The 144,179-nt window shown below is 42.6% G+C and overlaps 1 protein-coding gene across 1 annotated transcript; it reads right to left on the bottom strand.

Moving 5' to 3' along the window:
- Positions 1-22,856: 22,856 nt before the first annotated feature.
- On the bottom strand, positions 22,857-82,239 carry LOC126092463 (uncharacterized). Its single transcript, XM_049908068.1, has 2 exons — positions 82,134-82,239; positions 22,857-24,652 (listed from the first exon to the last, which is right to left on the bottom strand). The coding sequence occupies exon 2, from the start codon at positions 24,553-24,555 to the stop codon at positions 22,921-22,923; it is 1,635 nt and encodes a 544-aa protein (XP_049764025.1). The 5' UTR covers positions 24,556-24,652; positions 82,134-82,239; the 3' UTR covers positions 22,857-22,920.
- Between the last annotated feature and the right edge of the window lie 61,940 nt (positions 82,240-144,179).

The raw sequence follows: 144,179 nt of genomic DNA on the forward strand, positions 1-144,179 counted from the left end.
AGGTAGTGCTGAATTTCTTCGTCAGACTATCCATCGAGGGAGCGTGTATAAACGACTCCACGCGAGGAATTTAAGGTACGGTGCGGTTCCACCCGGACGGGGAAGGTGTGGAGCAGAGAAGTACGCAGCAATTTTTGTGTCTGGAGGGCACTGTGTGTTTCCAACAACAGGGTGCCATTCCGTAATCTGGAACAAGACTTTACAGTACCTGCAATTGCTTCGACACCTTTCTGAATAATGAAAGGGTTGACCGTGGAGAAGTCGTGACCTTCGTCAGACCGAGAAACAACAAGGAACTGTGGCAACGATGGAAGAACCGTCTGTGGCTGAGACTCAGTATACTTACGTTTGTGAGCAGACATAGTGGAAGGTGAGGAAACCATTGCGGAAGAATCCCCCATGATTACCGGCGTCTCCGATGGCGCGCTCCTCCCTTGTGGGGGGCCCTCTCCGAGGGCACTCCCGCCTTAGGTGATTGTTCACACCTCAGGTCACACCTCCCGACAAACGGACGGAGGGACCAATCGGCACTTGCGGAAGGTATCAGCTCGGGTAATCACCCCTCCCTGGGCCTGGCCGTTACCAGGGGGTACGTACGTGTCCTACCTGTCTACCCAGGGCGGGGAATTACGCGTTACCCCGTCACCGGCTACGCACAAAGGGCGTGGGTCGGCCTTCAGACACGCACAGGGAGGAAGAAAGAGAAAGGGAAAGGAAAGAAGAGAGGTCTCAAACGCCGCAGCGGAGAAAAGGGTAAACAGAAGAGGTAAGGAAAGGAGAAGGACAAAGGAAGGAAGAAGATAGAAAAGCAAGGAAGGCGAAGAATGCAGTAAATTTACGAACGTCCGTCTCCGGACGTAGGCACAAACCATACTCCCAGATGGGGAGAAAGGGAAGGAAAGAGCCAGAGGTGAGGGGAGGAGGGGCAAAGAGAGGGATGGGGAAGGATGCGGAAAGGGAAGGTATGCAGCCCGGAAAGCAAGGAAGGCCACATTAGCTCGGGGTCCCGTGCTCGCTACGCACGTATCCACAAAAGAGTTGTGGACCCCCTGGGGGGGAGCAGGGGCTGTGTGGTTTAGACTGAGTTGTACTTGTAGGTACTGAAAGCTGGCTAAAGCCAGAGAAATGTTCAGCCAAAATTTTTTGCAAAAGACCTAACATGTTCAGATGGGATAGGCTAAACACGGCAGTGGCACATTTGTTGCTGTTAGAAGTAGTCTATCTTCTAGCGAAATTGAAGTAGATAGTTCATGTAAGTTAGTGTGGGCAGAGGTCATTTTTGGTAATGGTAGTAAAATATTACTTGAATCTTTTTATGGACCTCCCAATTCAGATGAATAAATTGCTGTAAGATTCCAAGAAAACCGGAGTTTAATTTCAAACACAACCTGACTCTTACAGTTATAGTCGGTGGCAACTTTAATTTACCCTCAATATGTTGGCGAAAATACATGTTTAAATCTGCAGGTATACGTAAATCACCTGAAATTGTGTTAAATGCATTCTCTGAAAATTATTTTGAGCAGTTAGTTTGCGAGCCCATGCGAGTAGTAAACAGTTGTGAAAACACACTTCACCTCTTAGCAACAAATAATCCTGAGCTAATAAGCATCAAAACAGGTACAGGGATTAGTGAACACAGGATTGTGTTAGCAAGACAGAATATTGTAACCCCCCCCCCCCCCCCCCCCAAGTCCACCAAGTACAAACAAAAATATACCTATTCAAAAAAGCATATAAAAGTTCACTTGCCACCTTCCTGAGATACAATCTCCACTCCTTCCAAATTTACAAATTAAGTGCATACCAGATGTGGCTTGATTTCAAAGAAGTAATAGTGACAGCAATTGGGAGATTTATACCACATAAATTAAGCAACAATGGAGCTGATCCCCTTGGCACACAAAACAGGTCAGAACACTTCATAAAAGCAAGTTTTCCTGTCCAGACTATATACCAATTAGGTTCCTTTCAGAGTGTGCTGATGCAGCAGCTCCATACTTAACAATGAAATACAACTGCTTGCTCGACAAGATTTATACCCGAAGACTGGAAAGTTGCACATATCACACCAATATTCAAGAAAGGTCGTAGGAGTAATCCACTAATACATGGTATATCCCAAGGCTCAATTCTGGGACCCATACTGTTTGTGCTATATATTGATGACAAACATGAACCTTACTTCAGGGCATACTACACTATTTGCAAATGACAAGTATTCTGGTAACAGGCAGACAAAACTGATCATGGTCACAAGATTAAACCACTTACATCATCACTGAGCAAATGGTTCAGTGAGAAATATCTCATCATGAATGTGCAAAAAACAACCTATGTAAGTCTCAGCTTCTCCTCTCAAAAATGAGACATCTCCAACTTGCTCCAACAACCTGAGCTCTCCAGTGCGAGCTCAGTTAAATTTCTCGGTATATGGCTTGAAGAAAATCTTAAATAGAACACTCATGTCACTTATATATCAAATAAATTATCAACTGTGTGTTACATTCTGAAGGTACTCAGAAAAAGTCACCTAATTAGTTCTTACAACACTGTATTATTCTTACTTTCACTCCATACTGCAGTATGGGATCATGTTCTGAGGAAACACCCTGCAGCAGAGAAGTAAAAATGCAAAAAAAAAGGCAATTCATATAATTTCCAGTCTGAGATTATATGAATCATGCAGGCAACATTTGAATAAACATGGCATTTTGACACTGCCATCTCTTTATATTCATAGTATTGTATCACTTGTTAAAACCTACCTATTAATCAAAGACAGCCTATTAATATTAAATGAAGACATTCATAGCTTTGAAACTAGACAGCAGTCAGAGATTTGATTTAGTACAGAACAACTTGTTACTAAAAAAGTGTCCTATATTTTGGGATACAAATATGTAACAACTTATCCAGTTGAAAAAAAGCACAGAAATACCAACAGTTTTAACATATAGATAAAAAATCCTTTTGAACAACATTTTCACAGTAAATTATTTTTTTTTAAATGGTAATAACTAATTTCTTAATAACTGATCACTTAGGCCTGTTTGCAGTGCATGTTTCCTTCAAGCATGTAATTTACTGGTTTGTATTTTTCCCATTTTACTCCTATCATGTTCCACTGCATTTCATCATACAGTAAAGATGAAGTTACAACCCACTTAACAAAGTACAATGTGATGTCAATTAAATTGTTCTAATAGTGAACAAACTTTATGGAACACTTAAAATAGTAACAATACCTGTAAAAATGTGTGCCGACTTGTACAATATCGCATGCGCAAACTACCTTATTACGATTACTTGGACCACCACCACCACCACCACCACCACTTACAGACCAACACAAATTACAGGCCCATATCACCAATGTCAGTATGCAAAAGGATTTTGGAACATGTAACGTGTTAGAGCATTATGAATCACCTCAAAAAGAATTGTCTATTGACACAGTCAACAGAGATTTAGAAAACATTTTTCCTTGTGAAACAGAACTAGCTCTTTACACAGGCAAAGTGCTGAGTTCCGAGTGCTACTGACAAGGGATTTCAAATTTATTCTGTATTTTTAGATTTCCACAAGGCTTTTGACACTGTTCCATAGAAGCAGCTTGTAGTGAACTTGCTTGCTTATGGAATATCCTCTTCATTATGTAACTGGATCTATGATTTCCTGTCGAAGATCATACAGTCGCTGGCCAATTTATTAGATGCACTACTGTTTTTCACCAAATTTTGATTTATGTCTAACAAAATTTGTTCTTTTAATAGATAAATTGATATAAAATGATTATGTGTAGTCTACATCATAACTAAGGTGATAAATAAAATGTAGAATTTGTTGAAAAAATTTTATTTCAATAATTACAACAAAAATTAAAATACCGTTAAAGTGAAATCATTAGTTTTAATTTCTTGTTGAGCCACCTTCTGTAACTATGAGAGCCTTAATAAAATGTGGCATGCTGTCAATGCAGGACTGTACTGTATCATGCATTTGTGGACAATACCACACACGAATGATCATGTTTTGTTGTCATGAAATTTCATGCCATCTCCCTCTTCATAAATTCCCATACATTTTCTATGGGGGTTAATGTTGGATCTATTACCTGGCCAATGTAACAGAGGGATATTTTGTTCCTTCAGAAAGGATTTAACAGACCTAGCTGTGTGACAGGGAGCTCCATCCCCACTTGGGAACCATTCTCTGAACTGTGGTATTAACCATTTTTTCAGGATTTCCTTGTACTGGTCTTGCCTCATTATGCCTTGAACTGTGTAAAGGTTTCCTGTACCCTTGCCACAGATGACAGACCAAATCATCACCTTAGTTGCATGTTTTATTATCTGAACAATGCAGCCACGATGAAATTTGTCTCCTATGTCTATACATACTGAGATTTGCTAGTTAAAATTTCAAATGTGCTTTCATCACTGAAGCATACCTGTAAAACTCAAGAAACATAATTAATATACTATGAATGAATGTACATAGGTTATATCATAAATAAAAAGTTTAACGTTAAATTACCTATCTCCAGAAGTCCACATCCTTATCACACCACTGTTCAGTCCACTTCAGATGCTTTGCTTTCATTGTGGTTGTCAACTTTAGTTTTTCTAGCAGGTTGACAGGCCTTGAAATCAAAATCCTTCGACTTTCTGCTAACAGTGCATTGAGATACATTCACATTAGCCTCTTCCAGTTGAGATTTTATCTGTTTCATTGTTGCAAACCTGTTTTCTAGTCAGATTATTTTGAGAAATGTTTCTGAACTTGGGGTGAAAAGTTTTTTTCTTCCACATTTATTCTTTTGTCTGCAGCTCAGTTCTTCACCTGACTCAATTTTCTTTGTTTTGCACCTCACACTAGATTCTGACACTTCCAACCTTTGTGAAATTTCCCAATTGGAATACATTTTTGTATTCATGGGTGCTTTGACCTCAGCTTTTTATTTGGCAGAATGTCCCTTTTTTACCCATTTTTAAAGGTCACAATTAGTAATATCTGGCTGTTAAACAATCAACTGTGACATCAATATTACGAAATCGATAATCAAAGTGAACAAAGTATTACACCAGTTACACACGAGAACACCACTGAACAGGTGCTTTTCTGTACGCTGTACTCTGCACATTAATACCTGCAGTAAGTCAACAATACAATGTCACATAGCAACAATAGATACAAAATCCAACAATGTACAAGGGTGGTTTGAAAATTCTCAGAACGGAATAGAAAGAAGTATTTGCGTCACAAACTTTTATTTTTCAGTGTAGTCTCTTGTAGACTAATGCACTTGGTCCAACGATGTTCTACTGCCTCAGTCGCATCTCTAAAATGAGTTTCCTCCAGGCCTGCAAAATAGTTGTCAATTCCAGCTATCAATTCTTCGTTTGAAATGAATCTTCATCCACAAAGAAAAATTTCCAGTTTTGGGAACAGATGGAAGTATGACAGAGCTATATCAGGTGAAGGTGTGTGTGGCTACAATTCATACCTTATTTTGTGTAACTTTGCCATGGTGATGGCACATGTGTGGGCGCACATTGTCTTGATGGAAAATGACTTTTTCCCTTGCTAAACCAGACCTTTTTCCACATATCTTTTGTTGCACTTTGTCCTGGAGGTCAGCATAGTACACTCTAGTAATTGTTTGCCCAGTGGGGAGATAACCTACAAACAGAAGCCCCTTCGCACCCCAGAACACTGATGCAATGACCTTTCCTGCCGAAGGAATTGTTTACCTTCTTTGGTGATTTAGATTCAGCATGTTTCCACTAATTTGACTTGTCTGGTTTATAGTAGTGCATCCAAGTTTCATCTGTTTCACAAACCAGCACAAAAAATCTTGTTTCTCCTAAAACAGGCCAAACCTTGTTCCAATGTGTCCATTCTCATGTGTTTGATCCAGCATTGAAAGTCATGGCACCCATCTCGCAGACAATTTTTTCATTTCTAATTCTTCAGTTAAAATGTGGTATACCCTTTGCGATGGCATCTGGCACTCTCGAGCAACTTCATGCATTTTCAATCGCCAACCCTCCATGACCATTTTATTCACTTTTGCAATGCTTTCTAGAATAGTGACACTTCTTTGCCGACCACTGCACGGATCATCTAAGCTCTCCCGACCAAATTTAAATTCGTTTGTCCATTTGGCAACAGTTGAATATGAAAGAGCAGAGTCCCCCATCAGTGTATTCTGGATATTGGCATGAATGTCTTGTTTTCATACCTTTCTTTACAAAGTACTTAATCACTGCTCGAATCTCAATTTTTCCATCCTCGCAAATCACTACATGGGAACAACCAAGCCACACCACCACCACCACAGCTTTCTTCCAAGAGCACTACCATGGTACATGTTTACAGGTAACAGTACAATGAATATCATGTGAACAACTGTTTACACTAGCTCTGACCTCTCGTGATTCCAAGAACTTTTCACACCACCCTCATAAGTGCCCTCAATAACTGTCACAAATTTTCCAATCGCATTAAATATAGGGACTGTACTTCATAGTAACTGATGGAAAGTCTTTGAATAAAATAAGTGATTTCTGGCGTCCCTCAAGACAGTGTTATATGCCCTCTGCTGTTCCTTATCTGTATAAATGATTTGCGAGACAAAATGAGCAGCTATCTTAGGCTGTTTGCAGGTGCTGTTGTCATTTATGATCTAGTAAAGTCATCAGAAGATCAAACCAAATTGCAAAAAGACTTAGAAAAGATCTGTATGATGCAAAAATTGGTATTTGACCCTAAACAATGAAAATTGTGAGGTCATCCACATGAGTGCCAAAAGGAATCTGTTAAACTTTGGTTACACAATAAATCATTCAAATCTGAAGGACACAAATCTAAACTAAATACCTAGAAGTTAAAATTATAAAAAAATTAAGTTTAAAGAACATACAGCGAATGTGGGGGGTAAACAAACCAAAGGCTGCAGTTTTATTGGCAGAACACTTAGGAAGCCATGCAGATCTACCAAACAGACTGCCTGCAATACACTTGTCTGTCCTCTTTTGGAATATCCTGCATAGTCTGGCACTCTTACCAGATAGGATTAATGGAGCATGTCAAGAAAGTTCAAAGAAGAGCAGTATGTTTTGTATTATTGCAAAATGGGGAGGCAGTTTCACTAATATGATACACGATTTGGGATGGACATCATTAAAATAAAAATTACAGTGGAATCTTTTCACGAAATTCGAACCACCAACTTTCTGCTCTGAAAGCAAAATTACATTGTTGACACTGACCTACACAGGAAGAAATTATAATAAAATAAGGAAAATCAGAGAGTACAGAAAGATATAAGTGTTCATTTTTTTCCCATGCTGTTTGAGATTGGAATAATCGAGAATTATTGTGAAAGTGGTTTGATAAGCCCTCTGTTAGGCACTTAACTGTGACTTGCAGTGTCTCCATCAAGATATAGACGTAGTTTATCTATTTCACAGAATTTGAAATAAGTTACTGTAAAGTTGGAATACCAGTCTTTATAACCAGAGTTGTCACTATGTCCAGGAATCCTTATTAGCTCACAATGTTTCTTATGTAATGTAGTAGAATTTCAACTTAGACAATTTCTAGTAAATTGTCTGATAAATATCTGATTTGCTATCAAATATTCTGAAACTACAACTGCATTAAATAGAATGAAATCTGATCTAAATAAGAAATGCCTAGATTGTCTTATTAGAGATATAGCTACAGCTGATCAAGGATGCAAGATTGCCCAGTCACAAACTTTGTTGAATGAAGACTTCACATAACCTACTTTGAGACATGCAGGAACACAAAGCTGCTACAGAAGGAAAAATCATAGGTAATACATATCTAGGAATGACATTTTATTGTTTATTATTTTTTTTCATGGTGTGAAAAATTAAATTCTGTTTTTCAGAGGATTTTTTATGTGCAAATTTTTTCCTTATGTTCTAGTGAAGTACACCAAAATTTTTCAAGAAATAAAATTTTTTGTATGTGTGTGTGTGTGTGTGTGTGTGTGTGTGTGTGTGTGTGTGTGTGTGTGTGTGTGTTTCATGAATTACCATATCTTTGGTATTAGAATTATTAGTTTTTCAGTACAGAAAAATTAAGCTACAAAATAGTAAAACAGAATTCTTGGTAAGATTACATTTTTAGATTCAGGTATTCAACAACAACGAATAAAGATATTTCTTCAGTTACACAAGTTTCAATGAAGACAACTGTTTCACACAGAAAGAAATGCGGTCTTTAAAAAGAAAGTACATATTCAATACTAAAACTACAAATCATTGGTAGGATTAGATTTTTAAGTGCAAAGGGCTTGTATCAGTCTTCAGTTTTGAATATTTCCTTAAAATATTTTTACAAAAAATAGTTATGTATTTATTAGCCACATGCAAATTACACTGAGCCATTGGATTTATAAAATTACAGCTTGGAAATGAATTCTGATTCTGTATTTGTGATTTTCTCCGAGGACTGGTTCAATGCTGCTACAATGTTTTAGATGAGGTATTTTGTGATTAAGTATGAACTTCAGTCAGGTGCTGAACACTGCATCACTTGTTATTGGCTATTGGATACTTCACTTGAAGTTTTCATGGTCTGTTTCAACAAATAACACTAACAAATTTAAACTTTTTTGCATCTGGTTTGTGAATGGGTGGATTTACCTAATTTTTAGGGTGCTAAATACACTGGTAAAATCATTTTTCCTCTATGATGTCACATTTCCTAGATACACAGCAGAACAAAAATTGACACAATTAAGGCAAACAAAAATACACATTCAGAAAGTTTGAAATTAATGCTATTTTTTTTATGTACATATAAGCATGATGCCAATAAAAGATCCAAATTAGTTCAGAAGATATCACCTTTCGTCATCTTTGGTTTTTGGAAAATTTGATGACTGAGCTCTTCTTTTGTTTGCTGTTTCATCATTCTCCCTAACAAGACCCCAGCAGTAGTCACCCATCATCAAATGGCCTTGGGAATGGTGTTCCATGGTACGAACGTCTTTGTGAAAGTGTTCAACATGCTCATCGCTCATGGATCCCAAATTTTCTGGGAATAAATCGAGGTGAGAATGCAAAAAGTGAATTTTAAGCGACATTCTACACCTTGTGTTCTTACAGTTGTACAACATCATTCACAATGGTAACAGTTTTTGTCTTTTCTGTTAACCAAAAAGCACTTCACAATAGCTTTAAAAGAAGACCAAGCAGATAATTGGATATATGTGAGTTTGGTATCAAAGGTTGGATCTTAACGGCAATTTTCTTATTTTTAGTCCAACAATTGTACCCTCTTTCAGCTTAGCCTCAATTTGGGAAATTTTCTTCTAAGTGATTGTAAAAGCTCTGGATAAAGGTGAGGCCTTTTTAAAGTACTTGATAAGGCCCAATTTGATATGAAGGGGAGGCAAAATGATTGTATCAGGCTCATCCAATGGGGTATTGTTCACATTTACATTTCCAGGAACACATGACTTCCTTATAAGCCATTTCTTGACTGTATAGTGGTTCTTGGTGTCATAGCTGTCTCAAAGGCACAAAAAGCAGCATTATTTTGTGAATCCAATCTGTAAACCTGTGAGCAGTGCAACAACTTTTGAATCACAGCAAAGCTGCCATTCATGATCCTTATATTTGATTGCCTGTAGCAACTGTTTCATAAGTTTCTTCCATGTCTACTGTGTAAGCCACAAGGTACCAATGGAAATGCATTGCCATTATGTAGTAGTACTGCTTTCAAGCTGGTTTTTCAGGAGTCAATAGTTGCCACGCCTGTGGATTATGTGGGGCGAGGTGCAAGGCAGAAAGCGTGGGGCGAATGGGTAGGGCTGGGAAGAGGAGGGGGTAGGAGTGGGAATGGGCGTAACTGAAGCAAAAGTAGAAGTTATAGACACAGTATGGAGCCAGTCAGTCATACTTCTGCCAAGCCTCAGTGTAGGCAAGTTTATCTAAGGTCTTTTACTCCTGAATCCATCGTTCTTCCACATACACCAGGCATGCTGGTGAACGTGGAAGATGCTGCACATTACAATTTATGTACACTGGTGGGGAAGCACATGCATTGCCTTCATGGAGGGGGTGCCCACTATCACCAAAGAGGGGATCATTGGTGCAGTGGAAAGACATGTGTCCAAACTGTAAGCATATCATCGGTGGTGGAATTTAAAGTTTTATGTCACACCGATACACCATCACCTTGACCTCTGGGAGGGTATCCCACTCTAAGGTCAGGATAAAGGCACCTGAATCAGTGCAATTTTTGTTGGGGCCTCGCTGTACCCAGTGGATAAATCAAACTCCTCACCACTCGAGGTTTGCACAGAGATCCCAGAGGAAAATTATGCCCTGCACCAAGTTCAAAGACTTGTGGGGTGCGACAGACTGGGATGGCACCGAGATGGTCAGAACCATGCAGGGATTCAGATTGGGCAGCGGAAAATTTCTTTATGAGCAAAGAACCGGACCACATTTTACTCATGGATTCCACTTTATCATACTTGTCTTCAATTGTCTCCATGAAAAACAAAAGCTTGTTCATGGAAAACTTTCACCATCTGTCCTGGTACAAACCAGGTACTGAGGGGAAGGTTTAAACCCAAACCAGTGAGCTTGACCCACAGGTGGCCAGGGAGGTTAAGGCCGAAGGATCAGAAGGAGTGTCATGTCTTCTATCATTCTTAGAGACAGCCACAGAATGGCCAGAATGTTGAAGCTCTTGTCACTTCGTGTGCAAGGCGTCCGCACTAGAACCACCCACTCTGACTAGGGTCTCACCCTATGGGCACCACCCAGCCACAGCAAGTGCCGTCAGGCACAGCGGCCATTGCTGGGAGTTCGGGGCCCCAAAGTGACTAGCATAGACTCCTTGGCAGGCACGAAGTGTTAAGAGCTCAGGTACTAGCAGTGTGACCCCTGTTGTCAGGGGGCTCAGCCAAGTGGGTACTTAGCAGCCCCACCACACGGACTGGCTATCAAGCAGGTGACTTAGCAGGAAGGGGGCCAGGGTACACCATGGAAGCTAGGTTAGGAGTTCAGCCCCAAATGGCTCACACTGAACAGAAAACATTGGAAATGGAGGTCAAACCCCAAGGGGACCAAAAATGGCAAAAAGATGGAAACAGCAAAATAAATAATAGCACATACCAAAACAAACACGGGAGGATGAGGTCGATATAAAGAAGTCCACAAAGATGGAAAGGAGGGGGCAGGGAGAAAGTAGCAAGGACAGGGAAGGAAAGGAACAGACAGTAATGCAGTCTGGAAAAAAGGATAATCAAACACTTATATCCATTGTGAGGTGCTGTTACAGACATTTTGCCAAATAGTTTATGTGGGAAAACACTTATGTTGGCCTGCTACATCCAAAATACATGTCCAATGTGATCTCTTGATGGGAAAACCTCATATGAAGTCTGGTAGCAGAGAGCATTTGTTAAAGAATATCTGAAAATTCTGTAAGTGTGACTGCCAATCCTGGACAAGCAAGTTGACAGACTAAGAATGAGCAGAGGAGTGTGTGTAACTGTAAAATCAGGACCAAAAGGGCATCATCTATGGAACCTTGGACAGTGAAAGCCCTTTCTAGGTTAATCACTTCTTATAAGAGTGTATTCCCTCGAAACAGAATGGTGAACACAAAGCTTTGTCTTCCAGGTAAAGTAAACATGAAACAGACAACAGCTGATCCACACAGCAATGAAGTGATGCAACAGTTTAGCTTCCATGATTTATCAACAGATGGACCATCACTGAAATTCCGAACCAGTTGCAGATGATGCAGTTGAGTCAACAGCTATTTGAGGAAATTGAGGCTGATTAGGGTCAGAGAAGTTATCAACAGTGAAGGTAGTGACCTATGTGAGGAGTTTGATGCAGTGGCATTTCCAGGGCAATAATTAAGAGGGGATATGATGATCTTCAAATCTGGTGAAACTGAATGAGGCATGTTTAATTAATAACTTCATGGGCTACAACAGACAGGTAAAGACTGGAATGATTTGTTCTGCTCAATGATAATTTTAGGTTTGAAACAATGTGATAAAGATACCTGAACAGTCTAATAATTTGATCATTAGGGTTCATGATGATTATTAACACGTGAGGCGAGAAGGATTTTGACATCTAGAACGTTTTGAACTTCCACATTAACATTAAAAAATGTATCGCATGTTTATTCTAGGATGCAAGTCTAAACAGCATCAAGGGCTTGTGAAATTCAGCAGATGCCAAGATGCATTTAAAATGCATGACTGCAGGGTCATAGCTACACCATGTAATGAAATCTGTTTTGGTGAAGGGAATGACAAGCCATTTGACCAAAAATTGCACTAGACGATAGTTGACTGTTTCCTATATATGTCCACATGTACTCATATTTCCTTTGTTGCAAGAAGGTAGGGTCATTTCCGTTTTAAAGATGTGTATCTCAGTGGACCATAATAAAAAGGGTCTTTTCCTACCTGCAGTAAACAAGATTTACGTTTATGTTCCACACCCAGTAGTTCCGCTACTAGGGCTTTCAGTGGCGCCAACTGGGCAAAAAGACCCAGCTGATAGTAAATCTAACAGAGTAAATGATTTTGACAGCTTGAGCAGCAATCAGCTTTAATAGTAAAAAAAGCAGCCCATTTTAGACACCTCAACAGTAGAATCTGAATACATTGCCATTAAGATTTGTAATGAGATGGAATGGTTTGTGTATTTTCTGAATAAAATGAAGTGCTCTGAATCTGTTAGACTTCCACAGCAGGTCAGTGCTGACAACACAGGTGAAATTGACATCACCAAGAAAAAAGGCATATCAGAGAAGACATTTCAGGGTGCATTATCATAAAGTTATGCAGACCTTTTTCAGTCATTTTCGTAAGTTTGTGGAAGTGATGACAATGTAGCAGTCATTTTAACTAAAGGTCTCAGTAGTATTAAAACAAGGATGCAGAGACATGTTAGGATTGAAGTATTATTTACTTTTTGACTACCTGCTAGCTAAGTTTTGTCTCATTTGTATTACATTTAATACTGGACTTTAATAGTAGCTTGTCCTCTTAGGATGTCCAAGCGGAAGTGCTGCAATTCTGTTAATGCATTGACCATTTGAATTTAGTGTCCTTTGCAGTGCACTAAGAAACCAAACAATTTCTAGCTACATTTTCTATATCACTTTTTAGATAACTGACAACCAACAAATTACCTACAGCTATACCATACAGGATAATTCAAGACCACACACTGCCAGTGCTTCTATGACAGTCATACTAAGTGTTTTTGATGAGATAATTTACTGGTCTCATTCTCCAGATCTAAACCTCTGATTTTATCTTAGGGAAGTATTAAAACTTCACGTATAAGCAAATGATCCTCTCAGAGATAGAATGGGCTTTGGCTAATCACTTCCAAAATTTTGGTAGTTTAAATATCTTTAGTGTTTGGTAATGCAGTCAGATGTTATTAAGGCTGCTCCTGTGATTTGACACTATTTTGAGCACCTGCTGTAAGTAAGGATAAGTTTAACTTAGCTTGCATCATTGTTTACACTCAACCTGGGAGAAGCCCACTGGTTGGTTGATCAGCTGGCTGGTTTTGAGTGAAAGGGACTAAACTGCAAGGTCATCAGTCCCTTCATACATTAAATGGCAAGCCACAAATGGCCATTGAAGGAAGGAGGTGAAACATGTCCTGGAAATCCTGTGAAGCTTGGAGAGTTATCCTCAAAAGACAGAACAAATGTAAATTTGTTACTATTTCAGCAGAAGAGGTATCCCAAATTTATACAGCTACATCTAATACCTACTATCCGCATGTGTTTGGTTGGTTTAATGATTAATGGGATCGAACCATGAGGTCATCAGTCCCTCCTACATCGAACAAGTCGTCAACAAAACTATGTACCAAAGCAGAACCTAGTGTGAACCGAAGGAAAGAAAACCACAAGGTCAACTGAATATCTACAAAGCTTAGAAAACGAAACGTGGAAGAAAAGGGGATTTACCAGTGCAGAAACTAGTATGCTCGAAAGCACAAGATATGACCACTAATTCCACAGAGAAAACACTACAGCCATGTGGTAAGGAGTGGAGTTCATTACATCCCCATGAACATAAGGAAAGCCAACATGCCCAGCAACCATCAAGTCATCAATAAAGACTGATTCTGAATCCCAGACTGAGCTGAGAATGGAGAAGAATTGGCAGAAGGCCTCAGGATGAGCTAAGTCTCTTGGACCCTGTGACAAGTCAAGACAGCTGTGGATAAGGGGTATACTTTGGAAGTTTACATGAGTGGGCCCAGAGAGGAGGTAGAGTGGAAAGCTGGAGTTAAGGAAAAAGGAACAGATGTGGATAACATTCACAACTACTGACCTGGGGCACCACTGTGGGAGGCATGTCTCCATATCTGGAAAGAAGAGAGTAATTCAGATGTTCCAGGGAGCAGCAGATGCTTAGTCCACAAGAAATCAACCACTGTTGGTGCAGAACCCACAATGGTGAAACCCCTGCCACCTCTAGCAGGATGATTATGGGGCTAGTCTGAAAAGCACCAGTTGCCAGTGATACACTGCAATGGCGTATCAGGTCTAGCACCAGCAATGTCAAAGACGATTATGAGTTGTATGCAAGACTCCCATAATCTAGATGGGACTGTACCATGTTGTGTGGAGCTGTGTAGGAGAGCAGTCCACACTTCAGTTGGTATTGCTGAAGTGTCAAAGAGCATTGAGATGTGACCAACAAGTCCACTTTATTTGTTGAAGATTGGGAAGCCAAATCTGCTGAGCACCAAAAACCACTCACAGAACTTGTAGAGAGTGCAGCACATTGAGGAACTGGCCATCAAGGTACAGATCCTGGACTGTACAGCAATGACGAAAATGACTGCCAAAAAGAAATGGGAGCTAAGAGAGAGAGTCTTAGACTGCATATGTGCATTGCTCCCTGCAGTCTGCATTCAGCAACACCCATCACGACGATCAGAAATGAATGCAAAAATCATGATCAGACAAAGAGGGGACACTGCAGGCCCTGCAGACTCCATCACACTATTGATAGTTACTAACATGAGGGACATTTAAAACAGAATCCTGCAGTAATCCATTCTCCTGCAGCTGGGAGGTGTTACAGAAGGTGTCAACCTGTACCTGAAAGTGAGACATGAAAGTTCTGAATAAAAATCTGAAGCAGGAAACTGGTGCCCCATCATAAGGCACCAAGGATGTGGTGGCATAATGTGGTATCTTAAGTCTTATGCTGATCAGAGAAGACAAATAGTGCTGATGCTGAGCGAAAGCTGTTCAGATAGACTCCAGGTGGATTAAACTGTCTGCAGTAGAATGGCCTCAGCAAAAACCACTGGGTTGAAGCTACAAGAGCCTGAGATTCAATGATCCAATATAGGCTTTGACTCACCATACATTCAAGTAACTTTCAGAGGGCACTGGTTAAGCTCATCAGATGGTGGCTGTCTACCTGCAAAGGTGCTCAAACCGATTTCAGAACTGGAGTAAAGTCTTTCTCCCCAATGGGACAGGAATTACCTTCACTCCAGAGACAGTTGAAACGATGGAGCATATTTCATTGGGTAGCCACCAATTAGTGTTTGGTTGTGCATCTGGTGCAGTCCAGAAGCAATGTTGTAGAGAGTAAGAGCGCTGGCGAATTTCCACTATGTAAATTGGGCGTCAAAGTGCTTCAGACAGTGGGACAGACGATAAAGGGGATTGTTCCAGACAGTGTTCGAAAAGACGCAACGCTGGCTGATAGCTGACTACTACTGAGGCCTCGGGAAAGCGCTGAGCAAAATGCTCAACGATAGAGTCCAGGCTGGTGACGCTAATACTACTCGGGGACATTTTCTGGACGCCTTAAGGACGATGGTGGCCAAAAATGTGCCTTTATCTTTGTCCAAACCTATGAAAAGGGAGCATGCAGCTGTATGGCAATGACGTATCATTCAACAAATCCAGGCACTAAACCATTTAAAGGCCAGGAGGCGATCAAGAGATGGGTGTTTGTAGCATTGGAGGGCACAACAGTGGTCTTTCATAGCTGCAGCAATTTCGGAAGTCCATCAACAGAGTCTTTCATCAGTAAAAACTAAAGGAAGAAATCAATGAAGCAGCTGCTGGAAGTATGGCAGTGGTCAACTTTACCATTGTGTGGTTGATTGGTTGGTTGGTTAGTTAGTTATGGCAGCTGAGGATAAGGACTGCAATCCACATTAGTAAACGCCATCATGGAATGATGCCCAGGTGAGTGATGCTGGAGAAAAGATGAGCTGATCGGAAAATAACTGTTGCACTAATTGTTATGAACACACTACTGAACACAGGGGAGAAATTCTGGGCTACAGATGGAGAGATCAATAGCTGAGGACGGACAATGTGCCACACTAAAGTGAGTGGGGAATCCAGTGTTGAGGAGGCCGAGATCATGCCTTATCAGCAGGTGTGCAATTGACAGAATCTTGTTGGCAGTGGTATTGCTGTGTAGCGTTGAAGTGGAAGAGTATATTTCACACACAGAACAGTTGTACGATAGGCCAAGGCGTTTCGTGCAGGTCGGAATCAGACTGCGGATTTGCACTGCGTAGGTCGGCCATCCGTTCGTAAAGATTAGGTTGACACCTTGAATGGTCCCGTTTCCGTAGACAATCGATGGACCGTGCGGGAATTACCCATAGAGGTTGGTGCCACTCACGGAATAGTGTTGGCACGTACTGGGGAAATGCCTTAATGTGCAGGAAATAATATTCGTTGTGTTTCACATTTTTTGGTATGCACTAACTTGCATGCACCTGGGAAGATACAGCAACGAAGGCGATCCATTTCTGCAGCGAATTCTCGATATTGACACGTGGGTGAGTCCACGAGACTCAGTTAAATTATCAGTGGAATGAATGGCGTCACCCAAATTCGTACATCCACAGAAAGTTTGACCAACAGTCGCGTGAAGGTTATGCGTACTACTACGAGGGTTTTTATTTTACGCGTCCTGTGCCTGAGGGCAGACTGTCGACAGTGACTAATATCGCCGATTACTGGAGCACACTGCATCCGGTTATGCGACACGAACTTCCACATTTACTGTGAGACGATCACTGACGTGTTACATGGCGAGACGTGTTGCAGCGTCAAACTTACTGGACCGGTGCACTGGGAGGTCTTGCCTTGCAACACCCTCTGTACTCACCGCACATGAACCGGTGACTACATCCTGTGTCCGAAGTTGAAGGAACCCTCCGCCCAAGGTAGCAGACTTCCTGTCTTAACATCCGTACTCCGCGCAGTCGAGTACCTAGCCGCTGTTATCAAAGGAAGCCTTGTCAATGGTTCTCAATGACTTGCCGACATTTGGCACAGGATAATAGACTTTGCGAGTTACTACACTGAAGGAATACAATGCAATTTACAGTCCTTTTATCTGGTCGCTTGTTTATTGGCCATCTGTATTCTAGCGACCATTTTGTTTATTTTTATTTGGTTTTATTATGCTGCTCAGCACTTCGTCCACTCCTTGGAGCAAGTCCGACCGCGTACGGCTAACCTTGAGATACTGGCAAATACACAGCATTTCACCGTCCTCCTCAACCCCCGAGCACTATGAGCATTTTGCTCATTGCGCCAGTACGAGGCTATCGCACGCACATATCGTTCGCAGGTATCATTTGTTGGGCCACTTCGTCGTGCAGAATTTTGCTCATCGTGCCAGTGTCTACGTAAATATATATTTTGTTATTTAGATTTCTTAAAATGTCGCTTTATGCGCATTGTTTTCTGTGTATTGTGTTTTTATTATTTACGATAGCTAAGTATCTATGTAATGAGTAACGTTTTCGATTTTTATAGATGGATGACTAGAGGAAAGAATTTTGGCGTAGCCAGAAGACGAGCTAGAAGATATTGCAGTAGCATCTGTTAGAGCCGACAATACCGAAAGTGACCTGGACAGTGAATACAGCGATCGCTGTACCGAAACCAACAGTCAGTGGTAGTAGAGGTGGAACTGCCTTCCATCCAAGCACGAGGTCAGTTATTTCATTTAGGCAAAGACCGTGTATTTACAATCCAGGACGTTCCAATGTGACAAGATCTCTTAATATTGTTATTAGTAGACAGATGAAAGCTGTGGCAACAGACGCTGAAGATATTGTAGACTTTCCTTCTATATGTAAGTGAAGTAACGTGTAAGAATATTCATATCAGAAAAATCCAGGCTCAATTTCCAAGGGGGATTGTGAAGAGACATAGATGAGAGTTTATTGGCATTTTATAAATGGCTGGTATAAAAATGCGTCATCTGAATGCGCAGGAAATAGGGGACAAAAATGGCACAGCTGATATTTTTCGAGCCGTTATGAGCAGTACTAGACTTCTCTTTCTGATAACTAAAGTTTGATGATATTCAAACCCGCTCAGAGAGGTCTAAATATAACAATCTCGCCCCAAATCGTGAAATATTTGATTCGTTTGTCGCAAAGTGTCGATCGAATTATCACGTAGGAGGAAATTGAATAATTGATGAAATGTTTTAAGCATTTCGAGGCCCCTATAAATTCTGTATGTACATATCAAATAATTCCGCGAAGAATGGAATCTAGGAGTGACTCATTCTTTTTACAAAACTAACGTATAAATATCACCAGGCAAGCAACCAAATAGACCATACAAATTCTATAACATTGCATCTCCTATCGTGAATAGTTTATCACAAGATATATTATACACTGGTAGAAATATAACGACTGATAATTATTTCATCTAGATTCTGTTAGCCGACTAAATTGATGAGCAAACGAACAACTTTAGTTGATACTCTCAGGAAGAAAAAAGAAATCCCTCCTTTTTTTTCCTAGATACTAAAATAAGACCAACACCTAGTAGTACACGATTTCCGTGAGAACAAGGTTCTGGTTTCCTACATACCAAAGAAAAAAAAAGTTGCGCTTATAATAAATACACAACATGACTGAGTCGATAGATCGAACAATTGGGGAACACGCAACATCCGTAATCATCACGTATTGTAATCGGACAAGAGGTGGTGTCTATGTAGTGGATTGACAGATTATTCCGTGGCTCTAGAGTAGCATGGAGGTGGCCACGAGATTTTTTGATTTTGAATATTACTGGCATAAACAGTCAAGTAATATATGAAGGGAATACAAATGTGATTATTACTAGGAGACAGTACTTGAAAACACTGTATCTAGAGCTAACACGACCACAAATTGTGCTTTGAGTACAATCAAAACCTATCTCATCCTGTACAGCAAGTTATAAAATGATTTACCAATGAAACAAGTTTCAGACGCTGAAAAACCCAGTGGTGTATCTCAAGTTTGTCCAAGACGCAAAAATCTGAAGACAACAAAGACTTGCATCCATTGTCAAAAATTGTGTAATGAACACGCTGTAATATGTGCTACGTGCAAAGGTCAGATATGACGATTAGGTTACAGAAAAATAAGAAATAATTGTTTTCATTGTTTTTTCAATTATTTTAAAAGAGCCTCAGAAGAATGGTGATTGTAATTGGCCTAAGTTTATTATCAACAATATAGATAAACTCATTGTGTACTGCAAATAAATCTATTAATACTAAAATAGGAATTTTATTACAAAAATAACTAAACTTACGAATTTACACATTTTAGGTACATTTTACACTGCTTGTTGAGTGTGAGCAAAATGCTCGACACACGAACAATCGCTTAATTTTTTTAAGGCTCGAGTCATAGCGGGTTAAGATAGTCATTTTTCTGGGCCCAACCCAGGACATTTTATAAATTACTGAAAAGTCTAACTGTACTGAAAGATTCAGATGCAACTTTCACTATACTCTATGCGTGACCTCTTTCCTGAAAGTTTTGTTTTAATTACATCAAAAATTCATAGTAAGAAAATTCTGAATTAACTGCAACGTTTAACAGTAGATACTGGAGGTCTTTTCTGCAAGCCAAATGACCCCAATAGTGAAAAATCTCTAATGGCGCAGATGTACGAGGCAAATACATCATAAACCCAGCCATTTTAGCAATAACTTACTGCAAAAAATTATTCCATTCCCGAGTCTTTGTTCCAAAAATTAATATAAATGACGCGTTTCAATCTTTTGGGCGTCATCAGATTGTTTACGAAAACAAACTAGTCAATCAGAATCCGGGAAAGGGGCATGGTCCCACCTCTTAAGACTGCGTATTTAAATGAACGAAGTCTGAAGTAAATGTACCTTACGCCGTTCATACTCGCCATTTGGACACCTCTAGGCCGCACTTCACGCATTGCTTGCCATCTTTGTCACAGTAATATTTGCGTGCACAGCAAACTGGCATTGTGCTGAATGCGGCTCATACTGCATTTATTTTGTAAACGCGGCCTTTTTTTACCCCTATGGCGGAGTCAGCTGGTGTGCTCTGGTTTTCTTTTCTTCTAGGTCAATCTTTCATTTTAAATTTTATGACTATCGGATTACATATCCATTACTGTTACGCAAATTTTCCATTTTATACGGCCTAATGGTGGATGGCTTACATATCCAGCTATTTTTACGTCAACTTTTAATACTTTTGGTTAATTTTACCTGCGTCGTCGTACGAGATAGGACCATGCCCCTTCCTCTGTTTCTAATTGATTGGTTTCTTGCTTTAGATTATCTGATGACGCCCAAAAGGGTGAAATGTCAGATTTAAATAATTTCGCAACCAGGCCTTTTTGTTCTAAAATAACTTATTGCAGTCTTTGCGACCTCAAACTTGCCTCCTTGGCACAGCACACTCCAGATAACTTATTTCAATCTCTGGATTAAAATTGTTTTCTTGTGTTTGGTGAAGCAGCAGCATTAATAGCGCTCTTGTGTTTACTTGTTTTAATGTTTTTAGTATTAGCATTTCCATTATGTGCAACTGAAAATTCTCCAGTACACACTTTACAATAAGGAAGTTTGTTACTACCGTCATTACACAATTTCAAAAATTTGTGTTGATGTCGCAGGTTGACACTACACACGAACTTTTGTCCACTGCCAAACGGTGAGACCAGAAACGCATAGATAAAATGTTAAAAACGTGTGGACTAGTTACTACACAGGCAAAACCAACGAACACATTGGCCCTGTTGTGCTATCGAATGACATGATACAGCGGAATCAGTAGCCATTTCTCCCCATCGAGGTCAGCACTTACTCTATGGTCGGAGAAGAGGCAAAGCCGTAATAAACGGACGAACGAATTCACAACTGAACAGTCAGTTGTTAGTGTCCAAGGGACAATATTTGAGCAAGTGACAAGTTGCCTACACTGACGAACTGACTGCCGAGGTCGCTGCAGCAGCTTAGGAGGAGTTATCTTGCGTACCTCTGCGTTTATGAAGTGTTTGCATTTCTCGATCTAACACTGTTACTAGGACGAGAATGTTCACGGATGTTTTGTCTTGGTGATTTTATTCACTGCTTATTTATTACTGAAGGTTACTGAAGGATACAAGATGCAGTGGTTTGTGGTGATGGTTCAAATGGCTCTGAGCACTATGGGACTCAACATCTTCGGTCATAAGTCCCCTAGAACTTAGAACTACTTAAACCTAACTAACCTAAGGACATCACACACACACCCATGCCCGAGGCAGTGGTTTGTGTACTCTTATTGATGAAGCAGGTTTTTTTAGAGATGAGTATTGAGTCATTTCTCTGCGAGCATAGGAACTGAGCTCACACTCAAATATGCCAGTTGTGGATGGTCCGACAGCAGCCGTCTTGCGCAATTTGAGCATCACAAATTCTAGCTTATACATTTTCCTGCAGACAGCCCTGTCTGTACACCGTTCTCGAATGTGTGTTTACGAGAATATTGAAGCTTCACACGATGCACACATTTTAAGGTCGTTTTCATAATTAAAGCGTAGTTTTAGAACTATGTAGATAACGTGTAATTTGACATTCTGGGGGAGATCGGCGGTGGGGTTAGGAAAATGGGTGTTTGAGATGGAAGTCTAGAAGGTACACTTTCAAGGTAACTGACTTAGAGAAATATTTGGAGAAATTGATAAAAACGACGAAAAGAAGGATGCCTTTATTCTAGAACTATTCATTACATTTTATTTTATTTTAGCATTGTACATCTGTGCATTAATATTTCACTTTTTTCACACTGGTAAGTAGCCTTTGTAGATTATGTGCAGGAATATGTCACTAACACGAACGATCAGCCAGTGCTGAAATCTAAATAGGTGTAGTTATGCCATGTCAACTAACTGCCGGTATTTTAACTAAACTTTCACATTTCGAGGTTCCTTTAAGTAGCTAGTATCCTTAACCCACTATTATGGTTTAACAGACTTCGTTCACTGCTTGGTGCTATGTTTCTGTTCTGAGAAATAAACAGTCAAATTTCCATGCAAGATCGAAAGCCGTTTGCTTAGTATTTTAACCTAGAATGTTCGCCTTTACATTATAGCTGGATCAGCGATTCACTATGGTTCCACTTAACAATAGTTTTGTCTTTACCTACTCGTCTTACGTTCTAATGTTCAAGGTATTATTCTAGAGGCAATGCGTAACAGCTACGCAAGAAACTTAAAAATTACAAGCTAAAGACCTGAAGCTTTCTTCAGGTTTGGTAATAACCTAATTATAAATCTAAATATTCTACAGTTGGATTCTTTGTCTCGACTGAACACAGACGCTGTCCAATCCACGTCACAAAAGTTCTACATTCGCATTGACATTCAAGTTCTGCACCCGTCTTGCATATAAACGTGATGACCGTATATTGGTATGTTTTCCTGTTATCTAAAATGGTGATACATTTTTAAGCACTAGTGACAATGTCTGAAGATGATTTATTAACAGTGAGTGGAAATTACTTCACTCCTCCTGCAAATCAGTAGTCTGAACGCTTCAGATTACATCGTGGAATTTTGCCGTTTTTTTGCATGGTCCACGAGATCTTCGCCCGAGGTGTCCACCCCGGGATCTGACGCTCGTATTTTCCCATATTTCTGATCAATGGAATCACGGCCCCTCTCGTAACTACCGGTATTACGGTCCATTTCATTACTGCCATCGTACAGCCAATCCGCAGAAAATCCGTTGGGAACAAACGGACTGTTCTGTGTGTGAGAAGCCTGCCGTTTCATATGTTCTTCCAAAAATTCTGATGTGGTCTGTGAAAGGGAGGACCAGCTCTGACTTTTCAGTGAAGTACCGGACAGAGTAGGGATCCACTGCAGAAACTTTGTGGCACCTATATCCGCGATACTGCCGTCCCAGCTGTTCCTGTACGTCGGTTCTATTCCTGGGGCGCGCTTTCTATGCAACACTACACCAACGCTGTCTCTCACAGAGGAAGTCTCAATGCTGACTAAAGAGCCTTGGTACATGCTACCCTTTCGACCGAACACAACCAGGTCCATATCTGAAGCCGAGTACACATATCCGAGGCCCTCCCCGCCACTTAACAACAAGCGTTTGGTCGATTCAGGCGCAGCCCACATCCAAATATTTCCTGGTCTGCGTGTTCCTGGTGGTCTTATGTTTACCGGCGATGACCTCCCACTAATAGTTTCAGCTTGTTGGCACGTTAGCTCTTCGTTACCAGTCGAGGATTCCACACCATTGCCATCCACACTAATATTTAGATTTCTGCTCCAGATCAAACTGTCCGTTGTAATGAATGGATCTCTCGCTCGAAGATCTTCCCCGCAGCACACTATACTGCGGCAGACGTCATGCAACTTCAGATCCCCGTTAGTTGTGAATTTTTGTATTTCAGAAGAAGAGACCTCATTGGCAGACACTTCACCTTTTAATTCGCTGACTGATGCGTTAACATTCGATGGACCAACGTTTCCTGTCGTCTCTTCTATATACTCCGGCACGTCATATATGTTCTCCACTCCAGTTTCCTGACCTCTAAAGCATCTCCCAGTGTCGCAGTCCATTCTCTCTTTTGGGGTGCTAGTCCCTGATTGGAGGTGAACGTCACCGATCATTCCATTACTGGGCGATGCCGACTCGTTACACGGCCAATAATCGCAGTCTACAATAGTACATTGTCCATCAGTATTATTTCCGTCCGCTGCCGTGCTGCGAGCTGATCCATCACCAAACCGTTCTCTAAAGCAAAAAACTGCCCTCGGTACAATGTCAAATGGCTTCACACACTTTACGAGTGAGTCCCCTCCTACACAACACAAAACTGAACTATCTTCATTGCGAGTGGCGTCCACGGACGATAGAGACGCCGTCGTATCAAACGCCCTTTGGGCGACTTTGCGCTTTTTGTTCGGGCTACACTTTGGTGCCTGGAAGCGGATACGTCTGCCCCCAGTGATCTCTCGTGCCGCCAGTTTCTCCAACAACGAAACTTTGTATCGCTTCCATGGCTTCGGTGAAGTTTTGGACGTACACAAACTTGTCTTCTTCCTGGCCTTCAATAGTGGTTGACCCTCCGGATCACCCGCAGCCGAGTATGGATGTAGTAGTCTCGCCTCAGCATCGTCTCCAGTCGCGCAGTGTCTACGTGTGGATGGTTCCATCTGCAGCCACGAAATGCCTGTCAGGGTAACGTAAACGATCGCCGCGAAGCCAATCAATGTGTCCAGGATAAGTAGTGATTCTTCTGTCTTTGTGAATCTGTAAAAGAAAGAACCAATGTAAGCACATTTTTAATTCCAGCGGAATTAATGAGCAGGCAAGAACCATACCTTATCATTGACAGGACTGACTTGTCAGCTCATAAAGACATTTTAGACTACCCTACTGAACAGCACGGTAAACTGAGTAAACAGTCAACGATTATGAAACGATTACAGGGCTAATATTTCAACGAAAACATAAAAACCCGTTCTCTTGATAGCTGTTAAAGAGTCCATCATATGTAATGTAATGTATTTTCCCAGAAAGACCGATATCTGCTGATATTATCTGCTGATATCTTCCTCACACCCAAGCCTATTTTTACACATTTTGTTTAAGACTTAAGGTCGACACTTACTACCTAATGCTCAATTAACAGGTAATGCTTTCTGGTAACTTCCCAACAACGTGATGCACCATTTAATAGAATATCGCTAACGAGATTATCCAGTATATAGAAGTGAGTACTATTTTTTCTCGTTTATGCGTTCCTGTAACACTCATCCGATAACGACGAAACTTCTGTAAGTAGTTGTGCTCACGACTGCTGAGTTTTCTATGGTAGTAAGACCTAACTAGCAACCACAGGCGTGGCACTGGAGGTGGAGGTGCGACATAGCAGTTTAATGAACGCCTGGAGCGATTTAGATTGAATCTGATACCACCACCACCACCACCACCACCACCACCACCACCACCACCACCACCACCACCTACGGAAACTTTTTGGACTTTCTTTCCAGTAATTAGTTGTGTCAGTACTGTACGCGCAGTCATTCACTGTTGTTCGAAGCACCAACCGTAAAGTGTTTCTGGGTCGAAGACTATGCCACACGGCTTAATACCACAGCTACATTCAACATCGTCTTGTCACGCGGTACAGAACAGCGGGAAGTATCTTCGACGAGAGTCGAATGCCTAACCGGACGAAACCGCGGTCGAAAAACAAGTCATTTATAAAAAGGGATGCAATTGAGAATTAACTTCAGTTTATTTGCATCAATGTAATTACGAATAACTAAGTATATCTTGACACTAGAGGGGCAAATAACATTCAACTAATAGACCGCTTGTCAAGCAGCAGGATTAACTTCGATAAAAACCCTACGATTGAAGATAGCTACTGGAGTATCACTGGGTTCGTTACTGCTGTACAAGATGAACGAAAACTCTCAAACTGGGAGGTTTTAGTACGGACCAAACAAGAAAAATGGTTAATTAACATGGGCTCTAAAAGGCATACTTCAAGAACTGTTAGCACTTTCATCTATTGAATAAGAATTTTAGTTCTTAAGTTTGGTACACGTTTTGAATGCCATGCCTGCTGGGCCATTTCTTGTTTTGATCCATAATACAACCTTCAAGTGTGTCAGTTCCTGTTCATGTATAGTTATGCATAAAAACAATTCCTACTGGTAATGCCGAACACTGACGATGCCATCAGCTCTAGTCCAACTGTAACAATACCAGGTATTCTTTCTTGTTTCCACAGTTAACTCAACATGAACACACACTTTCCAGTGACAGTTAAGCCTCATATCGGATGCTCTCAATATTTACGTCCGTAATAGTTAGGGAAAGAAACGTTAATGTGTAAAACAAAGTCACATGCGTTATTTGTAAGTCATGCGCTAAAATCTGAGCCACATATTTACGAGTTCTTGGAAACCTTTCTGGTTTGAACTGGGTTGAGAGGTATTTATCTTCATTGCGAATACACCCCTCTGCAGATTACAATCTTCAACCCTTTTTGAAACTGGAGATAGGTGCTGTAGCACTGCGAGACTTATTCGTGATAGGAAACAAAGTAAGGAAGACGCCGACTGAAGCTTTAGTGAACTTGAGTTTCCTCGGCAATATGCATGTTGCCTTCATTCACGATTGTACGATATTTTGCGTAATGTGCCCGTCTGACAAGTGACGGGCAAAAAATATTGACATATCGACATACACCGCCGATATCAGTATACCCATTAAAAGATATCTAATAGAGTATCGAAAACTCCTCCCTTCTCGACTATTCGACACCGTAATTCTCATCGGCAAACTTTTGGCCATTACTACTACAATCAATTTTCGCAATCTGACAGGAAATATCTTACAATGGGCTTTAATTTCACATCCAGTACTACAAAAGAGCACCAGCTTTGAACATTAACGTACACGTACTGCATATTCATGAAAGTTTCTTACTTCCATATGTCATTTCTACCATTACAAATGGTACGCACGAGGTGCAAAACTAACATTTTGTGACAGCACTGCATGGTAATTTGGAAATTGCAACTCCCTGCTTCCAACTATGAGGCAAAAACGTGCACTCTCCTTGCCCCCTGAACGCCTGGATCAAGTAAAGACCGACGCGCTGCAAAAGTAACGCAAACACGGCATGTAAATCACATTACTCCACTGATTTTCAGTGGAAAATGGACTCTTGTTTGACATGTTTACGGGAAGTAAAATAATTCATGTGCAGAGCACGTATCAGAATTTTTCGCTTCCGATGGGCCAAAAATATCGATATTCCAAAATATGTTTTTCGTTCTCTGTTATATCGATGTCATGAATATCGATACCACGTTAAGTCCGTCATTAATAATTTCCCGTTCTTACGTTTGACAGTGTCAGTGAAAGCTCTGGCCAGAACACAACGTAATGAAGTGCCATCTGTACGAAAGTCTGCCGCCATAGGACAAATACTAATCCATAAGTTTTATGCACCTTTTAAACAATTTGTAAATTTACTAATACCACTTGATAGTTTTTGATTCGCATCGTATTTTCCAAATACTAGCATTAATAATGCGGTGGATGTTACTGCTTGTGGAACTGATGTATGAACAACATTTACCTTCTCCACGTAATGTGGCTCCTGGGCACACACTGTATGGGGTGCATTCAAGTTCTAAGGCCTCCGATTTTTTTTCTCCAGACTGGAAAGAGATAGAAACATGCGCATTGTTTTAAAGTGAGGCTGCGTTCATTGTCATTGTCAATACATCCCAGAGATTGCAGCACCGTACGGCAGATGGAATTTTACCGCCAGCGGCGAGAATGAGAATGTTTTAAATACTTAAAATGGCGACGTTTTCCTTACTTGAACAGCGTGCAATCATTCGTTTTCTGAATTTGCGTGGTGTGAAACCAATTGAAATTCATCGACAGTTGAAGGAGACATGTGGTGATGGAGTTATGGATGTGTCGAAAGTGCGTTCTTGGGTGCGACAGTTTAATGAAGGTAGAACATCGTGTGACAACAAACCGAAACAACCTCGGGCTTGCACAACATGACATGATCGAGAAATTGCAGAGAATTGTTTTGGGGGATCGCCGAATGACTGTTGAACAGATCGCCTACAAAGTTGGCATTTCTGTGGGTTCAGTGAACACAATCCTTCAGGACGACCTGAAAATGCGAAAAGTGTCATCCAGATGGGTGCCATAAATGCTGACGGACGACCACATGCCTGTGTGGCATGTTGCCAAGCAATGTTGACGCGCAACTACTTTCTTTTCGTCGGTTGTGACAATGGATGAGACGTGGATGCCATTTTTCAATCCAGAAACAAAGCGCCAGTCAGCTCAATGGAAGCACACAGATTCACCGCCACCAAAAAGTTTCGGTTAACCGCCAGTGCTGAAAGAATGATGTCCATTTTCTGGGACATCGAGGGCGTAATCCTTACCCATTGCGTTCCAAAGGGCACTACGGTAACAGGTGCATCCTACGAAAATGTTTTGAAGAACAAATTCCGTCCTGCACTGCAACAAAAACGTCCGGGAAGGGCTGCGCGCGTGTTTCACCAAGACAACGCACCCGCACATCGAGCTAACGTTACGCAACCGTTTCTTCGTGATAACTTTGAAGTGATTCCTCATGCTCCCTACTCACCTGACCTGGCTCCTAGTGACTTTTGGCTTTTTCCAACAATGAAAGAATCCGTAGCCGCACATTCATCAGCCATGCTGCTATTGCCTCAGCGATTTTCCAGTGGTCAAAACGGACTCCTAACGAAGCCTTCGCCGCTGCCATGGAATCATGGCGTCAGCGTTGTGAAAAATGTGTACGTCTGCAGGGCGATTACGTCGAGAAGTAACGCCAGTTTCATCGATTTCGGGTGAGTAGTTAATTAGAAAAAATCGTAGGCCTTAGAACTTGAATGCACCTCGTACTACGCATCCTTGACAGTTGTGACATGGGCTTTATCTCATCAAATAATATAATAATTATAATAGTTATGTCGAACAGTGTTGGCAGCCTTAAGTCTCACTTGTCAATCCGTAAGGAGTCCAATCTAAACGGAGTGGGTGAATGAAGTGTCGCTATGGAGAGGGGTGCTGCTGGGAAGCTTCTGTGGAGTTATAGGTGGCACTTTCTATGCACTAGAATGGCTTCGTTATTCCCTAACTAATGGTTATTAGACCAAAGCACTATCAGCTGTCATGGTTTATAAAACAAATATGTATCTTTCGTCATTTTAAAAATACTAATGCTCGTAGACAATCGTTTCTTTCTGAGGTCTAGTACTGATTAAAGTGGGTGGAGATTACTAGCTAATATCTGGTTATACTCACGAGGCGGTCCCGAGAAAGTTGGAAGCCAGTGCTCTAATGCCTGTCCTAAATAATTTTACAATTTTACCATGATTTTGTGTGCACTACGTTGCCGAGACTTACTCCAGTCTCCATTATGTGCGACAGGCGACAATCTTCACGGCGCACCGATACTATATAACTCAGAATCTGTTTACCGCGGGCTTGGCCGCTATCAGTTAGTAAGTTCAGTACTTGGAATTGACCAATGAGCTGTGTGTGCATGTCCTAAGTGTTTGTTTATATTTTTTGATCATAAAACTATTACAACCTCCCTATGGACGGATGGTTAAATATACGGAAAACCTTTGACTAATTAAAGACAGAAAATTTTTAGTTTTTCTCTACTACAGAAGATGAATTAACACTGTACATGGTTACAACGATAATGGATACCCATGTTATAACAGCATTAAAAAATAACATGTTACGAAGAAACGAGTCAGTACACGAAAGTCTCAGTTTAGAAATAAAAATAAGCCAACGTTATCTTGCACTGACCGCACATATTTGAGAACCAATTTCTCACGTGATCTACTTTGATCAAAACTTCGCTATCTTTAAGTGCAAGCAAAAAGATTTCAAATTTTTTTTTGTAAGTGGCTTTCGAGTTAACGGCGACTAGTTGCAAACCATTACGTGAGTCATTGTCCTATATGGAAACTGAAAAAAATTATAAACTATTCACTGTGAACTCTAATGTGAATACAACCAGGAAAAAATTTAAGGAACTAAGACTTTCCGGTCCTACAACATGTTACGGTTTCACAAGAAGAGTCTCTTCCGAACGAACTCTCACGGGAATTATGCTACCAAAGTTCACCGAAGCCGAATGAAGTAGCTGCATTTGGACGACCCCCATAAGAAGTTTGGAAAGTAATTTTCAAGACCTGTAATACTTAGAAAATACTTAAGTGTTTCCAACCTATACTTCACTAATTTAGTTTGGTTCGAGACTCCATTAAGACACCTATACGTTCGTCGTAGTTTCTCCTACCTTGTAGAATGTTAGTAACACGATAAAGAAGAAGTTTCCTGCTTTTAATCTGAGTAGTATTTGGCGAAGGTATTTAGAAATACTTCCAAGGCATGACTGCAAAAATATGTATTTCTTAATTTAAATGGATGCCAAAAAGATTTGAAAGTAGCAACCAACCGGCTGGCCTTCTGCTCGTGCTTGTCAGCTGCTACATTGTATTCCTGTTGCACCGTGAACTCCCAGCGGCCAATACATTTAGACCATTAGTCATGACCCACTAACGCTATACAGCTAGTTCCTGCGTTGCTGTGAGAGATGCCAGTGAGGCTATGAACACCAGACCAGTGATTAATTTCCGGTGTGGGATTGTTTTACTTGACGAGGCCACAGTGCCAGATAAAAGCTTTAATCGCACAATGTGGATTTTATTTTCTGAAGACGTCTGTCGTACCGATAAGAGCTCCCATCCATATCACTGACAGCAGTTTATGCCCGTTGGCGTTTCATTTGTCCGTAAACGTCCGTGCAAATCCGCTACTAGCAAGCTGTTCCACACAGTTCAGTCGGGATATACCGGGTGATCAAAAAGGAACTACGGCACCGCCGTCCGGACAGTGACGAATTTGTCACTAGAACTAGCACCGCCCTCCCTGTTGCCACCTGTGCCGATCCACCACGTCCCCTCGTCACTCTTCTACATCCGTATCTTCTACCTCACAGTTACGTTCGACTTGCCTTACCAGCGATTCAACTGGCGACGGCGAAGACGGTTTAACGGGTCCTGCAACTTGGACGACCCGATAATGTCGTGGAGAGGAAGCAACCGAACGTCAACTGGCGAGTAGTGTGGCGGACAATTCACCACGTAACACTGGGCACTGCCGTCACGGCGATGTGGTATATCACTGTAAACGGTAAGCAGGTGACAAGATCACGGCTACATGAGATCCATATGGTAGAATCACCCACGTGCACGAGCTGTGGCGGTCAAGACAACAATGAACATCTTAGCTTTGGCGAGTCTACGACAGTGTGGCATTTAGTGAAGCAAATGTCAGCATACTTTCTACGAGTGACGCCGAATCATATCGACCCCAAGACTGTCTTCTTCCCGGATGAGACGTATTACCCATGCACGAAAACTGATGCCATGACGTGGCTTCGTGGACATTTAGTGCATTATTTATTTCAAGACGGCACTAAGGACACTTCAGACTTTTGGAACTATTTGCAGAAACGACATTGCAAGAGTCTCCGTAGCCCAAAGTATCTACAGTATTTTTCCAATTATTTGTGGCGAGGGTTCCACGACCCTCCACGTAGCTGGAACATCACGGTAAGATAAGCTAAAATTGAAAGACGATGGTAAAACACTACACGGTACAACGTGGGATCTATCTCGGTCATTGCGAGAAGTCATACCTGGATGATAAAGCAGATAGTTTCGTTATGACCCCTCGCACTCTGTAGCAGTATTTGCTACATTTCCTATTTGTCCCCGGTGCGAAAAGTTCTTCGCAGTTTTTGTTTTCCATCCGGTGCAAGATGTACTGGTTAATGGTGGTATGGATTCCACCCTTAGGTTTCGTTTCATGGCTTCCTAAGCCTCACACTTTGCTCTTTGTTTATGCCCTTTGCTGCAACTATAAGCATGTTTTCAGTTATGTCCGCTGTAAGAGCGCCAATGACCAAGGTGGTCTAAGACCCTTTTTCAGACTATGAACTTAGCGAGCTTATAGTATTTTGAAAATATTGAAAAACTATGCATAAAATGTTTCAAAACACTCTGGAAGTTCTTCTGAGGACAAAACAGGGGCAGGTTACAGATGTGCTACCTTGAGTCAATGTTGCAATTAAAGACTTTTTTACGTCTTTATTGCCATGCAATGAACTCAGAGGATGTCAATGAAAAAATTGAATGCCTTCATCTAAGTGTTGCTAATCTGGAAAAGAAATGAGGGCTTGATTTGTATACTGAATGGAAGGTGTGATAGTTTTGAACACTTTCGGGAATTGTGTCTAAAATAAAAACCTTAACAAGTTGTTGATCCTTCGCTTCCTCGGAATATGAAAACAACGAAGCCAGCTCACAGCACACTTTCAAAACCCTAAAGGAATACCACTAAACTATTTACATTGAAGTTTGCTCTGTTTCACAATCTTGCATCACTGAACGGTTTGCTTCAACTGGACTCGGACATGGCGTTGCGGTTGAACAAGAGTGCTTGCTTTTACTAAACAGAATTAAATACGTACAGAATGTTGAATTTTCAGTTTCGTAATACTAGTACTAGTTTAGTACTGTATTACTGTATTAGTTACATTCAAATACCGGTACTTAAATATATTTAGGGTGTAAGACCCAATTAAAACCCGCTGTTTACGAACTTTTTGACTAAAAAGTATTAGGCATAGTGTATTAAATTTATAAACTGAACTAAAACAACTTCGAGATTTTTATTTAATGAACCCTGAGCCTTAGTCAAAGTAAGCTTAAATTAGCTATTTCACTTAGTAATCAAAGTGCTATTACTGTGCGACAGCATATTCATTTAATGATAGTTTAGGATTTATTTAATTAAAGTTTCAGTCCTTTCAGAGCTATATATTCACTGCTCTGCAACAGTCTATAAACATTAATGTAAATTAGCTTTTTAGGAAAATACCGTGAGTGTGCGTTTATTTTTTTTTTCAAAGTAAAAATGTCAGGCTTCTCGACCTTCCCAGTGTCGAGTTATTGAGAGTCCAGTTTTCAGAGTTGTAATGTTCATGTGACTAAAATGCTTAAAACTTTAAAACTATTTTTCAACTAAAATTTAGAACATTTCCTGGGGCAAGACCCCCAGTATGGACCCCCCCAATATTTTTTAAAGTCGGAGCCCTCTGCTGTGATGTGTGGTTTTAGGAAGCCAGGATGCCCTGCAAGTCCTAGCTTATGAAAACAGTTTTCTAGTGCGACATTGAGATCTGCAGCGCCTTTTCAGCTGCGGTACTTATATTTCTGGTTGGTCTTCATTAACCATCTGTCATGATCCACTAACACAAGCTTGCTTCCTTGTAACTTGCTGGATGTTGGTTTTCCCTTTTCATTACCATACGAACACCAGTTGGCACAATAGTCAACTACGTAGAACACCGTTCTCACCACGATTAACATTTGCAGCATGCCGAAGACATTGCCCAAGTGCCGTTGTTAGTTAAATAGAACACAACCTAAAGGCTTCGCTAGCATGTGCAGTCATGTTCAGGTAGGCATTTATCGCAGTTTCTATACTTTTGTTTAACCCTGTATAAATGCCAGACGTTTGCAGTTTAGAAGAGTCTCTACAGAATCCTAGGAAAACTTAGATGATTCTGAAGTCCTGCAGACACTAGAGATCTGTAATGAGGTTGGTTTTGTGTAAGACAGTGAATCATATGAAAATCGGCTAAGCATGCAGTAATGATTTGTTACCGCCCGTAAGCACTGTAACACTAAATACCGGGTGATGAAAAAATCAGTATAAATTTGAGAACTTAATAAACCACGGAATAATGTAGATAGAGGGGTAAAAATTGACACATTTGCGCTCACAAATAGGGCGACCGCTGTCATGAACGTGATAGAGGCCAAGCCGTCCCCGATCCGGGGGAAGGCTGAGAGTCTCATATTTGATCTAGAAAAGCATTCCGGAACTCACGTAAACTTAGTATCTGTGCAGAATGCGTGACGCTAAATGTGTGTGACATACTGGGTTCGTTGGACGATGTCTAGAGCTCGTAGGCAGTTGTTGGCTATCCCAGTCCGAACATTTCGTAAAAGCCGTCGAAAGTTGTGAGCAGCGGTTCGTCGTATATCGTCTGTGAAATCAATGCCGAGGCATTTAATTTCAAAGTATCTGAGGGGTTGACGCTGTCCTCAGACAGTCCGACCCCAATGTTCATGGCCACCGATTTTGCGACGTTGATACGACTACCAGTGGCCATGCTAAATGTCGCTATCCAATTCAGTGCACTGGTGGTGTCACCGTTGCGGAAGACAATTACCAGGTCGTCAGAGTACGCTTTACATCAGAAAGTGTGGCCTCTTAACGTCATACCTGTTAGTCGTTGGCGCAGGCCGCATAGGAGTGGTTCCATGGCCACCGCGTGAAGTAAAGTGGACAGAGGGCAGCCTTGGCGTATCGATCGAGAAATGGTGAGGAGCTTCGTAGGTCGTCCGTTGACTATCACCTTGGATGCCGCGCCACGGAGTAGTCGCATGACAGTGACAAATGGCTATGAGCACCGCGTATTTTGGAGGACCGCTTCCTTGTAGTCGTGGTCCACGCGATCGAAAGCTTGACCGAAATTATTGCCGCCAACGCACTCTTCAGACGACATGCCCTCGCCAGTGGGATCAAGTCACGACATTCACTGAGTGCTGTTTGAAGTTGGAGTGCCTCCTAGTGACGTTTGATCGGGTGAGGTGTTTAAGGTCCGGTGTATCTGCGCCACCAGCAGTTTCAGTTCAATAGCGCCAACGGGCGGTAGTCCTGCAGCCGTGAGCCACCGGACGGTTTGTGAATAGGAATAATCATCCCTTCCACAAGGGCTACAGGGAGCGGCACTTCCTGGGATTCGCGACCGATGTCCGTCCACCGGGTGGCTAATAAATATTGAAAAATCCGGAAAAATTCCAAGGGGAGGCCATCAAGACCAGGAGACTTGACAGCTCCTTTTCTAATGGCGTCTATCACTTCTTGCGGATTTTTATTTTAAATCGAGGTCGCTTCCATTGCCTGGTTGACTGCCGTAAATCGTCTGAGAGACGTCTTCCAGTGCTGTCGGATCAGAAGTCTCAGCTGAATAGAGCTGGGAATTATGATCGTAGAACGCTGTGTTTATGTCTTTGCGTGGTGAAGCGACGACCGTCCTCCGTGTCGATGAAGCGTACCTGCGCTCTTTGGCGTCGTTTACGTTCACGAAGTTCGTGGAACAGACCGGCATTCGCTCGGTATCCGATCCTGCATTCTTAAGGAGATGAAGACCCCATCTAGGTGGTGTCATATTAGCGATTATCTGGACCTTAGCACGGTGGACTGCCGTTTGTCATTCCGGAGACGGCGCCATAGCATCGCAGTCCCGCAGTACCATGAGTAAAAACAGAGTGTGTGTGTGTGTACGCCAAGCAGCGTGGTCGCGACCGTAGGTTATCAACGTTCGCCTCAGCGCCGGTTTGGCGCAGTCCAACCACCAGCGGATCATTGTGGGATATGCATGGAGGCGATTTTCACACGAATGCCACGTATCCTCAACGGCTTGGTGGCAATCCGGGTACGACAGGTGAGTGATTAATTTCCACGGGCTGCGGCTTCTACACACTTGTTGCCGCCGCAGGGTGACTGTACAAATGTAAGCTGAGTGGTCCGAGAAAGCTGCAGGCCACAGTTCCGCATCCTGTGTCCCAGCGGCAAGAGAGCGTGAGACAAATCCGGTCGATGCAACTGGAAGAGAGACTAAGTGTGTTAATCCCGGTCGGTGGCCGTGAAGATGTTCCCAGGTGTCCATCTGCAGGTCTGATCAGCGTCTCGAGTTCTGGGCCCGAATTATGTCGTGGGAGTTGGTCTCTCGGAGCCACTACGCAATTTTAGTCACCTCCAAATACCAGATGGTCGTGGCGGCCTTGGAAGAGCGGGGCGACGTCTTCCGCAAAGAACAGTGAACGTTCGCCACGTTTATCCGTCCCGGAAGAGGAGTAGATATTGATAAGGTGGACACCTAATACTGTGCCATTCCTTTTGCCCCAGGCAGAAAGAGGGTATCATCCGCCACTTTCCCTTCCCGAAGTAGTACAGCGACTCCATGGCTTAGAGGGGAAGCTAGAGATGCATTCGTCATAACCGTACACCAATAATTCAAGAACAGTCTTAATCGCATTTATTATGTTAAAATACCGCCAACCATTTTCAACCCGACGTGTGGGCCATCTTCTAACCCGACGTGTGGGCCATCTTCTAACCCGACGTGTGGGCCATCTTCTAACCCGACGTGTGGGCCATCTTCTAACCCGACGTGTGGGCCATCTTCTAACCCGACGTGTGGGCCATCTTCTAACCCGACGTGTGGGCCATCTTCTAACCCGACGTGTGGGCCATCTTCTAACCCGACGTGTGGGCCATCTTCTAACCCGACGTGTGGGCCATCTTCTAACCCGACGTGTGGGCCATCTTCTAACCCGACGTGTGGGCCATCTTCTAACCCGACGTGTGGGCCATCTTCTAACCCGACGTGTGGGCCATCTTCTAACCCGACGTGTGGGCCATCTTCTAACCCGACGTGTGGGCCATCTTCTAACCCGACGTGTGGGCCATCTTCTAACCCGACGTGTGGGCCATCTTCTAACCCGACGTGTGGGCCATCTTCTAACCCGACGTGTGGGCCATCTTCTAACCCGACGTGTGGGCCATCTTCTAACCCGACGTGTGGGCCATCTTCTAACCCGACGTGTGGGCCATCTTCTAACCCGACGTGTGGGCCATCTTCTAACCCGACGTGTGGGCCATCTTCTGGGCGTTTACACCATTGGTCGACCGCTGGTGGTGTCACTCCTGTCTACATGTGACACCACCAGCAGTCCACCAATGGTGTAAACGCCCAGAAGATGACCCATACGTCGGGTTGAAACCGGTTGGCGGTATTTTAACAATAATGAATGCGATTAGGACTGTCCTTGAATTATTGATTAAGCATACAAATCGCTGCTTCTCTCCACAACCATGTTTTCCAAAAATAACCGTACATGCCTGGGAAGTCTTCGACGTACACGTCCCGGGGAAGGGATATATCGAGGGAAGCAGAATTCAACATATCCTGAAGCAAGGATAACTTAGCGTGCGTCCGTATAGTGTTTGTGTTTTTGGTCGCAACGCGATATGTTTGAGGTCTATCCATAGCACCTGTGTTTGCCATCAGCACAGAGGAGACAGCCTTACAAGGGTATCTGATGGTGGAAGAGGATCAACACTGGTGGGGTGAATTCCCCGCGTGTCGTCCGACACGATGAGCAAGGAGTTTTCCTCACTGTCATCCACCCAATCGCCAAGAAATACTATCGGCTGTTGTTGGTTGCTGAGGCACTCGGCGCAGACTCCTTCGGCGCTACTGGCTGGGAATCGGCAGCGGCTGTCTGCTTGTGATCCTGCTGTTTTGTGGGGTCGGAGGGACGGAAGCCCTCACCTTGATCTGTTGGGTGGGATGTTACTGCGGTCTCTGTACCACCGGTACCGTCGTCAGAGGGTCCACAGCCAATGTCAGACGATCGCTGCAAGCACTCGCCCGATAGATCACGTCGCCGTCTCTTGTTTCCGCGGGGAACGCTGTTTAAGGACGCGTGTTTCAGTATCCGAATGTGGATTCCTTCAGCTGCTCCGGTGTCTGGAAGAAAAGCCGCTGTCGGCACAACCCGTGGGTCAACGTCCATCCTGGCATCCGTGCTTTCTTGCAAGGTCGATCGATGATTATCCTCATGAGGTGGCGCCGTTGTAGAGGCCGGATCCGGTAGTACAGAATCCATCATGGCCTCGCTATCGGGGGCCGCTAACGGACTAATGTGGTCAGCATCGGAAAGAGTTGCCGCCCGTGCAACCTCGGCATAATTGAGAGGAAGGGTCGTCACCGTTGGGATTTGACTAAGGCGTCGTCGGAGACAATCCGACCTTACGTGCCCTTCTTGACTACAACCGGAGCAAGTGCGTGGCTGACCGTCATACGTAATGATCGCCCTACAGTGGCCGATGACAGGATGATACAGGTTTGGTCAGTTCAGTTTTCATCTTTGGTACACCGTTGAGAACCGGTTACGTTGTAAAGGTGGTCCATTTTTCGGCCATGTGGCTGACCACTGCCATAAGGCTGCAAAGACGCGTATCGTACGGAGGCCAAGCCCCACGTGATCGATAGACCGCCCCCAATACGGCCATCAGAATGTTTCAATTTAAGATGGTTCGCATGTGCGCGCACGATTCTGTTGCACACCTTGCCACTTACTTTACATAGACAACACTGCTCGTAAAGGATACCAATTATATCCTGCGGTTCAATTTTAACGTCACGTAGAAAACGTTCCACTTCATAGGCTCGCGGTCGCGCATAATCCGGTTGAAAACTGATCTTAATGATGGTTTGTATGAATGTGCCATGTTGCGTCGGTAGTGATGGACTGTAGACTAGCGGCGAGAAAGTAGTAAACGACTATGGGCACTCCCGACCGCGCGGACGGGACGTAAAGACGTCCTCGCCGCAGCGCTCTGGAAAGCAGACTGATCACTCAGTTACTGGGGCGGATGTCGTTTGGCGATCACGTAGACACATTTCATCCCTTCAAAAGCCGCCCAAAATCAACTGAATGATGTCATTGTTAAGATGCGAAGGAACAACCGCAGCTAAGACGAGGAAGACGTCATACAGACTGCCAGGGACAGTTGAGCATTAAGAAGCACTGGGTTCCAAAGTGCTACCAAGCAGTCCAGATAGCACAATCTGGACACAGTGAGCTGGAACGAAGGGGTACAATGATCGAACAGCTCTTCATAAGCCACTCATGTATGTAGTCAATGCTTTAGGTGGAGTGAAGACCAACGCCACTGGACAGTGGGTGACTAAATGCTTGATTTGGAGTGATGGGTCACGCTATACGCTGTGGCAATACTATAGAAGAGTCTGGCGAATGTGTGAAAAATATCTGCCGTTTTGTGCTTGCAGTGAAGTACGGACAAAGCGATGTTATAGTGTGGCGTGATATTATTCGTGGTTAGGGTATAGTCCACTTTGTATGTGTGGATGTACAAATGCGTCTGACCCTCCAGTGGGAATCGGAGAATATGGAGGAAATGGACACGGACTGCAGATAGGTGGCGCTGGATGGGGATGTGGATCGGCTGTGAGATGTGCCGAGACAGTCCGAGCAGCTGAGTTATCGCTGTGTCCCGGATGGCACACTGGTTAACGCACCTGCCTAGTAAGCAGGAGATACCAGGTTCTAATCCTGGTCCGCTACACATTTTCACTTATCGCCGCTGACTGTACGTAGTATCTCGAGGAAGCTGACAGTGATCCCCTACCTCCCATCTCTTCCCCTCTCCACCTTCAAGCTACATATATTGTCCACCTATTGTACTTAGGAAAACCAATGCGGAAGAATATTAAGAATTTTACAGCATTGTGTAAGCTTACAGTAGAGCAGTTCTGAGGCGATTATTGTTTGTACCAACATGACAATGCAGCCTGTCGAAGGAGCATATAAGAATTGTTTGTGGATAATAAGACTCTTCAAGGACTGGCCTGTCCAGGATCCCGACAGAACCCACTGTAACACTTTAGGAGTTAGAGCGTTGACTACGCTCCAGGCTCCAGTGTCCAATATCACTACATTTTCTGGTTCCTGCTCTTAAGAATGGGCAGTAGTTCCTCCAGACACACACAATTTATTAAAAGTGTCTTCAGCAGAGTTTAAGCTCTCAAAGGCGAAGGCTAGAGACATCCCATGTTAATGCCCACTAACAGCTTTCCGACTATTTTTAATTAGAAGAATTATTAAATTCTTTGTAGAGCAAGCAGAGGCTCCAGTTATGAGAAAGGATTGCGGAAGGTAAGAAAACATGAATATTAAAAACTTGGCCTGTTACGACGCTAATAACTACACTGAGCAGAATGTTTTAACCAAGTGCACATTTCTGTCAACAGTGAACAGTTCCTGTACGAATGTTTTCCCTTCAGCGGCGTGTGCACTATAGTGAACCACTATGAACATTCAGACTGGGACAGTTAACGCTCTAAAGAATAATTAAATGTTTTATGCACCGACCCAATGCTCTGTTGGGAAAATCTACTGAAGGCGAAGCTCTTAGATCGATCGTTACACCTACTTTACATTCAGGAAAATTTGTTAGTCTTGCTTTGGGAAAGCATATGATACTGTTCCAAAGGAATTTACTTCCGAAAATATTCGGCAAATATAACGAACACCGCAGAAAAAATACAAGGAGTATATAAAAATAAACCACTCACAATAAAATCTCCAGTACCCTTTGCAAAAATTTACAACAATCATGGGCCCTGTAACATTTTGCTCGTATGTTTCATCTGTAGTTTCTAATCTCTTACGGTTACGTAATTTACTGTTTGCTGACGGTGAAGTAGTCAAAACAAGACATGGATGATGCGAATTACGGATGGAATCATTTAGCAATAGAATAGAAAATCGTGGTCTTGAGATCTAAGATGAAAAACAATACGTTGCCAACTACCTAGATGAGACGTATATAGACTGAACAAATGATGGAGTTCAGTAATTTTTTACTGCCTGGGATTTGTTTTAGGGAAAGACAGAAAATCATTCGTTGAAATTAATGAAAATTCGTAGCGGCGAGAAAGTGACTGGTGCCCAACTCAAACATATGGCACGAATGTGAGGATTAGAACTAACATATTTGATACGAGTGTAGTCTTATGAAGCAGCCGACTGGACAAACTAAACAGAAACATCAATACGCTGATAAAATAGATTTTTGAAGATCTGCAAGAGTGTTAAGAAATCGAAGTAAGGAACGGTGAAGTATTAAAACGAATGGAAATTAAAGACTGAAGCTGCAGAGATATAGTTATGTAAGAACAACGAAGGAAGCAAGAATGCCGACACTAATTTTGGGATGGGAAACTGCAGGATGAAGAGGACCCATGATCAGTTCCAGAATGTTCACTTTATACCAAGAATGTGCCTACTAAGGTGACAGACAATACATGAGGGATCGTCTTCAAGAGACCGAACTGAAACTCATGTGCTAATATTTTAAAATAACTTGAGCTATTAAGTGACAAAACTCGATCCAAGAAATTTTAACAATAAAATATGGTCTGAGATTCTCTTATAGCTTACATATCGCAGGCAGCGCGTGAGCAGTCCATCGAAATTACATCTGCTCGAGTGCGCTAGCAACAAATTCCTTATTCATGGACCTCTTACAACGTTGAACTTAGCCATGTTCTTCACGCTGCTCGAGTAGGTATGCAAGACCTTTGAATATGGGAATGGTCACGCTGAAATTTTAAGGCAGCTTCAGAAGCAGAATTCAGTAACGACACATAAGACGTTACATGCTTTCGAAAGGGACCGAGCGCAGAGCGTCAGCGGGGTATCGGATGGTTTCCTGTTCAGTAAAGGTAGAAGCCCGGGTGGCTTAACTATTGGGCTCTGAGCAACTTCGCCTAAAGCTAACTTGGCGTCACAGTCTGAACAACGCTGTTCAACAGATGTAAGAGGAAGCAGTTAGCGCAATTGCCTCATGTTATCCATCCCTCTTACTACTTCCGCATGTGTGCGTTTATGTTAACTTCTATTTTTGACATTAATAGTTAACGGTGCAAAATGAAGTTTTGCTAGCTCCACAAGAAACGAAGAGTAAATGTCAAATCATCGAAATGTGTGACTATTTTTCTGTAAGTCAATGATAGAATCCTCGAGAAAATGCAAACAAATTTATCACTCCATGATTAAGAATTTAGCTGTGTTAACTTGTATGTCAGAAGCTCGGCTATCGATGCGCATCTAATTAGGTTTCTCTTGCTGTACATCGGTGTTGTGATTCGGGAGGTGTAAATTTCGCGTTATTTACAGCGGCTGTCTCCACGAACGTGTACCGGCGAGGAGGGGAATGGTGAAGTTCAGTTAATGGGACGAATACACAGACGTCACGATTTAGGGTGGAGTGGGGTTTGCGTGTGTTATGGCGAGACATTTCCATGTAGCTCGAGATACACTAATGATGTGTTAGAATTAGTTTTACGGACGGCATGCAGCCGCATGTGCGCACATTTCCTGTACAGTAACTATTCTCGGAGTGAAAGTGAGTTATGGAGTTAAATCAACCAGTTTGTTGGTAGACTGAAGCAGCTTAAAAATGAAATTGAGTTAATACTTTTACTGGTTGCAGCTACAGACTGCCGAACGCTCTTATTTGTCGCAACTTACTTCAGAATCATATTAGTAACTCAAGTTCAAATAATCCCTAGCTGTCATGATTCCATGCAGTTTGTATTCTACAGCGGTGTTTATGAAGTATACGATAAATGGAACCCCTTCGCAACGTTGCTCGACGTACCTACACTAACAAATCGATCGATCCCACATTCACTGGCTCGCAAGCAAGCAGTAGTATTCTTTAAGAAGGTTTATCAATATAGAACCATGTGACGAAATAGTTTTAGCCTGAATGGACGTTCACAACCTCACTGGGTATTGCTTACCTCAGCAGTAAGTACCTCAGGAGTAAGTAGTTAGATAAGCATCATTCTCTGATCTCTACTCTAGTTTTTCACTGAGTATCGCCAAAGGCCAAGCATACCACAAGGCCCTTTTCGTAAGTTTAGTTTAGCAATCCACAGCAGGCAGCCAACCTCACAGGGTCTTTCCACGTATTATGTTGATTTCGAAACAGACTCGTGACGTGGCGACTGGAAGGTTTGGGTCGAGGAAGGACAATTCACTCCGGTTCTAGGTGCGTGTTAATATTGGAACGGCAATCTTTGGTGATAATAGCACACAGGGAGCAGTTTCGTCCAGGCACGTCGTGATTAGTGGAGTGTCAACCGTCCTGTTTACAACTGGTGCAGTCACCGTGAAATCTCAAATATATGCGCGATACATTCCTAACTGATTACGCGGCTGAGGGAATTCTTTTAGTCATAGCTGGCCACCCTGCTATTGTTCATTACTCGTTGTCCGCTTGAGCAGCCCTTGTAGTATTGCTGCCCCTCTGTAGCGTTGTGGGAAGTCCCACATTCTACATCTACGTATATGTTCCTCAAGCTATTGTGCAGAGCATAGCATTGGATTGGATTAGACTAACTTTCATTCCCTGGATCCCGTAAGATGGGAGTGGACGTGGAACAGGTCTCACTTTGTATGATAAACAGTAATGACAAGAATCTAATTCTGTAGCAACAGGTTCCGTTTAGAAATTAGTCAGCTGAATTCGATATTGCCACTAGCAACTCTTCAGTTCTCAGACTGAACTGTGTAGTTAAGCTTTTTCGGTTGCTGACAAGTTACCAAAAAATTTTTGTTCCTGAACAGTGTGCCTCTTCTTGGTCTAAAGTAAGTGCCTGTAAGTCTATATAGATTGTGGTTCTTTCAACTGCTATCGTAAACTGTGCTTTTTTTGGGAAAGGGATAAATTTGTTACAGTAAACTGCATTCAGGCTTCTACAGGATGCTCTCAGCTCACACCACAAATAATGCGTACTACACGTATTTTGACTCAAAGCTTCTGACGAAGTTATAGGTAAGCACTATACCAGATGACACGAGATGAAAGAAAGCAATCTGTCACCTTTTTGACAACATTCTCACTCCAAGTAAGGACTTTTATGGACGTTTCAGCAGTTGTGCGCTTTGCTGCTCCGAACTGAATTTGTTCAGTTTTAGTACCACCGACCTCATCCATCTGTGCATGCTGTGCTTTGTACATATTCTGGGTGGAAACCTCTTACATTTTCTGAACTACCTGTAGCGAGTCTTTCAGTTTAATGACTGAGTTTACCATCACCACTTAATGTCTTCATAAATGTCATTAGCACCCGTATCTGAACTTACACTACTTTCTATTTTAATTCTTGTACCATCTGCGAAAAACTGGTCTGACAGTGTAGCTTATGTGACATTTACACAAGAAAAGCAATGGCACAAAGAAGGACCACACACAATTAGTTCCCAATCTGGTGATACTTTAATTCACTGGTCTCTCGTACTGACCCTTTGTTACCAGTTTTCCAGAAGCAACTTGTTCATGTCTCAGGAGTATCTGTGTTACTAAACGACTAACCCGGAACCCAGGGCATTGTACCCACATCCATTTGCAGGTTGCCTTTCTAACGGCTTCCAGGGGAAACAAAAATCCGATTTCAAATATTTCGCGTAACTGAATTTGAATATTTAGAATACTCAATACAACGGAAAAATATCTGCAATTGCACATTTCACTTATTTGATTTATGTCTAGTTTCGCGTCACCCACTTTCACTTCATCCTACAGGACAGAAAACCAAAATTACAATCGTGGTTGTTTTCCCATTGTACTGATTAAATGAAGCTGGAAGTGTGTACATTTACACTGTAAGGATATACACATTGAGAGGTACACTACCTTGAAAGTCTAACATAAGGCAAGTATTAATCTGTGGTATCTCGAGTCAATGTAACTGCGCGCAAATGACCGGACTTTATTCATCTAGTATTTGAGAAAGACAGCAGTTAGCTACTGCCGACCAACAATTACGCATAATTTCAAACCTTGACGTAATCAGACTTTGAAGCTGATTTTAAACTTGCGTGAGATTCTTTAAAGAATTGGGGTTCACTTTTGGCATTCTAATTTACGTAAGAGGATGTGATTCAGGCTGTCAAATGCATTTGACAAACCCCATAAAATGCCGGCAATTTGTAATTTGTGTAATTACATTCTCACGATTTGTAAATAGCCTAAATATCGGAATCCCCAGAAATCTTATCTTTGACTATATAATATACGTTGTCAGATGGTTGAGGATCTGCCTGTGCATTGTGTTTCCCAAAATACTCGAGAATATTTGCGAAAGTGAAATCCCTATTCTTCAACAGATCTAATAAAAGCTATTTCAGCGCATCTGGAGATTTTCTAGTGAGATTTGTTACACAAATACCTAAACATTTCACTACAGTTAAAAGAACATTAACTTCGTTGATTATTTCATAATAACCACTAGAATGCTTTTAAGTTAAAGATTTTATTATTGATACTTTTTGGTAGAGAGCGCCATATGCACGTAAACGGAGTTGCTTGTGAACGTTAATCTCAGTTTTCTAGGGATTATTTATTGACCACAATAATCCCATGTTATCACATACAAGAAATACGTGCTGGAGAGAGATGCCGCACTACCACCATCAGTTTCCAACTTACCTGTTCGTAAATCCGCTTCTGTTCCTTTCTTGTTCCAAAAGTCTCTTTCATTGTATCCCCTTATTTTTGTTTTAGTTTCTCACGTCACTGCCTTGTTGTGCATTCTACATCTACAGCTACATTTATACTCCGCAAGCCAGCCAACGGTGTGTGGCGGAGGGCACTTTACGTGCCACTGCCATTACCTCCCTTTTCTGTTCCAGTCGCGTATGGTTCGCGGGAAGAACGACTGCGGAAAGCCTCCGTGCGCGCTCGGTTACTGTATTTAGTTAGTTCTCTGCAGTTTTCCTTGTAATGAGTTGAATCAAGATTGGAGCCCTTGTTAGCTGTCCGTTATAGCTCGTTCAAGATACCTTTATTATTTGTCTAGTAAATGGCTTTATTTAAGATTTCTGTTTAATATGTATTAGTATTTAACAGTCTAATGATTTTATTGATGAATGAAAAATCATTCATATGAAGAGCAGTGAACATCTCTTCACTTAATATCTGAGCAGTTTTCTGAAATAATTTGATTTCTCTCCAGTATTCGAATTTAATAGGTGCTAACGCCATCAGTATTTACACCGAGGAAGAGGGTGAGATCTTACGATGATAGGCGTTTAAAGGGACTTAACTGCTGGGCCACCAGTTCTGTTTCATTAGTAACACGTAAAAAGGTAAAAACCGTCACGTGGGGACTTCGCTGCTCCAAACTATGTTAGCAGACCAAAGAGTTTGAGGAAGGGCCTGAAAGTTTTAACACGATTGGTAAAAGGTAACAGAACCCAGACAGCATGTTGTACAAGATAGTCTGAAGGCACAGCAACGGGGATAAAGTAACCTACGGTCGCAGGTCGCACTTGGGGGGGGGGGGGGGGGGGGGCACTCGTCGTAGGTGATAGGTCTTCACGCGGGGGGGGGGGGGGTTCTTACTGCTCACTTAGTATATCCCTTTCGATACAATTACGACGCAGTCTTAAGTCCCTCCAGAGGCTGGGCAATCTACGACCATTGACTGTGCCTCGTTATCAGTAGAGGGGGTTCAGACTTCGCTCTGTAGCTCAACAACTCAGCCTTATACTAGCAGTGAGACTGATTTAATAAAAACTTCGAGATGAATCTGTTGGCTGAAATCCGGAAGTATAATAATGTTGCTCAAAACATATTTAAGTTTTATACAAATCCCTTTTATTATTCAGGAATGTACAATGTATGCGAATGGTGACGACATACGAATGACGTAACTGTTCAAATTTCAGGAGAACAACATTTGGAACTATTTTGTGCAGACATACGATTTACGCTCAGTAGCATGCGCTAAATAATGGAGTGCATCACTGCAATAAAGTCTCGAAAACCAGAACTGTCAACGTTCACTAGCATGAAATTTATCACAACCAGCGAATGTAATTTTATAGCTATCAATGCTATTACAACTTAATGAGTTCTAGTACATCTCAACAAATTCGTCACACCAAAAACATGCCCTTACAAGTTCAAAGCTGCAGTGATATACAATAGAAACTGCAGTCGCTGTTGTGAGGTAAATAATTGAACAGCCTCTAAAGATTGAAAAAGACATACCAAAAAACCACTGGCTGTCCCCTGCACGCTTATTTATAGGTTCGGTGACATGATCAATTCTGTGCACAAATCATGCTGAGCGCAGCTCAATTTTCACAGTAACTTCATACAAACACCGCGGTCAGTTTGCAACCTCAGAATAAAATTACAGAAGAGCCCCGCCAATCCGAACTCCAGTAATCCAAACTTTGTTAACCCAAACATGAAAAATGTTTTCTAAGTACGGAAAACTGTGCGGCAAACTGCTGTACATCACACTATTCTAACTTACATACTACAGCAAACATGCCTTAGAAAAATCGGCAAAAAAACATTAGGTTTAAGCAATGCACAGCAATGAAAGAAAAGCTGTCAAACTCGCTAAAATACAGCGGACATTTTATCCCTACTTTTTAGATGACAAAAACTGTCTTTTTGGCGTAATGAGGGGTCTGTTACATGACGCATGATTGCACTATCGCCTCGTAAACATCAAATCAGCAAGTGTAGCAGTGGGCTGTTGCTCCAAATAACGTAGCGCGAGAACAAGGGCTCCTGCTGCGTCACTGCGTGGCACCAGCTCTACTTTGTCGCTTTCAGGCTCATTGTCACATCCGTCACAGCAGCCCACCTCTTCCTGGTCTTGAGTCACAGCAGCAACTGTATCAGCGCCAGTAAGCTTCTCCACACATGCCCCCTCCGCTGCCATTCACTCTTCTACGTCTCCTTCACTAGCTTCTTCACATCCAGGGACTACCATTAGTAGATTTTCCTCTTCATTTTCAATTAGGTTCTCGTGAAATTTAAGAGATTTCCACAGTTTCCTCCACGATTTTTTGAGAGTATTTTCTGAAATATTCTGCCATGCCTCAGCGGCCCAATAAACATTTTTTGCCCACTACAGGAATGTAATCTTGGATCAGCAGTCTTAAAAATTGTTTTCTGTAAATCAGTTATGTTTTCAGTACGCCCTGGTGCATCGGTTGTAGAAGTGGTGTAACATTCGGCGGCTAAAACTTCGCCATAATCTCTCCATCACGTAATTCCTCAGTGCTGTGGTAAGATTGCACGTTATCAATAAGGATTGTACGGGGTGACTGATTTTCCTTAGAAAACCGTAGAACAGAGGGAATAAACTGGCCGTGAAACCATTATTTTAACTTACAAACCATCCGTGCTTTTTTCTGGCTGCGATAATATACTGGCAGGGACTTCATGTTGCAGTTCGTAAAAGCTCTGGGCCTAGCAGATTTGGCTATCAACATTAAAGGCAGCTTGTTATTACCAGCAGCGTTGCTGCACGTTAATGAAGTCACACGATCTTTGGGCGTTTTAAAACCAGGCTTTTTGTTGGCCATGCCCTAAAATTAAGGGCAGTCGTCAGCGTTATAAATTTGTTGGGAGTGTACTTATTTTTTCACTCACCCAAGTGTTCCTTCGCTGCATCACGGTCGGAAGAAAGCCTCTCTCCAGTAATTGTTAGCTGACGGATTCCATGACTAATTTGTCCAACCAACCCGTACTCGCACTAGAAGACTCATCACCCTTCATTAACTTGTTCGGGTAAGCAGCCTTCTCCTGAACCAGTGCTCCACTCAAAGGAGTTCCCTTTCTCTTTCCTGCGTAAACCAAAGGAATAGAGCTTCATCCACTTTATCGCACTGGGACTGTTTCAAATTCTGCCGAATTTAGAGTTTTCCCCGAAAACGTTGCACAGGACTGTTCAAGCTTCACTCTCTTCTTCCAATCACATATGGTTGCTTTACCAACACCCAGTTCCGTTGCCAGTTTAGATACATTCTGACCGTTGTCTATCCGCTTCAAAGCATTCAATTTTTCTTTGAGAGTTAACGTTGTATGTTTCCGTTTACTCATGACGAAAATATGTACACCACTACACCTGAACGAATACAATACAACTGTTTAACGCGTGCCAGCGATCGGTAATTAACACAATCAAGCGCTTTGCGAGCCAACTGGCAGTGCACTGACCTCTGACACTAGGAAGGTCTCAACAATGCACAGCAAGTCCAGGGAGTGAGAGAACCATTGATCCCACACTTTTTTCCATTTGTTACGAAGGTGTACCTACTTACCTGCTTGGTATACTTCATTCTAGAAACTCGTCACCGGCGAACAAGGTCTGAGCCTAATTAGTTCCGATTAACGCGACTCCATTGTACTTCCGCAATTTTAAACGAATCTAGCATACAAACAGCCAGATCCGTCACTAGTCTAAATAGTGACTGCACCTTTTTATAAATAAACTATAAATTTACACTGAACGTTGTTGGAAGAATTCCGTAGTTCTAGCACCATTTACGTAAATGAACTGTTCATGTTGTTTCCGCGTACGTAACTAGAAAAATCGTTTTACTGCTCGCATTATCCTCTTTCAACTGATGTATCCTAAGCGTGATAGTTCAGTTGCTAATTTATCACAAACAATAATTGCAATAATGTTAACTATTAAAGCGTCAGACATGCATCCATGTTCAATCAGCTTCTTGTATTGCCATGGTTCCAAAGCTGTTTCTTTCTAGTATGATTTTAAGGCGTTTTAGTTATTTTCGTTAACATTGAATTAGTGCCCATGTTTGCAAGTCACTGGCTCCCACATTTTTGCTTGTCCCGCTACCTCGCTGCCGTAGCACACCTTTCCACCCGGGAAAACCCGGATGACCAAGTCCTCGCGGCTTGTTAGCCGCCTTTACCTGCGCCCATCTCGCCTGTCACGCACAATCGGTCTGACAGCTGGCCACCCAGAAAGACATTCACTCCGGCCATCACAACTCTAGGGGGTTGAAAAACCATACAGACGAGCTCAGTGTATGCCCATAAAATGCGGAAAATTCTGGAGTGACATTCTGTACTTTACCGAACATGTACCCACAGGAACAGGGAAGTCTCAGGGATTACAGAACTATTTTCGTGTAGTGTTTACACAGGAAAAGGAGTTCCAATGTATGTGGAAGCTTGACAAAAATCACGAACAGTGAAACAAATAGTTTGTGGTGATCAGAACCTAGAAACGTGCTTGTGAGTTTTTACTGCAGAATACTTTCGATAATTGTAACAGTACAGATCACATCTAGGAAACTAAGCTATTTGAGAAATTTAGATTATAGAGCTACCGGTCAGACAAGGAACAATCAGTAATTTGCGGAGAATGTAAAAGGTTGTGCTCAATAACTCAATGTCAAAAATAGAAAACGTTTGCGAAAAAATTTGTCACAGGAGAAAACAGTCATACAGGATTCAATTCTGGGTCCACTCCTTTATATATGTGAATGACTTTCCACTGGTCATTCAACAAGCAAAGGTGGTACTTTTTGAAGACTTTACTAGTGTTACAATAAATCCCATTAGGAAGGAACAGAAGAGTTTGTAAACTATAGTTCCCAAAGAATTAATTGGTTCTCTGAAAAACGGACTCAAATTTTGAAAAAACAGTACTGTTCTGCACAAGTCACAGCTACAATTACGAATCACATACGTAGAACACAGTAATTAACGTAAAACGCTCCAAAATTTTTGGCGTAGAAATTTACAAAAGTTTGAACTGGAAGAATCGAATTACTGAGTTTGTCAAACAGTTAAATTCAGCTAGTTTTGCTCTTCATTTAAGTGCTGATCTCTGAAAAATTTACAAATCTCCTGACATTTAGTATATTTCCATTCAGTAATGCCGTAAGGAGTAATTTTCTGGTGTAATTCCTCACTTAGAAGAAGTATTGTTCGGACAAAAGCGAGCAGTAAGAATAATATGTGGCGCTCACCCACTGACATTATGTCTATACCTCTTCAAGAAGCTAGACACAAACTGCGCCGTCGCAATACACATGAAATTAGCCATAAATAATTCGTCAATTTGAGAAGTAGTGTCCATCCCTAGAATACTAGAGTCGAAAAATATTACCCATTGTTAAAGCTGTCAGTGGCTCAACGAAGTTCAATACGCACCAATAATTTTTGATTATTTTCCCAAACGTTATCTCATGGACAACTGTTTATTGACTAATTTATACTTCGGTTAGATTCAGTTTTCGTTCGATAAACCCAAAACTTATTTTGAAGTGTGGAAGATGCCAAGTATAACAAAACCAGACCATTTGAATATAATAATCACTTTCATAATCTTGCATCACGATACTTATGAAAGTCTTGCTGTTGTTACCAAGTTCTGTGAGAACTGAAATCAAACTGATATATTTGCTTAAACTTATGCAACAGTCCCTGTTGAGATATTCGTGAATACAGAAGAACGGGATGTCTACCAAAAAGTCTCAAATTGTTGAAACTATCTGAAACGAAGTATTTAATGGTTGCTGACACTTTATTGAAAATATGTTTCTGAACAATAGACGCAGTAAGTGGTTTTAGGTCTTTATGTAGACGGCAACTAACCTCCGGGGGGGGGGGGGGGGGGGCGAGCCACGCGGACCGTGGTAAGACGGCTCAGACCGCACGCTATCCCGGGCGGCTAGACATCTGCAACACATTTCATTAAGGAATTTTATATTGAAGCAGTGGTTAAAATACCGAGTTCCTTTAACAGGTTCCTACATGTTGAATTTAAACAAATGGGTCTTCTTACACGCTTTCTGTACTATAAAAACTTTTGCTCAGTTTGACGAGTTGTCCGCGAATTTGATCCCATGTGACAAAGCAAACTCTTCAAGTTTTTTATATTTGAATCTACTGTACTTTACGACATTCGCATTGAAAATACACACTCGTTCAGGTGCTTCAGCAACTCCGCGGTATGCCATTCCCAGCTGAATGAATTATCGATTTGTAATCACAAATTTAAAACTCAACCTATTCTGTCTGTATGTCTTCATACGTTACACACATTTCGGAAGGACACCTTACATATTGTGAATTGCATATAATGGGTCTTTTCAACGTTTAAGGACAGTGAATTAGATGGAAAACTGGTGACTAGTAAAAGAAGGTTCATTGATGTTAACACTAATCATGTCTCCATATCCTGTCAACTGACTCTTTCCACATCATATCGATCAGAGTCGTTTAAATGATCTATGAAATATTTAAGTTGATATAATTTTATTCCTTTGATTTGTCTATACTTTAATTATCAATGTCTGTTTTCGGTGATTTAGCTACCTTAGTTGTGAAGTTTGCCGTAGGAATTAGATTGAGCGGAGTTTACTGACTTGTTTATTGGAAGAGTAAGAAAATTTGCTGGGATCACAGTCGGTTTTTTACTGTTAAATAGGCCAAATAACTTATATTTAGTTTTTCGTTTCCTCTAGGTGCTCGATGTATAGGTACTTTAGTAAGAATCTGGCGTGGACTTTTAATTCTGTTGCACATGCTTAGAGATGTATCTACACAGAATTTGTGAATGTTAATGAATTTAATGCAGTAACCAATAAATATTGTAGTTCCTTTCCTCTCCATATCTGTTCTACAGAAGTACTAACTTCGATCCTGATATGTTAAACTTGTCTACCAGTGGCCACAATGTTCAGAGAAAAATTTGAGCTCATGTTGGATATTTATAGTGATAACTGGTTTGACAAAAAATTCTTTGTAAATTTAATTTTTCTGTGTGAAGTAGGGTTCACACTGAAGTTTTATGCTAAAATATGCTTTATGTTTCTTTCCACCATAACTCAATATTCTCTACCCTTCCTGCCCTCTAAGTACCCTCCTGACACCTGTAATTACTGATATTTTACCAGTTGTGAGTTTTCTGCTATTAATGCAGACAGTTCTCTCTTCCCTTCCCTGTTGAAGTGGAAGCCATGCCTAGTGCCGTCTGACCTGATTTTTTTGTGGTTTTAGGGCGCACAACTTCAATGGTCATTAGCGCCCTGACTACTCTAAGAATGCACCGCGAGGCACAAGTGGACAACAACAACTAAAAGGGAAAACACGATAAAAGAGACTGACAGGCATAGGATTAAAAAACAGCATCATCAAATGTCCTGAGAGAGGTTTGTCAAATTGATAAAACGAAGAACACGAGCAACTGCTCGTGGGTCATCCGCTAAAATGGCATCGAAAGTACTTGGCAGGTTAAGATCTAGACGCAGTGTGTTAAAATATGGACAGGACATTAAAATGTGTCGAACCGTCAGCAAGTGCCCACATGGGCAGAACGGCGCTGGCGCAGCCGTCAGCAGATGGCGATGGCTGAACTGGCAGTGTCCAATTCTTAACCGGGCCAAAACTACCTCCTCCCGCCGAGAAGGGCGTGAGGAGGACGTCCAAGCCACGGGAAGAGGTTTTAAGGACCGAAGCTTGTTGTCTGTAAGTGCAGCCCAATCGGCATGCCACAGCGACACAATGCGCCGACAAATGACCCTGCTAAAATCGGACGAAGGGACACAACAAGAAGTTGTCCGAGGCTGGAGGACCGCAGCCTTGGCCGCGGCATCTGCAGCTTCGTTCCCAGGGATACCGACATGGCCAGGAACCCACATAAAGCTAACCGGAGAACCGACGTCCACCAGCTGCTGAAGAGAGCGTTGGATTCGGTGTACGAAAGGGTGAACCGGGTACGGATCGCTGAGGCTCTGGATGGCGGTCAGGGAGTCGGAGCAGATGACAAGCAGAATGTCGGTGGCGGCAGATGTAAAGAACAGCCTGGTAGAGGGCAAAGAGCTCAGCTGTGAAGACCGAACAATGGCCATGGAGCCGGTATTTGAAACTTTGTGCCCCGACAATAAAGGAACACCCGACCCCGTCATTGGTCTTAGAGCCATCTGTATAAATGAAAGTCATGTTGATGAACTTCGAACGAAGTTCCAAAAAACGGGAGTGGTAGACCGAACCGGGGGTAACTTCTTTTGGGAGCGAGCTGAGGTCAAGGTGAACGCGGACCTGAGCCTGGAGCCAAGGTGGCGTGTGGCTCTCGCCCACTCGAAAGGTTGCAGGGAGTGAAAAATTAAGGTGTTGAAGGAGGCGACGAAAGCGAACTCCAGGGGGTAGCAGGGCAGAGACATACAACCCGTATTGACGGTCGAGAGAGTCGTCAAAAAAGGAACGATAAGACGGATGGTCGGGCATTGACAGTAGCCGACAGGCATACCGACAAAGCAGTATATCGCGCCGGTAGGTGAGTGGCAATTCGCCAGCGTCAGCATGAAGACTCTCTACGGGACTAGTATAAAATGCTCCGATCGCAAGTCGTAAACCCCGATGTTGTATGGAGTTGAGGCGGCGTAAGATGGATGGCCGTGCAGAGCAGTATACGAAGCTCCCATAATCCAGCTTGGAGCGGACGATCGACCGATATAGACGAAGTAGGACAGTTCGATCCGCTCCCCACGACATACCACTGAGAACACGGAGGACATTTAAAGAACGGGTACAACGGGCGGCCAAATATGACATGTGGAGACCAGCTAAGTTTCCTGTCAAATGTAAGGCCTAAAAATTTGGTTGTCTCCACGATTGGGAGAGCAACGGGACCGAGTCGTAAGGACGGTGGGAGAAACTCTTTGTAGCGCCAGAAGTTAATACAGACCGCCTTCTCGGCAGAAAAACGGAAGCCATTGGCGACACTCCAGGAGTAAAGACGGTCAAGAGAACGCTGAAGACAGCGCTCCAGGACACGTGTACACTGCGCGCTGCAATAGATGGTAAAATCGTCCACAAAAAGGGAGCCTGATACATCAGCTGGGAGGCAATCCATTATTGGATTGATCGCGACGGCGAAGAGAGCGACGCTCAAAACTGAGCCCTGTGGCACCCCATTCTCCTGGCGAAAGGTGTCTGACAGGACAGAACCCACACGTACCCTGAACTGTCGATCCATTAAAAAGGAACGAATAAAAAGAGGGAGGCGACCGCGAAGGCCCCATGTATCCATGGTGCGGAGAATGCCCGCCCTCCAACAGGTGTCGTAAGCCTTCTCCAAATCAAAGAACACAGCCGCGGTCGGGCGCTTCCGCAAGAAGTTATTCATAATGAAGGTCGACAAGGTAACCAGATGGTCAACAGCAGAGCGGCGCCTACGAAATCCACATTGTACATTGGTAAGTAGGCGTCGAGACTAGCAGCCAAACCAATCGAGAGTTAACCATTCGCTCCATCACTTTACAGACAGCTGGTAAGCGAGATAGGTCGATAACTGGAAGGCAAGTGCTTGTCCTTCCCCAGCTTAGGAATCGGGACAATAGACTCGCGCCAGCATGCGATTGTATGTACGAAGAAGAAAACCTCTACCCGCAGGAGAAAGGTTCTTCAGCATCTGAATATGAATAGAATCAGGCCCTGGAGCGGAGGACCGTGATCGGCCAAGTGCGTTTTCGAGTTCCCGCATGGTGAATGGGGCATTATAACTTTCACAATTCGAGGAGCGGAAGTCAGGTGGCCTTGCCTCCTCTGCCTGTTTGCGGGGGAGGAAGGCAGGGTGGTAATGAGCGGAGCTCGAAACCTCTGCGAAAAAGCGGCCGAAGGCATTGGAGACAGCCTCAGGGGCCACAAGGACGTCATTCGCGACCTTCAAGCCAGAAACTGGGCAGTGGACCTTAGTGCCAGATAGCCGGCGCAGGCTACCCCAGACAACAGAAGGAGTAAAACTGTTAAAGGTGCTTGTGAAAGCAGCCCAGCTGGCTTTCTTGCTTTCTTTAATAATACGACGACACTGAGCACGTAAAAGTTTATAATTAATACAATTCGCCACTGTAGGGTGGCGTTTAAAGGTGCGTAAAGCATGTCGAGCACGTAAAGCGTCTCTACATGCTGCAGTCCACCAGGGGACCGGTACGCGACGTGGAGAAGAAGTAGGGTGAGGGATGGAATATTCAGCAGCAGCGAGAATGACTTCCGTGAGGTATGCGACCTGACGATCGCAGCTTGTGAAGGTTTGATCCTGAAAGGTCGCCCTGGAAGAGAAGAGCCCCCAGTCTGCCTAGGAGATGGTCCAACTAGAGGAGCACGGAGAGGGAGTATGCTGCAGGAGATGGATAACACACGGGAAGTGGTCGCTCGAATATGTATCAGCAAGTGCATACCCCTCAAACCGGCGTGCAAGTTGGGGAGTACATATAGAGAGGTCTAAATGGGAACAGGTGTGAGATGTGTCCGAAAGGAAAGTAGGGGCGCCGGTATTGAGGCAGACAAGATTGAGCTGGTTGAAAAGTTCTGCTAACAAGGAGCCCCTTGGGCAGGATGCTGGAGAGCCCCAAAGGAGATGGTGGGCATTGAAGCCTCCAGTTAAAAATGGTGCAGGTAGCTGAGCAATAAGTTGCATCATGTCTGCCCTGGTAACGGCAGATGACTGAGTGTAAACGGTACAAAAGGAAAACGTAAAAGTGGGGAGAGTAATGCGGATGGCAGCTGCCTGCAGGCCGGTGTGCAACGTGATGGGATCGTAGTAAATATCATCCCGGACCAGCAACATAACCCCTCCATGAGCTGGGACACCTACCACAGGGGGTAGGTAAAAACGCACAGAGGTGTAGTGTGCCAAGGCAATTTGATCGCATGGGCGTAGCTTCGTTTCCTGGAGGGCTACGACGAGTGGACGGTGCAAGCGGAGCAGCAACTTCAAGTCCTCTCGGTTGGAGCGAATGCTGCGAATATTCCAGTGAATAAGTGCCATCGTAAGAAAAGGAAGATGAAAAAAGGGGTCACCTCGAAGGCCGCTGAGGGCATGGCTTCGAGCGAGCACCGCCGCCGCTATCAGTAGGCGGACAGTCATCGTCCATTGGGTCCATAGGTTCATCGGCCATCTCGGGAGGATGGCCGGGAGGGGGAGCTTCCTCCGCCGGTGAACGGCCAGATGGACGGCTACCAGCGGTGCGGCCAGGCGAAACGGATGACGGCCTGGGGCGGCAACCGCTGGGTGGCGCAGGAGAAGAAATGCGCCATGGCGGAGAAGGAGAACTGTGCTTCCTATGAGCCTTTTTGGAAGGACGTTTGGTGGAAGTACCGGTCGAAGGCTGGGAGGTCGAGGAACGTAGGAAGTCTGCACGGGATGGTTCCTTCTTGAAGGCCCGTGCATCTGACTTCAGGGTCTTCGTCTTAGCAGAAGCTGATGAAGGGGCTGGTGTCTGTGGGGTGATGGGAGGAAGAGGAGACGTCGACCGCGCGATCTTAGCACTGGCCGAACGGACGACCGTGGTGCTGAAGGTCAGATCGCATGTCTGGGTTGCTACCTCCCTGGTAGTCCGAGGAGAGGCGAGGACAGTACTGTATTTCCCCGCTGGGAGCAGCGCGGGCTTCCTACTAGCCAATAGCTTGCGAGCAGCCGAGGTGGACACTTTCTCTTTGACCCGAATTTCTTGGATACAGCGTTCTTCCTTATAGACAGGACAGTCGCGGGAGGATGCGGCATGGTCACCCTGACAGTTCACACAACGAGGAGACGGAGGTGGACAGTCACCCTCATGGGCATCCCTGCCACAAGTGACACATTTAGCCGCATTGGAACAAGACTGTCGAGTGTGATTGGAACGCTGACACTGGTAGCAGCGCGTAGGTGTCGGGACATAGGGGCGAACAGAAATAACCTCGTAGCCCGCCTTGATGCGCGATGGCAGCTTAACACTATCGAAGGTCAAGAAAAGTGTCCGGTTCGGTACAAGGTCATTGTTGACCTTTTTCATGACCCTATGGACAGCCGTCACGCCCTGCTCAGCGAGGAAAGATTGAATCTCCTCGTCAGTCAGTCTGTCGAGGGAGCTAGTATAGACTACACCACGAGACGAATTCAAAGTTCGGTGGGCCTCCACCCGGACAGGGAACGTGTACAGGAGTGTGGCCCGAAGCAGTTTTTGTGCCTGAAAGGCACTCAGTTTCTAGTAATAAGGTACCGTTACGCAACCTGGTACAAGATTTGACAGATCCGGCTATGGCATCTACGCCCTTCTGGATAACGAAAGGGTTGACAGAGGAAAAATCCTTTCCGTCCTCAGATCGAGAAACGACGAGGAACTGTGGGGCAGGCGGTAGTACTTTTGTCACTGGTGGCTGGTCACGCTTCCGTTTTTGGGCAGAAGTCGAAAGCGATGGAGTAGAATCCATTGCGGAGGAATTCCCCATGATTGCCAGCGTCTCCGATGGCGCGCTCCTTCCTTGTGGGGACCCTCTCAGAGGGCACTCCCGCCTTAGGTGAATGTTTACACCTCAGGTCACACCTCCCGAGAAACAGACGGAGGGACCAATCGGCATGGTCAGAAGGTATCAGCTCAGGCAATCACCCCTCCCCGGGCCTGGCCTTTACCAGGGGGTACGCGCGTGCCTTACATGTCTACCCAGGGCGGGGACTTACGCGTTACCCCGTCACCGGCTACGCGTGCGAACGCGTGGGTCGGCCTTCAGGCACGCACAGGAAGGAAGAAGAGGAAAAAGAAGAGAGGGAGAAAGAGGACAGACTGTCTCAAACGCCGAGGCGGAGACCAGAGAAAGCAAGGAGAAGGCAAGGAGAAAAAGGCAATGAGAAGGCAAGGAGAAAAAGGCAATGAGAAGGCAAGGAGAAGTCAAGGGAAAGAGTAAGGAAGACAGTGAGGTGGAGAAGAGCAAAGAAAGGAACCAACAAAAGGAAGGAAGAAACGAGAAGTGAAAAACCAGAAAGACCACAGTTATAGGTCGTGGAACCGTCCGTCTCCGGACGCAGGCGCTAACTACCCCCGTGAGGGGGATGGACTCCTTTTAGTCGCCTCTTACGACAGGCAGGAATACCTCGGGCCTATTCGAATCCCGGGAGCCGCAGGGGGGCGTCTGACCTGAGAATATCCACAGGAATCAAACCAATCAGGCTCCATCCCAGATGAAAAGCAGCCTTTTCGACTCCAAATTAACTGTCCTGGTAGAAGAGTTCAAAAGAGGTGAATGATGGCTCTCTTTAATGGAAATACACTAGTGTGCTCCGTTGCTAAGGCTGTCTTTACCAGCTCACTCTAGAATACTTGTACCCTTAGCCGGGTCTCCTAAAATTTTGTAGAAACTTTACAAGATGACGCTACATCCTGGATCACTTACCTTTATGTTATGTTGTCAAACTACCCATATTATCGATTGTCTTGTATTTCATTATCGAATGAACTTAAAATTACTATGCTTTATGTCCTAATCTCTCAACAGTTTCGCGAGAAATACGTCGTTTTTCTTCCAGGGATTCCAACGTAAGTTCCCCAAATATTCGTTGCACTTTCTTATGGACTGTACCGTCCGTCTGATCGACACTTGTTATGCATACTTTTAGAGAACTTACTGCTGCTGTACTCTGATCACATAAGCTTCCTTGAAGTTATTTACAGACGCACTGTACTTTCCCAGAAGCCCTCCAACGAAACTAATTTAGGTGATTGTCCCGCTTCTTAGTTTTACCACTGAATACTTATTCCACGTATAGCTTCAACACAAATTCTGTAATTTGGTACTAGAGGGTTGTATTTCTTAGTTATAGGCGTTGTCTGATTCAACCGCATTTAAAGAAAGCTAACAATTGCCCCAAGCGAAAACACTGTCCAAGTTCTTTCACACTTCCTTGCTATCGTCTAACAGTACCTTCCTTCAGCCAGCTGCATCCTCAGATAATGTGAGTCTGGCTTGTCGAGACGAAGGTGCTACTGCGTTTCGTTGGAACTCATTCCGTGTAGCTTCCGTTTCTGTCCAACATTCTCCGTCTGGTATGATATACCTCAACGTATTTCACGAGCCAGTCTTATTTGTCAAAATACTTATGACCGTATCTGTAGTGCACGATGTGATGGGTAACGCCTTTCGGAAATGCAGGAAGGAGGAATCGGCTAGTGCACCATGTGCCTTCAAGATATGTATAAAGCAAGATTTGTTTCACACCAGTGGTTTTGCCTGAAACCGTACTCGTTCTGTGAGCCAAGCTTGTTCTTCCCAGGAACGTCCTAATATCTGAGCCTTCAGTACGCTCTAGAAACCAGCTTCAGAAGTGTTTGTCCAATGTGGACTCATCCAATCTTTTACTCTTTTTACAAACAGGACTAACGTGAGCTTTTTCAGTCACGTACGACTCTTCGATGTGAGATATTCTCGATAACTGCCCTTGTTTGCAGAACTTTGGGGCGAAAGTAACTATCTGATGTGTCACTTCCAGTTAACATAGCTGAATGAAACTTAGGCCAAGCAGAGAATTGCTGCAGTACAGTGCAGTACAAATAAGTTTTATTCAAAGAATGATTACAGTCCAGTGTGACATTACGAACGGCAGGAGATGGTTCTTAATATGATGTGTGGTGATCTTTGACTCCAAGACATATGAGGTGCGACAATAAAGTAATGAGACATTTTCTTTGCAAGATGTGGCAACCCTGCAGACTTGCATAGGCACAATATATTTGACCTTGGTCTGTAAGCTGCTGCTAGTCCAAGCAGCACATCGATGCATCTGCTCAGTCTTGAGTTGTGCTGTAATAATTTAACAGATGTTTGTCTTTGGTCACGGAAATGGAACCACATAATATTGCGCAACGGCATGTCATTTCTTTTTGCATTAAATTGGTTGAAAACTCGACAACAGCTAACGTTAAGCTTCAGAAGGCTTTTGGAGAGGTTATGTCAAGAGCTCACGTTTTTCATTGGCATAAAATGTTTAGTGAAGGCAGAACGAATGTTTTACATTAAGACCGCATTGGACGACCGTCAACCTCACGGACGGATGTCAACTTGGCCAGGGCGCTTCAACTCGTACGGTCTGATCGAAAATTATCTGTGAAAATGATTGCAGAAGAGCCGAACATAAATCGAGAAACGGTTCGTCTAATAACTGAAAATCTTGGTATGAGAAAGATTTGTGCAAAAATGGTCCCCAAAAATCACACACAACAGCGAGAAACACGGAAAATGTAGCAGCCGATCCGTTAGACCAAACGGAAATCAATCCAGAATTGTTGAGCCATATTATCACTGGTGATGAAAGTGTTTCTTCAGTACGATCCAGAGACAAGACGCGTAAGTTCGCTATGGTGCTCAAAGGGATCACCCAGACCAAAAAAGCTCGTATGTCTAAGTCAAAAGTGAAATGCATTCTTGTGTTCTGCTTTGATTCCAAGGGAATTTTTCATAAAGAGTGGGTACCTGCTGGACAAACAGTTAACCAATTTTAGAAAGACTTCGTGAAAGAGTTCTTTGTGTCCGTGCCAACATTGCTGATAATTATATTCTGCATCACGATAATGCACCATCCCATACTGCTCTGTCGGTACAACAATTTTTAAACTCTAAACAAATTTCAGTACTACCACAGCCACGTTATTCACCAGATATCGCTCTGTGCGACTCTTTTCTATTCCCAAGAGTCAAAACGGCGGTCAAGGGACACCATTTTCAAACACAGGATGTCCAAAACGCTGTGACGAGGGTCTTTGAGGATATTACAGAAGATGAGTTCCAGAAATGTTATCAATGGCGGAAGCGCTGCAAAAAGTGTGTGCAGTCAGAAGGGAACTACTTTGAAGGCACAACACTAAACTTGACTAAAACGGTAATGAACTTTTTCACATCATTCTCATTACTTTATTGTCGCACCTCTTAGTCTTATGTGCTTCCATACTGGCCACAAGGTTGGGAAGCAGTTTTTGTGATGGGCGTTCAGTTCCCCACCACTGCGATTGGCAGCTCCTGTATGGTCGCTGCCTCCATGCGGACGTGCTGCAGTACGTCTCCCTAACATCCCACATACATGCATGATGGGATCCATGCCGACGGAACGGACAGGCCAGTCTTTATATCTTGTCATCACAGAGCTACTCAGCATGTGCACTGCGATGCGGTCGCGCACTCATCCATTGACGCCGAACAAACCCTGTACAGAGATAAGGACTAGTGTTATAACCGACAGGTTAGTGTAGCGTGTTAAGACATTAGGTCAGTTCATCCTTGCATTATGCCTCCTCACACCATAGCATCTGGACCACAGGGGCGATCATATTCGACAGTGTTCCTGGATGCACTATTCCCATCTCTCGTCAAATGAGGGTAAGAAATGCACCCAGGAACATCGTCTAATGTGTCATGGTGGTCCAGGTGTTACGGTGTGCGGAAGTATAATTTTGCATGCACGTACTGAAAACGTTTGAACACTATACACTCACCAGTAACATTTTGTCACTGTACTCGTTCCGTATGTGCGTCATTTCAGAGATGCATTCGGTCATGACTTCATTTTTATACATGACAATGCGCAACCGCACCCAGCTCCACATATGGAACAGCTGTTGCAACGATAGTATATTCGGCAAATGGACGTGCCTTTTCAGTTCCCTTGACTTAAATCCCATCGAGCAGGTAGGGGAGGCGTTGAGAAGACTTACTACAGTACATTCACGTGCACCAGCGACTAAAAAACTTAGGGCCGTTCTTGAGTGTCTCCAACAAGCCAGACCAACTTAATCCAAGAAAGCGTCTCTTTGGAGCAAAAGAAATCAAAATACTTGGGAACCTTGTGTCAAACTAAGGTTTGCGGCCGGACCGATAAAAGGTGAGAGCTACAACGGAATTTCCTATTCCTAAAAGTATTAGAGATGTGAGAAGATTTCTCTGGTTATGTTCTTACCATCGTTTTATCAAAGACTTGTATCAAAGCCAGGCCACTCCAAGAGTTTTTAAAAGCCGACGCTAAATTTATCTGGTGTGGTGCTCAACGAGATTCTTTCGATGTGCTACGAAAAGCTCTGATGATTGACCCTGTACTTGGTCTGTATGATTAGAGAGCACCTACAGAACTACACACAGATGCCAGTGGGTATGGGATCAATGTTGTTCTGGTGCAGATTTCGAATGGAAAAGTGAAGGTTGTAGCCTTTGCTTCTAGGACACAAAAGCCGAGAGAAACTACTCAATTACAGAAAGAGAATGTTTTCTTGTGATCTGGTCTATGTGCAAATTTCGACAGTACCTCTATGAGAGGCCTTTCACAGTTGCTCCAAACCATCATTCACTTTGTTGGTTGACAGGTCTTAAGGATCCAACAGGACGACTCGCCAGGTGGGAACTACGTCTTAAAGAGTATGGCATTACCATAGTGTACGAAAGTGGAAGAAAACACCAAGATGCTGACTGTCTCTCAAGAAACCCTGTGCAAGACCATCAAGACTAAGATAGTGAGTCTCGCTGCACTCCAGGATCTCTGTTGAGCAGAAGGACGCCAAGATACCTCAAATTATGCTTGCCTTAAATTTAACGCCCCATAACAAAAATTTGTGGCCAGCATGGTAGTTTGTTGCAAAGCATGCACTGCCGTCCGTGATTGTCATACACCCTTTTGTGATGTCCAGGGGACCACCATAAATCGGGGCTACCGGTTTCATTTCTGCTCTTCTCGTTGCTTGTTTTTCAGTTACCGTGTATTATGTTTTAGCAGTTCTGTGCGTGGCCCCACATTTGTCGAGCTATGCTACTTGACATTGTCACCATACGCAAATTACATTAAATTTAATTGCAAATGGTTTTGCAGACCATTGCACATAAAGGGAAGGCACTAATTCCGCAGTTTAACGAAAAATATAGCTGGAATTTAGTCATGGTCTAGTGTCTTGTTGGCTTTAAACCGTGTTCTTTCTAAATACTGGAGTGTTCATCAGGCAGTATTGCTATTAACATAGGTACAACATATGCGTAAATGTAATTCGTTACCTCTGCTTTCTGTCCTTTCAGTTTCAATAACATATGGATCGACGTGTTATTAATGGAAGTTCTGGATCCGTTTGGTTTCATCTATGACCAGGACTTTCAGGGATTTTCTGGTAAGATCTTTGCCCAATACGTAAAAAACATTGTTGTAAGCTTGAAACATAGGTTTCTTAATAATGCACAAGTTGCTATTTACTTTAATCGATTTGCTTGCAGTACCATGTTTTACTTTTAGAACTAGGTTTTCGGAGCATTCTCCGAATAGTTCAACCGTTTGAGTCCCGACAACCTTAAAAAGTTGTCACAAAATTTACCTTTCTCATAGAAAGCAACGAATACAAGAAACAAATGCCAAGGAGTGAACAATGTTTTGAACGAGGTGGTTGCACTTTGGAACAACTATACAGTTCTCGACCACCCACCATGTCAAAATTTCTGAAAGCAGTTTCGCATTTTTATGGAGTTTGATCTCTGAACTTCAACTCAGTGCCTAAAATTAAGCGTGAACAACAAGGAAAAACGGGCCTTAAATTTAACAAAGTTACCAAAAGTACATACTACCCTAGCAGTAGTACAAACAAATTTTCGTGAAACTACACATATTTAATTTCACTGTCAATGATATTACGACCACTATAGAAAAACCACGTCACGTCTCCTACATCAAGTAGCACATTCTGAGCGCCAACTGTTGCTTTGAACGCCGTAGTTGCTACAATGCACTAAATTCGTAGAAAAATCTCATTGTACCACTAGATTTGTGTGTTGCAATAATATCAGTTGTTTCATGCTGAAGGCACTAGAACTTCAAGTTTAATTGTGACTACCCTCTACGTTAAACGATCTGACATAGTACGTCCAGCAATCTACAACTTCATCGATGACGCTGTACTGTACAGACAACTGTCATCGTTAAGTTACTGAAAGTATGCAGGGTGATTAATGCGATGAATACAAGTTTTAGTGGCGTGCTGCTTGACAGTCACGGCAATGAAACATCTAGGCGTATCGTCGCAAAGAGATGAAATGTAACGAGCACTTAATATCGGTAGCAGGGAAGGCGAATAGTCAACTTCGGTTATTTGGGAGAATTCTAGTGGCACGTACTCTATCTATAAAGGAGACCGCAAACAGTGCAGTAGTGCTATTTCTTTCTTAAGTACTGCTACCCTTCGCCAAACACCATGATGTGGGTTGCAGTAAGTAGTTAAGGTAGGACGCAGTGATAAAAGTTTTTCTAGGAAGAGGGATTAGCTGGATACGCCCTTGCTTTGAATATTTGTGTAATGATCGCCGTTGGTATTACGCCACGAATTATAGGAACAGTTATAGTAACTGCTGTCATGGAAGTAACGGACGCAGCGCTTCAACATAAAGCTAAAGTGCTATACTTATGTCAGGGCTTAACTAAATGTTTTGCCCTCAGTCTTTGGGAAATATGAAGACTGACCTAATAACGTAGATTAAACTGGTCCGACTGTACTGTGATCGACTAAGTTTTACTTGTAAAACGAAGTTTCAACATTTACTTAAATTTAGAGCTAAGAATATGTATGTCATTAGTTGGTCAAGAAAGCCCGTTAATGTGACATCTTTGGTGAAGTAAGCCTTACCATATAGGCCTCAACCTTCTCACGGCCTCTTAACGCTGCGAGCGATCCTACATTACCAATGGTGCCCTCCGTCTGACCACGTCACCACAAGAGATTGTGAAACTCTCATCCTTGGGAACTAGTTCACTGCTGATCGCTCTTATTTGGGAACCGTTCCTTTTTACTCTTTCACCGTTCATTGGTGCTTGGTGTATGGTTCTTACGAAAAACTGAGAATTAGTAGCATAGGTGACTGAAAATGGAGGGCGCCAAGAGGGGCATTTACCTCCCCGTGGAGTACGGGGTTTTATTCATAACAATTCTCACAGAATTCTCGTGTTTCTGCAAAACCTAGTTTAGCCTACTGTAGCGTCATGTAGCTGATCGCAGTTAAATAATATAAGCTGGGGCACGAAAAACCGGATCCGAGTACAGACTGCTCGCCAATTAACGCACGATTTGTTGACCGCTACAAACTTTATAGATAAACATGTAATAATTAGGTAGTGAAGAAATAAATAAGTTAATACAAGCAACGAGTTCGAAAGAATGACGATTGGAGGGTAACAATGAGCAGTCTAGTTCTCGGGGCCGATTTTTGGAGCGTCACCCTGTACCACGGAAATATTGTAGAAGTTATATTCTCTTTATAAATTGTGACACTATACACTAATATGGAGCGCGGGCTTCATTCGGTTGTAAGTGTTTGCCTTCCATAACAATGAACATGCCCTTTTACTCTGTATCAAAAAGACGGAAAATGGCCACTGTGTGTGCTGTGCCGACTTTCTTTGCATGTGTAATAAAAACTTGCCTTTTTACAAGTATTTCTTCTGCTGTTGATCGAAATAGTGAAGTAAGCTGGTACTCCGTTTTGTTACCTAAGATGTATGTATTACGTACCCCGTGATTTTTGTGTAATTTACATAATTATAAAACACATTTTAATTACCGGTCTTGGACGCTGAATAGAATACGAACAGAACCACAAGTTCAGAGTTCAAAAAAGGTTTGAACCAGATCTAGAACGGGCGTGCACAGCGAACGAAACTAACAACAACTCGATACTGACCTATAAGCAGTCGGCAGTGGAACTGCGACGAGTGGCCACGCGAAGAAGGACGAGTCCGGCCGAACGAGACCGAGACAGGAACGGGACCGAGGCTGGAACGAGACCGGCCGACGTGTCGTTGCGGGAACGAGGCCGACCGTTTCCCGTTCCGGGAACTAAATAGAAAGCCGCGACCGAAGTGAACTATGAAAGACCGTTCCTTAGAATTCGTTCCTCGCTCGTTCCGTTGATCTTTGCGAACCGTTCCTTTGGACTCGTTAGTTCGCGAACGACCCATTTTTAGTCACCAACCAAATCACCTTTATCAGAGTGCATAAATTCCAGCGACAAAGATTTCTTGAGTGGCACTTCATTGGTGGTGACTCAGTAACGCATTCCTATTCGAATCACAGTTTATTTCTGGTCAGTGACTAGTTTCCCACTCTTCGTGACATTGTTCTTGCACTAGGTCAAAGAGGAACGATGAGCTAATGTAATGGTGGAACTTGCCGAGCGGCCGTCCATGTTCAGTATGTTGGCAACATCTGTGCCGAGCGATAATGGGATTTAGGAGGTCGCAGCAGCCGATTTATATATCCAACGACATGACGAAAATTTTCATTTCTACCACGGTAGAAGTACTTAACTTTGCGTACAAGGTGTTAGAGTAGGACCGAAATGAATTAAGTGGAACACAGTTGCACGTGCACATACCAACAAACTTAATGAATTGGAGTTTTCGTAATCTGAATTTGCTGCATCTTTTGTGTTATTGATATATGTACTACAGAACTGGATGCCAGTAAACGTAAAATAGGAAATGGTACTATTTTCTTCTAACCTAACAGACATGTCTACGTCACCTATCAATGTCCTAACATCTTTATCTGTACTCCACAAATCAACTTGCTGTGTGTGAGGCAGGATACTTCACGTATCTCCCTCACTTGAATTTTTCCTGTCTTAGTCCCGAAAGAAGGAAGACTGCTGGTAAACTCGGGTGAGCAAAAATCTACTTTTACCTTCTAGGATCTTTTCGCTATCTATTCGTAGGGTGGAGCAATACATTGACTTTTCTAGGAACGTGCGCTCACGAACCTTACACCACGCCGTGATGAACGGCTCTTATGTCAACCACTGGAGATGACCGACCAGGTCCGTGACGCTTTAGCGCTTACTAAGTGAACCTCTAACGAAACGTGCTGCTGTTTCCCACTTCTTTAACTGCTCTGACAATCCTTTATGGTACGGATCCCAGACTGTCTACCAATTATTATCTGACATGTCAGAGGCCAAAATCAATATTTAAAGAAGGGGCTTTCCACACAATGCAAGCAACTTATCACGTAATTGAAGACTGGTAAGTCTGACTAAATCGTTAAAATTTCAAAATGGAAGAGGCAAGTCTGAAACACAGCCTGTATCAAAAGGACTTCCTAACAGAGCGCGTATTGAATTATTCACTTAACCTTCAGACATTTTGCTGTCTTATTATAATAAAATTTTTACCATATACGTAAACAGGTTAAAAGTAACAAGGGTTATGCGGCACACATCCCATCTGAAGTCTATTTCTTGACAAACTCGCTAAATCATGTTAGGCATGAGTTGTTCAGTTGCAAGTTAGGATTTATCTCTAAACTCAGAAACGGGTGAAGGTGCAACAAATGAGGAACCCTTGACTTCTAAAGGAAGTGAAGAGGCGTCAGATCCGGTGAACGTGGGAGGGGGGGGGGGCGGAGGCGTGGATCTGGCGCACCTCATCCCATTCACTTACGTCAAAAGCGGACACCTAGGAAATTACGGACTTACCAATGAGTAAACTCTCCTTTTAGGTGAAATCACGTCAAGGTCTGAGTCCTTTAATGTGATTGTACGAATTTTCAAAGTTCGTCAAGTCCTTTTTCGTACACCCTACGTAACGAACGGGGTGTAAGGTACAGTGAAGCGACTCTAACAGCCTCTCCTGTACAAATGTCAACCTCACCTACCCGAGTTGCAGCTAAGGATTGCTGCACGGTACACCCTGTTATTGCTAACGAGGCTCTGACGACCGAGTGTTTCCCGGGATAAGGAAACGCCCCCTATCAAGTGCCAACGGTCTCAAAGAGAGCGGATGAGCGGATAGAGGCAGGGCACTCTCTTGTCCTTGGAGTGAGAAATTGCTCCTAAAGGCGGAAGAACTTCACAGTCAACGGCATAGGATGGAGAAGGCAACGGGAAACCACTCCATTAAAGATCACTCAAGATATCCCAAGAATCAGTAGCGCACCATGCCAGAATCTTCTGTTAAACATAAATCCGGAGTAATAGTCCCCCAATCGGATCTCCGGGTGGGGACAATGGAAGGTCAGGCAAAGTTGAAGAATACACTAAAAATAGCAACATGGAATGTAAGAACACTCCTCCAATGCGGGAAATTAGAGAACCTCAAACTAGAGATGGACAGAATGGGAACAGACATAATAGGAATATCTGAGATGCGATGGCCTGAACCAGGAGACTTCAGATCAGGAAATTATCGTATCATTCATACAGGTACTAACCAAGGAACAACTGGAATCGGTGGAGTTGGAATAATTCTAAAAGGAAAACTCGGGAATCTAGTCACAGGATATGTGCAATTTAACTCTAGGATAATACTAGTCAAAATTGGAACCAAACCAAAGAACACGGTAATAGTACAAGTCTATATGCCGACATCGGCAGAAGAAGACGATGTAATAGAAACAGTGTATGAAGACATCAACAAAGTTATAAATTATGTTAAAGGTGAAGAGAACTTAATTATAATGGGAGATTGGAATGCTAGTGTTGGAGAAGAGGAAGTTGACGGAATTGTAGGGAAATATGGTCTAGGAGATAGAAACGAAAGAGGAAGCCGGCTAATTGAATTTTGTGCCAAAAACAAGTTGGTCATAGCGAACTCCCTTTTCAACCACCATAAAAGAAGAAGGTACACGTGGAAAGCCCCAGGAGATACTAGAAGACACCAAATCGATTATATATTAGTAAAATCGCGTTTTAAAAACCAAATCAAGGACTGCAGAAGCTACCCGTCTGCGGATATTAATAGTGATCACAACCTTGTAATGATGAAATGCTTACTCAAACTCAAGCGATTAGAGAGAAAAACGAACAAAGTATGGAACAGAGATAACCTAAAGTCTGAAGAACTAGTGATCCCTTATGCACGGAAAACTGATGAGATGGCATCAAACATTATTCCCGGGAGTACTAACGAGGAGTGGAAACAAATCAAAGAAGGCATACATAAAGCAGCAGAAGAATTTATTGGGAAAGCCAAACCTGTAAACAGGAAAGAGTGGATAACACCTGAAATAATTTGTCTAATGGAAGAAAGAAGACTATACAAAAATGCCTTTGACGAGCAAAGCGAAAACAAATATAGAAAGCTTAGAAACCAAATAAACAGAGAATCTAGGAAAGCAAAAGAAAATTACCTCAACAGCATTTGTAAAGAGGTGGAGGAAAACATGGTTAAAGGAAAAACTGACTTGGCCTACAGAACAATAAAACAAAACTTTGCTAAACGGAAAGTAAAATCTTCAGGAACTATAAAGAACAAAGAGGGCAAGGTACTATTTGGATATGACACGCTGAAGAGATGGCAAGAATACATTGAAGAGCTATATCAAGGAGACCCTCTAACAGATAATATGATAGAATTAAGCGAAGAAGTAGAGAAAGAAGAACTAGGGGACACAATTCTGAAAGATGAATTTGAAAAAGCACTAAAAGAACTACCAGATAAGAAAGCGGCAGGTGTTGATGATATACCTTCTGAATTAATTAAGAAATCAGGAGACAAAATGAAAGCTACATTACTGCAACTCATACAGAAAATATACAAAACAGGTGAAGTTCCTGAAGACTATCAGAAATGCATCATATTCCCCATACCTAAGAAAGCATCTACTATGGACTGTGAAAACCATCGAACACTCAGTCTTCTTTCACACGCATCAAAAATTCTAATAAGAATAATTTTGAAAAGAGTTGAAAACCAATTGAATAGCACTCTAAGTGAAGACCAATTCGGTTTTAGAAGCGGTGTAGGGACGAGGGAAGCAATCTTATCTTTAAGACTAATAATTGAGAAACAAATTTCCAAAAACAAACAAGTATTTATAGCCTTCGTAGACCTCGAAAAGGCATTTGACAATGTTGTATGGCCAGAAATGTTTAGAATTCTGAAGAAGGCTGGTCTGAAATATAATGATAGAAGGATAATCTTTAAAATATACCAAAATGAAACAGCCTTAGTTAAGAAGGAAAACAAAGAAGAAACAGCAAGAATAAGGAAAGGAGTGAGACAGGGATGCCCACTATCTCCAGTAATTTTCAACGCATATATCCAAGAAGCAATAGACAAAATAAGAGAGAATATTGAAGTAGGAATAAAACTTAACGGAATGAAAATAGATATGTTGCGATATGCAGATGATATCGCCATAATTACAGAAAGGAAAGAAGATTTAGAAGCCGCACTCAATGAAATGGAAAACACCTTAAAAGAACAGTATGGAATGAAAATAAATAAGAAAAAGACTAAAGTGATGGTGAGTGGCGCCCTGAACTACAATGAACCCATACGAATAACAATAAAGGGAGAGAAACTAGGGCAGGTTACAGAATTTAACTACTTAGGTAGCAAAATAACAGCAGATGGAAGGAGCAAAAGTGACATTAAAAACAGAATACAACTTGCCAAAATAGCATTCAATGGAAAAAGAAACTTACTGACGAGTAGAAATGTTAGTTTAGACGTAAGAAAGAGAGTCATGAAAACCTATGTGTGGAGTACAGCCCTTTACGGATGTGAAACTTGGACTTGTGGAAAAGAAGAAAAGAGAAGATTAGAGGCATTCGAAATGTGGTGCTACCGGAGAATGGAAAAAATCAGCTGGCGAGACAAGGCTACAAACGAAGATGTCCTCAGAAGAGTGAAAGAAAACAGATCTCTTTGGCGAAATATACAGAAAAGAAGAATAACCTTCATAGGTCACATTTTACGGCATAACAATTTCATTAAGAGAATATTAGAAGGAATCATTGAAGGAAGAACTCGCCGAGGACGACCTAGATTAACCTACATTCAACAAGTAATAAATGACATCGGGTGCCAGACCTATGCAGATATGAAGAAGAAAGTTGACAAAAGAACGGAATGGCGTGCTGCTGCCAACCAACCTGTGGGTTGATAACCGAAGAAGAAGAAGAGAAGACGTAACGAACTTCAAAATGCGGGGAAACAAAGGAGAGCTCCACAAAACCAACATTTCTAGTGACATGAAAACCCATCCTGCTGACAGCTGTTCATTTGCTATCACATACTATTCTTCCACTGAACGCCTAACATGTTTGGTATATTGAGAACAAACGCAGCACGTGAACGGCCCTTTGGATAGTTTTGTATTCCAAGACTTCACTAAAAGATGTGAGGAATGGAAAGCAGACAAACACTGAAGTGTCGGCAACTTTACCAAGACGGTTCCTTTCGGCGTCCAGTCTCCGCAGTGACAGGTTTTCAAACCTTAGTGATGCTCTAGTTTTAATTACTATACAAGTTTCAGTTTTACCAGCAATTTATTTCATTAGGATAAAATAGGTATAAGTTACACTGACTAAGTACTTCATATTAATAGACATTGAACACACTATGAAAATCAGATTCTAGCTTCTGTACTTTGATCTTTTATTTTTGTTCGAAGCCTTTTATCAGAACTGGTATAACGCCACTCTGAAACCAGAGAATGTTTCATGTACTCGTAAACCACGTAACACCGCGTCAAATTTGTGTCTAAACTGAATCCGCTAATTAACCTGTAACACGTAACACTGACTCCTGCTGAAACCCTTGTGCATACGAAGAAACTAACATTTCAGTTAACCGTACGGAAAGGTGTGCCAATGAGTTTTCAGGTTTTAATGGTAATGCAATTTTCACCGATTTCAGTAATTCCCAACGGAAGACCGTATTGATTCCTCGTTAAACACTACAGAATACGATTCATGCCGGTACCTTCATATGGCTTCCGAGACGACTAAGACTACCTCTAAAATTTTGATATTTAAAACTAGTTATATGTACACTATGTGATCAAAAGTACCCGGACACCCCAAAACATACGTTTTTGTTATTACGTGCGTTGTGCTGTACTCCATCGACCTCAGTAGTCAGACATCGTGAGAGCTGAATGGGGCGTTCCCGGAAATCACGAACTTTAAAAGTGGTCAGGTGATTGGGCGTCACCTGTGCAATACGTCTCTACGCGAGATTTCCACACTCGCGAACATCCCTAGGTCCACTGTTTCCGATGTGATAGAGAAGTGGAAACGTGAAGGGACACTAACAGCACAAAAGCGTACAAGCGGACCACGTCTGCTGCCTGACAGACCGCCTATAGTTGAAGAGGGCTGTAATGTGTAATAGGCGGACATCTATCCAGACCACCACACAGGAATTCCAAACTTCATCAGGATCCACTGCAAGTACTATGACAGGTGGGTGGGAGGTGAGAAAACTGACTTCATGGTCGAGCAGCTGCTCATAAACCACACATCACACTGGTAAATGCTCGGTTGGTTTAATGAGCGTAAACATTGGACGATTAACAATGGAAAAACTTGTGTGGGGGTGATGAAACAGTACACAATGTGGCGATCCGACGTCAGGGTGTGGCTATGTCTAATGCCCAGTGAACGTCATCTGCCAGCGTGTGCAGTGCCGACAGTAAAATTCGGAGGCGGTGTTATGGTGTGGTGGTGTATTTCATGGAGGGGACTAGCACCCCTTGATGTTTTGCGTGGCACTATCAGGCCTACATTGATGTTTTAAGCATCTTCTTGCTTCCCACTGTAGAAGATCAATTCGGGCATGGCGAATGCATCTTTCAGCACGATCGAGCACCTGTTCATAATGCACGGCCTGTGACGAAGTGGTTACACGACCGTAACATCCCTGTAATGGACTGGCCTGCACCGAGTCCTGAACTGAATCCTATAGAACACCTTTGGGATGTTTTGGAACGTCGACCTCGTGTAAGGCCTCATCGACATCGATACCTCTCCTCAGTGCAGCACTCCGTGAAGAACGGGCTGCCATTCTCCAAGAAACCTTCCAGCACCTGACTGAACGTATGCCTGCGAGAGTGGAAGCTATTAAGGTTAAGGGTGGGCCAACAGTTCCAGCATTACCGATAGAGGGCGCCACGAACTTTTAAGTCACTTTCAGCCAGGTGACTTGATATTTTTGTTCACATAGTGTATAACTGTCCGTATTTTCTGCTACCAGTCCGTTTAAATGTTTTATTTTTATCATATTGCAACGTGTTTCAAGTAGGTTTTGCTCATCGTCAGGTGTTAAGGTATGCAGGTGTTACTTTAAGATAATATTTCTAAATTAATCTGAACATCTCCATTAGCTGTTTTGCTACTGGAAGCGGCTATTGTGGTATTGGGGAGTGGGGTGGATGTGGGTGCCCAGCAACGTATGTCCACTGTTGTCTTCGTGCTGGTTTGGAACTATGCCTCGCGATTTTTACCTCAATCTGTGCAGGATGCGGACAGCTTTGTAGCATTATGGTGTGATAATCGCGTGGTGTACTTTTTTGTATGAAGGCTAAGAAATTGAAGACATTATCTACCAGTGGGCAGACACCACACCACTACCTATTAAGCCAATCATCCATTCAGTGCACATGTACATGTTCCATCTCTTACGGGAATCTGAAATGCCTCTAGTATCGATGATAACAGGTAAGGGGTACTGCATCAGTTGCATATAGGTTAGTTGAGAATTAGGGTCTGACGGGAGGCATGATAGGTTGTTTGGTTGCGTGAGTGAAAGGACCAAACTGCGACGTCATCAGTCCCTTCATCTTATGTATACAACCAGGAATAATCCTCAGGAGATAAAGGCAAGTCCTGAGAAGCCCGGTTGTAAGCAAAGATACAAAAAGACAAATTCTAGGAGAGAAAGAAAAAAGAGAGGCTTATGGTGGGCGAATAGATCTGTCCAGACCGCAACTGGATGTCTCTGGAGCATGGTATGCCGTCGGAGAGATGATAGGGTATGAGATGAAGTTGTGATAACCACTGTGTCCAGATGGAGTAGTGGTGAGCGCATCTGATCAGTAAGCAGGAGATCCAGATTCGAATCCCAGCCGAGCACAAGATTTCAACTTCCAATTGATAACTCAATGCCCACGGGCACCTGATGTCCAATCCCTTTGTGTCTTGATCCATAGCTGCTGCACGATCAAAATAGTGTTCTAACATTATCGGAGCTGTTTTTCCAAGATTAAATTATTACACTGCATAACCTAACAATTTTTGATGTGCTTCCGCTGCACAAACATTTTTCCATAGATGTAAACAGTAAATCAAACAATACGGAGGCCTGGCAGCATCTGGTTGATTACTATCTTTCCTTTCCAGTGATATTCGCTATATTAAGTCTTAGCATTTTACTTCACTCTAGCACATCTGAAATCTAATGCATTAGTACCATTTAAGGTTATTGGATTGAGTTTAATTCGATTGTATTATTAGTGGAGGACTTTTCTGATGACGTGATAGAAGAAAAAACAAGTCGACAGTGAAGAGACAGGGGAGCCAATATACGATTAAGATATTTAGATGAGTTTTGGAAAACTTTAAATAAAATATGGCAGAAAGCATAGATCACATTCCATTGTAATTTCTGGAATCATTGGAGAAGTGGCAACGAAACGATTTTCACCGTTTTAGAATGTATGAGACTGGCGATGTACCTTCGGGCTTTCGGGAAAACATATACACGGTTTTCGAGACTACAAGCGCTGACAGTGCGAGAATTATCGCACAATCATGTTGACAGTTCATGCATCCGAGTTGTTGACAAAAATAATATACAGAAGAATGGAAAAGAAAACTGCGGATCTGTTAGATGGCAGTTGTGCTTTAGGAAGGGCAAAGGCACCAGAGGCAGTTCTAACGTTACGGTCGATAATGTAAGCAAGAGAAGTAAAACCGGGACACGTTCGTAGAATTTGTCGACCTGGAAAATGCGTTCAACAGCGTGAAATGGTGCAAGATGGTCGAAATTTTGAGAAAAATAGAGGTAACCTGTAGGGAAAGACGGGAACTATATAATCTGTACAAGAACCAAGAGGGAATATGAGTGGCAGGCGGAGAACAAAGTTATTAAGAGGTGTAAGTATACAACATGGACAAAGAAAATCTAAGGAAGAGTAAAGTAGCGAGAAGTAGCAGAAATGACAAAAGTGTTAAACTTATCAGAATTGGTGATTATTTTAAGGAATTATTCTACCTTTGCAGCAAATTACTCTTGACGGACGGAGCTAGGAGATATTAGCACTGGCAGAAACGGCGTTCGTGGCCAAGAAGAATCTGCTAATATCAAACATATGGCCTAATTTGTGGAAGAAACTTTGAGAAAATGTTTGGAGCACAGCGTCTCTTAGTGAAGACTGGACTGTGGAGAAAGTAGAAAAAAGATAATCGAAGCATTTGACACGTGTTGCTACAGAAGAATACGTAAAATTAGATGTACTGCTTAGGTGAGGAGTGAGGTGTTTCTCCGCAAAATCAGCGCTGGAAGGAGTATATGGAAAACTCGAAAAGTGATAGAACACCTTACGGAATAGGGGAATGACTTCCATGGTAGGAAGACACGAAAACATACAGCAAATAACTGAGGTCATAGGTAGCAAGTGCACTCAGACGAAGATGTTGGCAGAAGAGGAATTCGTTGCGTGCCGCATCATTCTCGATACAGGACTGGCACCTCACAAACATTAAGATTACCAATATTTTCTGTACTAAGAATCAAAAACTCATTAATTCCTAGATATCCATTCTTATACTTCTTTCCTTTCGTGGAATAGCTCAAGGTTCAATAGCATAAAGCTTACCATCACTGTATTAACGATGCAGCTAAAGCTTCGGACTTCAAAATCTTACGTGAACAACAGACATATCGAAACTATCTGTAGTCTCTCAGGCTGTGGTATCACAATCTCAGCAGTGAGACTGGTCTACAACATAACGAAACGAAATCTATTTCTTACCGCCGCCGCCAATCCCCCTCTGAAATACCACAATAGATGACACCAGCAGCTAAACAACAGCTAACTGAACAGTTTTAAGTTAGACTAATATTTTACCTTCAAGTAACATGTCTATGTCTGAGAGCCTGACGATGAGCAGAACATGCTTGAAACGTTTCGTGTTTTACATCAGTCATAAAATGTGACTGGTTACAGAGAAATTCAAATAATTTCTACAATGTCACGTCCCCTAAGTTTTGTCAGGATGGCCACAATAATAATATAGCTGCTCCGATGACGTAATTTGTTCAGTTTACTTTCCTGAGTTGTTGCAACAGTTGTCAGGATAATTGGCAAGGCAAAGCACTTAGGGATTCGACACCTGTCGGACTAAATGCTGCTTTTCCGAATATCTAATGCAGATCAGACAGTATCTTTCGTTACTTATCAAAGCTTTAATATGTATGTTGCATACTTTAAATGAAAAGAAACGTGAATATTTGCGATATCACCGACAAAAATGAGTATGCTACTTTTAATATTTGACCCATCTCCCTATATACACGATAAAGTCTGTTCATTCATCAGCATCTTTTCATAAATTTCTGCCTATGTAGTGTGGAATCTACATACGACTTTAATCATCTCTGCGGATGGGATGTCTATGAATGAAAGAGTTGGATCACTTTAAATTTTAATCAAAATTGTTTTCTGAATTTTGACATTCCAACACTATCCTACATTTAAGGGCATCGTGTTCGCCGTAGACCAGAAATTTCAGTACTGCTATTTCTGCCTTTGGGCTACTGTCACGTGGCACCACAAAGGATTGACCTCCAGCACACGTCAGACTAAAATCTTCAGACATGTATATATGACAAAGCCGGCCATCAGAAGTTAACCCTCGCGTATGTTTTACTTTCAGAAAATAGTCTAGATGACTATGTGAACCTCTACTCCCTACATTCTGAGAGATCTAAAATGGATGTCAATAGACACTGGACGGAAAATGGACGAACAATTTATCTTTTATTGCGATATGCGAATGTGACTCGTTCCTTCCACTATAAAATTTAAGTCAGTGACTATTATCGAGATGTAATTTTGTTGTCTAGTATTAAATGTTAATGACCCATACGTATTTCACATTTCATTAGCCAACTTTAAGATTAAACGAAGTGCGTCAGGACTGAAAAAAATTAGCAAGAAATTACAAAGGGTGTTAGATTTCGGTGTAACATTTACGCCGCCATATAATTAGATGCAAAAACAGATTTATTGCTACAGATGTTTTCAAAACAAGCTGTGATAGTAACTTGCATCAAAATATTCAACTGATTTCACTTTGTTTCCAGCTGGTATATTTGAAATATATTTTACAGATTTTTGAAGTAACATTTGACATTTTGCAGAACATAGCCTTGTAAGGTTCAATGGCATAAACTGAATACATATTCATTCGCTCCGACGATTAAGCTAAGAAACATTTTCTTCCTGTATTCCAGCTGAAAAATTTCGCGATCCAAAAGAAAGCTAAAAATGATTAAATTTGTTAGTTATGATGTCGACAAAGCTGTGCATTTGCTCGTAAAACGCGGCTGTCAACATTTGAAATGCATTAAGTGGCGTATATTGCTATTTAGAACAATACCAAATGAAAATCTTACTTTTCCTTTCGACTGAAATTTCGGTAACAGAGCTTCATGCAAAAAGCCAAATCATAATTCTGAAGTAATTTATTTATTAGAACTTATGCTGTGACTGCGGAAGATCCATTTGTAATATTGCTAAAATGAGTGACCATCGGTGTCCGCAGAAATTTATCCGGGGAGGGGATATAAGGCCTGGGAAGACTCAAGTTGCCGTTTTCTATGTAATTGAGTTAGTAAATTTCGAGACATGCCGGAAGAACTACACTGTAAGAGAAAAACTTATCCCAGGTGTTTATGCTTACTGAATATTTGCTACAGGTAGGCTATTTTGCATTACGGCCTTCCCATGAAAAATGCACACCTGCTGTACAACATGGCTGCTTTCTTCAGGGTCCAGTCCATCGCTATCAATGCAGTTCCAGAAAGACGCCTGAGGTGGTAGTTTTAGCGCTGGCAGAAGATTAAGCTGGGCGCGGGGGGAAGGGGTTGAGATGACCTGAGAACCGGTGACAGACGCTGTCCAACTATAATAGCATGTTTACGCTTTGTCGCACTGGTAAGGGGACGGAGGTCCTTCTGGGAATTTGACGTGGCCTGCCGCTGTCTTGAAAGGGTCCTTTCCTCTAGCTCGAGAAGAGCAGGCATACCTGGTATCTGCAGGAAAGACTGACTGCCCTATTTCAGTACTGGCCTGCAAAAGTGCATTTAGGTTAGTGCGGAAACGCCAGTGCCCCTAAAGAGTTGCTATAGGTTCAGAACAGTGTGACAACATAATATAACTCAGGTAGAATTTTCTAAAACTGTAGTGCTCTCATTCCAACCCGTCAAAGATGCGTGTCCACTAGCAAACAAATTCCGGAAACAGGGTGACAATGAACTATATGAAAAAATTAATCGCTAACGTTATTAAACATATAAACACTACTACATATGTAATTTTGTCATATGCTATGATGGAGACCGTGGCTGTTTGAAGAAATGGTGTTAGGACAGCAACCAACCACGAAATGAAATCTTCAAAAACCTTTACGTACCATTTGCTAGTCACCTTGCCACTAAGGAATATCGCACAGATTCCTTGACTGGACATTGCACACCACACAGTCACCCGTTGAGGATGAAGAGACGTGTCGATCGCGAAATACCGACTGAGTCCCCCAAATGCGCCAATTTTGCTTATTGACCAACCCATCCAAATGTAAGTGGGAATCGTCGCTGAACCGAACCATGCATGCGCAAACTAATTCGCATTGTGTCCCACGGCCAACCGTGCAGTTTGTACATCCTAACGGAAACCGTTAAGAAGTTGACGATTTTATTTCATATAATTCAATAATTGTCACCCTGTACTACGACTACTACTTGTTGAGGTGTAGAAATTAGAAAAAACTTGCGCACGTATACATTGCTAGTCGCTTGGGCAAGTTAATTTCAGCAACTTGCTGAAAGTACTCGGGGACGTATTTCCACTTGAGACGCTTCATGAGATCGGCACGTGAATGTACAGCGTCGTGATAAAAACCAGGTAAGCTGCCATAGTTCTTGCACTATCACTGAAGAAAAATCTTATCGAAAATGAAGTTAAAAAAATTTTCGCTAAAGGAATGAACACAGGTCTACATATTTATGAAGAAGCACTACTGAATGAAAAATCTAACGGCTTTGCTCACCTTAATTTTAGCTAAGTATAAAATTTTTAAAAATATCTGTTGAACAAAATATTATAAACTGACCCAAAAATGCTGCAAGCTGTATCACAGAGAGATCACTCATTACTTTTCGATTTTTGCGAACATTACAGAGGTAATACTTTTATGTTTACGCTAAGATTGAAAATCAACTAAAATTTAAAAATGCCTCTACTGAAAATCTTTCACTTACGGTGAAACAAAGCCATTTGTTAAAAAATGTTTCCGCATTTCCTTCGCTGATGGTGGGCAAGTATACGAGTTCTCACAGTACATTTTTTCGGTCCATCTGTCTGTGCCTTCCACACTGACACTGTCGTACCAGTATTGAACGCACAAACTTCAAGTTTTAGAAAATCTTTCAACAACGGGAATGTTCGGTAACTACTCTCAGAATGATGCAAAATATATCCACAAACTCGCGGAATCTGCTTCTGCAAGTAGATGGAGCTTTGGGAACTACTTACTACTTCTGCAAGTTATTTGCTGTGCAAACACCCTCAGCATCTACAAGCGACATGCTGAAGTTTACTGCTAGTGGACATGGTGCGAGATCTCTTACAGGGGGAAAAAATAAGGAAGATAATCTACGCGCTTTTCGAAGCAACTATCCAGCAATTTGCCGTGAGTTCGAAAACTGAAGGAAAATATAAATCTGGATGGCTGGACGGTTTTTGAACCACCTTCTTCCCAGCTGCGCGATAACTAATGTTCCACTGTCACGCAACCGGAAAATTTACTTCTGTGAAAGCTTAACCATCGGTGCACACAGACGGCTGTTCAAACTGACAATGTCTAACACTCTTGACACTACCAGCAAAGAGCTTTAAGATGTTCATATTTGTACATTATTGCAATGGATGTCCGAATTGCTTGAATATGAGCAGCTGTTGGCAACTGTATAGTACATTGACCGTCGAAGTGGCACACTACGATCACAAAATATTGAACTTTTCATCCGTCTTTAGTCAGAAGAATAGCCCAAGTTTTATATTCACCACCGAGACAGCTGTCTAACAATAGCCATGCACAAACTTTTCTGCTGTGGATGGATGCGCATGAATTTACAGCGAATACGTAGTCCACGGAGAATAAATAAAAACGTTGAGGTTCGCCGATGACATTGTAATTCTGTCAGACAGCAAAGGACTTGGAAGAGCGGTTGAACGGAATGGACAGTGTCTTGAGGAGGATATAAGATGAACATCAACAAAAGCAAAACGAGGATAATGGAATGTAGTCGAATTAAGTCGGGTGATGCTGACTGAATTCGATTACGAAAGGAGACACTTAAAGTAGTAAAGGAGTTTTGTTATTTGGGGAGCAAAATAACTGATGGTCGAAGTAGAGAGGATATAAATTGTAGACTGGCAATGGCAAGGAAAGCGTTTCTGAAGAGAAATTCTGTTATCAGGTATAGATTTAAGTGTCAGGAAGTCGTTTCTGAAAGTATTTGTATGGAGTGTAGCCATGTACAGAAGTGAAACATGGACCATAAATAGTCTGGACAAGGAGAGAATAGAAGCTTTCGAAATGTGGTGCTACAGAAGAATGCTGAAGATTAGATGGGTAGATCACATAACTAATGACGAGGTATTGAATAGAATTGGGGAGAAGAGTTTGTGGCACAACTTGACAAGAAGGGACCGGTTGGTAGGACATGTTCTGAGGCACCAAGGGATCACAAATTTAGCATTGGAGGGCAGCGTGGAGGGTAAAAATCGCATAGGGAGACCAAGAGATGAATACACTAAGCAGATTCAGAAGGATGTGTGTTGCAGTAAGTACTGGGAGATGAAACTTGCACAGGATAGAGTAGCATGGAGAGCTGCATCAACCCAGTCTCAGGACTGAAGACAACACATCTCTGTATCTTAAGACTACAACACAATAACGAGCTAGAATCTTAATGTTTTAGAATGCAGACAGCCACTGACAATTTACGTTTTGGAGGATGTGGTACCGAAATGTTCGATTACGCAAGACTGGAGGTAATTACGACCTACCGGTATGGGGATTCTGTGTACATGCTGTTGTCAATACTTGTTAAATGACTAAAACCAGCGTAGGAACAGCTGACTAGAGTATTTGAATGAAGCAAAATTTGTACTTGCTCTTACTATGACTAAATCTAGAATAGGTATCTTGACACGTACTCTTGCATGGACTCCAAATTTTGCTCCCTACTACAATTCAGCTATATCCGAACATTAAAAGACCGACTCCAACAATTGGGCATCTGAATTCCTTTAATATCTAAAGTAACAAGAAGCCTTGGCTTCGCTGATTTCTCCTGAAAATAACTTCCAGTTTCATTTTTTACACTATTTCTCTCTTCGGCGCTATATTTTTTAGGACTGAACTCCAACTCTCAAGTGCTCATTCACGTTCAAATCAACCGAGCTATTATGCTGCAACATAGCAAGCAAGGTTGCATCACGACAGTTTAGCTGATATGAACAAGAATGAGTGCTTGTGGTTGTGAATGTAGCAAGTGAACTATGAAGAGGAAAAAAAAAAAAACCTCAAATGTGCAGTTGCGGAAGAATTGTTCTCAGGAAGCATACTTTATCATGTACGGACCCACGAAACATTCTCTTTTAGAGTAAGGCTTACGAGTAAATTCAATATAGTATCAGACTGCACCGCACTACTCTGCGACACGTCATGGAGGAAGATTAACCTGGGAATTCGCACTTACAGCAAATATAAGAGACTTTCAACTAAACTAATGCAGCACTATACCTTAACACCCTACCTGTCATTCGCGTTGAAAGCAGCGCAGGTCTGGTATAATATGGTAGAGCCCTCGCACAGTATCCACGGCACCACAAGGTAAGCATTCTTTGTCAGGGCCGCTCTCTCCAACACGCAGCACGAGACGAAATACACTATACTATACAACGCGATAGCGAGTGCAACCGTGAGGCGTACAGGGTCTCCGTTTATTGGGCTCCACAGCTGTGGCCCCATCAGTTTTAAGACCGACCACGTGGGGCTGTCGCTGCCGTCAAGTTTTTCTATCACCTCCACCAATACAGAGACGGAAAATAGGCACCCCGCGACCGCTATGAACGCCACAATGCCTGCCCTCACCCCCCTCCCGCTCATTGTGCCCTACTTGTCCTGCCTACCGGCGCCGCTTTGACACACGAACTAGAACTGACGAGGGCACATGTTTGTCCGCTAACAGCCGATCACACACTAGCGACCTCTGAAAGCAATTCTTCACACTAGTCAGCCAAGCCGGTGACGTGGCAACGAGTAAAGCGTCTGCGCTGATTCATAGTGTTAAAGGGCCACACACACACACACACACACACACACACCGTTCGTCAAATTGGACGTGTGTAGACGTTTCGACCGACCGACTAACGAACTTTCCTTGACGACATACCGGGCAGGTAGGATCACAGGACAGCCGATCCCCCCTCCACCCCACCGCCCTTTCCATCCTGCCAGGCGGCAGGCCCTCGAACCAACTTATGCCCTGTGTAGGCTGTTGTGCCAACCGCCCGACAAAATTTCTTCTTCTGTTACTACGCGCGGGATTAAATGCCGTTCTAATACGCATGGCAGGGTGCGAGGCGGACGAAATTTTGACAGCTCTTCTGGAGAAATTTAAAGACTACAGTGTTTGGGATACGTCGTACGAGGAGCAATATAGATGCAAGAAATGAAGCACTTTTTTTCGTTTTTTTTAACGAATCCATTGTTTCGTATGGCTCATAAACGTCCGTCGACCTGTATTTCTATTTTTATCTTTCATTTCCGGAATTTATAGGAAACGAAATCTAAAAACCGAAGTATCGACATTTAATGACCGTTAATTCATAAAATATACTTGCTTCATTGTTATAAGCCTTAATAAATTCCAGCCTATATTCAAGCTCTCTGCTGTGAAGAGCAAAGTGTGAGATATTCTTATAGTCATATAATTGCTAAGAACTTCATTTCTTAATTATCTGTTGCTGCATTTATTACATGATGTGCGCCACCACCATTTGCAGTCCTTCTTCTTCGAATTAAATGAGCTTCTTAAACTTTCCAGGTCATCTTTTATGCTACGTATATAAATAAATTGACAACGTTTGCATGAACGTCTTTTGTTTTATTTATTTCATTTACTACGTGGTATTTCCTCGGCCAACTACAAATCGTGTAGGAGGTGTCCGAAATCATTTTAGTTAATAACTGAATCGTCAACTGTTCAAACCAAGTAAGTCTTTTTTTTTACGTTTTTCAGTAGAAACAAAAAACTGAATACTGCCATATGTATTATTGGTACATTACTGAACTTCCAGAACTGAAAGTGACTCATTCTGCTTCTGTTGAGAGATAAATAATTAACTTAGGGTACATCATTTCCATGTTTAATGATTTCAAGGTTTCTTGACTTACACGGTTTCAACAATTTACAAACAAATTTTTTGCTCTTTTAAGATTTAATTGTATGAACACCTCATAATACATTAGCACGGTCTGACAAAATAGAACAAACTGAATTATTTTAACAGCCATAATGATTAACTGTGCGTTACCTATAATTTTAGTCGATCACTGGCCAAGAAAGCACTTCTTCGTAGAATGATCTCTTTGCAGCAGGCACATATTCATTGACTTTCTTCACATCTCCCATCTTCATTCTGGAAATAGGTGCTTGGTAGGTTGGGTAGGCCGCTGGAATGCTGTCCTTCAATACTGGAACGATGGGCTCATGTCTTTTTCTTAAATGAAAAGTATGTCTTACTAATCCATCGATATACGGAAGGCCACCCACCTCCCCTGCCCAAAGGTATTGTATTTTTTAAGCTCCTCTGAGCGAAGACAATTTTTTTTTATTGCGTTGTTCTGTCACTGTCTCAAACTAAACAACACTTTTTCTAATATATTTTGGCCACCAGTTGTCGAAATCTAGTATTTTCTTTTCATTAACTAATTTTATTGTCACATTCCTTTTACGGCTTGCTATCAGTTCCACGTATCTATAAGCGGTGTAAATGCGGTCATGAATTTTCGTGTGCCTCTTATATGTCCGAAGTGTCGACCACATGGGAGGAAGAAGTAGTCTCTCTCTGGAAATTTGTGTATTATGCTCTTGAATATTTCTGCTTTACAGGTACACAGTGGAGTGTTCAGTTTTCAAATCATGTATGGCGAAACAGTACACTCACACTTGGCGCAGATAGAATACCTGTTGGACCGGGATATGTGGAAGCAGCAAGTTCTGCATATAATCAAAAACTATGGCTCCCACAGTATCAATAGATTGAGCTCTTCTCTTGGCATCCCGAAGTGAGTTCTAAATTTTAGAACTACGACACTTATGAACATTTAATTCCGCTCTGGCGACAAGCTTGGCTCTTTCATTTAAATGTGGACTTTTCAGTAAAGTTCAAGCTCTTCACATTTACAAGTCTTCCACATGCGGTCTGCCAAAGGACTAATTAAAATTGTCCCGATTTTAATTACGATAAACATCATATTTTACTTTAGAATCTGCATATTTGTCATTGAACATACTGTGCAATATCCGCACATTTAGTTCAGAGTTTAAATATGTTACTTCTTTTTGCCAACAGTGTGAGGCTTTTGTGGGGAAAGACTTTATTTGCTCGTGAATGAGTGCAAAGGTATTGTCTTCTTTGTGTTCGGGTTTTTCCAGCGTTTATCAACAGACGTGACTCCCGTAAGTAGCAATTTACAGACTCGAAACGGCCGGCTGGGGTGGCCGAGCGGTTCAAGGCGCTTCAGTCTGGAACCGCGCGACCGCTACGGTCGCAGGTTCGAATCCTGCCTCAGGCATGAATGTGTGTGATGTCCTTAGGTTAGTTAGGTTTAAGTAGTTCTAAGTTCTAGGGGACTGATGACCTCAGATGTTAAGTCCCATAGTGCTCAGAGACATTTGAACCATTTTTGAACAGACTCGAAACACGCGCGAATTTGTCACTGCATCTAAATTCGGAAAAGCTTTCTTGCAAACCAGTTTCCCCTCACTTCCAAGCATTACATGGTAAGGAAACGTTGCGTCCCTACAGTTTTCATAATGTTCTGAATCAGATTTCCGAGGAGGCCTCTGCTTTACTTCCTTTGTTTCACTAAGGGGCTGCAGATGTTAAGTCCTGGGCATCTTTGGTAGAAAGATCAAGAAATTTTGCCAAATTATTATTACTTTGAATTACGTCAATGGAGTCATAACATTCGATTCTGCAGCTGAAAGGAAATTAATAGTATAAAATTGGTATTGCTGGTAATACTGATATTATTTGCGTCTGCACTACTACGGTGGTTCCAAGAAAGGTTGATATTTACCGGCAAGATTTTCTAACTGCTTTCCGTGGAACATAATCTCCTCTGTAATTTCGATGAGGCATTCCTTTGGTACGAGCTGTCTTTACCTTATTTTTATCATAATCTGCACTACTATTCTTCCTTTTTGAGCCATGGTAATACACCCAACTGCCGGCCGGAGTGGCCGTGCGGTTCTAGGCGCTACAATCTGGAGCCGAGCGACCGCTATGGTCGCAGGTTCGAATCCTGCCTTGGGCATGGATGTGTGTGATGTCCTTAGGTTAGTTTGGTTTAAGTAGTTCTGAGTTCTAGGGGACTGATGACCTCACATGTTAAGTCCCATAGTTCTCAGAGCCACTTTTTTTTTTAATACACCCAACTGCCGCTCAACGAACATTAACAGACTGTCAGTGCGACAATAAAGGAAGTGGATGATTTTATCAACAGTGTGTAATAGTGGAGGAAAACCGATTCTGCGCGGGAAGGAGCATCATTTGTTGAAACGAAATAAGTCAGTGACTTATTTGGTTTTAACAACAAACATCGTTAAGTCTACCACCTTTTCTACCATTTGTAGGAACATGACGTGTTTCATTACAACACCAAAAGATTCAGTGAAAAAACGAAAACTGAACATTTTGGCTTATTTGGTTTCAACAATTTTCGATCCAATTGTGGTGATGCAACAGCACTGTATTTGAGGTCCTCTTAACTTCTTCCAGTGGTTAAGAATCGTAATGTAGCCTTTCCTCACAGGTTACAGCATCTCTCATTATTGTATTCGTTTTCATTAAAAACTGTTTGATAATGTTCAGCAGCTCCGAAACGCAAGATTCAGCCATTCTGAGATAATTATGAAAATCATCGGCTCCCAACTGCTTAAGTAACAGAATGCGGGTGAATTTCTTTCCTTGCATTAGCCACTTTCTTGCTCACAGCCTCCTTTGATCTTGTTACCTCTGAAGAAGCCAAGGCAAACCTCCGTTTTCGTTTCTGTGTGCAACCAAGCGGGATCTCGCAGAACACAAACCCAATGAACTTAAGGTAAACAAATCCCAACAGCAGGGCGGCGCTGTAATCACTGAGAGCAGTCGGTCGAGGCGTGCGTAGGCTACCACGAAATTGAACGGTCGGTCGGTCGGCCGATAATTTGGTGCGTGTGTAAGGGCCTTTAATTTTTACTCTCGTAATTACCTCTCTTTGAGTCCGGCTCTTGCATACTAACTGTGCAACAGCTGTCCATATCTACATCTACACCTACATGACCACTCTGCAATTCTTCTCTCGAACAGCACGACGGAAAAATGAACAAAAAAATGGTTCAAATGGCTCGAAGCACTATGGGACTTAACTTCTGAGATCATCAGTTCCCTAGAACTTAGAACAGGGCTTCACAACATACGTGCTCGCGGAGGAAGCTGTGAGCAGCAAGGCGCGAGCACGGAGCAGCGCGAGCACGCTACCCCCACTACCGGACCAGAGCGGAGAGTCATGTGAGGCACACTACAACTGCTGCCAGTCAATGTAAATCCGCGGCCACCTGCAGGGATATCACTCACGAATTATACTGCGACAAATGAAACAAATAAAGGGGAATGTACACGTGCCAGATAATTTTATTAGCTTAGTGTATGCCTCTACATTCGCATTAATTTGTGAACTGTTACACAATAAAAGGTGTCACTGAAGTGTGGGATTCTCGGTTATCTTGTACTTTTTGCCCTTTACCATTGGGTTTATGTTCGGAGTAATTGTTCTTGTGCATTGTAGGCGCAGCGTGCAGTTTAAATTTCGATCAGAAAATGCGTTTCTCAGGCGCGTTTTGTTACATTTCATTGCAGAGAACAGTTGTTCATAAACATACGTGGAACCGAACATTGATATTATTGTAGCCGCCAGTTATGTGCAAACGAGGAAATCTATGCTGAGGGAAGTGTCTGTAGAATTCCAAAATGTTTTTCTTGTTCTGAAATTTGTCTCCGTATTCTCTGTCACACTGCAGGTCAATAATTTCTAGTTGCAGCCCAGGACGAATCTCTTCAATATTCGCTGAATATGGAGAGGAGAACAGATCAAAATCACTGTCTAGTGCTGTCAGATCTTGAAAGCGTTGATCAAATTCTTCCTTAAGGGCAACTAAACTATGTGAATAACGTTCACAGTTTTTGTGAACATCTTGCATGGATGGTAATTTAGGAAAATGAGCTAGATTTCCTGTTTTCAGCTGACTCACCCAAAGTGTCAATTTCATTTTAAAAGCTCGTATTCTATCTATGAAATGAGTAATTAACAGGTCTTTACCTTGTAGTGAAATGTTCAAAGCATTCAGATGGCTAGTTAAATCTGCTAAGAACGCGAGATCACATTTCCATGAAGGCTCTTTCAATTCAGGAACACACATGTTATTTATTTCCATGAACATATTTATCTCATCTAATAGGCAAAAAAATCGATTTAATAATTCGCCACGACTAAGCCAGCGGACCTCGCTGTAATAAGGCAGGCTACCATACTGGTTTTCTACATCCTCAAGAAAGCTTTTAAATTGTCTGTGTTGTAGCCCATGCTTCCTTATATAATTGGTTGTACGAACAACACTCATCACATTTTTTAGAGTGATACTCTTTGCACATAAGTTTTCCTGGTGGATCACACAGTGAACGCCGCTTATTTCATTCGGCATGGTCAGTTTTTGCATTTTCTCCTTCAACAGCGCAACGAAACCTGATTTTTTCCCTGTCATCGCTGGTGCACCGTCTGTAGACACTGAAACTAAAGAATTCCACGACAATCCTATATTTTCAACACTTTTTTCAACACTACTTAAAATATCACCTCCAGTTGCAGTGTTCTTCATGACTACTACATCGAGGAGCTTCTCCCTCACCTGAAGATCTCTATTAACACCTCTAATAAATATGGCAAGCTGTGTGTTCCAGTGATATCAACACTTTCGTCCAGAGCTAGAGAATACGCCATAACATTTTTACAGATATTTGCAAGCTGGCTCTGGATGTCGTCTGCCATGTCCTGTATGCGACGCATAATGGTCATGTTAGATAATGGCACAATCAGAAACTGTTCAACTTGAGATGGACACAAATGTTCCGCTGCAGCTACCGAACATTCTTTTATTAAATCGCCATCAGTGAAGGGGCGCAGGGATTTTGCTAAAAGCAAATCAATTTTGTAACTCACTCTGAGAGCTGCCTCAGTTGATTTTTCTTCGTCGTCCAGATCTTCTTTGGACAGCTTCCTTTTAAGTTTAACAACTTCCTGTGCACGATCTGGTCCATCACATTTTTCACACTTCCGTAGTCTTTCGCTTGGTACGACGTATAATGTCGCTGCAAATTAAATTTCCTAAAAGAATTCAGCGTTTTGTGACATACTAAACATTTTACAACTCCATCTTTTTCTGTAAACAGATACAATTCCTCCCAATGGGGGTTAAACTGCGAAAGCATGGTTGGGGTTACACAACGGCGACTTGACATGATTCTTAACCAGCGAAGTGACTGTTAGAGCTGATCGTAGTACTAGTTTAAACGTTACACAGTCGGTGCGAATTCAATAGGCATGCTGCGGCCCTATTCAAACGTGCGCGCGCATTTCCCCTCCCTCCCCTCCTTCCCTACTCCGCGACCTTGCACCTGCTCGCGAGCACGTGCCTGAGCAGACGCGAGTACTCGCGCTCAAAACCGGCCATCTGTTAAGCCCTGACTTAGAACTATTTAAACCTAACTAACCTAAGGACATCACACACATCCATGCCCGAGGCAGGATTCGAACCTGCGACCGTAGCGGTCGTGCGGTTCCAGACTGTAGCGCCTAGAACCGCTCAGCCACATCGGCCGGCTCTTATTTTATCACGATTGTTGTTTCTCCCTACGCAGGTGAGAGTCAACAAAATATTTTCGTATTCGGAGGAGAAAGTGGTTTAAATTTCGTGAAAAGATCTCGCCGCAGCGAAAAACGCTTTTGTTTCAATGGTTGCCACCCCGCTCTCTTAACATAGGCACGACACTATCTCCTATATTTGTTGATAAATAAAACGAGACCCGCTTCTATGAACTCTTTCAGTGTCAGTCCTATGTGGCAGGGATCCCTTATTGCGCAGTTACACTCCAGAACAGGAGCACGTTATTTTCTAGTTTCTGAATACTTGCTGGTTGTTTGTCAATAGATTGTTTTCTTCGAGATATTTTATAATTTACGAACCCAGTGAAATTTAAAACCCTACATCAAGTCCCCCCCCCCCCCCCCCCCCCGCCGCCCCCTCTCTTTATTGTCGTCCCATTCCCTTTCTGCGGTTGGCAGACGTACAAATTGGATCTACAGTGACGGGAGAAAAATCGCAGCACGGTAAAAAAATTAATGTAGCATAGTGAAATCTCGAGAAAAATTTGTCGAGGTAACATATCCAGTTCATTAACATTGCAAGATCACAGGTTAATGTAAGCGCGAGGTAAGACATTAGAAATGTGAAATGCTGGTACATTAAAAACCGGTGTAACCACTAAGCGTGGAAACGTGGATGCATTGTGTTGTACAGGTGCCGAATGTAAGTTTGTAGGATGGAGCTCCATGCCTGTTGCACTTGTCAGTCAATACAGGGACGGTTATCGCTATTTGTAGATGATGCTGGAGTTATCGTCTGGTCCCATATGTGTTCGATTGGAGACAGATTGGTGCTCGAGCTGGCAAAGGCAACATGTTGACACTCTGTAGAGCATGTTGGGTTACAACAACGGCATGTGTGGAAGCCCTCTGGAATATTATTCATCAATGGCAGCACAACAGGTTGAATCAAATCACCAGATTGACGTACAAATTTGCAGCCAGGGTGCATGTGAAAACCACGAGAGTGCTACTGATGTTACACGAAATAGCACCCCAGACCATAACTCCGGGCGTAGGTCCAGTTTGTCTAGCACGTAGACAGTTTGGTAGCAGGCACTCAATTGACCTCCTACTAACCAACACACGGCCATCACTGGCGTCGGGGCAGAAACAGCCTTCCGATGAATTCTCGTTTGACACCATTGATGACGCAAATGGCGAAGGTTTGGGGTCTACATCTACATATACACTCCTGGAAATTGAAATAAGAACACCGTGAATTCATTGTCCCAGGAAGGGGAAACTTTATTGACACATTCCTGGGGTCAGATAAATCACATGATCACACTGACAGAACCACAGGCACATAGACACAGGCAACAGAGTATGCACAATGTCGGCACTAGTACAGTGTATATCCACCTTTCGCAGCAATGCAGGCTGCTATTCTCCCATGGAGACGATCGTAGAGATGCTGGATGTAGTCTTGTGGAACGGCTTGCCATGCCATTTCCACCTGGCGCCTCAGTTGGACCAGCGTTCGTGCTGGACGTGCAGACCGCGTGAGACGACGCTTCATCCAGTCCCAAACATGCTCAATGGGGGACAGATCCGGAGATCTTACTGGCCAGGGTAGTTGACTTACACCTTCTAGAGCACGTTGGGTGGCACGGGATACATGCGGACGTGCATTGTCCTGTTGGAACAACAAGTTCCCTTGCCGGTCTAGGAATGGTAGAACGATAGGTTCGATGACGGTTTGGATGTACCGTGCACTATTCAGTGTCCCCTCGACGATCACCAGTGGTGTACGGCCAGTGTAGGAGATCGCTCCCCACACCATGATGCCGGGTGTTGGCCCTGTGTGCCTCGGTCGTATGCAGTCCTGATTGTGGCGCTCACCTGCACGGCGCCAAACACGCATACGACCATCATTGGCACCAAGGCAGAAGCGACTCTCATCGCTGAAGACGACACGTCTCCATTCGTCCCTCCATTCACGCCTGTCGCGACACCACTGGTGGCGGGCTGCACGATGTTGGGGCGTGAGCGGAAGACGGCCTAACGGTGTGCGGGACCGTAACCCAGCTTCATGGAGACGGTTGCGAATGGTCCTCGCCGATACCCCAGGAGCAACAGTGTCCCTAATTTGCTGGGAAGTGGCGGTGCGTTCCCCTACGGCACTGCGTAGGATCCTACGGTCTTGGCGTGCATCCGTGCGTTGCTGCGGTCCGGTCCCAGGTCGACGGGCACGTGCACCTTCCGCCGACCACTGGCGACAACATCGATGTACTGTGGGGACCTCACGCCCCACGTGTTGAGCAATTCGGCGGTACGTCCACCCGGCCTCCCGCATGCCCACTATACGCCCTCGCTCAAAGTCCGTCAACTGCACATACGGTTCACGTCCACGCTGTCGCGGCATGCTACCAGTGTTAAAGACTGCGATGGAGCTCCGTATGCCACGGCAAACTGGCTGACACTGACGGCGGCGGTGCACAAATGCTGCACAGCTAGCGCCATTCGACGGCCAACACCGCGGTTCCTGGTGTGTCCGCTGTGCCGTGCGTGTGATCATTGCTTGTACAGCCCTCTCGCAGTGTCCGGAGCAAGTATGGTGGGTCTGACACACCGGTGTCAATGTGTTCTTTTTTCCATTTCCAGGAGTGTACATGGTTACTCTGCAATTCACATTTAAGTGCCTGGCAGAGGGTTCATCGAACCATTTACATACTACTTCTCTACCATTCCACTCTCGAATGGCGCGTGGGAAAAAGGAACATCTAAATCTTTCCGTTCGAGCTCTGATTTCTCTTATTATGATGATCATTTCACCCTACGTAGGTGGGTGTCAACAAAATATTTTCGCATTCGGAAAGGAAAGCTGGTGATTGAAATTTCGTAAATAAATCTCGCCGCAAAGAAAACCGCCTTTGTTTCAGTGACTGCCACCCCAACTCGCGTATCATATCAGTGACACTCTCACCCCTATTGCGCGATAACACGAAACGAGCTGCCCTTCTTTGCACTTTTTCGATGTCCTCCGTCAATCCTACCTGGTAAGGATCCCGTACCGCACAGCAGTATTCCAGCAGAGGACGGACAAGTGTAATGTAGGCTGTCTCTTTAGTGGGTTTGTCGCATCTTCTAAGTGTTCTGCCAACAAAGCGCAGTCTTTGTTTCACATTCCCCACAATGTGATCTATACGATCTTTCCAATTTAAGTTGCTCGTAATTGTAATTCCTAGGTATTTAGTCGAATTGACAGCCCTTAGATTAGTGCGATTTATCGAATACCCAAAATTTATCGGATTTCTTTTAGTACCCATATTGATGACCTCGCACTTTTCTTTGTTTAGTGCTAATTGCCACTTTTCGCACGATACAGAAATTCTCTCTAGATCATTCTGTAATTGGAACGGATCGTCTGATAATTTTACTAGACGGTAAATTACAGTGTCATCTGAAAACAATCTGAGGGGGCTGCTCAGATTATCACCTAGATCATTTATATAAATCAGGAACAGCAGAGGGCCTATGACACTACCTTGCAGAACACCAGATATCAATTCTGTTCTATTCGATGATTTACCGTCTGTCACTACGAACTGTGACCTCTCTGAGAGGAAATCATGAATCCAGTCACACAACTGAGACGATACTCCATATGCATGCAATTTGATTAATTGTCGCTTGTGAGGACGGTATCAAAAGCCTTCTGTATATCTAGGAAAATCGAATCGATCTGAGATCCCTTGTCGACAACTCTCATTACTTCATGGGAATAAAGAGCTAGAAGTGTTGCACAAGAACGATATTTTCTGAATCCGCGATGGTTATGTATCAATAAGTCATTTTCTTCAAGGTGATTGATAATGTTCAAGTACAGTATACGCTCCAAAATCCTCTGCAAATTGAGGTCAGTGATACTTGATAATGTTCAAGTACAGTATACGCTCCAAAATCCTCTGCAAATTGAGGTCAGTGATACTTGATAATGTTCAAGTACAGTATACGCTCCAAAATCCTCTGCAAATTGAGGTCAGTGATACGGGTCTGTAATTCAATAGGTTACTCCTATTTACTTTCTTGAGTATTAGTGTGACCCGTGCTACTTTCCAGTCCTTAGGAACAAACCTTTCGTCAAGTGAGCGGTTGTATATGATTGCTAAGGAAGGCACTATTGTGTCTGCACACTCTGAAAGGAACCTGACTGGTATTCCATCTGGACCGGAAGACTTGCCTTTCTTAAATGATTTGAGTTGTTTCGCAACACCTAATATATCCACTTTTATGTCACTCATGCTAATAGCTGTTCTGGTTTCGAATTCTGGAATATTTACTTCGTCTTCTTTCGTGAAGGAATGAAGGAAAACTGTATTTAGTAACTCCGCTTTAGTGGCACCATCACCGGTAACATTTCCATCGCAATCGCACAGTGACGGTATTGACTGTTTTTGCCACTGGTGTACTTTACATATGACCAGAATCTCTTTGAATTTTCTACCATATTTTGAGACAATATTTGATTGTGGGAACGATTAAAAGCATCTCACACTGACGTCCGCACTAAATTTCGAGCTTCCGTGAAAACTTAGCCAGTCTTGGGGATTTTGCTTCTGCAACAGTGTTCTGACGTGTTTTGTGTACCGTGGTGGATCAGTCCCGTCTCTTATTAACTTATGCGGTATGAATATATCTATTGCTGTCAGTGGAATCCAGGCTACAGGACCGAGCGGGGTGGCGCAGTGGTTAGACACTGGACTCGCATTCGGGAGGACGAAGGTTCAATCCCGCGTCCGGCCATCCTCATTTAGGTTTTCCGTGATTTCCCTAAATCACTCCAGGCAAATGCCGGGATGGTTCCTCTGAAAGGGCACGGCCGACTTCCTTCCCAATCCTTCCCTAATCCGATGAGACCGATGACCACGTTGTCTGGTCTCCTTCCCCAAACCAACCCAACCCAGGCTACAGGGCGTCTGGCTCGGGAGCTTTCCTTTGTAAGTAGGCTGTTTATGTTTTCTTATCGGCAGCGTCACGTAGCGCTCTCTGTATGAAAATCACTGGCTGTGCTGTGTGCAGTCTGTCGCTAGTTTGCATTGTTGTCTGCCATTGTAGTGTAGGGCAGCTGGATGTTAACAGCGCATAGCGTTGCGCAGTTGGAGGTGAGCCGCCAGCAGTGGTGGATGTGGGGAGAGAAATGGCGGAGTTTTGAAATTTGTAAAAATGGATGTCATGAACTGCTGTATATATTATGACTTTTGATGAATATTAAGGTAAATACATTGTTTGTTCTCTATTAAAATCTTTCATTTGCTAACTATGCCTACTAGTAGTTAGTGCCTTCCGTAGTTTGAATCTGTTATTTAGCTGGCAGTAGTGGCGCTCGCTGTTTTGCTGCAGCTTGAGTAACGAAGATTTTTGTGAGGTAAGTGATTTGTGAAAGGTATAGGTTAATGTTAGTCAGGGCCATTCCTTTGTAGGGATTTCTGAAAGTCAGATTGCGTTGCGCTAAAAATATTGTGTGTCACTTTAGTGAATGTTTGAGTACGTTCAGTTTTGATCAGCTGTTTGAAAAGCAAATAATGTAAGAGGTTTATCAGCACAGTAATTCATAAATGTTCAAAGGGGACGTTTCACCTTGAAACAACGGATTTATAACAGTTCCTTATATCACTGTGTTGCCATCCGCTGCTTATATTGCTGCTGCAGATGCAGTTGGTGTGCCAGAGCCATATACCGAACACGATGGTCTTCGCTCTCGGCAGTGCCATGTGGCAGCCTGGAGCCCGGTCTTGTTGCGACCGTGCATTCTTGTGACCATCGCTTGCAGCAATCATGTACAGTGGCTACATTTCTGTCAAGTCTTTCTGCCATGGCGCAGGAGGAACATCCAGTTTGTCGTACGCCTATTAACACGACCGCGTTCAAACTCGGAGAGGTGTTGATACTGGCCTCTCTGTCGCCTTAACGGCAATCGTGACTAACGTCAACTCACCACGACCTTCTTAATGGTAACTAATGTCCACGGCAGTTACAGTATGTATTGAAAGCAAACCTTATTTGCATACCCATAGTGGCGCTATGAGCGCCACTCTTGTATGACAGGCGAGAAATTTTAAAAGACATTACTTTCAGATGTAGAAACACGCCTACTGACTTTCATTTATGTCCACAACTCGCTCTTGGCATTGAAACTTTTTTTCCATCAGCGTATTGAGGATACAGGGTTCTTTTCCGGCTCAGTATTATGTAAAAATCAACACCTATTTCTTTTAGGCACTGTTTATAATGTATATGTTTTACAGATTTTTTGTTGATATCAGGCAATGCAGCACACGTTCTAAACAAATTAGAAGTATTTTGAATATTTTTGAACCTGCTCAGGGTTATTAAAAAATTACAAAGAAATTGATGCATTTTTTCCAAAATGCTTCCTCAAATTGAGGTATCCGATTTTATGTATTTGAAGGAGACCAAATTTTTACCAGATATGCATGACATGATGGCTGAGGTACTAGACCTATTTAATTCCATCTATTATGTATATTACAAGGATAAAAAATATCACGTCTTACATTTTAATTTTTATACTTTTTCCTAATAAAAATGTTATTTTTTCTATAATTTAATCGATTCTGCAATAAAGCTTAGGTCTACTAAATAAATATGGACTATTGCAAGTTACAGAAAAAAAATCGAGCAATCCTTTATAAACTTTAGGGTATACAGGGTGTTACAAAAAGGTACGGCCAAACTTTCAGGAAACATTCCTCACACACAAATAAAGAAAAGATGTTATGTGGACATGTGTCCGGAAACGCTTAATTTCCATGTTAGAACTCATTTTAGTTTCGTCAATATGTACTGTACTTCCTCAATCAAATTTTAAATTTTCACAATCAACATGTGTGGGCTGACGAGAATCCGCACGCAATTGTGCAATCACGTCATCAACACAGATTTTCTGTGAACGTTTGGGCAGGCATTGTTGGTGATGTCTTGATTGGGCCCCATGTTCTTCCACCTACGCTCACTGGAGCACGTTATCATGATTTCATACGGGATACTCTACCTGTGCTGCTAGAACATGCGCCTTTACAAGTACTACACAACAATGTGGTTCATGCACGATGGAGCTCCTGCACATTTCAGTCGAAGTGTTCGTACGCTTCTCAACAACAGATTCCGTGACCGATGGATTGGTAGAGGCGGACCAATTCCATAGCCTCCACGCTCTCCTGACCTCAACCCTCTTGACTTTCATTTATGGGGTCATTTGAAAGCTCTTGTCTACGCAACCCCGGTACCAAATGTAGAGACTCTTCGTGCTCGTATTGTGGACGGCTGAGATACAATACGCCATTCTCCAGGGCTGCTTCAGCGCATCAGGGATTCCATGTGACGGAGGGTGGATGCATATATCCTCGCTAACGGCGGACATTTTGAACATTTCCTGTAACAAAGTGTTTGAAGTCACGCTGGTACGTTCTGTTGCTTTGTGTTTCCATTCCATGATTAATGTGATTTGAAGAGAAGTAATAAAATGAGCTCTAACATGGAAAGTGAGCGTTTCCGGACACATGTCCACGTAACATATTTTCTTTCTTTGTGTGTGAGGAATGTTTCCTGAAAGTTTGGCCGTACCTTTTTGTAACACCCTGTATTTGTACCTGAATTCTGAAAAATACAACTTCCAAGAAATTGCAAATGAAGATATGAGTCCAATTAAACCGTGCCTCAGAACATTCCTGACGCATAGTCTTCATCCTGCATCATTTCTTCATTTCAAGCTTCCTCTAGGTATTTCTTTTAGCACTTCTTGCTTCTTTGGTAACTTGATGAGCGAATCTTTCAGCTTCATGCACCTGTTGTCTGTCACACCCAACCAATTGGTCTTCCATATTAGAGCCACATTTTATGCCTAAAGTTCTCAGGACTTCCAACCTTCCTAACACTCCATTACTGTAACATGTCACTGCATCCTGTACACCAACTTTTAATGTATTCAGTCCTACAAAAACATTCTTGGGTAATCTTTCCCATATCCAATGGTTGAAACTTTCATTTGTATTCTGAGTGCCCCATGAAAACATTTACTAAGCAAAACAATGTCACTCAGGTCTCTAAAACTTGGTTTTATTTCATTCATAACAGGGTCAGGAAGAGAATGCTTATGATGTTATATTTGACCACTTTCTTTTGCTTTTTGGTAACCACACCAAGAATCTGCTCCTTTAGGTCAGTCTGTGAACAGGGTGGTCATCTGTGGACAACTTATGAAAGTATGTGGCCCATACAGCTTTTCTCATTGCTGTAACATCATACAGAGGTGCAGTTCATCTAATGCCAGTCCATAATAACTCTTAAGAAGGTCTGCTTCAGTTTCTGTCAATCTGCCTCGAGCGGACAGAGATTTTCCATCAGATAGCAACTATCCTTTCATTTCTATTCGTTGCTACCTCAATCTAGCACCCATCCTCTTTTGCACATGTCTACAACACTCCAGTTTTGTTACCGAGGTATCACCATAAACATTGAACTCATAAATTTTATTGAAAGCTTTAGAGATCCCCATCACCTAGGTACTTCGTATAGCTAACGTTATAAACGGGCACCGACCTCTGAAATATTTTTAGAGCTCCATTACACTGCATACCTCCACTGTAACCATCATAATTCTTTGACACTGATGGTTCAATATGTCCTTCAGTGTTACCATGGCAGGTGTGGCAGTACTTAGATAAGTACTCAACATCAACAACTTTCCCATTCTCCAGACAAATAGCACTTACAAAACGATTAAAGGAACGATGTTCAAAAATGGTTCAAATGGCTCTGAGCACTATGCGACTTAACTTCTGAGGTCATCAGTCGCCTAGAACTTAGAACTAATTAAACCTAACTAACCTAAGGACATTACACACATCCATGCCCGAGGCAGGATTCGAACCTGCGACCGTAGCGGTCACGCGGTTCCAGACTGAAGCGCCTTTAACCTCACGGCCACACCGGCCGGCAAAGGAACGATGTCCTCGACGTTGTCATGTCCCATCAAGTGCAACAGCAATGTCCCTGGTTCCACTAATATTTACAGTTTCTTGTACTGCATGTTTCATAGATGCTTTAGACACAATCGTCAAGGCACCTAAAAGTATTTTTATGTACTTGCTGAACCTACTGGGAGGAGGAGGACGGTCCATCAAACCACAAAAAGTCTGAGCAGCTTTTTTTCCTTTTCCTGTTGCACACATTGCATACACTAACTTCAGATTCACATCATATGAATTATGCACGATGTTCGAAGTCATTTTCGAAGTTGATTTATTGCAGATCTACACAGAACAACTAATTTTGACACTAAACCCTTCCTGCTACTTTGTTGTTCTGTTATTTCCAGACAGCCTACACCATCACATTGTTTACATTTTGCCACTTCCTTTATCAAAGACGATAAGATGCCCACATCAAGACAACAAAAACCACTACAAACAGCGTCATTGTTGACACAATTTTAATCACCAGGAGGTGTGCCATGTGGGAGTTTCTTCCCTGAAGAACTGATACATAGTTTACTTTCAACAGTGTGGCTTGCTTTGTTTGTGAACTGGTAACCACAGAATTTCCTTTTATTGAATTTATTGATGCGTGGCATAGTTCGTATTTATTGCACACTAAAGGATATGCACTTCCACAAATATATGTAGAACTTGGGCAACAAACATTCAGTAACACGTGAACAAACTGCTTCAGCGAAACAAAAGTAAATACTAGCAGAGATAATCATTTACAGACACTAGAAACCTGCACTGTTACCAACATATACAATGAATCATACGTATAATCGCTGGAAACAGAATGTTCACAGTTCTTTTCGAAATAATACTGGATTCTGTTATAGAAATAAAGGGGACGTGGCGGCAGACATGACCGTAACTTTAAAATTTGGTATATATAGGTCATTTTTCATTTGAAATTGTATATATCAATGTAATAAGGAAAGACTATAGAATTTAATATGTCATAAAAATCGATTTTTCCACCATTTATTAGTACCCTGTATCCTTAAGCCGCAATTTATTAAAAATGCCAGGATCGATTTAAAACATTAAAAACATCTTTACAAGAATTTAAATTAAAAAAAAGAAGGATTGCTCCATCGATGACGGAGACACTAGAGTCAGTGTCTCACATGATGAGAAGTGTAATGATAGCAACTTTTATTGGCGCCACTAATGTCTTTAAAAACGGTCCTGCTGTAACGGTGAATATTGTTCGTTAAACACCTTACGAAACGGGAAGGATTATGACATTAGTGGCAAACATTTGTCGTATGCCACAGCGCTTAAATATTTAGGGGTAACAGTAAGAAACCTGTGGAATGCAAATAGCGTGTAAAATCAGTAGCAGCTAAGGCGAATGGAAAATTTGGTTTTGCTCGAAGAATTCTCAAGGAAGTCACCAGTACACCCTGAGGAAGGCGTGTTGGAACAGTCGCCGAAACGTCGGAATTTTATAGTTGACAATGCGGCTTCAAACCCAGAAGAATTTTATTGACTGTGACAACGGCCGCGGAAGCCTACGTTTAAAAGAAATTCAAATGGCTCTGAGCACTAAGGGACTTAACTGCTGAGGTCATCAGTCCCCTAGAACTTAGAACTACTTAAACCTAACCAACCTAAGGACATCACACACATCCATGCCCGAGGCAGGATTCGAACCTGCGACCGTAGCGGTCGCTCGGTTCCAGACTGTAGCGCCTAGAACCGCTCGGCCACTTCGGCCGGCGCCTACGTTTACATGCAGCTCTCAAGGAATTCAGTGCACCTATTAAGGAATCACAAACAAAAAGGTAATATGTCCAATTCTAGAGCACTGTTCCAACGTTTCGAATTATTAGATAAAAACAAGCATTACAGCAGACATTCAAGGAATTCGGAGGTGTGCGTCTAGGTGCGTAACACGTCAGTACAACCCTCACGAAAGTGCAACAGTGGGGCTGAGACAACTTGAAACGTGAATCTCAGCAAAAAAAAAAAAAAAAAAAAAAAAAAATGGAAGCCGACTTTTCTTTAGTGAAACGCTGAACCTGTTCTCGAGGAAGACTACAGGAATATTCTTCTGCCACCATCGTGAAAACGACAGAAAATCGCTAATATTGGTATGAAGTACCCTCCGCCAACAACATTACACCTCTTCCCGGGGTACGTATACGGCTGAAAAAAAGTTTTGCCCCACTTTCATGACTCGCATAAACTGTTTCCAGGATCTACTGCAACCAGTCGCCTTTCGTAATTCTTCAGTTTTTATTTACCGTCACCAGTTTAGAGTCACCTAGCGATTCATCATGAATGATACTAATAACTGTAAGTCGTGCATTTAAGTCGATCTCATAATGTAAAGAATTTTCGCCACATTCAGTGTTTACATATTTCGTTTTTACATCTTACAACATCTGCGCGTCCCCACAGTGCTCGAAATATGCAGTAAATGTGTACCATCCAATGATGAAACACTAGGCGTTTCGAAAATGGTCATAATAAATAAAAATTTAAAAATTACACAAGGCGACTGGTTGCAGTGATTTCTGGAAATCTTTATTCATAGCAGTCGCGGTGTTCAACATCCATAATGCATCACTTGTGTTCAATCGGAAACCTCATACTCAGTACTCCTTTTAGCACAAGAAATCGATATGTTCAGGCTCCTGTTTAAAGGCGATAAAGTAATCTTGCATTCTCAAGTCCCCTGTAGCCGAGTGAACAAGTATGTCCTGGTGTTTTAACACAGGTCCTATGGTCTAGTTCCTTCTTCTTGACGCTGCTTTCCACACATACCATTCTTCGCCGATTCTGCGAATAACCTCCTCATTCCGTAACATATCGGTACACCTAATTTTCAACATTCTTGTGTTGCACAACGTCTCAAACAGTTCGATTACCTTCTGCTCCGATTCTCCTACTGTCCATAGTTCACTACCATACAATGCTGTGCTCCAAAAGTACATTCGCAGAGATGTCTTTTTCAAATTAAGCCATGTGTTTAATGCTAAGAGACGTTTTTGGCCACAAACACCTCCTTTGCCTGTCCTATTCTGTTTTTTATTTTCTGCTTGCTTCGTCCGTCATAGGCTATTTCGCTTCCACAGTAGCAAAATTCCTTCACTTCTGCTACTTCGTGATCACCAATTTTGATGTTAAGCTTATCACTGTTCTCTTTCGCTGCTGCTTCTCATTACTTCCGTCTATCTTCAGTATTCATTGGACTGTTAATACCATTCAATACAGTCTGCAATTCTGCCTCACTTTCTCTGAGGGTCGCAATGTCATCAGCAAATCTTATCATTAATATCCTAGCAACCTAAGTTTTAAGTGTACTTTTGAATCTTTCTTTAGTTTCGGCCTTTGCTTTTTCGATGTATAGATTTGACAGTAAAGGTGAAAGACTGAATCCCCATCTGACACCCTTTCTAATCCGAGCACTTCGTTCTTGTTCTTCCAGTTGTTATTTCCTTCTGGTTCTTGTACATACTGTACAATACACGTCGTTCCCTAATGCTTACTTCTCTTTTTCTCAGAATTTGGAACATCTCGCACTGCTTTGAACCGTCGAACGCTTTTTCCTGGTCGATAAACTCCGCGAACGTGTCTTGATATGTCTTGAGTCTTGCTTTCATTATCAACCACAACACAAGACTGCCCAAAGACTTACAAAAACTGCTTCTAGTTTTCGGCTGAAATGGAGAGAGATTGTTCACTGCTCTTCCTCGATATACTCCTCCAGCGAAATCACACTGACAAGGGGACCACGCCTATTCGTCAACACCAACTTCGTTCCAATTTATGGTGCTCTTATTTGCAGGGCTTGGTCATAAATGAAAGGAACGGAAGTGGAAGCTCCAGACGACTAAGCGTTTAGAAAAAAATAGCACTTTTGGCGCGGGTCACACGAAATATGGCCCATTTATTTTACCGCGGCTTCCAGGCAGTGGTTGGCGCAGCGGAAGGAAATCAACACGGTAATACGAGGGACGTGGGGTCGAGCCCGTACACGATAACATTTTTGTCTTCAATTTTTACGTTACTTATACTGCAAATAAACCGAAATAATGCTCAATATGTTGTACTCACGAACATTTTCATAAAAAACGATGAAGAGGAAAGGAAAAGGAAAAGTTGGGATTGCCAATTAATTTCCAACAAGGAATCGTGCCTACAGCGTCCTGGAGATTTCTACAAACGACAGTCCAAGAAGGGATAGTGTAGGACTTCATATTCCGTTAGGTTCATTTCGTCCCAGCGGCCCTCCACAGCTGCATGCGGAACAATAGGTCCCCGGTCCAGGTAAAATCGGCCCATCGGCCGTTGGGACAACGCTAGGCTACGACTATGGAGCCCTTTCGCTTGGTGGCTCTCGTTCCCACGCCTTTTACAAAAATCTAAATAAATACAATATAACAAGCATTTATTTACTTAATTTGCACTACAAATAAATTAAGATTGGAACTGAAAAAAGATGTCCGCGTGTAGAAAACCCCACGATCCTCGGAATACCGTTCCAATATCTTCTCACTGCACCAGCAGTTGGCTCGAAACAACGCTAACGTAAATGGCTCATCACTCTCCCTACTCGCGCAACAAATGGTATTTTTTCTAAACCCTTGGCCATATAGAGCTCCCATCTCTCACTTTCATTTCTGGTCGTCAAGCCCTGCGTATATAAGTACAAATCTGGACGATATCGTTGATGACGCGTAGGCGCGGTCGCCTTGAGAGTGCCTTTGCTTTAGCGTATTCCGAAAACCATTGCATGTTCTGAGGCACAAGTACTCGTTTTAGGAACACTGTGTTCTGGGAACCGAACTACCCTGCTGCAACACACTCCGAGAAAGCGCCACAAGCACTATTTATCTGGGTACTGTATTCAGAGGAAGCAGCCATAACAACTTACAGAACTTTCAGACGTTCTCAGAAGGGATCTGTGTGAACACAAACAGCATCGAAAACCTGACCAAGTAGCCTGAGTTCGTGCTATTCTGCGGATCAATTTCTGTGAAGAAATAGCGGTTGTTTGGAGAGACATTATGAGTCATATTAGAGAGCTCTATAATACAAAACCTCACTTAACATCCAGGGGCCTGTGAAAGAGGAAGAACGTTATTACATGGGGCAAGTGGTGAACAAAGGCAGCAGTGGCGGGATCAAACTGTGTATTGTTGTTTCTGCGCCACATCGAAAAATGTTCTATGCCAGAAACTGCCCTAGAAAATGTACGTAGAATCATGACCTAAAGTGCATCTTCAGATGGGTCAATGGTTACCGGAATAGCGTTAACAAAAGCAGTCAAAAATAAAACGATGGCAAATTAGAAATGTGCATCATACAGACACTCGAACTTGTGACTTTTTCGGGCCAAGTGATCTACTGACTGCGCTATCATTTTTTATAGCTAAAACTCATTTATTATCCTGAAATGCAATGAATTACAACGTTATACAAATATTTATGGAAAACCTAACTATTATGAACACATTCTTCAAATTTACATAAGCAAGGAATTAATCAGTTAATTAAACGAGAAACAACGCCTGTGTATACTTTGTATCCATTTCGCTACATAATTGGTTTTGACTCCTTGCAGAAAATTTTCTCTGTACTCTGTCGGTATATTCTTTGAACTGATTTTAGGTGTAAATTAGATAAATTAAACAGTAGATTTGCAACAACTGCCACATGTTTACTTCCCGAAAAATGAGTTTCACGTATAAGAAAGTGAACATGTGCCATTGACATTGAAGATATGATTGATTTGTTTGAATTTGTTGTAGATGAAAATGATTTGAGAAATTTTAATTAATCTGCATAAATAATAAAATTAGACGCGAAATTCGAAACATAACTTTTTCACACTTCAACTTAAAAAAATCCAAAGTTACACTGAACAATACTTCGTCTCGATTGCATTCTCATAAACCAAGGACGACTCACGACCTACCCTCACAGCTTTAGTTCCGCCGGTACTTCATCCCATACCTTTCTACATCTACATCTACATTTATACTCCAACGGTGTGTTGCAGAGGGCACTTTACGTGCCACTGTCATTAGCTCCCTTTCCTGTTCTAATCGCGTATGGTTCGCGGGAAGAACGACTGCCGGAAAGCCTCCGTGCGAGCTCGAATCTCTCTAATTTTACATTCGTGATCTCCTCGGGAGATATAAATAGGGGGAAGCAATATATTCAATACCTCATCCAGAAACGCACCCTCTCGAAACCTGAACAGCAAGCTACACCGCGGTGCAGATCGCCTCTCTTGCAGAGTCTGCCACTTGAGTTTGCTAAACATCTCCGTAACGCTATCACGCTTACCAAATAACCCTGTGACGAAACGCGCCGGTCTTCTTTGGATCTTCTCTATCTCCTCTGTCAACCCGAACTGGTATGGATCCCACACTGATGAGAAATACTGAAGTATAGGCCGAACGAGTGTTTTGTAAGCCACCTCCTTTGTTGATGGACTATATTTTCTAAGGACTCTCCCAATGAATCTCAACTTGGCACCCACCTTACCTACAATTAATTTTATATAATCATTCCACTTCAAATCGCATACTCCCAGATATATTACAGAAGTAACTGCTACCAGTGTTTGTACCGCTATCATATAATCATACAATAAAGGATCCTTCTTTCTATGTATTCGCAATACATTGCATTTGTCTATGTTAAGGGTCAGTTGCCACTCCCTGCACCAAGTGCCAACTCGCTGCATGCAGATCTTCCTGCATTTGGCTGCAATTTTCTAATGCTGCAACTTCTCTGTATACTACAGCATCATCCACGAAAAGCCGCATGGAACTTCCGACACTATCTACTAACTACTATCTACTAACTTCCTTTCAAATGCTACAGAAGTTATCCTACATACCTTACATTTCTAGGCGCTTCAGCCTGGAGCCGCGCGACTGCTACGGTCGCAGGTTCGAATCCTGCCTCGGGCATGGATGTGTGTGATGTCCTTAGGTTAGTTAGGTTTAAGTAGTTCTAAGTTCTAGGGGACTGATGACCTCAGATGTTAAGTCCCATAGTGCTCAGAGCCATACCTTACATGACTAACACTTGTGGAAGAAAGTTTCGAGTCCCGGTATGGCAGACACTTTTAATCTGTTAGGAAGTTTCAGACCACTGCGCACTCTGCTTCAAAAATTTCTGTGAAACTTGGAATGTAGGAGAGAGAGGTGCTGCCGATAGTAAAACTGTGATGGCGGGTCGTGAGTCGTGTTGGGTAATCCAGTGAAAGGCAAAGATCTCAGGTTCGAGCTTCTGCTCTGGCACTCAAATTTAATCTACCAGCATGTTTACAATCAGCACTTACTTCGCTGCAGAGAGAAGATTCATTGAAGAGTTCCAAAAATCTGATTAAGTAAACAAGTTTACTTTTCAATATTAACTAAATGCTGTAACTTTGATGTCACAAGCTTCACGACCTGATGTTTTTTTGCACGGTTATATTGCACCACTATGTGGACTACGCACTTCAACACATATTCTGCTGCCTTAGGGGAAAATAATCATTTACGGCTTGCTCTTGCCACATGTACTTGGCGGCACTAACCAACTTAAAAAACATGACTTAATGGCTATAATTATTAGTCTGCGAATGACATAAATACTGACATAATATTGTTCAACACACCATCCTCAATCATTTGCAGAAATGTGATTCTTGAAGTTTTCCCGGCGGGCATAATGTTCCATCATCTTTCGGCGTGCACTCGGGACAGCGACAATTCTTCTTGCGATATTTCGGCTAGAAACCTCCCAGCCATCTTCAAGGCGAGTCGGAGACTGAGTTCGTAGCAGACGCACAAGACTGAGGGATTGTACCCTCTGCAGTTGTCGAAGTTCTAGCGTAACTAAGACGCTTCTCCTTCTTACTTGAAGATTGGTGTGTGATGTCATGGCGGTTGGATGTTTGCTTGACTTTTTTTTAAAAAAAAGGCGAAGGGGTAGTTAGAGCGATAGTGGAAGAAATGGAAAACGAATGGCCCAATTGACTGGCCAGGTTTTTTTTTTTTTTTTTTTTTTTTTTTTTTTTTTTTTTTTTTTTTTTTAAAGAAGACAGGACAGTAGAAGTGTGTGGAAGACGAATGGCCCATTGGCTAGCCGAGAATTATAACTAAATGATAGAGTAAAGAATAGGAGGAGGAACAGCATAAGTTGAGAGAAAACGAAAGGCCATTTTCCTGGCCTCTTCTTCTTCTTGGCGGCATCTTTTGATGGTGGTGGCAGACAGTCTTGAGGTGGTGAGGTGGGGTGGGAGTGACAGATAAAGAAGTGAAAAAGGAGAGCCTGTCATGATTAGGCCGGTAGTGGGGAGGGTGTGGGGCTGATGAGGGTGGCATTCTGTGGAGGGTGGATGACATGACTAGGGAAGATGAATCGATGATATGAGAGATGGTAGTCTACATGAATTGAGGTGACTAGTGTGTGCGAGGTCATGGGGGGCGGAATAAAAGTTCAGGCCATCGAGTGGTGGCTAGACGATGGACACGGGTGCCCAAGGAAAGGATTAAGGGATTAGGAGAGTGACGGGTTTGTTGGTAAAAGGAATTGGGTGCGGAGAGGATACGGGTACGAAGGAGCGGCACCTCAGCCAGGATGTGGAGCTCTTGGGTTGGGAAGTCGAAAGGGAGGTGGAGGGCACGCCGGAGAGCCCGGTTCTGGACGGTTTGGAGTCGGCGGAGGTGGGTGGGGGCAGCATTGCCCCACACCACCACCGCGTATTCAAGGATGGGGCGAACAAGGGAGGTGTGAGTTCATAGCGTTTGCGCGTGCCTATTTATACGGAGAGTCACGTGATACAAAGCTGTCCCGAGTGCACGCCCGAAAGATGATGGAACAGTTATACTCGTTACACCCTGTGTGTTGATGAAACACGCAAAGTTTCTATTTGGATTCTAATTGATTTTCGCAGCATATTACAAATATTGAAAATATTGTAGTTCTTAAATGTTCCACAGTGTTATAGGGGTGACTGCCGTCGGCCTTGCCTCGCTCCATTACATTACTGTTGAATTCATTTCGCACGAGGTAACAAAGTTCAAACCACTCTGATTAATGAAATGATGTAAATGTGGTTCTAGTTGCATCTTCACTGTATTAACAAACCTCGTTAAGTTGATTGGCGACTCCATGTTGTCTTGTGCACTACGACCAGATAACAGGTATACTTGAAAAAAGAGACAGCATTGGTCGTATATTTTTTACTATCGCAAAATCGATTTTCTGTCACTGAGTGACCACCTTCAGTGCTATATTGTATAACTTAAATTAGGATGCACTGTTGTCACTAAGCTTACGGCAATCACATAGCTATGTGATTGCCGTAAGCTTAGTGACAACAGTGCATCCTAATTTAAGTTATACAATATAGCACTGAAGGTGGTCACTTAGTGACAGAAAATCGATTTTGCGATAGTAAAAAATATACGACCAGTGCTGTCTCTTTTTTCAAGTAAACCCCGTTAAGTGTATCAATCTTGACAGAGATACTACAAAGCAGGCTGAAGACGCAAAATTGACACAAATGAACTGAAATCTTCCCCGCTACAAACCGAACCATGGCGGGCTCCGCCCCTGGACTATAAATAATGACTAACAATAACAGAGTCACGTATCATTGTTCTAATACGTGCACTTTTAAACTTATAACTGAAAGTTGTGCTTTTACATAGATAAAAAAATACCTTTAAAGCTGAACCATTGTGAAATATGTTTTCCAATATGAAATTCTAATAGATATATTAGTTTAACAATTAATTTGCAGTTTATTTTCTAATTATGAAATAACTTACATTGCTATCAGTGAATCCTGATTTAGTAACGAACTTTACATGTGTAGCGATTGCAAAATAATTTGGTAATGATAAAATTTCTGTGAAAATGGATTTGCGCGAAATAAAGATAATTTGGGAAACGGAAACAAGCCTAGGGCCTATCTGAGCGAAAATATAATTATAAACCTACATTCAAAGTGGAATCCAGAATGGTCATAATATCAATCATTTACAAAACATGTATCTATATGTGCTGTGTGTATCGGAATGCACATCAGTTATGGCATCGATAACTTCACTATAAAGTTGTTTCACGTCTTCCTACATCAAACTACATAGTCTTTTACTGTCTTAATCGCAAAGATTTTTACGCCTGTTTCGGCTATACAATAGCCATTTTTAGAATCTACAATAGAAGTTACAGAAAAAAACGCTACTAAACTGTAAGTACTACAATACGACATTTTGAAAAAGGACAAAAAATATAATGCTAACATGACATGTACTGGATAGGCTGCAAAAATATCTTAGAGGTCGATGATGCATGCACAGCACACAGATAATTACACAAAGTAATTGAATTAAGGATCATTTAAAAGTACATTTCCTCAAAATATTCTCATTTGTTTAAGTAAAGAAAAATGTGTTTTTATACTTAACCAATGATAAATCTGTTTGTCTTCTGGCGCTGTAGACCTGGTCAGATTTAACAAAACGTTGAAAATAAAAATTAATTAAAGAAATCATTCTAAAGTTGAATACATTGTGATGGTTTCAAATTTTGTATTATAACGGAAGAAGAGGGAATAAACTTCGAGACCGTCATTCGTATCTTGGCAAAATAAAAATAGATTTTTCAGATGGACGCTTACTTAAGCAACTGCGAATACTTTGAAGAACTATATTTTTAAATGAACCTTCTCTTAATAACTTTTTATAATTATGTATACTGTACGCGTTCATTAACGACCTCTAAGATGGCTTTGCATCTCATATGCAAGGGGGTCTGTAACTACACTTTCGCTACTTGAGCCACTAGATGGAAAACTATTTGCCGTATGGGTAACCAACTCCTTAGGAATGAAGTTCAGGCTGTGCACTACGGAATTTGCATTTTTAGAAGTATTAGTGTCACGACTTACTATTAGTCGCCGATACTGGAACGGCGACATAGGGATGAAGCACAAGCATCAGTGTGCATTCAGTTGCAGTCAGTCAACATGTGCCCAGACAAGGTGAGCTGGGCTTTACTCGTAAAGCCGTTTTATCAGAACAACAGCGGTAGTGCTGCACGATGGAGTTCCACCTCACATTACTCGTGAGATCACTCCGTTGCTTCGTAATACACGTGGAGAAAAGAGAGTCATTGGCCGATCGTAACAAACTGCTTGGTTACCAAGATCAGCAAATTTGAACCGGTGGGATTTCTGGGTGTGGGGTTACCTGACGAACAACCCTCATCAGGATGAGCACACCGAGGAAGGTAGCCAATATCTCACTTCGCATGTTTTGGGCAGCAGTAGAATACTCTCTAATGCGGTTCCAGGCAATCGTGGATGCACATGGTCGTCATATTCAGCAACGTTTGTAACATGGAACGTAAACATGGTACGCGTTTAACAAACGTTACCCTGTCATGTGGAAATTGAAATGTGTGTCTTTCAACGGTTTATACGTTATTTTTCTACTGCATGTCCTGAAAAATGTTTCCACAAAATTTCATTGCCATAAAATAACTCGTTTCCCATGGAGACCCTCACAAGCAGCGACAGTTTAATCATAACCACCCTGTATATCCGGATGAGGCATGCGTGGCAGTTTACACTCATATTTTTTACATGGTTATGACTTGTTGCTGTGCAGCAAAATGAGAGTGATATCGTTTTTTACACTCTAAAATAAAATTAAAAAAAAACGGCGCACCGGGGAGGAATTATCCGAATGGGACGGGAATCGGCAGATGTGATGCACATGTACAGACAACCAAGTGACTGTAATTTGAGAAAGGTTGCATGATTTATTCAAGAGACAGAGCTTCACAAACTGAGCAAGTCAATAACGCGTTGGTCCACTACTGGCCATTATGGAAGAAATTACACGGTTTGGCGCTGATTGATGGAGTTATTAAACGTCCTCCTGGGAGATACGGTAACAAATTCTGTCCGATTGCTGCGTTGGATCGTCAAAATTCCGAGCTGGCTGGAGGGCCTTACCAATAATGATCCAAACAGTCTCGGTTGGGAAGAGATCCGACGACCTGGCTAGCCAAGTTAGTGTTTGGCAAGCTCGAAATCATGCAGTAGAAACTCTCTGTGTGTGCGTGCGGGTATTATCTAGCTGAAATATAAGCCCAGGATGACATGCCATTTATTTTTATTTAATCGTAGTGGTTCATGGTGTGGGTTCCTGTAGTCATGTCCTAGTTCATGAACCACGGGCAACGTATGAGTGGCCAAGTAAGTGGTCCCGACAGTCGGGATACCAGTTACTTTGGAATAAGGCTGGGCATCTCGGACATATTCTGAGTCGTGGTCACCTTTGTGTTCATACGGCAAAGACTACCAACTCCACCGGTTAGTCCCTCAGCCGTTAGGGGTAAAACCCAATGGGACTCGGGGCAAGTAAGGCTAGCAACCTGCTTGCCTGGTACTTTAAATATGATGCTGGCAACAATCAGAGCAAAATGCCTCGGACCTTTGGAGGTGACGGAGTCCCACCTCTGACAAACCAGGGACTCCTAAGATACGACTTGGCAAACAAATGGTAATGAGATGGGGAGCTATTAATATCAATGGGGGCTACTCTGGGAAGAAGGTAGAGCTGGCAGAGGCTGCAAGTAAGATGGGGCTGGACGTTTTAGCTGTTAGTGACATTCGGGTAAGGGGTGAGAAAGAAGAGGAAGTGGGAGAATACAAGGTCTACCTGTCAGGAGTCAAAGCGGGAATAGCACAATGGGGTGTAGGGCTTTACATCAGGAAAGAAATGGAACCCAGCGTAGTTGCAATAAGGTATGTAAACGAACGACTGATGTGGATAGATTTGACAGTGTCTAGCAAGAAAATTAGGATTGTGTCAGTATATTCGCATTGTGAAGGGACAGATCAAGATAAGATGGATAGTTTTTATGAGGCACTCAGTGATGTAGTTGTTAGAGGAAAGGACAAGGACAGTGTTCTGCTAATGGGTGATTTTAACGCCAGGATTGGAAATCGAACAGAAGGGTATGAAAAGGTTATGGGTAAATTTGGAGAGGATATGGAGGCCAACAGGAACGGGAAACAACTCTTGGATTTCTGTGCCAGTATGGGCTTAGTAATCACAAACTCCTTTTTTAAACATAAGAACATTCACCGGTATACTTGGGAAGGCAGGGGAACCAGATCTGTCATTGACTATATAATAACAGATCAGGAATTCAGGAAGGCTGTGAGGGACACACGTGTATTCAGGGGATTCTTTGATGACACTGATCATTATTTAATCTGCAGTGAAATTGGGATTGTGAGGCCGAAAGTGCAGGAGGTCAGGTCCATATGTAGGAGGATAAGAGTGGAGAAACTTCAGGATAAGGAAATCAGGCACAAGTACATAACAGCGATCTCAGAAAGGTACCAGGTAGTTGAATGTAGTCAATTACAGTCATTGGAAAAGGAATAGACAAGGTACAGGGACACAGTACTAGAAGTGGCTAAAGAATGTCTTGGAACAGTAGCGTGTAAAAGTAGGATGAAGCAAACAGCTTGGTGGAATGATACAGTCAAGGCAGCCTGTAAAAGGAAAAAGAAGGCGTATCAAAAATGGCTACATACCAGAACCCAGGTAGACAGAGAAAGTTACGTTGAAGAAAGAAACAAAGCCAAACAGATAATTACAGCATCCAAGAAGAAATCGTGGGAAGACTTTGGAAACAGGTTGGAGACTATGGGTCAAGCTGCTGGAAAACCATTCTGGAGTGTAATTAGCAGTGTTCGAAAGGGAGGTAAGAAGGAAATGACAAGTATTTTGGACAGGTCAGGAAAACTGCTGGTGAATCCTGTGGATGCCTTGGGCAGATGGAGGGAATATTTTGAAGAGATGCTCAATGTAGGTGAAAATGCGATCAGTAATGTTTCAGATTTCGAGGTAGAATGGGATAGGAATGATGATGGAAATAGGATCACATTTGAGGAAGTGGAAAAAATGGTCAATAGATTGCAGTGCAATAAAGCGATTGGGGTGGATGAAATTAAGTCGGAACTCATCAAATACAGTGGAATGTCAGGTCTTAAATGGCTACACAGGATAATTGAAATGGCCTGGGAGTCGGGACAGGTTCCATCAGACTGGACAAAAGCAGTAATCACACCAATCTTTAAACATGGAAACAGAAAAGATTGTAACAACTACAGAGGTATCTCTTTAATCAGCGTTGTGGGTAAAATCTTCTCAGGTATTGTTGAAAGGAAAGTGCGAGTATTAGTTGAGGACCAATTGGATGAAAATCAGTGTGGGTTTAGGCCTCTTAGAGGTTGTCAGGACCAGATCTTTAGCTTACGGCAAATAATGGAGAAGTGTTATGAGTGGAACAGGGAATTGTATCTATGCTTTATAGATCTAGAAAAGGCATATGACCGGGTTCCTAGGAGGAAGTTATTGTCTGTTCTACAAGATTATGGAATATGAGGCAAACTTTTGCAAGCAATTAAAGTTCTTTACATGGATAGTCAGGCAGCAGTTAGAGTTGACGGTAAGTTGAGTTCATGGTTCAGAGTAGTTTCAGGGGTAAGACAAGGCTGCAACCTGTCTCCACTGTTGTTCATATTATTTATGGATCATATGTTGAAAACAACTGGCTGGGTGAGATTAAGATATGTGAACACAAAATAAGCAGTCTTGCTTACGCGGATGACTTAGTTGTGATGGCAGATTAGATTGAAAGTTTGCAAAGTAATATTTCAGAGCTAGATCAGAAATGTAAGGACTATGGTATGAAGATTAGCATCTCCAAAACGAAAGTAATGTCAGTGGGAAAGAAATATAAACGGATTGAGTGCCAAATAGGAGGAACAAAGAACAGGTGGACGGTTTCAAGTACTTAGGATGCATATTCCCACAGGATGGCAACATAGTGAAAGAACTGGAAGCGAGGTGTAGCAAAGCTAATGCAGTGAGCGCTCAGCTACGATCTACTCTCTTCTGCAAGAAGGAAGTCAGTACCAAGACTAAGTTATCTGTGCACCGTTCAATCTTTCGACCAACTTTGTTGTATGGGAGCGAAAGCTGGGTGGATTCGGGCTACCTTATCAACAAGGTTGAGGTTACGGATATGAAAGTAGCTAGGATGATTGCAGGTACTAGTAGATGGGAACAATGGCAGGAGGGTGTCCACAATGAGGAAATCAAAGAAAAACTGGGAATGAACTCTATAGATGTAGCAGTCAGGGCGAACAGGCTTAGATGGTGGGGTCATGTTACACGCATGGGAGAAGCAAGGTTATCCAAGAGACTCATGGATTCAGCAGTAGAGGGTAGGAGGAGTCGGGGCAGACCGAGGAGAAGGTACCTGGATTCGGTTAAGAATGATTTTGAAGTAATAGGTTTAACATCAGAAGAGGCACCAAAGTTAGCACTGAATAGGGGATCATGGAGGAACTGTATAAGGGGGGCTATGCTCCAGACTGAACGCTGAAAGGCATAATCAGTCTTAAATGATGTTGATGATGATGATGATGATGATAATCGTAGGGCTAGGGCCCCCCATCCGGCAGACCGTTCGCCGGGTGGCGGTCTTTCAATTTGACGCCACTTCGGCGACCTGCAGTTGATGAGGGTGATAGGATGATGATGAGGACAGCACAACCCCCAGTCCTTGGGCGGAGAAAATTCCCCGACCCAGCCGGAAACTGAACCTGGGACCAGAGGATTGACAATCCGTCATGCTGACCATTCAGCTACCGGGGGGCGGGCATGACATGCCACGATTAGAATTGAAGCGTGGCATATAATATCATCGACGTACCGCTGTGCTGTGAGAGTAGAACCTCGCGGATGATAATCAGAGGGGTCCTGCTATGAAATGAACAGCAGAACAACTCTCGGGTAACGGACCGAATGGCGGGCGGCAGTCAGGTTGGTATCCCACCACTGTCCGGGATGTCTCTGGGTATGCTGGTCATCGGAGCTCAGATCGAAGCGGGACTGACCACTGAAGATAAATCTACTCCAGTCTATGAAATTGCAGTGGTCGTTGGAAGGGGAGCAGAGAGCTCAGCCCTTTTCTGCGAGTCACCTTCAGTGTCTGTGGTCACTGAAGCACCAGGTACACATCGGATCGATGATACGATGAATCTGTGGTTCTTAGCGCCTCTACGACGACTGCTCGGTCTTCATCTTCTATCGTCTCTCTAGGTCGACCGCTTCCTTCTTGATATTATTTTTGGTCACGGTACACCAGTTCCTGGTAGCATCTTCGAATAGTGGCCTCGCTCCTATTCAAATGTCGGATTTATCGCCGATTACTCCAAGCGGATTCTTTGAGCACAACTACACGTCCTCTCTCAAATGCTGACATTTGCATATATTGTTCACCCGCCTGACTGTGTAACTTCTTCATGGAGCGTCGTTTTTTTTTTTATCTTAGATCGTATTATGTTTTCTGTGCTTTCTTTTAATCTGTAATTACAGTAGATAGTAACGCTTTTTTTCTTTTGGGGTTCCGTGCCTCAATCTGTAAAATCTGAGGACTTAATAAGAGAGCTTTGTTCTCCGTGTGTGTGTGTGTCTGCGCGACCGTTAAGAACCCTTATTCTCAGGAACTGATAGACGTATTAAGTTCAAATTTATGTCGTATATTAAAGTCTATGATTCCTCGGAGGTGTAAAAATTTTAAGCTTCTAAGTCAGTTCGATCAAAAGATACGGCCATTTGTGCCATACATTTTGATACTCGAAAAAGTCAAACTCTCTAGGGCCTATATTGACCTATATTCATGAAATTTGACGAGAAACAACACCATTGAACAGTTCAAGTACAGGAAAAAATCCGGAAATTATTAATTTGTAATTATATCACACGAAAAATTTTTTGTCATTTTTATTCGTCCATCTTCTAAGTCCCCATTTTCCTGGAACAGATTGGCATATCTAGTTCAAATTTATGTCAGGTATTAAAATCCGGTGTTAAAATTCGAGCTCCTAAGTCAATCCAATTGAAAGATTGAGTCATCAGTTTTATGACTGGTTTGATGCGACCTGCCAAAAATTCCTGTCCTGTGCCAACCTCTTCATCTCACAGTAGCATTAGCAACTTACGTCCTCTGTTATTTGCTGGATGTATTTCAATCTCTGGATTCCTCTACAGTTTTTGCCCTTTATAGCTCCCCCTAGTACCATTGAAGTCATTCTCTCATATCTTAACATACGTCCTATCACCCTGTCCCTTCTCCTTGTCAGTGTTTCGTTTCCTCTCCGATTCTGCGCAGAACCTCCTCATTCCCTACCTTCTTAGTCAACCTAATTTTCAACATTCGTCTGTAGCACCACGTCTCAAATGCTTCGATTCTTTTCTGTTCCGTCTTTCCCACAGTCCATGTTTCACTATTATACAATGCTGTGCTCCAAACGTACATTCTCAGAAATTTTTTCCTCAAATTAAGGCCTATGTTTGATACTAGTAGACTTCTCTTGCCCAACAATGCCATTTCTGACAGTGCTGGTCTGCTTTTGATGCTCAGTCCGTCATTGGTTATTTTGCTGCCTAGGTAGTACAATTCCTTAACTTCAGCTACTTGGTGACCATCAATCCTGATGTTAAGTTTCTCATTGTTCTGATTTCTGCTACTTCTCATTACTTTCGTCTTTCTTCGATTTGCTCTCAGTCCATATTCTGTACTCATTAGATTGTTCATTCCATTCAGCAGAAAATGCGATCCTTCTTCTCTTTCACTCCGTATAGCAATGTCATTAGCGAATCGTATCATTGATACCCTATCAACATCAACCTTTCTTTTAAATCCATCATTGCTTCTTCGACGTACAGAATGAAAAGTAGGGGCGAAAGACTACATCCCTGTCTCACACCCTGTTTAATCCGAGCATTTCGTTCTTGGTCGTTCACTCTTATTATTCCCACTTAGCTCTTGTATATATTGTATATTATCTGTCCTCCCTATAGCTTACCCCCACTTTTCTCAGAAATTCGAACATCTTGCACAATGTTTCATTGTCGAAAGCTTTTTCCAGGTCGACATATCCTGTGATTGTGTCTTGATTTTCTACTTCCATTATCAACCGCAAAGTCAGAATTGCCTCTCTGGTGCCTTTACCTATCCTAAAGCCAAACCAATCGTCATCAAACACATCCTCAATTTAATATTATTCTTATCAGCAACTTGGATGCATGAGCAGTTAAGCTAATTCTGCGATAATTCTCGCACTTGTCAGCTCTTTCAGTCTTCGGAATGGTGCGGATGATATTTTTCCAAAACTCAGATAGTATGTCGCCAGACTCATACATTCTACACATCAACGTGAATAGTCGTTTTGTTGCCACTTCCCCCCAATGATTTTAGAAATTCTGTTGGGATGCTATCCATCGCTACTGTCTTATTTATTCTTAAGTCCTCCAAAGCTCTCTTAAATTCTGATTCTAATACTGGATCCCCTATCTCTTCCAGATCGACTTCAGTTTCTTGTTCTATCACATCAGTCAAATCTTCCCCCTCATACAGGCCTTTGTTGTACTCCTTTCAGCTATCCGATCTCTCCTCTACATCTACAGCGGAATTCCTGTTGCACTCTTAATACCACCCTTGCTTTTAATTTCACCGAAGGCTTTTTTTGAATTTCGTATAAGCTGAGATTGTCTTCCGACAATCATAATTTTTTTCGATTTCTTCACATTTTTCATACTGCCATTATGTCTTAGCTTCCTCGCACTTCCTATTTATTCCAGTCCTCAGCGGCTTGTGTTTCTATACTCCAGAATTTAAGTAAACATTTTTGTACTTTCTGCTTTCATCGATCAACTGAAGTATTTGTTCTGTTACCCATAGTTGCTTCGAAGTTACCTTCTTTGCACCTATGTTTTTCTTTCCAGCTTCTGTGATTACCCTTTTTAGAGATGTTCATTCCTCTTCAACTGTATAGCCTACTGAGCTATTCCTGTTTGCTGTATCCATAGCCTTAGAGAACTTCAACCATATCTCGTCATTCCTTAGTACTTCCGTATCCCACTTCTTTGCGTATTGATTCTTCCTGACTAACTTCTTAAACTTCAGTCTATCCTCTTCATCACTACTACATTATGATCTAAGCCTATATCTGCTCCTGACCACGCCTTACAATCCAGTATGATTTCTGAATCTCTGCCTGACCATGATGTAATCTGAATGAAATCTCCCCGTATCACTCGGCCTTTTCCAGGTGTACCTTCTTTTCTTACGATACTTGGATAGAGTATTAGTTATTATTAGCTGAAATTTCTACAGTAGCTTAGAGAACTCAATAAGTCTTTCTCTCATTCCTTGCCGGCCGGGGTGGCCGAGTGGTTTTAGGCGCTACAGTCTGGACCCGCGCGATCGTTACGGTCGCAGGTTCGAATCATGCCTCGGGCATGGATGTGTGTGATGTCCTTAGGTTAGTTAGGTTTAATTAGTTCTAAGTTCTAGGGGACTAATGACCTCAGAAGTTAAGTCCCATAGTGCTCAGAGCCATTTGAACCATTTTTTTCTCTCATTCCTTGTCCCAAACACATTTTCTCATGTAACCTTTTCTTCTACTCCGTCCCCTAAAACTGCATTCCTGTCTCTCATGACTATTAGATTTTGATCTCTCTTTATGTGGTAAATTACCCTTTCAGTATCCTCATATACTTTCTCTATCCCTTCACCTTCAGCTAACGACGTCGGCATGTATACCTGAGCTATCATTGTCGATGTTAGTTTGCTGTCGATTCTGATAAGAACAACCCTGTCACTGAACTGTTCACAGTAACATACTCTCTGCACTACCGTCCTATTCATTACGAATCTTACTCCCGTTATATCATTTTGTGCTGCTGTTGATATTACCCTATGCTCATCTGATCAGGAATCCTTGTATTCTTTCCATTTCACATCACTGACCCCTTCTATATCGAGATTGAGCCTTTGAATTTCCCTTTGCAGATTTTCCAGCTTCCCTACCACGTTTAAGCCTCTGCACCCCGACTCGAAGAACGTTATGCTTTTATTCAATCTTTTTTCATGGTCACTTACCGGAGATCCGAATGGGGGACTTATCCGGAATCTTTTGCCATTGCCGGCCTTAGTGGCCGAGCGGTTCTAGGCGCTACAGTCTGGAACCGCGCGATCGCTACGGTCGCAGGTTCGAATCCTGCCTCGGGCATGGATGTGTGTGATACCTTTAGGTTAGTTAGGTTTAAGTAGTTCTAAGTTCTAGTGGACTGATGACCTCAGAAGTTAAGTCCCATAGTGCTCAGAGCCATTTGAACCATATTGCCAATGGAGAGATCGTCATGACACTTCTTGAGTTACAGGCCACATGTCCTTTGCATACACGTTATGTATCTTTAATGCAGTGGTTTCCATTGCCTTCTGCATCCTTATGCCGTTGACCATTACTGATTCTTCCTCCTTTAGGGGCAGTTTCCCACTCCAATGACAAGAGAATGCCCTGAACATCTGTCCACACCAGCCCTCTTTGACAAGGCCGTTGGCAAAATGAGGGTGACTTCTTATGCCGGAAGCCTTCGACCGCCAGCGCCGATTATTAATCAAAATTTAAGTGGTGGTGGTGGTGGTGCTGGGAGGGGGGGGGGGTTCGTTCCGAGAACGGTTAGATTATTATCATGGAGGTTAACCCCTTTTTTATCTCATTTTTTGTTCGTTATTGGTCGTTGTATTTGTCCGGGTTGGAAGTCGCATGACACCCGTTCAAGTTCTTCGTTGACGCATTGACACATGTGTTTGTCACAACGTGATTTATGTCACATATATTTCATGTATTTTGATACTCGCAAACTCAGCAAAACCAATAGGGTACTTCTCGTTGACCTAGAATCATGAAATTCGGCAGCTAGCGAAGTGTCACAGTACAAGCAAAAAATCTGAATCTTGTTAAACTGTAATTATATCGTGCAAAAAATATCTTTTGCCATTCGAAACACATTGCATTTATAACTCGTCAAAAACATAATGGACGAACATTGCTTCATGGAAACATAAAATGTAACTTGTAATCGTATTAGTTAGTAAATAAAAACTTTTGTCTCTACGTATATAAACTGAAGTTCCCTGCTCGTTTCTTTCTGTATGTGTGGGCAAGTCTGAGGAACTACTGTAGAGATTTTGATACGGTCTTGGAATCCCGGGACCAACATCTTGCCAGTATCGATATCGATAACAGGCAAAAATCGTTGAGATTCTCGAGTCCTAGGTGGAGGATATGCTGAGTGAAGATAAGTTCGGTTTCAGAAGGGGATTGGGAACAAGAGAGGCGATTCTGGCACTGAGACTCGTTATCGAAAAGCAATTACAGAAAAATAAACCAACTTATATTGCCCTTGTAGACATGGAAAAGTGGAATAAAGTACAAAGACATCGGTGTGATACTCAGTTTCTATAAGAATGAGGTGGCAGTGATTAGGAACTGTCACCAGGAACAAGAAGCAAATATCAGAAAAGGGGTAAGGCAAGGATGTGCTCTCTCTCCTCTTATATTCAATGCTTACATCCAGGAAGCTATAGACTAAGTTCGAGAAACTACTGAGGTGGGGATCAAAATTAATGGGCAGAAGATAGACATGCTACGTTATGCAGTTGATATTCCTGTAGTCACGGAGACAAAAGAAGATCTAGAGGAAGTCCACAGAACAATGGAAAAAATTCTATGCAATCAGTGTGGAATGACAATAAACAGCCGACCGAGAGTGGCCGAGCGGTTCTAGGCGTTACAGTCTGGAACCGCGCGACCGCTACGGTCGCAGGTTCGAATCCTGGCTCGGGCATGGATGTGTGTGATGTCCTTAGGTTAGTTAGGTTTAAGTAGTTCTAAGTTCTAGGGGACTGATGACCACAGACGTTAAGTTCGATAGTGCTCAGAGCCATTTGTACCATTTTTTTAGAATAAACAAGAAAAAAGACTAAAGTGATGGTAGGCAGTACAGGAGCAGAATATGAACCTCTGAGAATGAGAAATGGGAGAGAGGAGCTGGAAGTGACAGAGGAATTTACTTACCTGGGAAGCAAAATCACAATGGATGGTAGAAGCCGGAAAGAAATTGCGACCAGAATACAAATGGCCAAAATTGCATGTAATCGGAGAAGGAACTTAGTCGCCAGCAACAACATCAGTCTAAAAATAAGAAAACGTATCATGAAAGGTTTCGTTTGGAGTGTGGCCCTATACGGATGTGAAACTTGGACAACTGGAAGAGAAGAGAGAAGACGGCTAGAGGCCCTGGAGATGTGGTGCTATAGAAGTATGATGAAGATCAGCTGGAGAGACAAAGAAACAAATGAAGAGGTGCTTAGAAGAGTATAGGAAACCAGATCTCTGTGGAGGCACATCCAAACAAGAAGAGACAGACTTATAGGGCACATCCTACGACACAACAACATCATTGGAACAATAGCAGAAGGCGCTATTGAGGGAAGGAATAGGCGGGGGCGACCAAGGATATCGTACGTGCAACAGATCATGAGTAACGTTGGATACAACACATACGTGGAAGTGAAGAGGAAGGCAGACAGAAGACAGGAATGGCGCTCTGCTGCAAACCAACCTCAGGGTTGAACACTAGAAAAAGAAGACATTATTAAGTTTGTACGGAACGCTTAGTGCGTGGTCTACTCGCACTTTGGCAGTTTCTTATTTCTTCTGTTGTAGATTCGAAAGGTGGCTGTTGTATAACCGAAACCGGTAATTTTGTTCAAAAAATTATCCACATTATACTCCATCGTCATGGCCTGTGAGGATGTCTCCCGCAGCACGAGACGGAACGTTAGGCACATAAATCCAATGTAGCAACGCGTGTAAATACTAGGCTTGAATGCCTGACTTGCAGGATCATGTCTTTTTCTGTTTATACCACTGTTATTATTTTGTACAAAGTACGCTTGTCTTAAGAAAAATAATACAGGAACAGAATGCTACAGCTTCTCTCCTGCTGGCGCCAACTGTTCCCACGGAGTTGCAGACGCTAGTACGTTATCCCCGGTGACGCATGTGCGGGCCTGGACGCCCCTCCCTCGCGCCGGCCCGCCCGCTGGAGCCGGGGTTCGGGCCCGCGACCCGACCGCCCGCCGACCGCCAGGCGCTCCGAGCTCCAGTAGCCGCCCCACTCCCCAATTACGCGTTGATTAACTCAGGACCATCAGGCAGATAATCAAAACACATAAACAGCTCACGGCGCCCGACAAGCGCACTTTAATTTCCGTATCGCGTGGCATCTCGAATCGGAATCCCTTATCTGCGCCCTATCTCCGCCCACGGCATAAGGGTCAGAAACATCCGTAATATTAATTAAAAGTTCGGCCATTAAGGAGCGTGTGGCGGCGCCTGCGGCCGGGGATTTATCGTGTTTGCGTTATTGCCTCGCACCGCCGCCGGCACCGCCCTCTAACTCATCTTCGCTCCTGCCGGCTGTTTCCTTCCGAGCGACGGAGTGTTGGCGTCGAAATGGAAAATGCCATGTAGACCGTCCTTACGTAACAGGGCATTTGTATTATTCCTTAGTCGGTACTCTTTATATCAGGGGCGTCCAGCCTATTAGCTTACCTGCGCCACATTGGTGGAGCATGAGTATTCTTGGCCCACACATAATACACACAACACTATAGTCCGATTTAGGATGACCAGATTTCAAAGAGGAAAAAATCGGGACACTGCTACCATTTTCAAGTAGTGGAACTCATAAAAGTGTTCTTAGAACAGCGTTTACTATCCTTTGTAGACAACGTTACTGTACGTGCAGCCACATGCCTGGCTCGCACACTCATCTCAGTTGTGTACTCCGTCCTGAAACGCGGAAATTGCCATCGCTGCTGGCGAAGTGGTGGGAAGAGAGAGGGAGGAGATGGTGGACCAGTTTTTTAAACGACACTTGTATCCTGCTCTAGTAAGCGAGGCTGTCCGACCAGACACCAAATACGTTCTACTGACCTGCATAGGGCAGAGCAATACTAAGCATATTTTTTAAAATGTAAAGGCGTTTAAAATTATTACCTCGCTACAATTCACCAAACCGGTTATGTCACTTCCGATTTAGAGTACACCTATATTACAAGAAGGTACTGGCTGATTTTATTATCATGTGCTATGTTTTTTCCACCATGATAATTCCTGAAATATTTCGTTTTACAGGTATTAGAAACAGGACGAAATTCATTATGTCAGTATCAGACGATAAGTGCTTTGTTTCTCGCACGCTATTCCATTCGGTATCAAATAATTTGTAAGAGAAAATTAAATATAACTCAAGCTTAAGACTGATGGTTCATATGGCTCTGAGCACTATGGGACTTAACATCTGAGGTCATCAGTCCCCTAGAGCTTAGAACTACTTAAACCTAACTAACCTAAGGACATCACACACATCCATGCCCGAGGCAGGATTCGAACCTGCGACCGTAGCGGTCGCGCGGTTCCATATTGAAGCGCCTAGAACCGCTTGGCCACCCCGGGCGGCCAACTCCTCAGAGAAGATGTCGGGTACACTCAGACAGCTCTCAGGTAAGTGTGGCATATCACGAGAGTCTTTTCAGGTCATCACTGCAGAACTGCGGTACAGTAAACTATGAGCTCGGTTGGTGATTGGAATGCTCACTCCTGGCTCGAAAAGGTGGCTCGAAAAGGAGGACAGTGGACATCTGTTAAAAATTCCATTTGTGTTTTATCGTGTGGATGATTGGTTCCTTAATAAAAATCTGATAGGTGATAAAAGCTGGGTTCACCATTTTGACGCTGAAAACAAGAGAGCATCAGTGGAATTTCGCCACAAAGCATCATCGACGCCAAAAACGTTCAAGGTCATGCCATCAGCAGGCAAAGTCATGCTCACAGTGTTCTCGGATGCTCAAGGTGTGGTCCGTCTGGAACATGCGTGAAGGCCCCACCATAAACTCCTAAAGGTAGACACTCAGAAAACTTAATGCTCGAATTCAAAGAGTTCGTCCACACATCGAGCACACTCTGTCAGCATGTCAATGCCAGACCATACACGAGCGCTCAGACATCTGCAACAATCCGACACCTGGGGTTCACTGACATCGGTTATCCTCCACAAGTCCCGACTTAGCCCAAACCGATTTTCACCTGTTTCCAAAATTTGAAGAAGACTTTCGAGGACTTCACTTCGATAGTGATGAAGCATTCCCAGCAGAGGTGAGTCTGTGGCTCTGTCAACAAAGCCAAATATTCTACTGTGATGGTATCAACAAACCTTTCCCCTCGTTTCGAGAATGAGTTGAGAAACAAGTACGTAAAAATTAAGAACAAAGATGTGTAATGTTAATAATGAGTGTTTTACTTAAAACACATTAAGAGCAGTCATATAACAAATTCTGATTCTTTACTTTTCAACACGCTGAGAGTACCTTTCGGTTGTCCGGCATTTCCCCAAATCTTTTAGGAATGGTTCCTATGAAAAGCGACTGCTCAGTTTGTTGCCTTACGGTGCTGAAACGTTCATTTTGTGCGTCCCTCGGAGCTTCAGTAGCGTCTTGGAAAATTGCTCATGATGCTGCGGCCAGAAACGGCGCACTCAAGGTGATGCGCAGCGCACGATTACGCTCCAAACATTTAAGCGGAAACCTTTATTGGCGGCTTTCATCCGCGAGACTCGGTTAAATATAGAGTAGTTCGTCCTGAGACTACCGGTTTCGCTCAACGGTGTCCATCTTCAGATCTGGAGTCTACCTCTTAAAACAGTAAATCGTGCCATAATGACAAGTGTTCCTTGACGTATGTACAATACATGCGCTTAAAATATAACGTAGTACATCCTTTTGAAAGCATGTCCGAATACACACCGTCCAGTCACATCAGTGTGACCGCCTCTCAAAATCCTGAATAACTACCTTTTGCAGCGCGGACGCGTAGGAATAGTCAGTGAGCTTCTAGAACTTAGCGACAGGGATGTGAAGACTACTGTGTCGTGGCCAGTTGCGCAAGGTTTCTCGATTGAGGGTCCATGGCACGAACAGCACGATTGGTTTTAAAATCGGTGAGTTGCTCTTTTAAGCACGCACGCACACTTAGCGCTGTGTGACACGGCGCATTGTCCTGCTGGTAGATGCAATCGTGCTGAGGAAAAGGCAAACTTCATGTACGGGTGGGCATGGTCCCCAAGGATAGATGCATACTTGCGTTGATCCACTGTCCCTTCAAGAATGATGAGATCACGTGAGGAATGCTATGAAAACATTCGCCAGACGATAACTCTCCCTCCTCTGGCCTGGACACTTCCGACGGTTGTTGCCAGGCCTTACACGCCAACGCCCATCTGTCCGATGGAGCAAAAACCGTGATTCATCTGAAAAGGCCTGCTGTCGGCATTCAGCGGACGTCCAATTTTGGTACTGGCGAGCATGTTCCAGCCTTTGTCGCCGATTAAGATCAGTCAGCATGGGTGCATGAACCTGGTGCCTATTGCGGAGGCCCAACGTAGCAATGTTCGCTGAACGGTCGTTGAGGAGACACTGTTGGTGGTCCCTTCGTTCATCTGTGGGGTCGGTTGCTCAACAGTTGCCCGTGTACCTCGATCGTACACGTCTCCTCAGCCGCCGTTCACCTGTGTCATCTATGGGCCATGGTGAAGCACGGTTGCTTCAGCGCCGCTTTTGGATAACGCCATTTTGCCATGCACGGTATATTTTAATCACAGCGACACTCGAACCGTTTCCAAACCAAGCCGTGATTCTAACATTGGCCCGAAAGCCATTGATCATGCCTTTTTGGACCTGAGATACATCGCTCTATTTCCGCAATGACTGCACTGTTGTCCACATCCCCCGATATGTTTATATGCTCTGCATTGCTGGTGCTACCACCTGCCCTTTGTGAGTGGTTACTGCACACTGACGTCGGACATAGGTAGTGGGACAACGGTTTTGGTCACATTAATGTGGCTGGACCATGTAGTAAAGCCCATCGAAGCCCATTAAAATGTGGTATGAACTAGGTTACAATCCCGCCAGAGTGAACATTTGAAGGCGCTACTGTTCGTAACAAACTAAGGCACAATCTCCACAAAAAATACGAGGTCGTGCTGAAACGTAATGTTTCCGAATTTTTTACGAGAAATGTCTTAAGGGGAGTCGGATGGTTCTATATCGGCCATGTTAAATAATGTGACTTTAGGAACATTTTTCTCCCTAACCAATTGACATATTATCATGATTTTTTTGTTGTCTTCCTTATATCTTTGTCTTCATTTGAAACTGATAAGCCTTAAAAATAATAAAAACTTATATTTAAAAAAATATTTTGTAAAGCAGCCATAAAAACTGCAGTTTTTTACTTTAATTAAATTTATACCATAGTTCTTTAAAAGATATTAATATTTCCTCAGTTTAAATTAACAACTAACAAATAAGGAACAATTTTTTTAAAAATAATGTTGTTAACATTTATAGTAGCCAAGAAAAATTTTCCTAACCATTGAAAAACACAGTTGTCGGGGAAACGCAAATAAAGGTGAGACTATTAAACAATGATTTTATTCTTACTTCAGTACATTCCAGCTTCATATGAAGGACTATCTGGATCTTCTAGTTCTTCAAACTGGTCCTCAATCTTTCTTCTTGCTTGTTGTGTGGCCTGGCGACACTTTTTCTCAATTTCTGTGACAGCTTTGTCCGCTTTTTTGATCCGAAGTTTTTCAAAAACTTGACACAGTTTTTGACTGGAGAGGTGCCTAGATGACACAAAATTTTACACTTTGCTAAATTTCCTTCATTGAAACTTGTAATAGCTTCGTACACTCCCAATTGAAATGTAGTCATCAAAATAAAAGTTGCTTTTGGTAGCCGCGACCATACAAAATTGTTGAACGACTCTGACGGATTTAGCCTTCCACCATGTAGGCACTTAACGCAAGAGGTCAGGATGGGTCAAGTCTCTAAATATGGGTTTTATTTGTTCCATGACAGCGGACGGAAGATGAATGTGGTCATTGTGGTGATAAGGCTCATTTTTCTCTTGGGCTTTTCGCAATTTGCACTAGCTTGTCTCACCTTTAGTGCATAGGCCGTGTCCAGATGGTAGCTGTCAAATGAAAAAAATCTGCCCAGACCTCTGCCTTCATGTCCTTTAGAGCTTTTGTATCATTCCTTCTTATAGCTAGGCCACAATATAGTTGTATTTGATTTATAGCCTCACCAGTAAGGTGGCCACGACCACCGATGGTTTTGCCGTCGGAAAGTTTTGTTTTCCAAAGTTTCTGTTTCAATATCCTGAGACGACTACCCATCCGCTTCTGTACGTGACCACAACATTCCAGTTTCTGAGTTGAGAAGTCGAGACCGTATGGTTTGGCCTTACAAACTTTAGGGTAAGAAGCACTGTCCCCGTCTCCCAAATAATACTTGTGCCGCATACCGTACTTCGGGAGCGATTCTTGGAACATTACCACAACTTCTGTTACCTCCACTGCTCCACTTTGTCCAGAGTAGTTAGCTAGGCAATCAGCATCATGCTTGTTGGTCATTCTATTTTCGCACCTGCAATACTTGGATAAAATTTTAACATCAATATACCTTGCCTGTGTTTTCTGCTATTGCTGTTACAATTCCATTGGGTGAAGTGTGGCCCATACGTTGCCACGATCCGTCAAATATTGCTGTCTATTCTCTATTATCATCATTTGCACCAACACTTTCTTCAACAGCACTCTTCATACTCTCTTCGCAGACCTCTTTTGCAGCATCTAGAAGCATCTTATAGTAATATTTGAAAGCTGGCGGAGTCCGCAAGTTCATTACACCGCAGAAAGTTTTCGCCGCTTCATCACCTTTTCCAATACATCCGAATGCGTAGGCTGGTCGAACATTCACTTCTGATTTTTGAGAGTCTGGTAAGCATCGAGAATTAGTAGTGGACACTTCAAAAGAACAGTCACTGCACTTTATTACTATCGGTAATTGTAAGCCTAGCCTGGTTCCAGTAGAGACCGTAAGGGATCCTTTACATTTTACGCACACCGCAATTTGGCTAACTAGGCTACCTAAACTGTTGATGTTAACAATATCATAGCAACCTTCTTCTTTTCCATATATCTCATATGTAACCAAGTTATGGGTAAGCTTCTTAGAAGAAGAGCTTGTTTTAGAAGCACAAGCAGCTTCAATACTAGTTCTAGCCCTAGGCTCACCTTCGCAATGAACTTCCGCTTCTGATTCACCACGATGCAAAAACTGTTTTTGTTTACATCTCCCCCCACTGAACTCACATTTTCTTTTCTTGTTTTGTATGAGTCATTTTTACATAATATAAACTTATTTGCTGAGATGTAAACACTGAAATACGAATATCGTAAACAAACTTAGCTTTCAATCATCACAAAGAACTGAAAACAACAAAGCAAACTGGCAGCTGTTTTCATCATTGTTGCCAACAGTATTTCATCTGTGTTAACGAACTAAGCTTTCAAACAGCTGTACTATAACAAGTAGTCACCAGCGAGTAGAAAGAAGGTTGAGTTCATGAAAAGTGTGCATTGCAGGGTTTTACTAAAACGCTTGTAAAACGGAAACCATCAACATAAATTAATAAATTTGGTATCAATTTAAACCCAAATATAAACGTAACAAAAAAAAGTGCAAAAAATAAAAATAAAAAATTTTGAACCATACAATCATCGGACTCCCCTTAAGACTTTTTAAATACAACAAATTTTATTAATATTCTACATCTTTATTCTTCATGTCTACAAATTTATTCCTCTTGCTCAACGAGAGACGAGTTTGCTGATACCGTCAATGTAGAATGTTTGACCTTGTTGATGCAGTCACAACCTCACCTCTGCTAACACCTCTTCATCAGAATCAAAGTGATGTCCCTGTCGGTATTCGTTATGTTTTGGAAACAGGTTAAAATCACATGGGGTCATGTTGGGAGTGTATGGAGGATGGTCCATGGCAGTGAACCCAAAGCACTGGATTGCTGCTGATGTTGCAACGCTCAAAATGGCTCTGAGCACTATGGGACTTAACAGGTGAGGTCATCAGTCCCCTATAACTTATAACTACTTAAACCTAACTAACCTAAGGACATCACACGCATCCATGCGCGAGGCAGGATTCGAACCTGCGGTTCCAAACTGAAGCACCTAGAACCGCTCGGCCACCACGGTCGGCTGCAGCGCTCATGTGCGGAAAATATTCCTATGGGACCAAACCGCTGAGGTCATCGGTGTCTAGGCTTACACACTACTCAGTCTAACTTAAAGTAACTTACGCTAAGGACAACACACACACCCATGGCCGTGGGAGGACTCGAACGTCCGACGGGGGGAGCCGTGCGAACCGTACGAGGCGCCCAAAACCGCGCGGCTAACCCGCGCGGCGCTCGTGTGTAACCTGACACTGTCATGCAGAAGGAAAGGGTGCTCCATGGTTTGAAGAACGCTTTGAATTTGTATTTTCAATTTTCTCACACACCGAGATGGTGATATTACACACCGACATGTTACACGTTACAATTCTGAGACTTCTAGCGACAGAGCATTACAACTTGTCTCAGTGAAGGGGGAAAGTCGACCGAGTTATATGCATAACACGTAATACCTCAGCTTGTATCTTGCTCCAGTCGTAGGCACTTGAATGACACCATGACTGAGGAGGCACCGGCAGTTGTGAAGGCTACGATGTGCTGTGTCGTGCCGTTAAATTGGTCAGTCGTGATCCGTTCACCCTTCTCGGCGTCGTGCTCGTAGTGACTCATGTTATGATTGAGCACGCTCTTGAAGAAAATGCTCCTCCCGTTTGGTAGCAGACTGTCGCTTTTCGGATCATTTATCTCACGCGCCTTAGCTGGCGAGCAGGAGAGTGTTATCACCTAAACAGGCTGTCAACGACATCGGAATTCCTCGTAGTGCCCCTCTGCTTGAACGAGGCATTTCAGTTGGAATCTGTCCAAATTCTTGATTTGACTGTGGTACTGAAACTGTGTCTCTGAGGTTTTATGAATGAGGTAAAGGACGACAGAATTATACACTCAGTGCAAACACAAATGAGACTAGTATATTGCCTACTCAGTTTACCAAATGCTGTTCACAAGCCACTACTTTAGATAATATTATACGGACTGCGAATTCAAATTTTCATTTCGCAGTTCATAGAAATTTGGAGTGACGGATTTGTTAGCCCTACGTAACGCATCACTACATTAAAATTGAGTGCTATATTGAACGCGACACTGGGAAGCAAATTAAGTGGTGATGGAATTACTAAAGTATCCAGTATGAGAAGTTAATTTACATTAATTATGAAACTACACTTGAATGTGTTATCTGCAGCCAGTAGCAAATACAAGGACTAGGTGTGACAACTGCTGCACTGTAATAAAAATATAATTGCTTTAATTGTGGGCCAGTGCTAAAGTGCTTGTAGTTACACTTAACACAAGTTATTCTGAAGCAATTCATATCTTTGCGTCACACACTAGGACTGCATAGGTAACAATAATATGCCGACTGTATTTATCATTACCCGCACATTTCGTAGTTTCTGTTATTATTTCGAGAGAAAGATAAATTGGTAGACAAACTCTTACGAGCGTGCTGTATTGCATATCATTACCTGGCAATCTGTAGCCAATGTGCTGACGTTGTGAGACTCGAGGCATGCACGAGGAGGCATTTCTGGACGGCAGGCGCTGTTCCTTAGGTGTTGGCCAAGTGTGTGTCTAACAGTAATGGCCATGAATGATGGTAGTCCCTCACACTCGCGATCGAAGTTCCAACCGCATTTCCAGCACATGCTGAATTACCTCACGTCGAACTTACTTGTTAGAAGCAATGATCCACAGTATCAGAATCTCTGTCCCCCGCCCTAGCGATCTGCAAAAGTACGTTCTATGTAAATTTAAGTTGAAGGGGGGCGAAAGAAAGGGAAGGAAGTGTTGATGGCAGCTGCATCGGGATTTTACGCGGAATCAGCGGCGACGATTCAAAATGTGTGCCGGACCAGGACGCGAACCCCGGCTCTTCTGCTTACTTTTTTTTGTGCAATAATCTTTACTGAACAAACTAACAATATATATACAGGGTTATTACAAATGATTGAAGCGATTTCACAGCTCTACAATAACTTTATTATTTGAGATATTTTCACAATGCTTTGCACACACATACAAAAACTCAAAAAGTTTTTTTAGGCATTCACAAATGTTCGATATGTGCCCCTTTAGTGATTCGGCAGACATCAAGCCGAATAATCAAGTTCCTCCCACACTCGGCGCAGCATGTCCCCATCAATGAGTTCGAAAGCATCGTTGATGCGAGCTCGCAGTTCTGGCACGTTTCTTGGTAGAGGAGGTTTAAACACTGAATCTTTCGCATAACCCCACAGAAAGAAATCGCATGGGGTTAAGTCGGGAGAGCGTGGAGGCCATGACATGAATTGCTGATCATGATCTCCACCACGACCGATCCATCGGTTTTCCAATCTCCTATTTAAGAAATGCCGAACATCACGATGGAAGTGCGGTGGAGCACCATCCTGTTGAAAGATGAAGTCGGCGCTGTCGGTCTCCAGTTGTGGCATGAGCCAATTTTCCAGCATGTCCAGATACACGTGTCCTGTAACGTTTTTTTTCGCAGAAGAAAAAGGGGCCATAAACTTTAAACCGTGAGATTGCACAAAACACGTTAACTTTTGGCGAATTGCGAATTTGCTGCACGAATGCGTGAGGATTCTCTACCGCCCAGATTCACACATTGTGTCTGTTCACTTCACCATTAAGAAAAAATGTTGCTTCATCACTGAAAACAAGTTTCGCACTGAACGCATCCTCTTCCATGAGCTGTTGCAACCGCGCCGAAAATTCAAAGCGTTTGACTTTGTCATCGGGTGTCAGGGCTTGTAGCAACTGTAAACGGTAAGGCTTCTGCTTTAGCCTTTTCCGTAAGATTTTCCAAACCGTCGGCTGTGGTTCGTTTAGCGCCCTGCTTGCTTTATTCGTCGACTTCCGCGGGCTATGCGTGAAACTTGCCCGCACGCGTTCAACCGTTTCTTCGCTCACTGCAGGCCGACCCGTTGATTTCCACTTACAGAGGCATCCAGAAGCTTTAAACTGCGCATACCATCGCCGAATGGAGTTAGCAGTTGGTGGATCTTTGTTGAACTTCGTCCTGAAGTGTCGTTGCACTGTTATGACTGACTGATGTGAGTGCATTTCAGGCACGACATACGCTTTCTCGGCTCCTGTCGCCAGAAACCTGAAGTGCGGCTTCAGCCGAACAAAACTTTATGAGTTTTTCTACGTATACGTAGTGTGTCGTGACCATATGTCAATGAATGGAGCTGCAGTGAATTTATGAAATCGCTTCAGTCTTTTGTAATAGATATAATGCAACAGTTCTTCAAGGTACAATTCAAACAATGATTGTTAGTTAAACAAAAAACATTAGAATAACATTAAATACAGCAAAATATAACATATTCTGTCTTCTTCCTTTTTCTTTAATAAATTTTATGGAACAAACTAACAGTACATTATGTACACAATGCAACAGTTCTTCAAGGAACCATTTAATCATATGCAAGTGATTGTTAGTGAAACAAAAAATATTAGAAAAACATTAAACACAACAATATATAACTTTTTTTTTGGTCGATGCATGAGAACGTGGATAAGGGTGTTGCATCATGTGACGGGTAGGCATGGCACACCCCAACTCTGAGGGGGGTTCAGGAAGACGCTGCGGAGATAACCGGCAAAAGTTTGTCGGTAGGATGGTTTTCGGGTGAGTGTGCTATGTGCGGTCACAACTTTGTACCAGAAGTCAAGGACTATATGCGGATCACTCTGAAAGAGGTATTCTAAAGCCTGTCGTCGAAACCAGATGAGTGTATGGTCCTTAGCAAGAGCGCAGTGAAACGTCTAGGGCAACAACAACAAACCTGGGGTTACCGTCGTCAGCGGGGCACGGAGGTAAAAGCTCACGATTCGTTGGATGAGGAGCCATACGTTTCGTTTGAGGGGGCACGTAAGACGGTGCTCGTCGGTGTCTTCGAGCTGACTGTCAGGGCAGAGTGGGGAGATGGCCAGTCCTATGCGACAAAGTCGACTATTAGTCGGGAATTTGCCATAGACTAAAACATACCAGAGTGCAGACACAGACGACGGTAAAAAGGGTGGATGCAAAATGATGATGGAATGATGAGGACAACACAAACAGCCAGTCCCCGGGCAGAGAAAATCCCCAACCAGGGCGGGAATCGAACCCGGGACCCCGTGATCCAGGGGTAGCAACGCTAGCCTCTTTTTTTTTCATTTTTAAATCTCATTTTGTTCGTTTTCGTTCGTTGTATCTGCTTGGGGCGGACGTCGAAAGATACCCATGTCAGTTCGTTGTTGATCCATTAACTCGGTTTTTTTATTACAGAGGGCAGCTAGCCCTCTGACCAAACACGCTGAGTTTCCGTGCCGGCTAGCCTCTAGACCACGAGCTGCGAACGCTTACTTGGCAGCCGTTGGCCACTGCGCCACCCAGACACAATGCTTGTCGCAAATTCACTGACTATCCTGGCATGTTCCCCGGCCGACCCACATTCCCACCTGGCGCCACCTATCCACAGCAAGCGTCCACGTATTCCATGCTATCTAATTTTAGATTCCCACTGGAGGTCGGACGTTGATGTGCACCTCCAGAACAGACACCACGCTTTCATATGAAAGTGCGTTTGTTTGGTTATTTCGAAGCTTTTGTTCTACCAGTTGTATTATCGAATTACTTTCCTTGTTATTTCATAATAATCTTCTCTGCCCACACTTGCCAATAAAAATTCTTTACTGTCTCAACATTCCTGTATAATTGTAGGCAAATATCTCTCGAAATATTCCCTGTTCAGTCGAAAATCTCCTTGTCCCCAGATTCTGCCATTGGTCCTACAGGCTAACAGAGCTGTGAAGTCCCTTTTGCAGATACACTGGTTCTTGGGAGCCACATTTCATTGTCTGGTGAGACGCTTACCCCCTTGTTCAGGTGTGCCCTCAAGTAAGCAAACTGCAAACGGGTTACACATTGTTGGATAATTTCACTAGTATCTCTTCTCAATTATCTGAATTAATGTAATTCAGGCCTTGCTCTTCTCATGAGATATTTATTGACCATAGTAGACAAGCACCGATGGGGTGTGTGTGGAATAACTTTTAATCTCTCGCTAAAGTTTGCTTTTAATTTTAACATTTCCTAAATAAACAATGGAAAAACTGTAAAGAACAACATTCCAAGCTTTCAGAAATTTACTTATTCAGAAATGTATGATTCGCAATACGCAATTTAGAAAGACATGTAGTAACAATCAAGACAGAAAAAATGTGTTGCAGGGAATTTACGTTCTTGTGGATTCGTTAATGCAGTTTTATTTCTTTGAAGATGAAATTTCATTCAGTATCTCAGCTTTGCCCAATAGGTATGCACATAAATCAGTACAACTGTATTTACTGAAGTTAAAACCGGTCAGTAAAATACACCTAACACTACTCACAATAAATCTATCCCTCTCATCCGTCCATTGCAACAGCGGTAAGATGAAAACCCTTTCAACATTTGCTTTGTGGGCTGGGAGTGGAAAGATGTACTGTGCTATGTTAAGCGATTCTCTGAACTGTTCATTACGTTTGCAAGAACTGAAAAACCTACACTATTTTTCATGTGCTGTCAATTGATTCCAGTGTTCAGTACCTGTTTTCACTTGTTGTTTTACAAATGTCTGAATATTAACTGTTTCATCAAATAACAGTCATTTACTACAATGCTCTAATAAAGTATTTTCTACTAGTAATCATTCTGGATGTTATGTAATGACGAGGATACATAGTCTACTGAAGCATCATAAATTGTTCATAGTGTTAAACTCCTTAAGAGACTGATCATCTCACTAACTCAGCAATTTTTTTTTCTACGTTCAATGGTACAAAATGTTCATGTTTCCTTGAATTTACACATTACAAAACTTTATTTAAAACTACTAATCCTTCACAAGTGGGATTATTCTGCTGCTCATTGCTCGGTATTTAATGTTTAAATACATACACATATGAATGTACTACAAGTAAAGAACATACATTTATAGGATCACTTGCAGGGCACTCGGAGTTAAGACTGTGACGAAAGTAAGACTTCAAACATTTGTACATTTTCAAGATTCTTTCTAAGATTGGCAACAATGAAAACCATCTTGTTTTGGAAAAGAATATTAAATTTCTGTAAGTGACATCAACAAATTCACTGAATACAATGAGTTCTACAACACTAGTAGAAAAAAATATGAAAATAGATGAACAGCTTCATGACAATGCAGTCAGCGTCAACGTGTAACACATCAAAAGAACTATGAAGCGTATTGTGAAAATGCGCTGGGCAGCCTATGACAAAATTTTTTAACTGTTATTTCATAAATGTGAAAAATCGTTACCTTCTTTCTTCATTAAACTACAAAATTACAGTTAGTATTGTCAAGATCAAATACAACACACTTTGAGGTTATGTTCAATGAATATACAACATGAGGAAGATAACTGGCAATTTTTTCAGAGTTTTCTCCTTGCAACTCATCGACGTGAAGCAATTTAATCTACAGACCACTTTCAGTTACAGAAAAGTACTGAACTATCACAGGAAAAATTTTCTGATGTACGTGGTTGCTCGTGTCAATATATATCGAAAAATATCTTGCGCTTTATACAGCGGCTGTAACCTGTTTCTGGGAATGTGGAGTATAACATTGTTAGTAACTGTCTCATTCTTGATTCTTTCAAACGAAACATTTTGTGCAATCTTCAAAACTGGAATTTTTTGTGTAGTTGAACAATGCAGTCATTAGAACAGTAGCTTTTTACGTTACAAAACATCTAACATGAGAAATTTGCCAATCGAATATTCTTTCTCGGAATCTACGTGATGCATGAGATCAGCAGCTCCACTAAGAGACACGGATACACCATAGTTGCATTTTGCTGAAGTATCGTTGTCTGTGGCGGTGAAGCAAGGGGTTTTGTTCTGAAGTTCTTCGGAAAACTTTGATTTCCCATTCGGCATTATAATTATTGCAACTCGTTATAAGTTGTCACCATCACGTGCCAGCACTTCACGAATTGTTGTTAACTCCAATGCCAAGGAAAAGCAGAAAGAATCAGGGGGCGCTGACATAAGGAATAACATTCTTCTCCACCGTATATTATGCTGAAAACTGTTTTACAGTTTCACACGTCTCGTATCTTCTTCTATATCTGAAATATTCGCTTTGGTTAGGTCTCGGCTCTCACTCAAATCAATTCCTTTGTCCTTTCTCAACAGGATATATCCTTTCTGATCTAAGTTTATCGTTTCTGTTGCATATTTCCTGTGTTTCCCGATTGTCTGCAAACAATATCGCAACTTGGCTTTCGTCTATAGATTCATATTTCCATAGGTAATTTCTGCAGTATTTACCACCAGTCTGTTATGCTCGTGTTCTTCCATAAGTTAACAGTTATCTTACTCTATACGCTATCGTGAATCTCGTATTTACCGCAGTTGTAAGAGGATTTCTCAGTGCCGTTTTGGTTTTGTGGCGTTATGCTTGATTTTGGATCCAATTGTCACAACTTAAACAGCTGTGATTTTATCACATACTGTATACAGAGAATAAATCATAAATTTGGTATGAAAAAAATTGCACTCTTAGGAAAAAAAAAAGCATCACGAAGGAATTATCCGAATGGGTCGGAAACCGGTAGATGTGATGTATATGTACAGATAAATAAATGATTGTAATTTGGAAGGTTTATTCAAGAGAAAGAGCTCCACATCTTGAGCAAGTCAATAACCTATTGGTCCACGTCTGGCCCTTATTCAATCGGTTATTAGTCATGGAACTGAATGACGTTGTTGGATGTCCTACTGGTGGATATCGTGGCAAGCTCTGTCCAATTGGCGCATTAGAGCGTCAAAATCCCCAGTTGCTTGAAGGGCTCTGCCCATAATGCTCCAGACGTTCTCAACTGGGGTGAGATCTGGCAACCTTGCTGGCCAGTTTAGGGCTTCGGAAGCACGAAGACAAGCAGTATAAAATCTCGCAGTTTGCGCTCCGGCATTGTCCGGCTGAAATGTAAGCTCAGAAAGGCTTGCCATGTAGGGCAAGAAAACGGTGTGTAGAGTATCGCCGACGTACCACTGTGCTGTAATGGTGATGCAGATGGCAACCAAAATGGTCCTGCTATGAAAAGAAATGAGACACAATGGTCGGCGACAGTCAGGTTGGTATCCCACCGTCGTCCGGAATGTCTCACTTACTGCAGTACACCTGATTTCAGTGATGAGTCCCGCTTTGAACTGAGCCCCGATGACCAGCAAAGACATGTTGTGAGACACCTCGGACAGCACAGGGATACCAAATTGACTATCGCCCGCCGTAAGGCCGACAGCCAGGAGTGATGATCTGGGGTGCCATTTCATTTCATATCAGGAGCCTGGTTGACATCAGTGGCACCCTTATGGCACAGCTGAACCTCGACGATATTTTACTCCACGTTTTGTTGCCCCCCATGCAAGGTAACCTGAACTTACATTTCAGCAAGATAATGCCCACCCGCAGTTTCTATTGCTTGTGTTGGTGATCCCCAACCGCTATCTCCCCCCCAACTCAGGACGTTTGTAGCATTTTGGGCAGGGTCCTCCAACCAGAGCGGGATTTTGACGTTGTAATGCGCCAATTAGATAGAATTAGGGAAGATGGCCCTCAAGAGGAAATCCAACAACTCCGTCAATCAAAGCGAAGCTGAATACCTGCTTCCATAAGGGCCAGAGATAGACCAACGCATTATTGACTTGCTCAATTTGTGTAGCTCTTTATCTTGAATGAATCATCCAAGATTTCTGAAATTGTAATCATTTGTTTGTCTGTACATGGACATTATATCAAACGATTTCCGTCCCGTTCGGATTTTTTTTGCTTTAGAGTGTATTAACATTCAGAAACCCGCTTAACCATCAGAACAAGGACAGGTAGTTGAAATTGTGGAAAGGGGCCAAAATAAGGGGCTGCCAGTTACACACAACTTTATTATGAACACACATCTTTAGTCTTTGGGACTTACTTACTGGCTGATAGCCACTTTAATTCAAAAACGTCTGAAGGCCAATAACTTAAAATGCAAGGACAATCAGAAATTTAAAAGGCAAGCCTTATCTTACAACAGTTCTCTATTTAGGCTGAAGGCCCAAAGAATCTGAGATTTTCAGAGCAAACAATTTGAATTCAAAATCACCTGAAAGCCTAACACTTAAGGCTAAACAACATTAAATAAAAAAAACAAAGGCGTTATGTAAAACAGTTCTTAATTAGGCAAAACTCAACCAAAACAGTAATTTAAAAGGCGAAGCCTTATCTTAAAACAGTTCTTTAGTTAGGTTGAAGGCCCAAAGAATCAGACACTTCAAGAGCAAACAAGTTAAGTTCAAATCGGCTGAAGGCGTAAAATGTAAAATTCAACAACATTAAAATTTTTAAAATGCCAAAGGTCTTACGTGAAGTTCTCTGAACTAGGCTGAAAGCCTTAAGAGCTAAACTACTCCAACTCAAAATCAGCTGAAGGCCCAACACTTAAAATTCAACAACATTAAAACCTTTAAAATGCCAAAGACCTTACGTGAAACAGTTCTTTAAATTAGGCTGAAGGCCCAAAGAATATTATGCCTTAAGGGCAAAACAACCTAAATTTTAAAAAAAATCGGCTAGAAGCCATACAAGTTCAAACATCAAGCACAAATTTAAAAAAATGCAGTACATCCAAGGGCGTTCAGATGTTTGAGGGTTGGACTGGAATTCAAACACTAATGTTCGCTTAGGTGATACAGGCAGTCGGGCCAACCACTCACGATCCGACGAAAACCCAACTGATAGACAGTCAATGGACCCATGACAAGATAACCTTAGCTGGTAGATTCAGTCAGCTCTCAACTTTCATGTCCATAGCAATGGGAACAGCACCACACACTCCGACACTGCATAGAGGCCGCCAGCCGGCCTGGCCAAACCACGTGCCACGGTGATTTCCTCACTGCTCCACGCCAACCGACCAACTGCCCAGACCCAGAAATGGTGACAGGACCGAGTATACGTCGACCGATGAGACGACCTACCGAACGACCAACCAAAGGTCGTCCCACTCCAATCTCCTTCCATCGGACAGTTCAAGTGTGTCGCCAGCGGTCAGTGAGCACTGGCTGTCGGCGCCTCACCGGCGCTCCGTCCCCGACTTCAGCAAGCCCTGCCAAACTACGTGCTGTGAAGATTTCCTTGCTGCTCCACGCCAACCGACCAACTGCCCAGGCCCACAAACGGTGAAAGGATCAAGTATACGTTGTCCGATGAGACGACCAACCGAACGACCAACCAATGGTCGTTCCACTCCAATCTCCCTCCGTCAGACAGTTCATGTGTGTCGCCAGCGATCGGCGAGGATTGGTTATCCGTCCCCCACTTCACTGTTTCTGCGTTCCGACTGCACTGCTGGTCAGTCTTCAACTGATTTCCAGACACACGACGACCCAGAAATACTATCTGTCGCTCCAGATATGGTACGACAGTGCACTTATGGATACGCGCTCCTGCTGCCGCTCGCGTGATAGTGAGGCAGGAAGTTAGTGACGCCAGGAAATGGAATAAAAAAACGAGGTGGCAGTACCCTAATAGAAGACGACAAACAGTAAATGAGATAAACCCGAGCCATGCATGGCTCAAACATAGACTGGAGTTAGAATGAAATTTTCACTCTACAGCAGAGTGTCTGTTGATATGAAACTTCCTGGCAGATTAAAACTGTTGTAAGTAGGCTATTTAGGTTTTTATATTGGTAACGCCACGTAGCGCTCTGTATGAAAATCACTGGCTGCGCTGTGTGTAGTCTGTGGCTGGTTGGCATTGTTGTAATACTCGCTATTGTAGTGTTGGGCAGTTAGATGTTAACAGTGCGAGGCGTTGCGCAGTTGGAGGTGAGCCGCCAGCAGTGGCGGATGTGCGGAAGTGAGATGGCGGATTTTTGAGAGCAGATGACCTGGACGTGTGTCCATCAGAGACAGTAAACTTGTAAGACTGGATGTCATGAACTGATATATATATATATATATATATATATATATACACTCCTGGAAATGGAAAACAGAACACATTGACACCGGTGTGTCAGACCCACCATACTTGCTCCGGACACTGCGAGAGGGCTGTACAAGCAATGATCACACGCACGGCACAGCGGACGCACCAGGAACCGCGGTGTTGGCCGTCGAATGGCGCTAGCTGCGCAGCATTTGTGCACCGCCGCCGTCACTGTCAGCCAGTTTGCCGTGGCATACGGAGCTCCATCACAGTCTTTAACACTGGTAGCATGCCGCGACAGCGTGGACGTGAACCGTATGTGCAGTTGACGGACTTTGAACGAGGGCATATAGTGGGCATGCGGGAGGCCGGGTGGACGTACCGCCGAATTGCTCAACACGTGGGGCGTGAGGTCTCCACAGTACATCGATGCTGTCGCCAGTGGTCGGCGGAAGGTGCACGTGCCCGTCGACCTGGGACCGGACCGCAGCGACGCACCGATGCACGCCAAGACCGTAGGATCCTACGCAGTGCCGTAGGGGACCGCACCGCCACTTCCCAGCAAATTAGGGACACTGTTGCTCCTGGGGTATCGGCGAGGACCATTCGCAACCGTCTCCATAAAGCTGGCCTACGGTCCCGCACACCGTTAGGCCGTCTTCCGCTCACGCCCCAACATCGTGCAGCCTGCCTCCAGTGGTGTCGCGACAGGCGTGAATGGAGGGACGAATGGAGACGTGTCGTCTTCAGCGATGAGAGTCGCTTCTGCCTTGGTGCCAATGATGGTCGTATGCGTGTTTGGCGCCGTGCAGGTGAGCGCCACAATGACTGCATACGACTGAGGCACACAGGGCCAACACCCGGCATCATGGTGTGGGGAGCGATCTCCTACACTGGCCGTACACCACTGGTGATCGTCGAGGGGACACTGAATAGTGCACGATACATCCAAACCGTCATCGAACCCATCGTTCTACCATTCCTAGACCGGCAAGGGAACTTGCTGTTCCAATAGGACAATGCACGTCCGCATGTATCCCGTGCCACCCAACGTGCTCTCGAAGGTGTAAGTCAACTACCCTGGCCAGCAAGATCTCCGGATCTGTCCCCCATTGAGCATGTTTGGAACTGGATGAAGCGTCGTCTCACGCGGTCAGCACGTCCAGCACGAACGCTAGTCCAACTGAGGCGCCAGGTGGAAATGGCATGGCAAGCCGTTCCACAGGACTACATCCAGCATCTCTACGATCGTCTCCATGGGAGAACAGCAGCCTGCATTGTTGCTAAAGGTGGATATACACTGTACTAGTGCCGACATTGTGCATGCTCTGTTGCCTGTGTCTATGTGCCTGTGGTTCTGTCAGTGTGATCATGTGATGTATCTGACCCCAGGAATGTGTCAATAAAGTTTCCCCTTCCTGGGACAATGGATTCACGGTGTTCTTATTTCAATTTCCAGGAGTGTATGTGGATGATATCCTAATAGCAGAAGCCTCGTGGGAACGACATAATCGTATCCTCAACAGTTTGTTACGTATTTTTGAAGGATCTGGAATTACTGTTAACTTGGAAAAGTCCGAATTCGGTAGGTCAAAGGTGAGGTTTTTGGGACATATTATTTCCCCTGAAGGCATTCAGCCGGATCCTGAAAAGTTAGATGCAATCAGAGCCATTCCAGTTCCATCCACAAAAAGACAAGTCCGCAGTTTTCTAGGTCTCGTAAATTTTTACCGTCGTTTTCTGAATATGCAAATTCTAGTTACACCAAAACTTTGTTCTCTCACGGGAAAAAAATACTATTTCGAACTGGGACGAACAGGCACAGTTGGAATTCAATTCTTTGAAATAATCGCTACTTAATGCGCCAATACAAGCTCATCCAGATCTGTCACAAGATTTCTGCCTTAGCACGGATTCTTCTAAAGTCAGTCTTGGTGCCCATTTATTTCAAGAAGCCATAGAAAATGACACTACTGTTCAGAAAACCATTGCTTTTGCCAGCCGAGTGCTAACAAAATCTGAAAAAAATTATTCCATTACTGAATTAGAAGCTTTAGCTATCGTTTGGGAATTTAACAAATTCCGTTTCTTTTTTTTCTGGTAAGCACGTAAAAGTATACAGTGATCATCGTGCATTACAATTTCTTATGTCTTCAAAATTAAATCATGACAGGTTAAAACGTTGGGCACTGTTTCTGCAAGAATTCCACTTCAAAATAGTCTACATTCCCAGCAAGGAGAACATTGTTGCGGACGCACTGTCACGCGCACCGGCTGGGCTTGAGAAATGTAACACAGAAGGTAAACTCGAGGAAAATTTCAGTATTCTTTACATTCAGAAAGTCGCCTTTGAAAACTTCATCACCACATCTTTAAAGGACATTGCTCATGAACAAGATAAAGATCCGATTTGGAAAGACATCAAAAGTAAATGGCATGAAAAGACACACACTCGGATTCGGCATTATTATCTGGTTAGAAACGACATACTCTTCAAACGCTGCACTGTTGATGACAAGCTATGGGTACTTTGCATTCCTGACGATTTTGTTAATAAGCTCGTTTGGTACATTCATTTCAGCTACGCACATTTTGGTCCACGAAAATGTTATCATATTATTCGGACGACTTGTTATTTTAACAATATGAAAAAGAGAATTCGAAGATTCTTGTCTATTTGTAAACTTTGTCAAAAGGCGAAACCATCTACTATCTCACATCGTGCTCCATTGTTTCCTATCATTCCTTCTAAATTAAAAGAATTTGTTGCTGTTGATCTCTTGGGACCCCTTGTCAGAACATCGAATGGATTTTCGTACGTTCTAGTCGCTGTTGAACTTACTTCAAAATTTGTTTCTTTCACACCGTTACGTAAAGCCACTGGACGGTCTGTATCCAACGCCTTTGTTAAAAATTTCTTACGTGAAGTTGGACACGTTAATAAAGTCATTTCAGGTAACGGACCGCAATTCAGGTCTGCTGTTTGGTCACGCATGCTTCGGAACCATAAAATCAAACCTGTTTCTATTTCATTGTACTCACCACATTGTAACCAGTCTGAACGGGTTATGAAAGAAATCAATAAGCTTCGCAGACTTTATTGTCACAGAAAGCATCAGCATTGGGACAGATATTTACACTTATTTCAAAACGTGCTGAATGAAATACCTCATGACTCCACTGCTTTACCACCTGTTCTTGTACTGAAGAATGAAGAACCACCAAACAGAATCATAGAGCCTGTACCTTTTCCGAATACACGTAAACTTCGACACAAAGACATAATTAATTTGGCTATTAAAAATATAAATTCTGCTGCAGACAAAAGGAGAAAACTACACGGTTACGCAAATGCAAAGAAACTATATATTGGTCAGAAAGTTCTCATTAAAGGTCATTCATTGTCACATAAGAAGAAACACTTGAGTCACAAATTCTTTCTGATTTACAATGGACCTTACAGAATCCGACGTATACCACATGATAATTGCGTTGAAGCTGAAACTCTGCGTACTAGGAAGAGTAAAGGTTTACAACACATTTCACACGTAAAACCGTTTATTGAGAGATAATCTGCTTTTTAGCTTAGTCTTTGCTATAAAGTTTTTCACTTTACATTATTAGTATGCTTTGCCAGACTTAGAATCTGTTAACATGCAACAATGTTTGACGTTAAATATCCAGTCAAGAACCAAGAGAACATATTTAAACAAAAATTACGAATGCATTGTTATAGTGAACAGACGACACAGTGTTGTTATTTGTACATTCTTGCTTGTTAGTTGCACGATTACGTAACGAATATATGGCTTACATACTTGGAGCATATACTGCTAATGAGATTTTAATGCAACATTTTGGTCTACTTGAAAATATATTCTTTATTTGAAGTACATTCTGTGAGATTAAAGATGACTTAGCATTTGGTTTCTTTGATAGCTACACGATTATATCACGACGCTAGTAATATGTGACACAATTTACATTGTTGCTTTTGCGGTGTATCTGTTTTATATCTGCACAGTTTTTCTGTATTATTCTGGAAAGTAAAACATGTTTTAGCAGTAACTTTTGTGGTATAGCTACAATGAGACAGTCTTTTCCGTAGCACAACAATACGTTACAGCACAGTACTTTCTTCATCACGGCAATAAGCGTAATAACTAAGGTACCTATACGCAAAGCATTTCACTTTTGTTTATGATGAGGTGAGTACACTGACTTCAGCAGAAATTTGCTTATAGAGGACGATAACTACGACACTTCCACAGAATTATCTTACAGCAAGATGCACATTTAACGCTACAGGACACGCATTTGAGTGATTAATTTTGTACTTAAAACATTTATGTATAAAGATTTTTGAATTACAATGATACAAAGGTTTTCCGTGATACATTTCATTCGATTGCTGTAATCTATAACACCTGAGGGTATAAACACGTTAATCCTCAGGGATGTACATGCCTACTTTGTGTGCTATGTGTTTGGCAAGCACAAGGAGCCCTAGTTAATATGGTATTTGCTTATACAACTTTACACATCGG

The sequence above is a fragment of the Schistocerca cancellata genome, chromosome 7 (genome assembly GCF_023864275.1).
Source record: "Schistocerca cancellata isolate TAMUIC-IGC-003103 chromosome 7, iqSchCanc2.1, whole genome shotgun sequence".
Classification (NCBI taxonomy): Eukaryota; Metazoa; Arthropoda; class Insecta; order Orthoptera; family Acrididae; genus Schistocerca; species Schistocerca cancellata.

Coding starts and splice junctions, on each gene's coding strand:
- LOC126092463 (XM_049908068.1), bottom strand. CDS start 24,555: ATGGAACCATCCACACGTAGACACTGCGCGACTGGAGACGATGCTGAG.